This window comes from Lissotriton helveticus, chromosome 4_1, assembly GCF_964261635.1.
Source record: "Lissotriton helveticus chromosome 4_1, aLisHel1.1, whole genome shotgun sequence".
Taxonomy (NCBI): domain Eukaryota; kingdom Metazoa; phylum Chordata; class Amphibia; order Caudata; family Salamandridae; genus Lissotriton; species Lissotriton helveticus.
Genome location: NC_136063.1, coordinates 8,363,922 through 8,508,100, shown reverse-complemented (window position 1 = coordinate 8,508,100; position 144,179 = coordinate 8,363,922). Strand labels below are relative to the sequence as shown.

The 144,179-nt window shown below is 44.5% G+C and overlaps 1 protein-coding gene across 1 annotated transcript; it reads right to left on the bottom strand.

The window, feature by feature from the left end:
* Positions 1 to 24,868: 24,868 nt before the first annotated feature.
* LOC144826892 (nicotinamide N-methyltransferase-like) lies at positions 24,869 to 139,508 on the bottom strand (the record flags this gene model as incomplete). The annotated part of the gene is made up of 5 exons (XM_078685351.1): positions 24,869 to 25,591; positions 91,664 to 91,713; positions 93,256 to 93,304; positions 109,541 to 109,748; positions 139,370 to 139,508. Coding segments are annotated over 5 exons (882 nt in total), but the record flags the coding sequence as incomplete, so codon positions are not given.
* Positions 139,509 to 144,179: the final 4,671 nt, after the last annotated feature.

The window sequence follows — 144,179 nt, the reverse complement described above, 5'->3', positions numbered from 1 at the left end:
TGTAGAACACAACAAGCTTCTAAAAAAAATCCCATACACTCATGGGAGTTCCCTTTGCTTCTTTCATTTGAAATGATTCAATACTGTTTCCTGTGATTTCTTTTGAATACAGAGGAGGTGTAATATAATGTATAATAAATCAATTTACTCATTGATTTGTCCTCTTTTTCAAAATGGCTACTTGGGTTTAGTGTTTCATAGTGTAAGCTTATTACTTGTTCATCAACATTTACATTCTTATAATAAATATTGTACTGAACCAGGTATAATGTTGCCTTTCGAAGTTTTTTAACATCCATAAACTTTTGCCAAATGTTCTACTCTTTTTTGGGGCCGATTACAATGCCATGTAAAACAGCACTGACCCTCGGTCAGAGCCGTTCAAACGGCATAGTAATCTCCTGTTCAGATTAATTTGCGACTAACCAATTTGTATGGAGTAGGTCGTAAAGGAATCCAAACTGGATTTCTGAATGACTTCCGACTCGCTCTGTCTGCACATTCGGAAAACCTCCATTAGGGTGGCTAGTTCCACTTGAGAGATTACAATCTCGGATACCAACAGTCTTTCTGTGCAGGCCTTTCTGACACAGAAAGGATGTCAAAAGTCCACATTGTGGGCCCCCAGCAGGTTCCCATGGGTGCAGGGCCTCTGGATGGTGGCTGAGAGGGCACCTATGGAGCCCCGTGTTGATCCCTGCACCATGTGACAGGCACCTTGAGGTTCCAGTCACTGAGTGCATCGTTGTACAGCACCTCTTCTCTTTACACTGAGAGCATGCATTCCAGCAGAATGCATGCTCCCATTGCAAAGAATGGGAGTGCAACCGAACAGTGTTCGGTCGCATTTTAAATGCTGGGTTGGGATCGCCAACAGGCGGTTGGTCGATCTGTTAGCATAAAACGACAAACATGAACATTGCCTGCTCCATCTTGCTTAGCGAGAGCCACTGCGTGCACGTAAGCGGCAACCATTTTAGACATCGCGGTCACTTCATACTCTGATGGTTACCTATGTTTCACCCTGACCTCGCTATCAACCCCCAGCGCTCTGACTAAGCCTGAACAAATGTACTGGGGCTGTAAAACCTTGTCATCATGACAAAGACCCGGAGTCACTTCCCGCCCCAAACCCGTTTGTCCTTTCATCCTCCATACACGGGCAAGCCCTTTTGATAACCTCCCTCACCGCACCTGGCTACTCAATCCGGTCCCAGGCACTAACCAACCCTTGCGGACATGGTTTATTACCCACACACGGCAGGACATGTATCGCTGACAAAGGGACCTGAGTTAATCAATGGCACGAACCCTTAGATCTGACTGATTCCACGTGTTTTTACATCCTGTCAGAATGTCCAGCTACGAGATAGCGATCATCTGTTAGATCTGGGTGGGGGACGATTGCTGCTGGGTTTGTGTGGGAACCTGCCTGGGGCCGGGATTCCAAGGATGTTTAACCATGCTAATAAGCTAATGCAATGTGTATAAAAGACCGAGCCACAGAGATGCAGTTAGAGCACCTCCCGAAGACATCCCGGTGTCTGAGTCGATGTGTTCTCCTCTCTAGTAATAAATCTGTTTCTTGCCTTCCAGTTTACCAGCGCCTGCCTCATTATTTTGATAGATAATCGTAAGGTGAATTAAAAGGTGTTTTGCGCCGAGCTGCATTGGTGCTCTTAGGAGAGTTGCTGCTTTTCACAGATCCCAGTACTCAATCGATGTCGGACGGACTCCGGTCCATCCAACATCGTAATCGGGCCATTTGTTGGTACACCATTTACTACAATAACTTTTGGCTCATTTTCCTCTCTTTCTACACCAAAAGTTTCAATGTTTTTCTTAAAATCTAAAGGTAAGTACACAACTCTTCCTTTGAGACCTTTTTTGTAAATCTGTTCGTATCAGCTTATCTGTTTTAGGCTCCATACAAATTATGGCCAGAAATTGGTGTACAGATTGAATAAGAATAGACTCATATGCATTTAAATCTGCCAGTTCCTGAGAAATAGGTACCAACTCTAAGTTGTTATGTACTGCGCTAGCTGGCATTTTATACTCTTCTAATTTGTTATAACAGTATTTACAAATAACTTGATCACTGGTCAACTGAAACTTCTAAAAACCAAAAAGACTAAATTGCTGCCACTCATCATTCTTTTCTTTTTCACTTTCCAAAAATAAATCAACATTTATACGTTTACTTCTATAGTGAGTACGTTGACAACCAGTGCAAATATAGTTTGTTTTTTTAGAGGAAACTGTATTAACTTATCAATACTAATCTCCTTCTCCTCTTTTCCAACACCTACACTTATTAAACTCTCAGTTTCTCGACTCTCCTCTTCAGAACCAAAAAATCAAAACTGTATATCATCACTTATGTTCTGGAGAACAGTGGAAAAGAGCTGTATTCATTTCACTTAAACATAGGTTGGCCTGACGGCCGGGTGCTCGACCTCCGACCTGAGGATCTGGGTTCGAGTCTCGGTAACGACGTCAAACATCCTGTGATTCTTGGCAAATCACTTAATCTCCCCGTGCCCAACAAAAATGAATGTGTGTCCTCATGTAACGTAAATGGTGCTATGTAAAGCGCTCTGATACCTGATTCGGTTCAGGTCAAGTTCGCGCTATATAAAACTATGCAAAAAAAATTAAAAAATAAATAATGCAGAAGCATAGTAAAGTCTCCTTACTAACGTCTGCATTTCAGAGTGGTGTACTGCTAGCATTTTTAAATGATGAAAAGTACTTTGACACACTTTTCTTGAAAGACAAGCCAGAGAATGACCCTGCAACTTAGTATATTTTCATATTTTACATGGATCTAGTCTTTGTAACATCTTAATCTTCCTTTTAACACATTTTGGGATTATTCCAGTAAAGAAATTCATAATATGTCAATCGATTCCTGTCAAATTCTGCAAATACTGCTCAATCCCACTTATATACAGGAGCTTCTGTACTCCCCTTTGAACTTCTTTACCTATTACTTCTTCCACATTCCTAGTAACCATGTTATGGCCGAGCCCTGAGCCAGCGCGCACGTGTTGCTCTGAGGTTGATCTGTGGTAGTTGACTATATGAAGGAAGACCCGCCCATCTTTTTCATTGGCTTTTGTCTTTGTCCTTTCTAAATACTGTCTTGTGAGTGGTTTATAGGCTTATTAGTCCCTCCTTACGGCGGCCATGTCGTAATTTGTATCCTTCCATGGTTACTGGCCCCTTCACTTAGAGTATTGCACGGTATGTGTTATTTGGATTGTGAGCACTATTTTCTTCCCGTGCCTCCTCTTTCCTCCCGCAGACCGTGCCTTCTCGCCCCCTCCTCTGTCCGCACTCCCGTTGTTCATACCTTCTTTCCCCCCGCCTGCCGCACTCATGTTTGCAATGCAATAAGTCTGGCGTAAATGCGAGTCCTATTTATTGCAAATGGATGTATGACATTACAACGCATGCCTTTACATCGCAGTTTTTACAACGCATGCTGTTACAACGCATAGCGCTTAGGGGTGCTGGATAGTGAATAGTTTAATTTACTATTCCAACTCCAGTCCCCGTGGATAGTAGGGAAGGTGTTGGGTAGTAAATTAAAACTATTCCCTATCCTAGAGCGCCCCCTAGTGCAATGCTTTGTAATGGTTTTCGTTGTAAAACCTGCGTTGTAAAAGCATTGCGTTGTAAAAGCACTGCGTGGTAAAAGTTGCGTGGTAAAGGATGTTTCCCATTGCAAATGCTTGTTCATATAATCAAGAACATGTTTGCTCGGTGCAAAGAAGACGTGCTGTGCGCTTAATCACTATCCATTTCCAGCAGCTGGTCTCCTCCTCAATTCAAATGAATAGCTTTATCAGTCCTTTTCCAAAAAATGGTTGTTGTGTTTTACAATTTGTCGCTCTTTACCATGGCACCGGATGCCGCACTTCACCTCATCTTTCCGTGCCATCCCCCAGCACCTCCCGCGTCTCCAGCTATCAGCTTATAACCGCCTGGGGGTCTTTCCGACCATCATCAGTTCCCTGGCCTGCCTGTTCCCAGGACAGCTTCCTAGCTCGGCCTCAGCCATAAAGATCAAGGAAGCAAAGAGCGCTGTACCAGGCTCATCGACAGAGACAGTTCAAGAGATGGGGAGAGGTGTGCACGAGCAGCACGGTCTACGGAAGGCATTTTTCAATGTTGCTTACCCTCCACATTGCAGTATGCCCCAATGATTGCGTCTCTCCTGTTCCGAGGAACGAGCCATGTAGCGCAGGACCTTACATTAACCCCTTCCATGCTGCCGCGATTCTGCTCCTGTGCTGAAGCCGTCATCAGCACACGACCACTGTAGTGCATGACGGCTGGGGGCCGTCATCAGCATGCAAGGGGTTAATGAGGGGAGAGAGTTGCATAAACGGGGGAGTAGCACTAACAGAGGGTTGTAATTAATCTATGCATATGAACATACACGAGACTATGTGTGCATGTATTTCTGTACACATAACTCGGTGTAATAGGCATTTCCGGTACCGAGTTTACTGCCTACAGTGACTTTCAACATTCGCAAACAAAGTGGCTCAGCAGTATTTTGATGAACTGGGGCCCTTTCAACAACAAAGAAGAAACTCCAATTACTCTGTGTTTTTGTAAATTGCTTATATGCAATAGGTGCAATTGTGCCTGGCTGTTTTGTCCCCTGGACATTTCTATTTATTTATTTATTTTATTTATTTAATGCATTTTTATATAGCGTGGACTTTACTTAAAAGTGTCAGAGCACTTCACAATAGAACCAAGTATGTTACATGAGGAGAATATTACATATTTACATGTTACAGAAACAAAGGAGAAGCAAGAACAGGTAAAATAAAATAATAGATGGCAGTTGCACAAAAAACACAAAAAAAACATAATTGGACGAAGATTGTACAGACATAGATTACAAATTTACAATAATGAAAGAACTTCCCTGCCGGACATGAAAAGGGGTGTATTAGTTTTGGAAGTGTCTTTCGAAGAGAAGAGATTTGAGGTCAGTTTTGATGGTCTGGGCAGAGGTGGTGGTACGGAGTACTGGAGGAAGTGAGTTCCATATTCTGACCGCATCGCCTGAGAAGGATTGAGCCATCGATCTTTCCCATTTGAAGGTAGGGGGCTCAAGCAATAACGTTTCCGCATTACAAGACGGTCTAGAGCCTTTAGAAATTATCAGTTTATTCGCCAGATATCAAGGGGAGGTGGTGAGCAAGGCATTGTGGGTGATACAGGCAGTCTTGTAGATTGATCTTGCCACGATTGGGAGCCATCAAAGAAAAGAGACAAAATGGGTGTGATGTGGTCACTTCTTTTGGCCCCAAATATAAAATGAGCCGCTAAATGGAGAAGGAATTTAAGAAGGGAAAGGTGGTATTTAGGGAGGCCAGCAAGAGAGAATTGCAATAGTCCAATCAGGAGAGAACCAGAGATTAGACCAAGGTTTGTAGTAGGCCTGGGTGGGGATCTTTGCTCCGTTTGCAGAGTTTGCTGAGCTTTCTGCACTCCGCAATTCGCAAAGATTGCGGAGTGCAGAAAACTCTGCTTCATGATGTGCAGCAGATTTTTTTCCCTGATCGCAAACAGTAAGTTTGTGATCACCAAAGGTAAGTTCGCAAGCGCGAGCTGACGCTCGGGAAGAATTTCTACCAGCACAAATTGCAGTTCACACTGCACTCCGTCACCCTCAGAACTTCGCAGAGTTTATCTGTAACTTTGCGGAGTTCCGCAGAGCAAACTCTGCGAACAATGCCCAGGCAAAGTTTTTAGCTCTTGCTCTGGATGGAAACGTTGAACCCCCAGAAAAGGCGCAGTTGCTATTGCGCATTCTTTATCTATAGACATATTTGCTTTTGATGTTCGTCTGCAATTCCTTGAACTAAAATATATTTTTGGAATTTGTGTGTGTTATACCTGGGGTGACTCGAACCTTCCAGTCATTTTGTCTCTTTACTTAAATTTGTATTGGGGAGACGAAGGGCACGCCTTGGAGAGCCAAGGCTGGGATTGGAATATGGGGTGGAGACTACCTTCAGAGATCATCATCCCCTTGGCCGGTCATCTGCTCATCACCATATTACATGTCTAACCAACACACAGCGGCCCAGATCACGGCAGTCGCTTCTGAGCCAAGCCTACGCTGCACACTGCAAATAATAGGTTAACATTCCATATTGTGTCCCCCACCAGAACTACTCCTCACCCTCTTCTGTTATTTAATCTTCAAACAGGGGCACACAGCTAAAATGCAGCCGGACGCTTCCTATTTTGGCACAGTTTAATGGAAGCCAATATGCCGATAACAGGTGTTCCCCTAGCTTACATTAGGTAAAAGGTAGTGTTTTTTCACTTGAAGTGCACATACATGCATAATTGCGGTTATATTGGCCTCTCCACATACATGCAGCGTGTTCATATACTCGACTCTGGATCATGCACCGTACAAGTCTCCTAATGACTTTACAATATTCCACTTGGTCACAGTGGGGTTAATGCATACAAAAGTGCAGTTAAATTAAACAGGGCGCTAGAGTTGATCATACCTTCTGCAACTAAGGGCCATATGTATCAACATTCATTTGCGATTCTCAAATAGCGATTTTTTGGAAATCGCTATTTGAGAATTGCAAATAGGGATGTATGCAAAGAATCGCAATTTTTTAGCAATTTCTTAATATTCCTTAATTACGATTAGCAAATTGCGATTCGCAATTAAGGAATACTTTCCCATTCATTTCCATGGGCCAGGAGGCCCATAGGAATGAATGGGAAGTTATTATCAATTTGCGATTCTCAATTTGAGAATCGCAAATTGAGAATGATTTCAAGGGTGCAAGGGTGTCATAAGGACACCCTGTGCAACCCTGAAATTTACATGTGTGCGCATATGGCGCACATACATGCCCTAAGGGCATGTATGTGCCCCACATGGCTCCTTCACAAATGGCAAAAAGTGTATTTGTGAAAGAAATCGCAAATTACCACCAACTTCAAGTTGGTGGTAATTTGCGATTTATTAATGAGAAATCTCACAACTTGGGTGCTTCATACATAGCATTTAAGGAATCGCAATTTGCGATTCCTTAAATGCTGACGCAAAATTAAGGAATCGCAAATTTTGCGATTCCTCAATTTTGCGATGCGATTTCAATCATACATCGCATTTTCCACATTTTTATTCGCAAACGCTGCTTTTTTGCAAATCGCAGCGTTTGTGACTAAAAACGGATAGTACATATGGCCCTAAATATCCATTTTCAGTTTGTGGTGAAAATTTACATATATGTTTGTATTTATTTGTGCTCCTTTAACCCCTTCACTGCTGGCCCGTTTCCGCCGCTGTGCGGTAAACAAACGAACAGGGCGGGGCCGTGACAAACCCCAGCCGTCATCAGCACACGAGCACCGCGGAGCGTGACGGCTGGGGTTCGTCACCAGCATGCAAGGAGTTAATACTCACCATGCAAATTATGGACAATATTCTCTGCATACTAAATGAGTATGTGCAGTTTGCTGCTGGACTTCTGTTGTTCTGATGCTGGATAATTTGTGTGGCTCATATGTTGCTTTGTTTTCCCACTTATTCTCTTTCTTGTTTCTTTAAATAGTTCTGGGTTGGTTTGTGTTTGCAGGTCTTGCAGCTCAACAGCGTTAGATGTGTTCATCCACCTCATCACGTTCCTACTTCTTGATTTTGAGGTGTCCTTGCAGGTGGATAGAAATACTTTGGTGGCACGTCTACACTACTATATGTTGGATGTGACATATCACCTTAAGCTCCATCCACCCCAGAAAAGACAAAACATATTCTGCTAGTTTGCAGTTTTGTGTAGGTCCTGTGCAGCTCTAACTGTGTTTGGAATCACCCCACAGGTGTCCCCCTAAGCGTAGTACAATTTCAGCCCTCTCTCCTAAAGAATGGGAAGAGAGTTGCATAGAAGGCAATTTTTGATGTCTATCTCACATTTCACATTTCAGATCTGAAATTGAAAGTCCAGCATTCCATTTACAAAAAGCTCTGGTATCCTGCGTTTCTGACACAGCAACTTCACTACAGGAATTTTTGGGGCATATTATTAAGCTCGGAGTTAACATTATCGCCGCTTTAGCGGTAGAAAACTGCCGCTAAAGCGGCGATAATGGGCTTGATAATACGCCGAAGAGAAATCCCATAGAAGCCCATGTTCACACCAGAACATGGGCTTCTATGGGAATTCACAAGGGCGTATTATCAAGCCCATTATCGCCGCTTTAGGGGCAGTTTTCTACCGCTAAAGCGGCGATGATGTTAACGCTGTTACTTGATAATATGCCCCTTTGTGACTATCTGCCAACTATTCACCAGTATTGACACTTTACGATGAAACTGAAGGCCCAAGTCTTTCCTTACTGTACATATAAAATATTATCTGTTTTGTTTTTTCAGATTCATAGTAGAATTTATATGGTTGGTGTCAAACTTCTATTTTTGCATTAAATAATTGTACGTCATTTCCTTAGAGTCTTTCCATGTCACGAGCAATCACCATCTCATCACATTTTTCACCAAAGCATTAATTACACACTCAGGCCCCGTGGAGGCCTTATGTGCTAATTAGGAAGCAAACTTCTACAAAGAGCTCTTCTATCCTAAATATGATTGCACACTCACTGGTCAATTTACGGTGACCAGGATCGCTCGGCTAAATGTTATAGAATTGGATGTACTGCGTGGGGGCTGACCTGACCCCCTAGTAATTACACTCAGTACACACCATCCCAACCCACACAATCCACTGCACTCAATAACACATAATTACTCTGCACATATTTCCAGAGCACACCATGCCAAATAATTGCACTATAAAATCCACTCCACACAATTCCACACCAAACAATTCCAATAAAAGCCACATAGTTTTACTACCCTTCACGTACATACACTTCATAACACATGGGTAAACAACATTGTCATTTACAATGCCAATAGGTCTAACTCAAGCAAATGCGAGACCTACTGCATTTCTAATGCTTGTTTCCTTTGGAATGGGAGGACCATCGTTCACCTCACAGCATCCACCACTAGTATCAACTGCATGTACTAATACGTTCTCTTGAATATCGCTTCCTTCATTAAAGAAAGGCTCAGTACTGGAAGTGTGCTTCCATTCACCAGTAGAGGTTTTACAAAAGTTACTTCTATTAAGAAGTGCTTCTCTCCTTCATAAACATCATTGTGTTACCAAATATTCTCATTCTCTTTAATATTAATATAAATAAAGTTTCAATTCAAAAGCTCAATCTGATACAGAGTTAAGTACCTAAATAAATAAAACAAATTATACTAGGCGTGTTGCATCGCCATTTGCGGTGCAGCGTGCGCAATGTGATTCTGAAACCAGACTGACTAATGTGGAGAAGGATGTTGGTTTTCGCATAGTTAGTAACCACTGAGTTAACATATTTCTCCAACACCTTGGAGAAGGCAGGAAGCAGGGAGATGGGCTTATAATTTGCTAGTATTTTCCGGTCAGCAGAAGGTTTTCTAAGCAGCTACAGAATTGTTTCCACCTAGATGGCATGTATCCAGTATCTAATGAAGTATTACAAATGTTATTTACCACTGAATGAATTGCCTGTGCTATAGAAATTAGCAGTTTTGTTGGACATGGGTCGGTGGGGAAACCCGACTTCAGGTTTTTGATGATAGCTAGCCAGACTTCCAATAACAGGAGGGGAAATTGCCCACAGCGAGGAGGCGGCACTATGGAAGGAGCTGATAATGCTTCACCATCAGAGGGCGAGTTCTCCCTCAAAGTCTCTTGGATCAACATAACTTTTTCATGGAAAAAAGTTGCTAATACTAGAGGCCAATTGGCCAATTGGCAGAAGCCGGAAGGGCCTTCGTCTCCGAGGACAGGTTTGTAAAGGCTTTTACAATCTTAAAAAGCTCTTTACTTTTATAATTGGACAATTCTATTTTGTTGGAGAAGTAGTTCTTTTTTGCCTCATACACTTTATTATAATGACTTTTAAGAGCTTGTTTATATTCACTTTTAGCACCCAAATCATAGTTTGTCCACCATTTCCTTTCCAGCCATTTACAGATGATTTTACTATCTTTCAGCAGCTGATTAAACCGAGGAGCTGAAAGTTTGTTTGTCTTAGGTGAATGCGACTGTAAGTGAGCTAGGTGATGGACATTCTGGAGAAACCAAGAGTCAAGCAACAAAGCGTCACTTTCAGAGTTTCGGAGAAGAAGGGGAGTCGAGGATTTGAGCATTTCACCTGGGGTCACCGGATTGATCCGGTGGTAGGCTCTGAATTTAGTTCCCTTCTACAAAGCTGTCACCAGATGACCCTTTCCCCTCTGGGGTATCCTGAACTTAAAAAGATAATGGTCAGACCATATCAAGGGAAGGGGCGTCTCTTCCTCCAGAGTTTTATTGGTGCAGCTCTGATCGAGGATATGGCCTCTATTATGTGTGGGGTGCAGGACTGCTGGCGCCAAATCAAGGACAGATAATGAATCAATCAGTGTAGTGCCTTCCAAGTCAATAGGAATATCCACATGAAGGTTATAATCCCCCAAAATCATGTAATGGTTAAAACGGAGGGCACGAGGTGCCATCATCTTCCTAATCGAATTCAGGAATTATTTAACCGGGCTGATCACTGTTGTAAGTCTCACCATGTTTCTCACGGCGTCAATGTGTGTGTTTCTGCTTTTATGTAGTGACATGATACATTAAAAATAGCCTACAAATACTAGAACACCTCTGTTTCATACCACATGCCTTCACAATTTCTGTAGGAGAAGGTTCATGTCTCACTTTCTCCTCATCACACAGGGCAGGTAGGTTATTTATTGGAGGGCTTCTGTGACACCCACATAGGTAGCATATGCCTGCTTCTGCAACATGATGCTCGAGTAGGACTCACAAGATTTGTGCACCTGTATGATAAGCTGCATAGTATTTAAGTTAGGGTCATAAGATGCACAACATCTGTAAGAATACATGTAGAAGTACAACCTACCTCAGTCGTGATGGCATGCAGATTTTCAAACTTGACAGAGTGCACTTTCCATTCAAGGCAGATACCTACATTTATATGGCACACTTCAAGTGTACCTTTCCTGAGACTCATATGAAATAGCATAAACATTAATCCGTCTGCCAACATGTTTTATACTTTTTTCTTGCAGCTTCATTATTCACTTACTGCTCACAATAGAAGCCTATAGATACTAAAATCCCTTTGCTGCACACCACATGCTCTTGAAATTTGTATAAAAGGAAATGTATGGTTTACTTTTGGCTAATTGTACAGTGCAGGCAAGTATTGAACTCTGTACTAAAGTGCTACTGTGATGTCTAGCGAGGTATGACATCCAGGCTTCTGCAAATAAATGCTGTACTAGCTCGAACAAAATTTGTGTTGAGGTATAATGAACTGCATACTTTTAAACGTATTTCATTTATATATGGTGTTACAATGTACACTATTACAATGCACACTTTTACAACGTGATGTTTACAACGCAACTTGTGTTACAATGCATGCTATTACTAGGGCTGGGCGGAATCTGTAAAAAATCTCCACGAGCACACAGAAATTCCGCGAACACTTGGAATTGCGTGTTCGCCATGCTTTTTTACTGTTCGCAATCTATGTTTGCGTACTCGGGAGGAAATATCTCGCGAACACGCATTTTGAGAATGCGCACATGCAAAGAATTTCACAAAGTCGCGGAACGCAGAGTTTTGGGCAATTTCGTATTCTCCACGGAACGCGAAATTACCCAAATTCCGCAAATTTTGCGAGCAGAACGGAATTTACCGCCCAGGCCTAGCGATTAGAATACAAGCCATTACAACGCATGCACCATTGTAAAGAATGCGGTGTAATGAAAGTTAAGCACAAAGAGATTTATGTGGGTTTATACATCTGCCAACATGTTTCACACCTCATTTTCTGTACTACTTTCATCACAGACTCAGGAAGCACACATATCAGTATGCCCAACCTATTTCCAATCTTCTTTTCACTACATTTATACAGACAACAATACAGGTTCCCACATTCGGTAAAAAAAAGAAAAATCTGTAACATATTTTAATCCTCATATTTCTCTAATGCTTCTTAAGCTTTATAATGCTTTTCACAGTAAAACATGCAATTACAAACAGTCCTACGCAATACATAACACACCTTATACATTTCTAACTCACCTCTGAAATACTATTGTAGAATATGAAAATATCAGAAACTCCTAAACAATTTTCTTTCCCACACAATAAATGTGGCGCACCCCTCTCAACAATGTCTATCCATTAATGGCAGCTTTTCCCTCTCATTTTGAACAGAAATGAATGTAAATAACAACTCAAAATGCTCCCTTTATTTTCTCAAATTCTAAAACACTTTTCTATTGGATACACATATTACCCCTTATATTACTCTTGTCTAAAAGTGCACAATCTGATCGTGCAACTTACTGGAGTTGCGACTCCAGCGCGGTGCCGCAGTATACTGTCATGATGGAGTTGCGAACCCTTAGGGGGGTTCAAAAACCTATTTCCAGCAATATTAATATTATTTTTCAAGAACATACCTTTTGTAAACATAGTAGTGATTTGGGGAAACTTTCTTTAGAAGCAAATCACATATATACCTTACCAATTCATGTTTTAAAACCACAGTTAACTTTCAACCCTTCCCCCATTCTGCTTAATCCTAGTTTCCATAGTAACAGTTTCTGCAACATTCAACTGTACCAGCAGGTCACAAGTTCACCATATTTTCAAATACAGCACACTAGCTTACAAATGCAAATAGCAGGTGTGGTTGACTTTTGCAAAATATTAGCTTATCCTGCCTACTGTACCTTTACAAAAAATTTCTATAACCAATCAGATGCATACTTGTTCTTCAGGAGTAACATGCATCCTATTTTTTGAGTACACAATGCTCAACTGCCGATCGGCAGCGAAACATGCTTCTGACATAGCCGATATCATTATCAATCAGGAAATAGATGTAACAATCCTTACTGAAACATGGCTATCTGAATCCTCGTCCCCAGTCTTAGACTTGTTGGTGCTCCCGCACTATAACATAATGAGACTTGACAGACAAAAAATACAGGAGGTGGTATTGCCTGTATCCACAGATCAAACTTAGAAATTGGCCAATTTCAATCAGACCCTCTCGAATCATGCGAATACCTAGGGCTCCATATAAGGTCAGCTAACAAACAGATCTGCAACCTACATGCCTTATATCACCCATCGGCAAATAACATTAACTTCATTGACCAACTAATGGAGATCATCACTGCCAACTCTAGCAAAGACATTAATAATATATTTCTAGGTGATTTTAATCTACACTGGAACGACAACACTGACAAGCAGGTCAACGCCTTTAAAGAGTTTCTAACTGAGCTAAAATTATCACAAGCTTGTCTACAACCTACACACAAGAAAGGAGCAACATTAGACTGGATTATTTCAAAGATTAATGACATCTCAATCCTCTCAATAGAACCATGCGACTGGTCAGATCACCACGCCATAACCTTCCTAATACCGTCACGGGAGAAGATAAAAACCACTCAATCTAGCAAAATGAAAAGATGGATACGAGAAACTAGAGACTCGAATATGGATCTTCTAAGGGAAAGCTGCAAAAGAGACCTAATCCTACCTGACAACACGCAGAATGTGACGGATCTAACGAACCATTAAACAGCCACAATATCGCAAATAGTCAACTCCACCTTACTACTCAAATTAAAAAGAGTCACGGAAAAGATTAAAAACCCATGGTTTAATGGAATATTGAATGAAGATAGGCGAAAATTGAGACGTGCAGAAAGAAAATGGAGACAACACCCGTCATCCCCTGAGCTGAAATTCCTCAGAAAGATCAGAAAGGAATATAATAAAAATATCATCAATTCGAAAAAGGAATTTATCAGATCTGAACTGGATAACGCCAAAAAGAGACCACGGAAACTGTTTGAGATTATAAAACTACAATCTAATAAACTGGCAAAATCTGCCCAAGAAGTCACTAAAACACAAACAAGTTGCGAAGAATTCTCAACTTTTTTCAATAACAAAGCCAACAAACTGGAAAAAGAACTTAGGATCGCTGCAGATAACCCTATTTACAATACACCATCATCACAATCTGCACCGAACTATTCGAACAATGCGACTAAAAACAAGGCACACTGGCACACTTTCAAATTATTACACCAGAATGAGATTACCAAAACGCTCGCTGCCACTAAACCAAACAATCACTTTAACGAACCGCTACCATCAAAATGCCTGAAAGAAATCAGCCATATTATGATTCCAATATAGACTGAAATTATAAACGCCTCACTTTCCCAGGGGGTCCTCCCAGAATGCCTCAAGACAGGACAAGTAGTCCCGATCATCAAAAAACCCACAGCACACCCTGCAGATCCAAATAACTATCGCCCAGTGACCAACATCCATCTTCTTGCCAAATTAATAGAGAGATGTGTACAAAATCAGTTAAGCCGACACATCGACAACTTCTCTCCATTGGATGACTGCCAATTGGGATTCAGAACTGGCCACAGTACAGAAACAGAAATCCTTCACATAGTCGATGATGCACTTTAAGCAATAGATCACAACCAATCCTGTCTACTCATCCTCCTCAACTTGTCATCAGCGTTGGATACAGTTAACCACGAAAAACGTCTAAACAGACTTCATGACAGGATGGGAATTTCCGACACTGTATTGCACTGGTTCGAATCATTCTTACAGAATAGAACTCAGAGATTCCTAGTAAACCAAGCACTTTCTCCTTCTTGCCCAAACACAATTGGAGTACCCCAAGGATCGACTCTATCTCCTTCACTGTTTAACTTATACATCGAACCACTTACAGAAATCCTGCGAAATTCTAAAATATCTTACCATATGTACGCAGACGACACGCAACTTTACATCAAGATTGCATCACTGGAAGACACAACCATTATGAATGAGGCCCTCAAAATGACACTAAAATGGCTAACTAGCAATCATCTCAAGCTAAACGCAAATAAAACTGAATTTTTACTTATCGTACCACAAAAGAATCAAGCAGAAGTGAAGGAATTGTCGAAAATGATCACAGCATTAAAATGCACCCCGACTCTAGTTGAGTCAGCGAAGTCTCTCGGAATCACACAGGATGAACACCTTGATATGAAAACCCACATTAAAGTAATGGCAAAAAACGCACGCTTTCATCTGAACTACTTAAGAAAAATGAAGTCATTTTTATCGGAGAATGACCTAAAACTAGCTGTGCAATCACTGGGTATCTCAAGAATTGAATATGGGTGCCCAACACTAGCAGGTCTTCCAAAAATTTCCATAGCTCCCCTGAAAGCATGCCTCAATGCAGCGGCAAGACTTATCACAATCGAGGAAATTTGACCACATCTCCCCTCACCTGAAAGCTCTAAACTAGCTACCCTACGAAGCTAGAATACAGCTAAAAATGACATGTATCGCCCATAAAGCGATTCATCACAACACACCCAGATATCTTGCCCAGAAAATAGAAATTTTAGGAGGAAACAGACCTGCCCGGAGTGCCAATTTGCTGCTGCTGAGACCACCTAACTTCAGGAAGAAAAAAAAACTATGAGAGAGCGTTCTCTGGTGCAGCCCCTAGATTCTGGAACTCTCTTCCTGCGAACATCAGAAAAATTTCGAACACTGCATCATTTAAGAAGGAAACTAAGATATTTCTCATGAGCTAAATCCTCCCATAGGTAGGCAATTCGCCATCTGTGGCTTAACTGTGAGGGTCTATTAGATAACAAAATGGGAAATACATAGAAAATGACCCATGGTAAGAGGACACTGGCGGAAGGCAAGAGACAATCCAGGAGAGGAGAGAAAACAATCAGCTACTACCTCAGAACAGTATTATTCGTGTCTTGTAATTTTGTAGCGGTCTTTTATCGTTTGTTGATATTATCTACCTACAGACTAGGTTGGAAGTATTACCAACTATTGTTCTCAATCTCATTGCTTGTTATATACATTGCTGTTTTTATCCTATGCCATGTGATATTAAGCGCTCTGATACCCTTTATAAATAAATAAATAAATAAATCATTTATCTGCTTTTTCTAAGGAAGCATCATCTCCGCCATTTTAGACACCTCTCATTGTACTAACTGACTTACACACCTACAGACGTCTTTTGATTCCTTCCACACATCTCTTCAAAATGCTTATAGTATGGATTGTAGGACACAGCTATGTTTCTTGGGCAAAGTTATACTGAACACAAAGCTTTTGACAAAGACGTAGGTTTGCAAAATGAAGACATTAAATGGTTTGCGAAGAGAGGATTAAAGTGGCACCAAATGATGCCTTTGGTTAAAACCTTTTTGCATCCCCAATCCCCTATCCTCACTATTGTGCACTGTGGGGGCAATGACCTAGGCACATTGACTGGGGCAGGAATGGAAGTCCTGATGAAGGAAACTTTTGCAAGAGTGATGATGCTTTTCCCTCACACTGTCTTTGTATACTCTAACATATGCCAATGACAGAAATGGAAGTGGTCACATCAATTCTGTCCACAGATTGACAAAGCTGAATGCCATGAGTGATGTAATATGTGACGTCATCAGCAGTGCATTACACGCGCAAGTTATAGTGAGTCCAACTAACTATAACGTGGGAATTTCAATGGTTTTATGCGAGTAAAATTTCCAGCTAACTATAACAGGTGTGAAACCTATGTTTTTTTCAGTGAATATAATCGGTTTTTTAAATGCTAATTCCTAACTATAACTGGTGTGAAACCTATGGTGTTTTAAGTGAATTTCAATGGTTTTTTAATAGCAAATTTCTATATGTATAAAAAGTAAAAAATATTTATAACGAATTTTATATTGTATAATTATGTAATATATATATATATATATTATTTTTTACCCTGGAGCGCTCCAAGGGCGCGTACCGGTGAACGCACGGGTAAGCGCAGTGCTTTGGCTACCGGTGAGCGTCCCGTTAGCGCTATTCTCGCGAACGAAAACAACACCGTGACATGTCGCGTAACCGCGTGATGCGTCATATGACGCACTGCGTAAGCGCACCCGGAAGCACGCGAGCGCATACGATCACGTAAAGTCCTGATGCGCTTACGCTACGCGCCCCGGGCGCGCCCCGGGGCGTGTCTACGGGCGCGCCCCGGGCGCTTAGCGTAAGCGCGTCGGGTCATGTGACCTGAAAATAAAACTTTTTCTTGGTTCATTTCACTTTTGGTTTCCTGATGATGTAAGGCCAGGTCATGTGACCTAAAAATAACACTTTTCATTGGTTCAGAACAGTTTTCTTTTCCAAATGATGAAAGACCCCACCTTTTTTCCTCATTCTACCTTTGTGCTTTGAGAGAGGTAGACCTGCAGTTATTTCAGTAGAAAATGGCTACATTAGCTGCAGCTGCTGGAGCTTCTGCACCACCACCACCACCACAAGGACCACCAGAACTTCACAGTGGTGGAGATCAAGAAGAGGAGGAGGAGGAGGAGGAGGAGGAGGAGGAGAGGAGATTCCTCAGAGAGAACAATATTACCTACAAACCTAAAGAGCACATCATCTGGCAGTTTTTTTCAATCCCCAAGGACAAGAAAAAAGTAAATGCGCCTAAGGCAACCTGCTTAATATGTCATCAGGAGCTGTCAAGGGGGAATCCCACCAAAAAAATACTCCTTTGGCAACCACACCATGATCAGACATATGCAACGGAAGCATCCAAATAACTATGCTAGGGCAGAGGTCAGGGAACTGGCCCGAAACCTTGTCCAATCTTCTGCCAGCACCTCCCAAACTAATGTTCCCACCCCATCGGGACCGGAAGTTAGGGAGATGTGCTCCACCATACAAACAAAGTTTTCCAATTTTAAAATGGTTTGTATTTTTTGTGGACAAACAATATGCTATGGAGAGAAAAGCATCACACTTATAAACCATGCTTGGGATAATCACAAGTGCCCAAGGAAACAATCATTTTTTCCGCTTTTTTTTTGCTCCTGTTGAGCCCTTTAGAATTCCCTGTTTTTTGTTTCTCCCCTTAAAAAATAAAAAAAATATAAAACTGTTAAAAAAAGTCAAAAAAAGTCGAAAATCGATTTTTTTTTTTTCGTTTTCAGCGCCAGGGACCTTTTATGTCCCCCTCATCAAACCTAGAGGGTCAGGGGGGGTCTACCCTGCCCCCTTTTGGTTATTTCCCCCTTTGTTTTTGGCCCCTCTTGTGTCTCTATCCTACCGAGACACAAGATGGCGGCCTCTCCAGTCTGTTTGGAATGTTTACAAACACCCGAGAGCCAATCAGCTTTCCGCTCGCGTATTCGCGGTACGCGCTATTTCGGGCCCCGGTGCGCGTACCGGGGCGCGCTTATAGATATATATATTTTTTGGAACCTAAATTACTCAAAATCCTCTGGAGCACATATCTTGAGACATAGCAAAGGCACATCGGGCTACCAGTCCCTACAATTTTGCCAAGTTTAGTGAAAATCCATTCAGCTGTTCGGGCTAAAAGTGAGTCCGACCGCCCTATGGAAATTAACATGGGGAAAACACGTTTTGGGACCCCCCTTTTATCTCAGCCCCCGATTGACAAATCCCCCCCAAACTTTCAGGGAAGGAGCGGAGAGCCGCGAGGCAAATTCGAGGAAATTTTCAGGCAGAATCATCAACCGGCGCCAAAGTTATTCCCAATAGAATGTTGCGATTTCCCTATGGAAAACAATCCTAACTATAACTACCTACAGGCGACCGCCAGTAGGTAATATATATACATATATATACATATATATAGCACAGTGCCATCCAGTATACTCAAAATATTTTACCTGCTTCGCCAGACCTTCAAGGGAGTTTACATGCAATGAAGGATGTCATCTACAATGTATTGTGTAAATACTATAATTGCAATTTACGAGTTTCTCAATGCCTTTATCTTGAATGTAAGACAAAAAAAGACCAGGCACAGAAAAATGGAGTGAACAGGTTTTATTAGGTCACATTTATGTTGTAATATAAATCACACATTACTTCCCAATCATGTTTCAGATTTAAAATTAATGATATAAGGAGTGAGCAATAAAGAGTGAACTATAATGCTGCCTCACACCTAACCAGATAAAAGGTTCCCATTGCTTCAGAGCAAACAATAATATCTTGTCTTAGGGTGCTGACGTTTGAGAAATCATGGAACAAAGCAGGCACCGACCCAGCATGTGTTTGCTTAAATTTGATGAAAGATGGTTTGAAGCCCCTCCTAATGTTCTCGTCATTATGAAAAGTTGAGCATCAGTGGAAAGCTGTTCGCGGATTTGACGGAAAAGGAACAATGGCCACACATACCATAGCCTAGGTGGTGAGAAACCAATAGGAAGAAAAGAGAGGAGGAAGTATGCTAGCAGAGTCCCTGAGTGAAGCATGGTCCACAAGAACCAAGAAGAAGAAGGGAGAGGAGAAGGAAGCTGGCAGGCTCCCGGAGGGAAGCATGGTCCACGAGAACCAAGAAGAAGAAGGGAGAGGAGAAGGAAGATGTCAGACTCCCTGAGGGAAGCATGGACCACAGGAACCAACAAGAAGAAGGGAGAGGAGAAGGAAACTGGAAGACTCCCTGAGGGAAGCATGGACCACAAGAACCAAGAAGAAGAAGGGAGAGGAGAAGGAAGGTGGCAGACTCCCTGAGGGATGCATGGTCCGTGAGAACCAAGAAGAAGAAGGGAGAGGAGAAGGAAGCCGAAGACTCCCCGAGGGAAGCAGGCTCCACAGGAACCAACATGTAGAAGGGGGAGGAGAAGAAAGCTGGCAGACTCCCTGAGGGAAGCAGGGTCCACAAGAACCAAGAAAAAGAAGATAGAGGAGAAGGAAGCTGGCAGACTCCCTGAGGGAAGCAGGGTCCACAAGAACCAAGAAGAAGAAGGGAGAGGAGAAGGAAGGTGGCAGACTCCCTGAGGGAAGTAGGGTCTACAGGAACCAGGAAGAAGAAGGGAGAGGGGTAGAAGCTGGCAGACTCCCTGAGGGAAGCAGGGTCCACAAGAACCAAGAAGAAGAAGGGAGAGGAGAAGGAAGCTGGCAGACTCGCTAAGGGAAGCAGGGTCCACAAGAACCAAGAAGAAGAAGGGAGAGGAGAAGGAAGCTGGCAGACTCCCTGAGGGAAGCAGGGTACACAAGAACCAAGAAGAAAGGGGGAGAGGAGAAGGAAGCTGGAGACTCCCTGAGGGAAGCAGGGTCCACAGGAACAAAGAAGAAGAAGGGTGAGGAGAAGAAAGCTGGAGACTCCCTGAGGGAAGCAGGGTCCACAGGAACAAAGAAGAAGAAGGGTGAGGAGAAGAAAGCTTGGAGACTCCCTGAGGGAAGCAGGGTCCACATGAAACGAAAAAGAAGAAGAGAGAGGGGAAGAAGCTGTCAGATTCCCTGAGGGAAGCATGATCCACAGGAACCAAGAAGAAGAAGGGAGAGGAGAGGGAAGCTGGATACTCCCTAAGGGAAGCAGGGTCCACAGGAACCAAGAAGAAGAAGGGAGAGGAGAAGGAAGGTGGCAGACTCCCCGAGGAAAGCATGGTTTGCAAGAACCAAGAAGAAGAAGGGAGAGGAGAAGGAAGCTGGCAGACTCCCCGAGGAAAGCATGGTTTGCAAGAACCAAGAAGAAGAAGGGAGAGGGGAAGAAGCTGTCAGACTCCCTGAGGGAATCAGGGTCCACAGGAACCAAGAAGAAGAAGAGAGAGGAGAAGGAAGCTGGAGACTCCCTGAGGGAAGCAGGGACCACGGGAACCAGGAAGAAGAAGGTAGAGGAGAATGAAGCTGGCAGACTCCCTGAGGGAATCAGGGTCCACAGGAACCAAGAAGAAGAAGGGAGAGGAGAAGGAAGGTGGCAGACTCCCAGAGGAAAGCATGGTTTGCAAGAACCAAGAAGAAGAAGGGAGAGGAGAAGGAAGCTGGCAGACTCCCAGAGGGAAGCATGGTTTGCAAGAACCAAGAAGAAGAAGGGAGAGGAGAAGGAAGCTGGCAGACTCACTGAGGGAAGCATGGTTTGCAAGAACCAAGAAGAAGAAGGGAGAGGGGAAGAAGCTGTCAGACTCCCTGAGGGAATCAGGGTCCACAGGAACCAAGAAGAAGAAGAGAGAGGAGAAGGGAGCTGGAGACTCCCTGAGGGAAGCAGGGACCACGGGAACCAGGAAGAAGAAGGTAGAGGAGAAGGAAGCTGGCAGACTCCCTGAGGGAAGCAGGGTCCACAGGAACAAAGAAGAAGAAGGGTGAGGAGAAGGAAGCTTGGAGACTCCCTGAGGGAAGCAGGGTCCACATGAAACGAAAGAAGAAGAAGAGAGAGGGGAAGAAGCTGTCAGACTCCCTGAGGGAAGCAGGGTCCACAGGAACCAAGAAGAAGAAGGGAGAGGAGAAGGAAGGTGGCAGACTCCCCGAGGAAAGCATGGTTTGCAAGAACCAAGAAGAAGAAGGGAGATGAGAAGGAAGCTGGCAGACTCCCCGAGGGAAGCATGGTTTGCAAGAACCAAGAAGAAGAAGGGAGAGGAGAAGGAAGCTGGCAGACTCACCGAGGGAAGCATGGTTTGCAAGAACCAAGAAGAAGAAGGGAGAGGGGAAGAAGCTGTCAGACTCCCTGAGGGAATCAGGGTCCACAGGAACCAAGAAGAAGAAGAGAGAGGAGAAGGAAGCTGGAGACTCCCTGAGGGAAGCAGGGACCACGGGAACCAGGAAGAAGAAGGTAGAGGAGAATGAAGCTGGCAGACTCCCTGAGGGAATCAGGGTCCACAGGAACCAAGAAGAAGAAGGGAGAGGAGAAGGAAGGTGGCAGACTCCCCGAGGAAAGCATGGTTTGCAAGAACCAAGAAGAAGAAGGGAGAGGAGAAGGAAGCTGGCAGACTCCCAGAGGGAAGCATGGTTCGCAAGAACCAAGAAGAAGAAGGGAGAGGAGAAGGAAGCTGGCAGACTCACTGAGGGAAGCATGGTTTGCAAGAACCAAGAAGAAGAAGGGAGAGGGGAAGAAGCTGTCAGACTCCCTGAGGGAATCAGGGTCCACAGGAACCAAGAAGAAGAAGAGAGAGGAGAAGGGAGCTGGAGACTCCCTGAGGGAAGCAGGGACCACGGGAACCAGGAAGAAGAAGGTAGAGGAGAAGGAAGCTGGCAGACTCTCTGAGGGAAGCAGGGACCACAGGAACCAAGAAGAAGAAGGGAGAGGAGAAGGAAGCTGGAGACTTCCTAAGTGAAGCCTGGTACACAAGAAACAAGAAGAAGAATGGAGAGGAGAAATAAGCTGGAGACTTACTAAGGGAAGCAGGGACCACAGGAACGGAAGAAGAAGGGAGAGGAGAAGGACGCTGGGAGACTCCCTGAGGGAAGCAGGGTCCACAAGAACCAAGAAGAAGAAGGGAGAGGAGAAGGAAGCTGGCAGACTCCCTGAGGGAAGCAGGGTCCACAGGAACCAGGAAGAAGAAAGGAGAGGAGAAGGAAGCTGGATACTCCCTAAGGGAAGCAGGGACCACAAGAACCAAGAAGAAGAAGGGAGAGGAGAAGGAAGCTGGCAGACTCTCTGAGGGAAGCAGGGTCCACAGGAACCAAGAAGAAGAAGGTAGAGGAGAAGGAAGCTGGCAGACTCTCTGAGGGAAGCAGGGTCCACAGGAACCAAGAAGAAGAAGGGAGAGGAGAAGGAAGGTGGCAGACTCCCTGAGGGAAGCAGGGACCACAGGAACCAAGAAGAAGAAGGGAGAGGAGAAGGAAGCTGGCAGACTCCCTGAGGGAAGCATGGTCCACAGGAACCAGGAAGAAGAAGGGAGAGGAGAAGAAGATGTCAGACTCCTTGAGGGAAGCAGGGTCCACAGGAACCAAGAAGAAGAAGGGAGAGGAGAAGGAAGCTGGAGACTCCCTAAGGGAAGCAGGGTCTACAAGAACCAAGAAGAAGAAGGGAGAGGAGAAGGAAGCTGGCAGACTCCCTGAGGGAAGCAGGGTCCACAAGAACCAAGAAGAAGAAGTTAGAGGAGAAGGAAGCTGGAAGACTCTCTGAGTGAAGCAGGGTCCACAAGAACCAAGAAGAAAGGGGGAGAGTAGAAGGAAGCTGGAAGACTCCCTGAGGGAAGCAGGGTCCACAGGAACCAAGAAGAAGAAGGGAGAGGAGAAGGAAGCTGGAGACTTCCTAAGGGAAGCAGGGTCTACAAGAACCAAGAAGAAGAAGGGAGAGGAGAAGGAAGCTGGCAGACTCCCTGAGGGAAGCAGGGTCCACAAGAACCAAGAAGAAGAAGTTAGAGGAGAAGGAAGCTGGAAGACTCTCTGAGTGAAGCAGGGTCCACAAGAACCAAGAAGAAAGGGGGAGAGTAGAAGGAAGCTGGAAGACTCCCTGAGGGAAGCAGGGTGCACAGGAACCAAGAAGAAGAAGGAAGCTGGCAGACTCCCTGAGTGAAGCATGGTCCATGAGAACCAAGAAGAAGAAGAGAGAGGAGAGGTAAGCTGGAGACTCCCCGAGGGAAGCAGGGTCCACAAGAACCAAGAAGAAGAAGGGAGAGGAGAAGGAAGCTGGAGACTCCCCAAAGGAAGCAGGGCCCACAAGAACCAAGAAGAAGAAGGGAGAGGAGAAGGAAGCTGGAGACTCCCCGAGGGAAGCAGGGCCCACAAGAACCAAGAAGAAGAAGGGAGAGGAGAAGGAAGCTGGAGACTCCCCGAGGGAAGCAGGGCCCACAAGAACCAAGAAGAAGAAGGGAGAGGAGAAGGAAGCTGGAGACTCCCCGAGGGAAGCAGGGCCCACAAGAACCAAGAAGAAGAAGGGAGAGGAGAAGGAAGCTGGAGACTCCCGAGGGAAGCAGGGTCCACAAGAACCAAGAAGAAGAAGGGAGAGGAGAAGGAAGCTGGAGACTCCCCGAGGGAAGCATGGTGCATAAGAACCAAGAAGAAGAAGGGAGAGGAGAAGGAAGCTGGAGACTCCCCGAGGGAAGCAGGGTCCAAAAGAACCAAGAAGAAGAAAGGAGAGGAGAAGGAAGCTGGAGACTCCCCGAGGGAAGCATGGTGCATAAGAACCAAGAAGAAGAAGGGAGAGGAGAAGGAAGCTGGAGACTCCCCGAGGGAAGCAGGGCCCACAAGAACCAAGAAGAAGAAGGGAGAGGAGAAGGAAGCTGGAGACTCCCCGAGGGAAGCAGGGTCCACAAGAACCAAGAAGAAGAAGGGAGAGGAGAAGGAAGCTGGAGACTCCCCGAGGGAAGCAGGGTCCACAAGAACCAAGAAGAAGAAGGGAGAGGAGAAGGAAGCTGGCAGACTCCCTGAGGGAAGCAGGGACCACAAGAACCAAGAATAATAAGGGAGAGGAGAAGGAAGCTGGCAGACTCCCCGAGGGAAGCAGGGTCCACAAGAACCAAGAAGAAGAAGTTAGAGGAGAAGGAAGCTGGAAGACTCCCTGAGTGAAGCAGGGTCCACAAGAACCAAGAAGAAAGGGGGAGAGTAGAAGGAAGCTGGAAGACTCCCTGAGTGAAGCATGGTCCATGAGAACCAAGAAGAAGAAGAGAGAGGAGAAGGAGCTGGCAGACTCCCTGAGGGAAGCAGGGTCCACAAGAACCAAGAAGAAGAAGGGAGAGGAGAAGGAAGCTGGGGACTCCCCGAGGGAAGCAGGGCCCACAAGAACCAAGAAGAAGAAGGGAGAGGAGAAGGAAGCTGGGGACTCCCCGAGGGAAGCAGGGCCCACAAGAACCAAGAAGAAGAAGGGAGAGGAGAAGGAAGCTGGAGACTCCCCGAGGGAAGCAGGGCTCACAAGAACCAAGAAGAAGAAGGGAGAGGAGAAGGAAGCTGGAGACTCCCCGAGGGAAGCATGGTCCACAAGAACCAAGAAGGTTCAAGAGGGCATGAACAAGGCGGTGAAGTAAAGTGAGCTTACTGCTCGCTGGATTGTTAATCCACACCCATTGATTACCAAGCTTTAGAGCTGAATGCTTTTCAATTGTTTTAATTTATATCATTAAACTGAGTTATTATAGTTGCCTATGTTGCATATTATTTTCAAGATTACAATTCAAAATCATCATGATAAGTGTGTAATATGAAGGAATGTGATGCTGATCTCTCTGTCACTGCCCCCACAGTGATCCTACATGTCTCTTTCTTTTTTTGCCTTTAAAATGATAAAACTTTGAACATCACATACATTGTATAAACCTTGTGTTTTCCGTTTCAAAATATGAGATTCTAGAATGTTATAACCCTTTTCGATGAGAGTCTTTCTAAGAAAATCCTCTTTGAGGCAGAACAGAGGAAACGTGACATCCCCAACCTTGTAAAATGTTGCTCCAAGGAATGCATACATCATTAGATACCCTCCCTTTTTTAACAGAGGGGAGACATTCCCCAAAGCATCGCTGTAGGACGTCTCATCTGTAGCAAAGTACTCCAGTGAGTAGGACAAGGCCAGACAGTCCACGGGGGGCAGCACGTTGGGCGCCACTGGGTTGCTGCTCATGAAATTACATCGGAGAACACGTTTGACTTGTCTTCGGAACGCAATTTGTATCTCATTCAAAACACCACTGAAAATAAAAATATGTGTCATTACCATCATGATTAGATAAGACAAAACAAGGTATAACGTTTAAGATGGGCTCTGCTGCACACTTTGTATCACACACTTCACTGTTTGATTTTATGTTTTTATTATTTTTGAAAGTATGAGATTCATCTGGAATATAAGAGTAATGTTCCACTAGCATTTCTGCAGTTCACTTTGTATCACAGACGTCTCTGGAACAATTCACCTGTTTGATTTTATAACGGAGTTGACACCCAACTGCCAATGCACAAGATATTAAACACTTGCCACATACACTACCTTGCATCATCACACTGAGGCCACTGCCGGTGTCACAAAAATAGTGGGTCATACTTACAAGCCCCTATCGCCACAGGAACGTCACTTTTAAAAATGTTCCTGTGGCGATGGGGGCTTACCTTTTTACAAGGTGGCATTAGGCCACCTGACGTGGCTTAACACAGCCCTCTTTCAAGCTAGACTTAGCGTGAAAGGGGTTGGCAATTGGTGTTGTAGCGGGCATTCCCCGTAACACCCATTGATTTTGCCGCTCCGCTCTATTTACAAGGGTGGCGTAAATAGAAGGCAGCACCAAAATTAAGACCGGGAAAAAACTGGTCTTAACATGGCAAAACGAGAAGAACTGCCATATTTCGCCTTGTTTTTGCGGTTTCTATGTGTGTTACATTGTGCAGCACACATAGTAACCTCAAAACACTATGAATGATTGTTTATATGCAGGAAGGTTTCCCGTACGGCACATAAACAATCATTAAAATAATAATGAGTTGCAACTTCTATGTGTGCCGCACAATGCAGCACAAATAGAAGTGAAAAATAGCCATTCTGGATCGTTCATGTGCAGGAAGAGACACCTTCCTGTGCATCGCCAATCATTCAGTGAATGCAGGCACCCTTGCACTTTGGTACAAGGGTGCCGGCGTTGGCACTATGCAGCTTAATTTAGCACCAGCACTTGGGGAAGCACAGTGAAGTGCCGTATCTTTGTAAATATGATTCAGCCCAGAGTTTTCATTCTGCAGCGCGTGGCGTTAGCATTTTGTACTTAACGCCACACTCATTATTTAGTGGTTTCTTCCTCCTTGCCCCCACACCTACAAATTAGCTTCAGAAGGTGCCTTTTTTATTCTAATCTTAACACCACGCGCCACCATTCCCTTGTGCATTTGCCCCAGTGTGGCCTAAATATGAAATATAAATACGCCGTCCCATTCGAAAATCTATACCCAATTGAGCCGAACGTTTGTAAACAATATTTGTGCCTCCATCTTTAGATGGAAGAGTATTTCTGTTATTGATCATCTGACTCATATTCCACTTACCATCTGCACTTCATTCCATCTACCAAGAACATGCAATTGAAATGCCTTGTGTTTTATGTACCTTACCAATCATCTCACCAGTTGCAGGCTTTGGGACAGTGGCAGCAGGTTCTAGGAGGTAGATTTGCCTGCTCCCTGACTCGGGGCATTTTTTGGATGAAGTCTATCTTATTGCCCCTCGCCTCTTTTTGAGTTTTTTTTTCTGTTGCTAATGTAATCACTTCTGAATTCTCTCAGATTGCCTAGAGATGGTTAGAGCGGCAGACCCTGATGCAGAGGTCTAGCCTGGGACCAGGGTTCAATTCCTGCCTCGGCGGGTCTTGAGTTCAAAATTCCACTGACCTGATAATTCTCGCCTCGGTGCCTATTCCAATCATGGAGTCCCACTCTGCAACTCTGGGCAATAGCTTGCTTAATCTCCACAACGGCCCCCACAACGCTAAGGATGCCTGGCCTCCACCTTGGGGGTGCCCAGGAGTGGACACCTCACAGGGAAAGCCAGGAGGGGTTCCACAGCGGTATTCGTACAAGCGGCTTGAGACCCTTGCGGGTGAGTAGTGCGCTATACAAGTATCAATTTACATTTACATTTTTACCTTATGAAGTAGCAGTATATATGAAAGGTAAATCACAGCTGAACCACAGTTGAAGTTAACACAGATCACCTCTGATGTCGCTGCTGAGACAGCTGAGGTGACACGCCTCATGCACAGCACTGTCCTTTCTCATTTTCAGCTCACATGGGACCTCAGAAAGCTCCTGCCTCCCCCCTCTGCACAGATGCAACACCACTGGGAGGGCACATCTTCTGCGGTTTGCCTTTTTCTGCTTCTGTGCGTGTCTTGTTGGCCCACATGTTTTTAGGTTTTTCCCGCAAAAAATCTGTGCTTGAAAAATCTATTGTTTTTAATATAAACTTAAAAGGGAATTCTATCCTGCCTCCTTTCTATCCTGGCTTCTCATTGGTTCATGTGAGGGAGACTTACCTTTCCTCCATTTCTATTGGTTGTACGGGTTGTGCAGGGATAAACAAGGGGCACCATAGGTGCCTCCTCTGCCCCCAACCAGAGGGTGCGCACAAAAGGATTCCCTGCTGTCAGCCCCCAAACATGCTTTCCGACATGGTTTCCACGTTGGACAGACAGGCATGAAAACCTTGCCTGAAGCCATGCATCATAATTTCAAGGAGGGAAAGGCCCACCCGTTGGGATGACGAGCCGGTTCTGAGGGGCCGATGGGCTGCTTGAGCCCATCAGAAGCCAGCTGGGATGCCAAGCACTTTTAGTTTAAAACCGCCAACACTGTAATGCTGCGGGCAGAAATTAAACTGAGGTGATTACGATGCCGCCCAGAAGATGGTAGGAGCCTTTCATGGCTGCATCGTAATCGGCCCCTAAGGGTTTTGCATCGAACCACAGGATGGTGCGTGGCACTACCAAGACTCCAACCAGCATCCCCACGTGTTGAGTCAGCAGCTCTGGCCACTGTGCCACATGTTCTCCACTCCCATGTTATTTATCAGGAAGCTCTTTCATTCTCCCGGACAATGATTAATGAAAACAGCTCTTTATTCATGACACAGACGAAACAGATGCATTACCAATGCTTGTTTGTCTCTGCCTTAGCACATGCTGCCCCTTTGTGTGAACGTGGCCTAAATGCTTGTTCTTGGTTGCAGCAAGTTCACCTAAGAAGTGGGCCAAGGTGACAGCCATAGAAAAAGGGATTCCTTAGTGTTGGATTGCTTTGTGATTTTGATTGATTTTCAGACTCAATCTTGCAAAAATAGTTGGTTACTGAAATTAAAAAGCAATACCACTTGACGCATGCAGTGGTAGTACCAATACTTTATTCAGTTTTAAGAAACCATCAAAGTGTATACATCCAAAAGTACAAGAACATTAAAACATATACCATAAAAATACACATATTTCATTTTAAGTTGAAAGAGAGTATAAAAATAACAGGAATCATCTCATATTCTAGACTGAAAAACAGGTAGAAATACATCATCAATCTCCTAAAGTGAGAACATCCAGACAAAGTCATCATATCTCGTAAAACAGCGTTCTCGCAGGAGCAGATTAAAAGACAGTGAAATAAGTCGAAAAAGTGGCTGTGCACAGTGCAACCAAAAGTAGTGTGCAAAAAGCAATATAGTTAAAAAGTTAAGGGGCATATTAACAAGGGCTGGCGATAACAATATCGCTGCTTTAGCGTCAGTTCTTAAGCAAAAAGCGGCAATAATCTTATCACAATATCATCAAGGACCCGCTAGAGCGTGTTTCCTTGATTTAGAGCCCGTTTCCAGCACGTCTAACTTCGCATCTCTAATGGGATGCAAAGTGGGCATCACTGGGTGTATGCCTGATGGGCTACCTTGTAAAATATTGTGAAATGGACACTGCGATATTTCAAGCACCTCACTATCTTATAAAATCTCTGGATGCCGTTCCTTTTGTGGGCATCTTGGTGTACAGACCCCCCGGGCCCAGGACAGATATCAGTCAGTCTCTCTTTAACATCTTAGAGCCCAACTTCGGATCTGCCAATCTGACTGTCCTGGGTGATTTAAACTTCCATCTAGACAATCATGACTCTAAAGACTCCTTGGCCCTTCTGGACTCACTATCAGCATGTGATCTTGTGCAATTGGTCAAACATCCTACTCATCAGGCGGGTCATATACTGGATGCGGTATTTTCTAATGATGACAGGCTTACAATAGATGTTCCCATCCCATTGGCGTGGTCCGACCACTTTGCCGTCCCTCTGGAGCTTCAGATTCCCCCGCTGCCTGCTAAGACTGGTGCCCCTAGTCATATTAAATCTAGGAGGAACTTTAGAAAAATTTTGAGTGCCTCGCTGGCTCCGCTGATGCAAAATTATAAAGCGGACCTCTCTGAGGATGTTAATGTTGCCGCTTTGGAACTGTCCAAAGCCATTAGGGCAGCAGTAGACGTGCTGGCTCCCCTGTCCTCTTGCTACTCTGCGAGAAAAAAAACCTCGGCACCCTGGTTCTCGGAGCCTCTTAGACTCATGAGACAGGGGTGCAGGAAGCAGGAAAGGGTTTGGTGGAAGAGCTGGATTATGAAGGAAAGGGCAAAACACAAGAATCTCCTCAAGGAGTATAAGCGGGAGATCATCAGAGTGAAGCAAGAGTACTTTGCTAACCTGACTATGGCTCTTTCCTCCCCTAGGGACTTTTCAAAATAGTTGACACGCTCTGTACGTTACAGATGCCGGACCCTGTAGTAAGTTCCCAGGAATTCTGCGATAAAATCGCAGGATTCTTTCATTCGAAGATCACGGACATCTACTCGGATCTTGAATCACAAAGATCCGTTACTTCTCGCCCGCCCCCTCCGTGCTGCTCCCGAAGGAGGTCTTATCCACCAGCTCATTGACTTTGTCTGAGTTTCCGCCTCTATTGTATCAGGAGCTTGATCTGCTCTTACATAAGATAAAGTCGGGGTCTCCCCTTGACCCATGCCCCCTTAAAGTCCTGAAGGAGTGCAGATATTCTTTATTGCCCTTATTGTTGGATATCATGAATAGGGCTATGAGAGAGGGCTTTTTTCCATCTAAATGGAAGAGTGCGGTGGTCAAGCCCCTCCTAAAGAAGCCTACACTTGATCCAGAGGTGCTTAAGAATTATCGCCCCATCTCTTTGCTTCCAGCTCCGGCAAAGATGATGGAGACCTATCTCAATCAACATCTGGCGGTTTTTCTGGACTCCTCGGGTACCTTGGATCAATCCCAACATGGTTTCAGTAGGCACCATAGTACAGAGTCAGCTCTCACGGTCGTTGTGAATAACATCCGTATGGAGGTAGACCAAGGACATACCATAGTCCTGGTCCTTTTGGACCTGACAGCCGCCTTCGATACCCTGTCCCCTTCGGTTTTAACATCTCGCCTGAGGGAGATAGGGGTGGAAGGGACGGCTCTGAGTCTGCTGGCCTCCTTTCTGGACCATAGGGAGCAGAGGGTCAAGTTGGGAGAGTTCCTATCTCCATCCCTTCCGGTGCAATGCGGGGTCCCACAGGGGTCGGCATTAAGTCCGACCCTGTTTAACATCTACGTGACCCCGCTTGCCAGGCTTGTTAGATCTTTTGGGATGGAGGTAGTCTCGTATGCTGATGACACACAGATCTTGGTGTCCCTTTCCCATCTGGGTAACTTGTCGCCGTTCAGCTTTAGGAACTGCATGGAAGCAGTTTCCTTGTGGATGATTCACAATTCATTAAAGATGAACGGTGAGAAGACTGAGATCTTGGTGTTTGGCCCTAACAAGAACATCTGGTCGCCTGATTGGTGGCCGCCCTCTCAAGGAGCATGTCCTATGCCTACGGAGTCGGCACGGAACTTGGGAGTGCTGATTGACCCCGCTCTTTCCATGACTTTGCAGGTTAACAGAACGGTTGCTACCTGCTGGGGTATTGTTAAAATACTCCGAAAAATTAAATATTATCTGTCTCTTCAGGCGCGGAAGCAAGTGGTGGCAGCACTTGTCGCTTCGCGACTAGATTACTGTAACACCTTATACACCGGCATGAATAAGAGTCTGTTACAGCGTCTTCAGACTGCCCAAAATGCAGCTGCCAAATTTGTTTTGGACGCTCCCAGATTATCGTCAGCAACAGCAGCCAGGAAGGCCTTACACTGGCTTCCTATTGAATCGAGGATTACCTTCAAAACTCTCTGCCTAACTTATAGTGCACTTTCTGGTAAGGGTGCTGAGGGTGTCAAGAAGCTGTTGCTACCCTACGTATAGGGTAGAGACTTACGCTCTTCTTCAAAGAACCTGCTGGTGGTACCTCGCTTCCGCAGGAATAAGTTGGGTGGCAGGGCTTTTTCTTCAATCGCCCCTAAGCTATGGAATACTCTTCCTTGCGAAATTAAATCTCAGCCCTCCGGTCTGCTTTTTCGAAAAGCCTTAAAAACTTGGCTGTTTGCTAGGGCATACCCGTAGTTACTGTTTATTTGCTCTTATGGTTTTGTTGTTAGGCGCCTTGATGCCTTCGGGCTTAGTCGCGCATTACAAGATTCCTTTCATTTCATTTCATTTCACTATGTGGCCCACGCATTTTAGCAGACGTTAGTTTTTGGCGAAAACCATGGTATTCGCCAAAAACCAACGTCTGCTAAAATGCAGACTTACCTATATCTAACATTGGAAGTGGATTATGCTGATACGACCACAGGGTCGTATCAGCAAGGTTATCACCTTTTTCCATGAAACATCGCTTGAAAACCAGCGATGTCCCATGGAAAATACCTCTTTCGCTGGAAAATTGATGAATCGCGCTATGCGTTGTTAATACAGCGATAGCAGGGAGATAATTGCCAGCGATAGCGGGCAAATTAAAAAATTCAGGCCAAAAAAACATAAAGTGTATCTCGTTTTTGTCATCCAGCCCACATGCTGGATAAATAATAGACCCTTGCTTCATATATACTATTTACATATAAAAGATGGCGAAGGACGAGATCCATGGTGAAAACTTATGTACAAACTTCTAGCTAGAGGCGGGATATTACATCAAAATACTTCTCAAATACAGGAAAAGACTTAAAATCTACAAACAAGGTCGTCAAGGATCCATTTGAGCTGTTTGTTATATATGGGTCATTTATATACCGAGCTTTCACCATCTTGAGAACGTCTTTACACATCATAGATGGTCATCCCAGTAGCTCTGCAAACCCAATCTCCCAGCCAAACAGAGACAAGTTTAACCCATGGGAGATCCCTAGTTCTTGGAAATTTTAATAAGTCAGTAAGTGAATCTTTGTCGACCCCATGTTTGGGTGTGATCCAAAGGACCCAAAGGAGTAAACATTTTGGGCGATGCGTCACTTTTCATTGCGCCCTCCTTGCGACACCAATGATGCGTCATATTTACAGTATGACGCATCATGTCGCAAGGAGTTACAGATACATCAGTATTTCTAACGTATCTGTATTGCGCAAAAGTGACGCATTGCTGGAGTGTGTCACAAAAGTGCTGTGAGGCAGGCGTAAGAAATTGACTCATTTGCATCTTAGAAGGGGCGCAGTGAAATCTTATAGATTTCACTGCGTTACTTCTATGACCCTTTCTTGCATCAGAACGCCCCACTGCATACATTAAACCTGGTGCAGGTATAATGTAGCACAGGGGTTTACAAAGTGACGCATCTACCTAGATGTGTCACTTTGTAAATATGGTGCAACAAGGCACATTTTTTAAGCTGCTGGTGCGTCACAAAAAGTGACGCACCGGCGGCGTAAAAGTGACACACGGCCTCATAAATGAGGCCCATTGAATATAGGAAGTTGAGTGGTGAGCTGTTGGAAGACAAAGCAATTTCCTAATGAAATTGTTTTCTACTCTTGTCAGTAAGTGAGGGTGAGCATGGCCTCAGATCTCAGCATGATGGACTTCTAGCACAGGTGAAATTAACTGCGATGATGTTGTACTATACAATCTTATAACGCCGTTAGATCTGTGCTCCATTGTTAAGGTGCTCTTGCTCATTTGGCTTGCCCACCCATAGTTGTCCATAAGTTTAATGCCCAGGTTATCGAATATAGGTATGAATGAATACTTTATTGTTTGGTTACTCAAAACCATTACATTAAAACAGAATACAAAATTACAAAATTAGAAAAATTAAAACCAGGGGAGTTTCAAGAGGTCAGTCTAGATGGTGCCGCCCTGAGCGCTGGGGATACAGTGAATGGGGTTTGTGTTGAGACGTGGGACTACAAGGGCTCTATAAGGACGGACCCTCGGGGGCCATCACAAGGATCGTGTCTGGTGGATAAACTTTCCGAAGGAGGCCATGTGCTTTACCGTGGTCAGGGTGTAAAGATGGATGGTTGCCTCCTTTGCGGTGCAGGATCCTGATTGTCTTAAGATTGGCCTGAGGTAAAGACTGCGGGCCGTACGCAGGGCCGGGCAGCAGAATAGAAGATGGGCCAATGACTCACGTTTGTACCTACAAAGCCTACATTCCCGGACCCCTGAGCCAACCATGCCAAAGGCGTATAGTTCTTTGAGGGGCAACGGATGTAGTCTGTAGGCTAGGATCTTATGAAGGGCTATGCGGCCCACGGCCTGCTTGAGGTGGTGTTTAGGATTGTGCATGGTGTGCGGTAAGCACAAGGACTCATGCAAATCGTTTCTTGCCATCGACTTCAGGTCCAGTTCCCGTGACCATGCGCGTACTTGTTTTTTGATTGAGTGTTTGATTGTGGTGTAGCTGACATGTTCGGGATTCCAAGACTCGATCGCAAGATTGAGATGGTCCTTAGCCGCGTTGAGAGTAGCCGACCAGGGGTTCCCTGGTTCTCTGAAGATGCAATTCAGGGCTGCCTTGAGTGTGTTCTCCTGAGCCGCTGTTGTTAGAAAGTAGTATTTACTTAGGGCGGCCATCTCTTCCAAATATTGCTGATTGAGTGAGAACTCCAGGCGGACAAGGGTGTTTCTAGTGCACCTCGGTAGATGGAATAATCTCTTGTAGGCTCTACAATGGATTTTTTCTAGTTCATTGTTCAGTTTGCCCGGAAATGCCTGTAAAGCATAGTTGAGGGACGGCATTAGCTTGGCTTTGAGTACTCCTTGGATGGCCGTTGTGGACGGGCTGTATAAGGAAGCTTGCAGCTTGCAAATGGCGTAGGTTATGGTTTTGCCTTTGCCTTGGATGGTCTTTAAGTGCGCACTTGAGAGCCCCGACTCCTGGAAGAAAAATACCCAAGTAGGTGTACCGCTGAGTACTTTCCAGCAAAAGATGGCCGAGCCTCCATTTTAATGATTTTTCCTTTGAATACTGTCCAAAGATGATAACTTTGGACTTGGAAGGGTTTGCTACGAGCTTGTTTTTGTTGTTATATACGGCAAGTGCCGTCAGCGCCTTTTGTAGCCCAATTCTCATATGGTCCAAGAGTACCAGGTCGTCGGCGTATTGCATGAAATGAATTTTTGTCCCGCCGATCTTTGGGGTGGCCAAGGCTGCCCCAGTCAAGGCCCTCTCCATGTCCGCTGTATATAGGTTAAACAAAAATGGGGCTAGCATGCACCCTTGTTTTAGACCTCGGTCTGTATTGATCTTTGCGGATGCATGGTCCCTAGAGAGTTTGATTCTCACCCACGTTTTGTGGTACAGGGATTGGATCGGCCTTAACAGGGATGGGTTAATGTTCCAATGGGCCAGCTTTCTCCACAGGATTGCACGATCTACCCCGTCGAACGTCGCCGAGTAGTCAATGAAGCAGGCGAATAAGGGAGGGCTTTTGCGTGTCCGCGCGCGGTGGAACAAATAAGAAAGTGCAGTGATGTTATCGACTGTGGGGGACCCAGGGCTAAATCCGGTTTGACAGAGTGGAAGGAGGCCTTCTGTACTCGTCCAGTCTGTGAGGTCCCTCAAGATGGCACTAGCGTAAGCTTTACTCTCGATGTCCAAAAGAGCAATCAAGCGATAAATTGATGGTTTAGATTTGGGGCCCTTTTTGTGGATTGGCTGTAGGAGCGAGCCTCTCCATGAATCTGGAACATCCCCCAGGACCCAGCATTCAGTGTACAGGTGGGTCAGGTTTTTGGACCAGAAGTCGATGTTTGTCTTGAATAAGTGTCCAGGGAGGCCGTTGGGACCAGGGGCACCATTTTGTCTGATGTTTTTTTAGAATTTTGGACACTAACAATTTTCCCAGCGGGGCTTTCGTCTCGGTGGTTGGGTCTAGGTCAGCTCCAGCGATGGATGTTCCGTTTTGCTGGATGATGGGGCAGTTTTCGGTGTAAAGTGCTTTTACGTGGGCGACCCAGATGGAAGCCTCGAGGGAGTTTTCTCTGTGGTTTGGGCCTCGTCCCAGGTTGCTTAAGTAGTGCCAAAACTCTTGCAATTTTCCTGGGCTCAGCAAATCAAAGATTTTCAGCCATTGTGCTTCGCAGTAGTCTCTTTTTGCTTCCCAAACCTTCTTGGAGTGACTTTTTTTGGCCTCTTGTAATTGCTTCTTGATTGGGCTTGTGCCATTTTTGCGGAAAAGTTTGCATTTCTTGTTCAGTTGTTTGGCGCTGATTTTAATTTCCGCCTTGTGTCCATATGTGGGTAGGGTGTCCTTATGAGATGTGCTGTTTGAGTTCCCGCGAAGAATCGCAGCCAGAGTCCCTGTGGTGGCATTCCAAGTAGCTATTGCACCCTATTTCTGTTCACTCGGGGCCAGCCTGGCCACTGGTTTGCCCAGTTATTAAAAGTAGTGATTGAGGTCTGTTCCCATTTGATTCTTCTGGGCAACTTTATCAGTTCTTCGCCGTTGGATGCTCCGATGTATTCGAGCCTGTGGTGAGTGTCCGCTGTGAGGTTCAGTGTGATGGTTAAGGCAGCGTGATCGCTGTCGCTACGCGGGTGAACTGTAAAATTTAACATTAGGGGTTGCAGTTTATCGCTTAGGATGATGTAGTCGATCGTTGTTTGGTTGTTGTATGTGGGACCGACGAAGGACCCTGGACTGTTCTTTAGGAGGACCGAATGCGCTGTCGCCAGCTTATACGTTTTTAATAGGTCATTCAGAGCATTGGTGGCCCCGGGCAGGTGACTTCATCAGGTTGGTATCCCTATGTTATGGGTGTTGAAATCGCCAAGAATTATACATTCTAAAGACGGAAATTGGAGCAGTAAAGACTCTAGGTGGGTTGTCAGCATGATCAAGTTGGATGTGGACCCATGTGGATTATGATAGAGGTTGATTAAAAAAACGAAAAATTTCCGTGTATCGGGCAATGGCCTTTCAGGATGCCTGCCTGGAGGGTGTCCGGAAGATTAGGAATTACCGCGAATTCCAGATTGAGTGAATGTTTTATGTAGACACATATCCCCCCTGATGGTCTTCCGAATATGTTAGGCTTTTTTGCTGATTTTCCATATTCTGCATATCCTCTTAATGAAAACGGGTGGAGCTGCCAGGATTCTTGTATGCAGATAATGTCTGCCTCCTCCATGAATGTCACAGCGTTTTTATTGAGAAGCAACCTCCTGAGCCCAGCGACATTCCAAGTCATGATTTTCAAGCGGTCCGGATGCAGGTCCCTGTCTGGGGGCTTTTGTTGTGCATTAGTCGTGTTGCAGTGGGGTTGGCCCGAGACATTATGGATATGTCAGTTAGGATCTCGAATTTAGTACTAGCGGCAGCCAGGACCAGTCTTTGCTCGCGCATCCCAGTGTTGCGCATGTGCGTGTGTCCTGGATCGAATTGGTTGTTATTTTGATTGGGGTGCTGATGATTAGACCTGTGTTTGTAGCACCTTTGGACCCCTGAAGGATGGGCGCCGCGTTTGGCACGTGGATGGGGTGGGCATGCGGGCGTCGGTTCCCTCCAGCTAGCTGAACCGCGTTTCCCATCTGGGAATGCGCGGAGTGTGTTTTTAAGATTAGGGGGTATTTTTGTGCGCGCTTAGATTTTATTTTTTTGCCCCAGCTTTCCAATAACTTGTGCTGGCTTTTCAGAGCCTCGGCCATGTCCGGGCTCATGAAGGTTAGCTCCGTGGATTCGTTATTCTCCTCCGCATCTGGCAGGAGGAAGGAGATGGTTTCAATGTCTGTAGTTTTTATTCCCACCAGCCCTGGGATGTTTGCACAAAGTGTTAGAAGATTACTGCGGTTGAGAATGTCCCACCTCCCCTGGGAGACATAATCGGGGTACAGCGTTATTTTCCGATCCTGGGATTGGGAGTGGTTTATTCGGCGGACGGAGTCCGCTACCTGGCCGCCTGTTTGTAGTGACTGTACTGTGCCAGGTGGAGGGACATTTGCCTTCCTGTTTAACCCCAATGACCGCTGGAAGTCCTCCGTGTGTGGTGAGCTGGGTGGGCCATTATTGCGTGGCATGTATTCAATTTCCCTGGGGTCTGTGGCAATCAAAGGCGCTTTGGACGCACGGCACGTTGTCAGCGTTGATGAAGCGACAACCTGAGGGTCATGTTTGTTTAGATTTGCTTGAGTTGCTACCGCGGAACTTTGTCCGTGTAGGTCCATTACTTGATTCATGGTTGGTGCTGTTGTGGCTGGCTGGGGGGTTGCGAGAGAGGTTGTTGCTGCGTTGGTAAAGTGGGTAACTTCATGCTTTGGCTTGGTTGTTTCTGGTATTTTAGTGGTTGCTCCCAGTTCGATCATTTCCTGGTTCTCGGTGTGGCCGGGCGTCTCATTCTCAGGCCGTAGCCATTCCCGGATGGATCTGGGAGCGAGAGATTTGTTTTTATTCGCCTTGTTGAATTTTTTCAGTTTTTTCTTGTTTTTCCTGGATAGATTATGGAGGTCTAGGCTGGTCGGTGTGGTAGTATGCTGGGACTCATAGTTTTTTGATTTGATCGGGATGGCTTCTATCCTACTCAGCGCTTAGAGACCCCGGTGGTTATAACGCGCTATATAAATTAAATAAATAAATAAAATAAATAAATACTCATGCTGAGCGTGAGTGGTGGCACCTCCCAAGCGGTTTTGTCTTCTTTGTGCGTTTCTGTGCAGTGATTTGGCAGATTTCTTGATCCTTCTGTTTTTGGAGGGTATGGGGCTGGGGCTGGGGCCTGTGAGATCGAATCCTTGGTCTTGCCAGCTTCTTTCTTGAGGTCCTCAATTAGTGTGGTCATGATGTGTGGGAGTTTTCCTAGGTTGTTCAAGATTGGACTGCAACTGCATGACTCAGGCTTGAAGTGTGTGCTATCCTGTGCTCTGCAGATCAGGGAGTTCAGATGATCCAGTTTGGAGTCGATCCCAGAAATTAGGTTTGCGACTGTTTGTAATATATTTATCTGGGCATCGAGCTTGTCGGTGTGCATTATTGCCGCGCCTGTCATAGAGATGAGTGTCTCGTTGATCAGTGTTAGATGATCTACAATTACTGGGGGGCTCTCCCCCCTGTCCGAGCTCATGGACGTTGATAGCAGGACCGTTTTGTCTTGTTCCCGGGGGCTCTGGCAAGACAAATTCGAAGGCAGGGTGTGCCGGGCCAGTAATTCTGTGGTTCCTCCTCCTTCATTGGTTTCGTATGTGCTGCTAGGTGCGTCAAGCATGTGCTCTCCGTTTGCCGAGGCTTCACTGCGTATGCTGATCGGTGGGTCAGCCGTGAGCGCCCCGTTTAGGATCGTGTTCGATTGAGGGTCTTCCGATGATTGGTGAGTCGGAGTTGTTGGTCTAGTGGGATCGGACCTGAGTGCGACCCTGTCTGGTGCCTCTGACTTGAGGGGTATTCCGCCCTGTTGCATAGTTATTGTTGGTGATAGGGGTAGTCCTGGAGCCCGGGTGGCGGTGAGGCTGGGAGATAGGCCGTCCTCTGGTACTTTATTGGGCGGGGTGCGGCTTGGAGGTCTGAATGGTTCCGCTGAGCTTGTTACCAGGAGGCATAAGAAGCTTCTTATGTCTCTGTTTCCTAGTGAGACGTTTGCCCCGGGACGGGGAGTTAAGTTAACTGGGTTGTAGCACCTCCCATCTTGCCCTGCTTGCGACAATGTCAGTGCTGGGAATGCAGTTGGTAAACCTGGGGACGTTGGCGTTGCTCCGGTGGCACCAGGTGAACCCAAGAGCCCCCCCTCCGAAAGCCCAGGCCCGGGGTAGAAGCCCCCCACTCCCGGGGGGTAGAAAAGTGTTGCCTTCCGTCTCCTGGATGTTCTGTGGGGGCGAGGTTTTTCACTATCCCTGACCCGTTAGGGCTGGCCAGGTGTTGGTAATCTGGCTTTACGTGCACAGCATGTGCTCCCCCCGCCCCGGTCTGCGGCTGAGGCTTGTTGCTTGTTGCCCTGCTGACTTGCTGCCTTGCGGCCTTGGTGTAGGCCCAATGGTGCCCAAGTCCAGTTGTCTCTTGCCCTCCGGCTCCTGCACTAACACCTGTTCCTCGCTCCCCCGGAGGTGGGCCGGCACTCAGTACTTCAATTCGCTGGCCTTGTTGCCTTGGCTTCTGGTCACCAAGGTACTCGGGGACCAGCAAGGGTGGCTGAGGCAGTGTTGTGGCGGTGTTGTTATCGCAGCGCTCGGGGCTCGGGATGCAGCGCTCACGCCTGCCAACAACGCATCAGCGGGGGTGGGGGGCCGTGAGGGGCCAAAGTGACCAAGATGGCGGGTGACGGGCTTGTTATCACAGCGCTTGTGGGGACTTGTGGTAGCGCTCACACCGCCTGCAGCACCTAGCTCCTTGCTTTTGCTCCTTCTGCTCCTGTCTCGAGGCATGCAGGGACGTGGGCGGGGGGTGGTAGCAGTGGCAATAGCGATGCTGCTGACTTGGCGCACACACCTGCTCTCATTCCCACCCGCCCACCCGCTTGCCCGCCGGACCCTGCTCCTACACTGCTCGCAGGTTACCGTGTCTGAGAGCCAGCCCGTTGGTCCGTTGGTGCGGTCGAGCTGACAGCCGCGGGCTGGCCAGCAAGCAGGTTGAGGCAGACTCAGAGCGGCAGCCCCTCGCAGCCCCTCGCGCTCCGGCAAATCCGCGGGTCCGTGGTATCGTGGGTCCGCGGTTCCGTGTTTCCGTGGCTCCCGGCTCCTTGACGAGCGTAGCGGGTAGGGCGCGGCGGGTAGGAGCGGCAGCCTCAGCATCCATCTCGCTTCGGTGAGGATGGCGTTCTGGCGTTTCTGTCACGGCTCGTGTGCTCCCTCCAGTGGCAAAACTCGGCAAAACAATGTACGCCGGGAAACATATTTGTCCATAAGTTTAACGCCCAGGTTATCGAATATAGGTACTCTTTCAAGAACATCACTACCTACACGGACAATAGGACACTTCCCTTTAGTCTTCTCAAACACCAGGGGCCTCATTTATGAGAAATGACGCATTGCTGCATGAAAGCAGCGATGCGTCACTTCTCAGTGCACACTCCTTGCGTCATGATTGATGCGTCATATTTATAATATGACGCATCATGTCGCAAGGAGTTACAGATACGTCAGTATTTCTGACGTACCTGTAGGCGCAAAAGTGACGCATTGCTGGAGTGTGTCACAAAAGTGACGCAACTCCAGCAATGTGTAGTTTCACATGGGCAAGTCCCATGTTGTTAGGGCCTGTGTCAGTCTTAAGCCTGCCATGAAGTAGGCATAAGATTTTGACGCATTAGCGGCCACAAAATGGCGCAGTGAAATCTTATAGGTTTTACTGCGTCACTTCCATGACCCTTTCAACAAGGCGCAATTTTTACGCCACAGGTGCGTTACAAAATGTGACGCACCGGCGGCGTAAAAGTGATGCACAGCCTCATAAATGAGGCCCCAGGAACTTTGTTTTACTCATGTTTAGCTCTAAACCCCTGGCGTTACAGAAATTAAAAAACATATCAATTATAATCTGGAGGCCGATGGGTGTCTTAGAAATAAGAAGGGAGTCATCGGCAAAAAGAAGAATTGGTATCTGCCTAATATTCCAGACTGGGGAATCATTTCAGCATCATTATTGTATAAGGAGAGCAAGGTGGGTGCAAGGAAGCAACCGCGGCGTACTCCTCCCTCAATGGGAATGCAGTCCACTAGCTCTACATTTGGGCCCCAGTGTACATGGGCATAATTATTCTCATGTAATTTCTTAATTATATGTACAAGTTTGCCTGGGACCCCCGTTTTCAACAGAAATCGCCATAGAGTGTCTGCAGTATTTAGGGCCATATTTACGCGAAGTGGTTCTTGCAGTATGCAGGGCTCTGAGTCATATTTATAAAGCCACGCAAAGGCTACCGGTTAGTAAACCTGGAGTAAGGCAACGCAGCATAAACCGCTGCGTTGCCTCACTCTATGAAGGGACTCCCATGGTTTTGATGCAATCCCTGATTCAGAAGGACTTGTAAACCTGGCAATGCTCCAAAATCACACACCTCCTCAGTTAAGGCGTAACAAGGAGAAAAACATGTATTTCTCCATTTTTTTCCTCTTTCTACACGCGCTGCGTTCAGTAGCACACATAGAAAGAGGACAACGCCTCTCGAATTGTTTTCTGCAGAAAAGTTCCTCTTCGTGCAAAAAACAACCCTGCATGTAACTGAGATACCTTGCGTGATGTAAGGGTGCCCACGCTGGCACTAGGCTTCTGACATGGCCCCAGCACAAGGGGAAAGGACAGGAATGTGCCATATTGGATAAATACTTTGCATTTCTGCACTTTCTATGTGAGGCAGAGGTGCACAGAAAGAAAACTTGCTGCCCTGCACTGTGCCTCTGTTTCATAAATATGTTCTTTATTTTCATGTGTGGGACAACAATTATTTCCATATGGAGCTGCCTTGGATGACGCATCGCTGGGAAGGCGTTATATGGGTGGAGCATGTGCATTCTCATGCATCCACCCGTGGATGTTGACATTAATCCAGATTTACAAAGAATAGTATACCTGTATTTATGCCAAAATGGTGTGCTACCAGATAGGAGTAACGAGGAGAAAATCTCCTATTACTACCTCTTTCCATGTGGTTTTCATTCTGCAGCACAGACAGAAGGACGCAAATGTCTCTAAGGATTTTATTTGTGCAGGAAGATATCACTTCTTGCTCAAAACAAAATCAGCATATAATTTTGCTAGACCTTTTTGTGTTTGTTGCTATCCCACATTTTTGTTTTAATTTGTTTCTGAATAGATTTCTGTTTGCATGTGTAGGATAGATAGCAGCAGCAAGCCAAACAGAGCTAAATCAGAAGGAGAGGAGCACCATTTTAATAGTCTGAAATGTTCTCTATAGTGAGAGACGATAAATTATTTTTTTCCAATCAGCAATGTCTCACTTTATTTGTTCCACCAATATTGATAGTTTGTTTTGGAACACACAGCAAACAACACTGCTATCAAGAGGCTGTATGGAAAATAGTTTGAACATAAATACTGACAGACATGAATATCGAGTTAAAAGTATTGTTTAACAAAATATTGTGTTCCTATGTTTCTTAATGAAATGCAAACTATTCTCTTGCACAATATTTCTTGCACAATATATCTCCCAAGAAGGTAAAAATAGAATTACTTTGAATAAATAGAGACTTTAAAGTGATTTATTTAAAATAGTAAATTGGTTGAAAAATATAATGCTAAATTCATAATTTTAATCAATGTGTGTGTGTGTGTGTGTGTGTGTGTGTGTGTGTGTATGCGTGCGTGTGAACCACTTTGAATCTGAAACAGGACACTCTGGCAGGATCAGCACTACACACTATCCTTAAATAAAACGCAGCTTTAGGTAATAAGGGGGCAGGCTTCGATGGCCCCACTCTGAAGCTTATTGACAGAAATTAAATCCATGAGTTCTCACTTTACTACAGTGCATAAACAACTGAGGACAGGAAGATTGGGAACCTGGAAAGATAAATGCACCAGTAGCCGGACTGGTTGCCAGAATTTTGGCACCTTAGCCAGAAGGTCAAAGACCTGGAAGACTACCTCTGGTTGAACAAAATCTGCATCCATGGGATACGAGAAAATGCTGAGAAAGAAATATATAACCACCTTCCTACAAGCCATTCTTCCAAAGATACTGGGAATCCAGGTTGTTGACACTTTAAAGAATCAAGTGGCACCCATAATTTGCCCTCTACGTCCTCAGGACTCCTCTTACTCAAAGCAAATATATCCTGGTTGCTTTGACATAGACAGGTGCAAATGATTCTACAAGCAGCAAGAAAGTAGTTTGAAGGTTAACAGATCCACATTGTGGCAGACTTTCCCTACAATACAGCAATGAAGTATCAAACTTCTACGGTCTGAGGCCAACTCACAACTGTGATCATCACCTTCAATAGTTGGGCAGTGGAATTTCATGATCCAGAAGAACTTTCAGATGACTTGCACTCAGAGGGTATGACATCCATGGAGACAGAATCTCAGAATGCATAGTCCATCTCCATCCAATTAATGGAGGCATACACTGAGCCTCATCCTGGGAATGCCAAAGCCTGCAAAAGATCTCCTCTGTCTCACTACAAGTGGTTGGCAAGAGAAGGTCCCAAAAAAGTGGTAGAGACATTGGCACAGAACAGACACAAATCATGAGCACCATCAAAAGAGTAGCCGAAAGAGGGCAATGAAATCCTGTCAGAAAGCTCTGTGAATCAATTGACCTACATCCCCTATAGCCATAGTCTTATCAGCATACCATATGAAACACTGCTTTTCTGGCTCAATCCCTTCTGAGGGACTCCCGGCTTGCACAAAGTCATAAACAGCAGTGCAAGTACCATGTGCAGTGAATAGTTTTGTAAATGTACCACAGTTGGATGATGGTGGTGGGAGGACCTGCATAATATTTGTGATTGGAATGGACAATCAACTACAGCACAGCCCTAACACCAGGTGTATGTACTGGCATCTCCATAATTTAATCCCCATCACAAAATCAAGGCCATCTATGACAATGTAGTACCTACAGGCGGTGACAGGGTATATCTTGCTGTACCAACTACCAGAGTTTGTTCAAAGTAAATCATAATGAATTCAATAATGCTTCGATGCTAACAAACAATGCCCACCTCTCAAAACCAGCCACCGATTATGGTTTCAAATACAACAAGAGAATACAATAGATGAGAGAGGCAAACATTCATAGGGTTTTAATCACACAGATGATAAAGGAATGCACTGACAGAAAAAATCATTATTTCACTATGTGGTGTTGTAGATCCTTTTATTCATTATTTCATACACAACAGCCAACGCGTTTCACCCTTGCATGCTTCTTCAGGGCAAGTAAGTCGTCCACAGCCTGCAACACTTCATACACTCTGGTTCTTGACTGGGACAGTGACTACGGATCTTTACATAAAAAATACATCAGATCCCATGATCGGAATTGTTATTTAAGAAAGTGTTGTCCGATTTGGGCTAATACCCTGTGGAATCCCCTTTCTTGACTTTGTGGACCACTTACTTGCCCTGAAGAACTATGAGAAAAGGGCTGGGGCTTCTTGAAAAACAGGGCACCATATCAGAAGAAAAATATCTGCTTTATCCATTGAATTGTAAATGATCTGTTCATATGATGCGGACTTCTAAATTCTGCAAGCCATTCCTCATGTGATGAAATGGAAATAAGTAGGCTACTTTCGCCCTCCTGACAAGCAAGTCTCTCGGAAAAGATGGTTTCCCTGGCAAGTTCCTAAAAACCTGTAAGTCTCAGATAATTCCAGTGTTCTAGGAATCCTTCATGGCAAGTGAGAGATAGCACTCTCTCAGGGTGCAATTATCACGTTACAGCCAAAATAAGGCAATGGTCTTTTTTGGAATTTAGTAGCTACAGTCCTATATCCTTCATAAAGACTGACATCAAAAGCTTAGCCAAAATATTGGTGACTATAGGGGGCCCGATACACAGAACAAAATCCTAAACTTACTTCCATTTTGGTATTCACAGAAGACACTTACTCATTTTGGTATTCACAGAAGGCACTTACTCATTTCGGTATTCACAGAAGGCACTTACTCATTTCAGTATTCACAGAAGGCACTTGCTCATTTCGGTATTCACAGAAGTAAGGAGTCCTAACCTTAGGACTCCTACATGCCTTCTGTGAATAACGAAAGTCTTAAAATTAGGATTTTTCTCGGTTTAGTAGTAGTAAAGTTAGGACTCCTAACTTTAGGACTCCTAAACTGAGAAAAATCCTATCTTTACGACTGTTGGCATTCACAAAAAGGCATTTAGGAGTAGTAAAGTTAGGATTCCTAATTTTACAAAGTTAGGATTTTGTCTCAGATTACTTTTTGTAAATCGGGTCCTATATCGCTCACAGTATCCCATTCGATGCGTAACTAAGCATTGTTATCCCCACTCCGCATTATTGATACTATTAGCCCTGGAGTCTTTAGACATGGCACATGGACTCTCCCCACATATTCATTGCGTATCCCTCCAAATGACCAGAAGGCACGACATTCTCATGATCATAACTATGCTGGAGGACTCACTTTTAGCTCCCAGGGATCTCCTGAGCATGTTTTCCTAGTTCTATAGAGCAAATGTGAGGTGATGTTCAGGTGATGTTCATGTCTGCTTTCAATCAATCAATCAAAAAAAAGAGAGCACAGCAAATCACCCATGAGGGTCTCAATGGACTGGAGATGTTGGCTGCTGAGTGGGGGGTTGTTCATTTGAACATCCAGGTCTTAAGTTCTTTCCTGATCTGCTGGAGTGATGGTGCCATCCTGAGGTGCAGTGGAAAGTTGTTCAGTGACTTGGCCGCCAGATGCTATAAGGAGCATAAACTGAGTTACCATAGAAAGAGCTCTGTAAAGATTCCACCTACTCCCAACATGTACAACCTGGTCCTTGAAGCCATGTAAAGGAAATGGGAACACACTCACAGACCTCTAGTATCTGAACCATGGTTCAATGCCTCTGCTCCCATCTTACATAACTGTGGAATACAGCAGGGGGGGTTACAAGTGTCCTGGCTGGCCTGGAGGTCATTTGGGTGGCAGAGCTGTTATAGGGGATACTCCTACACCTTATCGCTGCCTCCATTATGAATATAACGTATATTAGTCCCACCAATGGCTAATCATCAAACTGAGAGTATGTAGTGTGGTACATGAACCTCCAGCCCCCCTCAGTACATCGCAACTCAGAGACTTGGGGCAGGTGTAAGTGTCTTAGTGGTGAACTCTTTCCAGCTCTCTGAGGGAGAAGGCTTAAGATAAAGGCATCCTGAGCAACAACAAGAGTTTGCTTCTGATGTCTGGGCAGATGAGCGTATTATACCAGCCTCTGCAAGACCAAAGTGAAATTCAGACATTTTCAAATCACACACAACCGGCAATGGACACCCAAGAGATTACATAGAACCAGTTTATTTCTGCTTGGAAATATGGACTGTAAATGTAAATGTAAATGTACAGGAATTTATATAGCGCAAATCACCAAGCGGTTTCTAAGCGCTTGCTTAGGGAACCCGTCCTGGTATTCCCCTGTGAGATAACCCCGGCAGGGTATCCGCAAGGTGAAAGCCAGGCATCCCGCCGCGAGGGGCCGTTGTGGAGATTAAGCAAGCTATTGCCCAGAGTCGCAGAGTGTGAACCCGTGAATCGAGTAGGCACCGGAGCGAGAATTGTCGAGTCCATGGACATTTTAGGACTCATGACCCTGCCGAGCCGGGAATTGAACCCTGGTCCCGGGCTGATCTCTGCTTCCAGGTCTGCCTCCTCTAACCAGTGAGCCACACTTCTCCACATCCACATATCCTCTGGCACTACACAGCACATGGGGGTATATTTATGATCCCCCCTTTTGCCACCATAGCATCACTTTTTATGAATCTCCTGCAGCAAAACCATATCTGTAAGCTCACGCAAAACCACCAAGCATGGTTTTGATGGCCTCATAGACATGGAGTAAGGCGACACTGCCCAAATCACTGCATCACCTTACTCTGCCCTCGGGAGGCGTTCCATGGGAATTGTGGTGGGTGCTCCGATACAACACTCATGGATTTTGAGACGTCCCCAGATTTACAAAACCTGTAAACCGGGGGATGCCCCATAACCTTATGCATCCCCAGGGCAGGTGCAACAAGGAGAAATAACTTTATTTCTCCTTTTTTTCATCTGTTCCCTCCACAGAACCCCCCAGATCCCGTTATATAACTTGACTCTCTGCACTGGAACTGTTCTTTCTGCTTCTCTTGTTGAGTCCGACCTGCAGACCCAACTTCGGAGAAACCCTAAATGTACCCAAAAAGAGAGATTAACACCACACATGACTACTCTATATTCTATCTCTGCTTTTGCTCATGGTCTTTTACCTAAGATTCCAGTAATCTTGCTCCTCTTCTTTTATATAGTTTATAATAGTCTTTAGACCTCTTCTGTTGAGATTATACCTATTGAACAAGACAAGGGTTACTATATTAGCAGTCTCTTTTGTAATCTATCTATTTCTCTGATGTATTAACTTTTTACCATCTCAACTCTTGATGTTGCTTTTAACTTTCTCCAGAAATAACTCTTCTTGATAATTCACTAAACCTTTACTCGGTTTATTGAGTCTACCCTACTCTATTTAGGCCAAACCTAAAGCATTCTAACCCTATTCTATTTAGACAACTTAGATGTACCTACCTACTTGTGCTAAACTAAATGTGTCTAACTGTGTATTGCTACTCTAAGTGTTTTTATTCTATTAACAAAATTCTCTTTCTTTTTCAGGTTCTTTTGACATCGGTATGTCTGGTAAGTTTTTATTTATTTCGCTGTGCTCATAACCATTCTCTTTGTAAGTCAATATTCAAGAAATATTACTCCGACAAGATTATTTTATGCTATTTCACTTATCTCTTCTTTCTGTTCATCCTTGCAGGTTCGCTGGCGTCGGTGAATGCATCCGTGGAACTAAGGAGACGAAGGTGAGCGAAGAAATGCTGAAGCAGCAACGGCTTCGGTTCTCGGTTCTCTTATGAGTGCTTCTTTAACCAGTGTATTTATTTAAACACAGTAAAGAATTTCACCCGACTTGCCTCAGAAAGCTGCCGTAGCTGGAGTGCTGTGGAACTCGACTGACTCTGACGATTCTTTTAGTGAAGTGCGCAGTTTCTCTTTATCGCTCGCTTCACCTGGATTACTGCAACTGCAACCAGTCCAGAAACTAGACCGCATTATTACTGTTGACTTTAGCGGCCATCTTGGAGTTCCAATTATGGTTCTGATACCGCCAATCATTGTTTTGGGGGAATTTTCCTTGGTTCAACCAGTTTGATTTGCTCAATATAGTGAAGATCACATGCCTAGCTTGCCTAAGAGTTCTGACAGTACCCCCCAAAAAAGAAGGTCCTTCCATTCTTGGTTTGGTCGGAAACTATTGGTGGAAGGATTTCACTAGCCTGGGAGCATGAACATCCAAACAGTTTTCCCAAGACCTCTCCTCTGGTCCATAGCCTTTCCAATCCACCAAGTAGTACAATTGTCCTCTGATTCTTTTGGAGTCCAACATTTCTTTAACTTCATATTGAACTCCAGACTCAAATTGAATTGGTTTTGGGGGGGAATTCTTCCGTAAATCAGATGCAGCCTTTTTCAACAATGAAATATGGAAGACAGGATGAATTTTCCATGTTTTAGGTAGTTTCAAACAATAAGTTACTGGGTTAATCTGTTTCCCAATCGGATAGGGACCTATGAACCTGGGTAAGAACATTCTGTTACCTTTTAACCTTAAATTCTTTGTATTTAGCCAAACATTATCTCTAGTTTGTAAACTAGGACCATCTCTTCTCTTTTTATCTGCATAACTCTTGTACTTTTGTTTAGCCTGTTCTAAATTTTGTGTTGCAGACTGATGAACCTCTTTCAAATGTGTTACAAGATCTTTTGCTGCGGGGACAGAGATTTCTGCAGTAATTATTGTGGAATTAGGATGTCTGCCATAGTTCAAGTAGAATGGTGAATACCCTGTCGAAACATTTGTAGCATTATTGTGACTAAATTCAGCTGCCCACAGATAGTTCTACCATTCCCCATCCTGTTTCAAAAGGAACAACCTCAAATACTGCTCTAATTCTTGGTTCACTCTTTCGGTCTGTCCGTCCATCTCAGAATAGTAACTGGTGGAGTATCGGGCCTCAATTCCCAAACCCACGAGGAAGGCCTTCCAGAAATGGGATAAGAACCGTGAACGTCTATCCGAAATGATCACTTTGGGAATTCCATGTATTCTGGCTATGTGTGTACCGAAATGACTAGCAAGCTGTTTAGCAGTTGGAACCCCTTTTAAAGCCAAAAAATGGGCCATTTTGGAAAATGCATCCACCACCACTAAGATTGTTTTATACCCATTACTAGTAGGCAAGTCCACTATTAAATCTAGTATGATTGTGTGCCAAGGACCAGGAGGGGTAGGCAGAGGTAGCAACAACCCTTTCGGAGCCAAACGTTCCGATTTTCCCTGAGCGCAGATTTCACATGTTTCAACATAATTTTCAATGTCTGTAGTCCTTCAAGGCCACCAATAATGTCTCTTGACTAACTCCTTAGTTTTCGCTTCTCCTTTGTGACCTGCTAGTAGGTTGTCATGTCATTCGTACATCACTTGACGCTGTATTTCTTGTGTTGGCAAGTATAGAGCTCCCTTGTAATAAGGTAATTAGCATCGAAGTTCTCTGTCAGGTTCTTCTTCTACCCAATTGTGCATTTCCTTAGGACTCATGGCTTGGATGATTTGTTCATTCAGAGCAATGGGTATAGTGGAACACATTATCTTTAAAACTGGTATTATTGCTTTATCTTTCTCTAAGGATTTATGACTCTCTGTTCCTAACCGTGACAGTGCATCTGTTTTCCCATTCTGAGTTCCCAGTCTGTAGGTGATGACAAAATCATATTCGGCAAAATATAATGACCACCTAAGTTGTCTGGGTGTCAAGGTTTTAGCAGACTTCAAGAACTTTAAATTCTGATCGTCAGTAAAAACCGTCACTTGATGTTTAGCTCCCATGAGATAATGACGCCATTCTGTGAACGCATCTTTTATCGCCAGTAATTCCTTTTCTGTTATTGTGTAATTCACTTCTGCTGGGGTTAGTTTTCTAGATCTATAGGCCACTGGATGCAGCTGTCCTGTTTCCTTATATCGATGGGATAGCACCCCTCCAATAGCTTGATCTGAGGAATCCGTTTCTATATAAAATGGCTCTGATGTATCTGCCTGCAACAATACAGGAGCTGAAGTAAAACTTTTCTTCAATAACTTAAAGGCCTCTTCTGTCTCCTCCGTCCATTCAAAGCAAACTCCTTTCCTTAGCAATTTGGTAAGAGGTTGAATCTTTTGTGAAAATTCGCTGATAAACCTCCTATAAAAGTTTGCGAATCCAATAAAACTCTACACCTCTTTTACACTGGTGGGAGATTTCCAATTCACTACTGCTTGAATCTTACGCTCAACCATATTCACTCCAGCAGGCGATAAGATGAATCCCAAGGATTTCACTTCGGATACATTGAAGGCACATTTCTCTAATTTCACAAAAATTCGGTTCTCTCTGAGCTTTTGTAAAATTCCTCTAACCTGTTCTGGGTGCTTACTCAAGTCATCAGAATAGATGAGAATATCATCAATGTAAACTATTGCACAGATGCCAATGTAGTCTTGGAGGATGTCCTTTAGAAAATGCTGAAAAGCTGCTGGAGCATTGCACAGACCGTATGGCATGACTTGGTACTTGAACAATCCAAATTTTGTTCTAAAAGCCGTCTTCCACTCATCGCCCTCTCTCATACTAACCAAAAGATAAGCACCCCTTAGATCCAATTTGGTGTATATTTGCACTCCTTTGACTTGATCCAAGAGGACCGAAATGAGAGGGAGTGGGTAAAGATTTTTTTGGGTGAACTTATTCATAGCACGATAATCTATACAGTTTCTCAAATCTCCCTCCTTCTTCAGAATGAAAAACAATGGCGAAGATACAGGTTATTGTGACGGGCGTATAAATCCATTCGCCAAATACTTGTCCAAGTATTCTCTCAAATGTTGGTGTTCCTTCTCTGTTAATGCGTAAACTCTACTACATGGTAGATTAGCACCAGCTTCAAAATCAATTTTACAATCATATACACGATGGGGGGACAATTGTTCAGCTTCTTTCTCATTAAAAACATCAGCAAAATCTTGATATTCCTGAGGGATTTCCTGTGAATTAATAACACATACTGATGCATCCACCATGCATAAAGAATGAGCGGGGTTATTCATGCAATTCTGGTCAGCTTCTTCAAAACAATTCTCTTTACAATACGTAGAATTCATGGTTATAGTACGTGTACTCCAATCGATAGTAGGATTATGCGCTGTTAACCACGGTAATCCCAATATTCGTTGAAACTGTGGTGCATCAATCAGATTAAACTGAATTACCCCCTGATGTCCATCATGGAACATCATTTGCAATGGCTCTGTGTGACTCACAATTGGCCCAGATGAAAGGTAAGTACCATCCACAGCTCGCACCGGTTCACTCTTACTTTTCGGTATTGCTTTCAAGCCTATTCTTGCTGCAAATTTCAAATCACAGAAGTTTCCAGTTGCGCCAGAGTCTACCATCACAGAAACTTCAGTCAGAGTTGTTTGTCGAAACTTAATTTTCATAGACAAAATTAAATGAGGAGATGAGGATTGCAAAGGATTTGCCAGCTGGTGTTCTTTCGGAGTTGATTCTTGGTTAGCATCCACTTGTCCAACTCCTCCTACAAGTGGTGCTGCAAGTTTTCCTTCGGTTTATAAGTTGACTTTGGTTTCTTGGTAAAAAATGTCACAAAGTGACCATTGGAGCCGCAGTACATACATAAGTTTCCTGCTCTCCTTTTCTCTTTTTCTTATTTTGTTAATGGACCCCTGATGGTTCCTATCTTCATTGGTTCTGGGTTAGATGATCCATCCGTAGTTCGGTTGTTTTCTGATCTTGCTCTATCAAATCTTGGAATAACAGATTTAAAGTCTCTCCTCTTTTCGCCTTTTCTTTCTCCTTGGCAAAAGTTGATTTCTAACACTAAATCTCCCAATTCCGAAATTTCTGTAGGTCTATTAGGTATTTAGGAAAGTACATCTTTTAGTTTGTCACGTAGTTCACGATAGAAAACTGCAGCTCTTTTACTCTCTGGCAAATTCGTTTCAACCACCAGCTTATTGAACTGGGCGAAATATGCTACTAGGTCTCGATTGCCCTGTCAAAATTCTAACAGCTCATTGTCAACTGCTTGCAAAATTCTTCTTTGGTCAATGATTCGAAGGAACTCTTTTTTGAACTCATCATAATTCTGCAATATGGGATCATCTCTTGGAACCAATGGCATTGACCATGCTGCGGCATCTCCACTCAAGCAGGATAAGGCGAACGCCACTCTAGACTGCGCATCTGGGAAAATTGAAGGGCGGCACATGAAATGAAGGGAACATTGCGTGTGGAAAATGTGTGGATCCCCACTAAACGTCTCTGGGGCGGGGCTAACGGAATGACTGAGGATAAAGAGTGAATTACTTGAGTGGTTAATCTATTAGAACCCTCAGTGAGCGTATTTACACCTTCTCTTCCTGAGCCCATCGTAGATCCCATTTTCTGGATTAACTCTGCAGTTTCTTTTTTAGAATTGGCAATTTCCTGTCTAAGACTTCTATTATCCTCTCTGACCACCACCAATTCCTTTTGTATTGCCTCTAAAACTAAGGAGACGAAGGTGAGCGAAGAAATGCTGAAGCGGCAACAGCTTCGGTTCTCGATTCTCTTACGAGTGCTTCGTTAACCAGTGTATTTATTTAAACGCAGTAAAGAATTTTACCCGTCTTGCCTAAGAAAGCTGCCGCAGCTGGAGCGCTGTGGAACTCGACTGACTCCGACGATTCTTTTAGTGAAGTGTGCAGTTTCTCCTTATCGCGCGCTTCACCTGGATTACTGCACCTGCAACCAGCCCAGAAACTGGACCGCACATTTATTGTTGACTTTAGCGGCCATCTTGGAGTTCCAATTATGGTTCTGATACCGCCAATCATTGTTTTTGGGGCATTTTCCTTGGTTAAACCAGTTGATTTACTCGATATAGTAAAGATCACACGTCTAGCTTGCCTAAGAGTTCTGACAGATAGCGTGCTATCAGTAACGCTTATTTCCACAGCGATAAAATTCCATGCGCAAGCTGCCAAATGTGCGATTATCGCTGGAAATCCAGCAATAATCGCACAACGTTTGGCGATAGCTTGATGATAGGACAGGGCAGATTTAGGGGCCGATTATGTTGGCGGACGGAAAGCGTCCGGACCGCCAGTCTCGTGGGAAATGACCATCCGACCGCACCGTGGGGAAACTGGTGGTGCTATTACGATTCCCCTCCAGCAAAACCAGACCGCCGACCGCGGACGGAACCATAGTAAAACCGACCACCGCGGACAAAGTGGCCGCGGTAACAGGCCTAACCGCCGACAGTGCTGCGGATTGACCGGCCGCACGATTTGGATGACACCGCCAGGGCAACGTAAAGAATCACCCTCCATGACCGTAGCGGAAAGTAACATCGACAAATGTAAGTATCAGCGGAAGGGCCAAAGCTAATCCACCGCGGCGGTTAGACCGCAAAATAAATGGTGGCAGCAAGGTACCATGCAATCCAGCAAATCAGGATCCAAACCTACCATGAACACACCCCTCCCCCAATAACCCACATCAAAAACACACCCCATGGTGGAAAACCTGACAGGCAAGGGTCCACACCCACAACATACCTGACTGCAAGATACGATTGGGACACAGCCACAAAGAAGAAAATAAAAGGAGCCCCTCCCAACCCCACAATCCTTTGCATCACAGCAGAACTGAGAGGAAGAGGCACACAGCAGAGCACAGCACCACACACCAATAGCCACACAACAACCTGCACATCAACACACGCACCTCACCATCCACCACAACACCATCCCAACAAACCACACACCTGTACCCCCAACACCCTGCACAGCACACAACATGGCCCACAAGAAACAGCCTAAATTCACAGAGAGTGAGCTGAAAAAAAGTGGTGGCAATGCTTTCCCTTTCCCTTGTGGTGCTTCCGCCGTCTATGAGATGGAGATGTTTCTGCTGCTGTGTTCTGGTTTGTTTGCGACATCGTAATATTGCGGACGGTCAGGACGTCATTCCGCACGGCGGTGAGCCTGGATTGGCTCCGTCCGCCGTGGTGTCTGGTGTGTTCCTGCGGCGGTTCTCATTTTTACGCGGCGGACGGTAAATGTGCCCAGTTTCCCTTCCTAATATGGCGGATGGAAGGCCCGCTGCTGGCGGACGATGAGGTGCATTTTCCGCCGCCTCCAGCCCAGCGGTCAAGCATCCGTCCACCATCCTAATGGGCCCCTAAGCCATTATATCCACCTTTCATTGGATATAATGGCTAAGTCAGACTGAAAGTAGGTGTAAGGAAAGTAGCGATACCCGCGGTTAGCGCTACTTTTCTTAACATTACGCAGGTTAGCGAGAAGCTTGCTGATAGGAGAAATGTCTGTTAGCAACATTTCTCACGATATTTTGGGGAGGAATGCCCACTTTGCATCTCATTAGAGATGCAAAGCTGAGCGTTAAGGGAAAGGGAGCTGAGGCATAGTGCAATAAAATTATCGCCGCTTTACGCCCAAAAAAGGATGCCAAAGCGGCGATAATTTTATTGCGGCGCCTTGCCGGTATGCCCCAAAATTTGGTTGTGAGTGCCTCTTTCATGGTGGATCTAAGGCCAGTAGTGTATGCCTCCCAGCTCTGGGTATGTGCTAAAACAGGCTAGCCCCTCAGGCATCCTCTGAGACTCTAGCATTTGTAAGGCCGCCTCATAAGCTACAAACCATTAGTCAGTCACATCCCCCACCACATAGCCAGCTGGCAGGTATTTGGGGACGTGCATTGTGTGTTTACTTCTCCTAGGTTCTTCAGGATCACTGCCTCCATCATCACTGAACTCAGAGTCCCTCCGGGACCGCAAGATCATCTTGCTCTAATTTCTCTCATGGGCCTGCAGGGCTTTCTTTTCTTCCAAGGCCAAGGTCATCATTTTCTCTTCGGTACAAAAGGGGGTGGTGATGGACGGAGCATCTTAACCAATCAAACACTCACACCCAGTCAACAGATCTTGGTTTAATCCATCACTGTTCTTTAGCCCACTCTGCCACCCCAGTTCAGACATGGACATATGCAAATCAGTCTGACCCTGTGCCTCATGGGAACAGTCCAGCCCGAACTGCCAAGCCATGCCTTCCCTGGATCGGAAACATGCTTCCTAGGACCGGTTTCTGGCATTACAGCCGTCTTCAGCCAGGCTTGTTGAATCCAGTGGCAAAGTGAGCAAGGGACTCACGTCTGAGCATACACTGCCAACTTATGGCGAACAAAGCGGTATAAAAGGGGGTGGTGATGGACGGAGCATCCGAACCAATCAAACACTCACACCCAGTCAATGGATCTGGGTTTAATCCATCACCGTTCTTTAGCCCACTCTGCCACCCCAGTTCAGACATGGCCATATGCAAATCAGTTTGACCCTGTGCCTCATAGGAACAGTCCAGACCGAACTGCCAAGCCATGCCTTCCCGGGACAGGAAACAAGCTTCCTAGGACCGGTTCCCTTTTGTACCGCTTTGTTCGCCATAATTTGGCAGGGTATGCTCAGACGTTGAGTCCCTTGCTCACTTTGCCACTGGATTCAAGCAAGCCTGGCTAAAGACAGCTGTAATGCCAGAAACCAGTCCTAGGAAGCTTGTTTCCGGTCCAGGGAAGGCATGGCTTGGCTAATCGCATGTTGGTTTGTGCCCACTCGAGCTGTTAATGCTCGAGTAGGCACAAACCAACATGCGATTAGCATGACCTTTAAGGGAAAGAACATTTGAAACAATACTTCTTTTGTATTTTAGTATGTAACAAAAAAGTCTGCGTGCATATCCCACTTCCCATACCTAATTCATTTGAAATTTCCCTTAAGCTATCCATAAAAAAAACTGCTAATCACACTACATTTTCAAGTCAAGCATGAGTGAGAGACTCACCGGGCTCGAATAACTGCAAATTCTATGGAAACTGGCTGCGTATCCCATCTTATGATGAGTGCAAATGATTAACAGGGCGTAATTATTTTAGCATCCGTTCAATACTTTCCAAGGGCCTGGTGAACAAGAATATGCACAAGTCAGCACAAAAGGGTTTCAATTCATGGAAAAACACCACAGACAGTGATATACAAAAATGTCGGGTAGAAATAAAAATGGATGAACTTGTGTTTACATCATACCACCTTTTCCTCAGTTGAAGGATTGATCTGGGTGAGTGTCTCCTATGGTCTTTAATAGGGAAGTGAATGCTCACCATCTCTATGGTTGGTGAGTGAGGCAATGTAAGGCTGCTTTGAGCTCTAGCAGGTTTTCATAATCTCATCGAGTCTGGAATATAGTAAGATATGGGGCAGGTTGTCAGGTCTTGAAGCAGTAGACAGGGGAAGCAAGGGGGTTATGAGTTCATTGAGGTTCTGATGTATTGAGGAGAGAACATAAGGGAGAGTGGACTGGGAAAAAAGTTAAGCATGACTTGGCTGAGCCCAGTAGATGGGTTGTGGAAAAGTAAATTTTGCCATGTTATATGTGCCTACGTGTTCCCCATCTTATGCTATATGTGCATGATCGATATGCATGTATCCCCTATGGTCGATTAAAGACGCAATCATAGTTGTGTCCAACGTTAGTATGTCAGTATCCAGTTCTCGTGAAAGCAACGAGTATTAGGCCTATGTTGCCACGTTTTACAGTGTGCACGTTAATTCATTGAATTGTCCCCGTTTCTAGGCCTCAAAAGGGCCCGGACATCAGATCCAGCTCCAGTCTCCTGCACCCTCTCCGAGGAGCGATACAGCCCCCACCTGCATCCCTGACCCTTCACTTACTTCCTGCCTCACAGTGCCCGGCCCGGCCTGGCTCTGCCTGCCAGTCTGCCAAGAGTATGTTATGCTTCTAGTTATCAGTCCAGCCCTCCTTCTCTGCATTCCTAAGCTACTGAATCGCATCAATAGTTTAAGCCATGGTCTAGCCTTTCTGTCTCCATATAAGAGAAATACTGTATTTATATCCATAGAATATTCCTGTAATGTAATGAAATGTATTATACTATAAATATGCTGCAATGTCGATGAAGCATTGCAGCTGCCATCAGTCTATTCCCATGCAGGCTATCCCGTTCCTGTCCCTTCCCTTATGCCTGATTAAAGCCTGTCAGACTCCGATACCTCGAATCCTGTCTCTTATTTATTGAGCTATCTGTTTTATTCACTGTATTCAAAAATAGTACCGGTAATTAATTATTTATTTACCACATAATGGCGCCCGAATAGGGACTTGCCCTTTCCCCACGCGCCGGCGAAGCCACGCAGGCCCCCTGACCCTCTGCAGCCGTGACGGAACTCTACTGCGCACCGGCAGATATTTCTGCTTCAAGTATCCCTCAGGCCCACGGAGGAGACGGAGGTTGCGGTCCAGCATCCAGACGAGGCGGTGAGGAACGCGGCGAGTCCCGACCAGAGCCCAAGCCGAGAGTACAAGGTCCGAGGTATCCGGAGGCCCACCTGTAACTGAAGTCCGAAGTTCGTACTCCGACGTCGTAGCAGTCCAGTCCAGTCCGAGGCCTTCCGTTCTTGCTGCCCGGTGAGTACCGTTGCTGGGGTAGTATCTAGATAGGGTCAATTAATTTGTCTCTGGTCCAGTGGGTTTGGGTACACAGATCCAGCACGAAGTATCCACCTAGGTGGGTACGGGTCCTGACGTGTCTCTTTATGGGACCGGTATGTTTCGTACTGTGTTAAGCAGTGCATCTAGTAATTCTAGTAAGTTCCTTTCTCGAGAAATTCATGTCTCTGTTTTCAGTGTACCAGGTAATATTTCTGTCCGAACTGTTATTCTAAATGTTATTTAATGTGTTTTCAATGTCGTGGTATGAGTGATTTGTTTTTCTAGTCATTACTGTGTTTATCGTGTATTGTATTGTGTTCGGATTCAAGTCTAAGCATGCCTCTGTTCTCTAAGTTACGTCAGTTAAAAACCCGAAAAGGGTTACTCGAGGAAGCAGTTCCTGTCCCGCCAAGGGACAGTCCAGGACATTTTATGTATCACAAACATGATGCCATAATATATCTAGACTTATGGGCGGACTATACCAAGGAATAAGAACAGCAATATAGATGGCCCGTATCAGGTACATGGGATGCCGAGTGCATCATGCGAGTAGAAGAAGCATTATGGAAAAAGAAAGCCAGACAGTCCCAGAAAGATGCCATCGAGTTATGGCGCAAAGAATCTCATAAAAGAACCGAAAAAGAAAACAGAAAAACAGAATTAAGTAGGGAATCCTCAGAAAGAGCCCAAGAAAGGGAATTAATCGAAGTAGGTGAACGAGTTAAAGCAGAACAGTTAGACAGACAGAGAAATGCCCTTATTAAGGGTATGTATCCTCTTCTTGCCGAGGGCTTGCCAAAAGCAAACCCGGAAGCACCATGTAATTTTCCGCCACCATTAGTCCCGATTAAGCTACGTCACAAACCGACCGCAGCTGATATTTTTCTCTCGTCCTATTTGGACGATACAGTCCCAGAATATGTAAATCCTATTCCGCTTGCTCCCGTAAATAATGTAATTCCTGTTCCTCCAGTCGCTGGGGCCGTGGGTACAGTCCACGTTACCGCACCCGTTACAGCATCTGTTACAGCACCCCCGGCCCAGCCCACAGTACATGTGCCCGCTACATCAGTCACTCTGCCAGCACGTACAGTACCCACCGACGATTCCAGTTTAGGAGCCGCGGGGGGAAGTCCTCCTGGTACCCCGCCTCAACACAGACGTATGACGCTACATGAACTAGCGTTACAGCGTACGCCAAAAGTTCATACCTTCACAGATATCAAGCGAGCACTTACCGAGTGTCGTTATGATCCAGTTCCAGGCGATGGTACCATGGTCATATATTCATTACGTTTAAGACGGGTGACCGACTATTTGGACACCATGCCCGATATGAAGGAACATCTAGACAGAATATATCGTTTTATCCGTACAGGAGTGTATCCAGAAAGTATTCGCGAAGCCATGGTTCAGAGAAAAGTCGAGACTCAGCTCATGCTTTTAAAGTTTTTAATTAACTGTTTAATAAGAGAACAAGATTATCCGGACAAAGATCAAGAAGAAATGAAAGTCTTGACCAGGTGGAGTGACCATATAGCCGAGGGAAGACACAAGACACAAAACTGTATAGAGAGTATGTACAAGAAAATTCGTAGGGAAATAATAAAGTTACACGAGAAACGAAAAGCAGCACAAGTAACCGAGAATGAAGACGACTCTCCTACTGAAGAGGTAGACGACGAGAATCCCTCCAGAATAGCGTATGTAGGTAGAACTAGACTTCCCGACCGACATTCACGCCTAGATCACAAGAAAGTTTTCCCTCCTCCCGTACCAGAACAGGGTTCTCTTGAACAAGTATTCCAAGCTACCGATCACATTCTGAAATCACGGATAGGTTATAGTGAGCTTAGTACAATGCATGAACAAGAACTAGCCCGATCAGCAGTCCGATGGACTACTGATTCTACCACTTTTCCAGATGAAATAGTGGCACAAATGTTTCTGAAACTGCCCCCAGCCGAGCAGCGACTGGTGGGTATGTATATGATCCAGCACCTCATTACACTGTATGAGGGACAGCATTCTGATCCAGGTCCGCTACATGATGTCTTGAACGAGTTACTCCAGTACAGATGGAGAGGTCTAGGTACCGATTTAATTAGTGTCATTCTAGAACAGCGCCACAAATACCGAACGTTTCTGAATCCACATTTTGTTCAGGTCTCACCCCCAGAAAGTAAATCATTTTACATAGATAGACAGAATCCGTTACGAGAAGTACACCCAGTTAGAGGAACGGGTGGTGATCTAGAACGAGTATTCGTTTACACCCCCATCACGAAAATGGAACTCTTAGAGATGAAAAAGCTAATTCCCTGTCACGATAAAGATCCAGCAGGGTTCCACCGTGAATTAAAAGACATGCTCCGTATGGGAGAATACACGTATCCTGATATCATTAAAATGTTAAAGGTCCTGTTGCCTGCGGGCATATATGAAAAACTCAAGGAAAAAGAATGGGAGGTGGGAGAGAAAAAGATAGATTGGACAGCTCTAGAAGCTGAGGATAATTTACGAGTACCAGGTACCGGTCTTGGGGAGAAAGCTAAAGATTTGCCCGAGTTATTGATACAAGTTTTGCCAAGATTATTAGCTACGAAAAAGGAAGATTGGGATGCCATCTCAGCTTGTAAACAGAAACAAGATGAAGACACTAGTGATTTTTATTCTAGATTTGAAAAATGTTTTATTATTAACAGTGGTCTGAAAACAAGTAGTGAATCATACCCTCATCTCTTTGTTACCAAACTAGTCGAGAATTCAAGTCCACAAGTTAAAAATCGAGTATTGAAAGTCGAAAGTACCTGGCAAGCTAATACTCCGTCACAGATGCTTCAAATGCTCCAGTATCACCAGAACAGAATCAGGGAAGAGCAAGAACACGAAAGGAGACGTATGAAAGACACGAAAATGAAAGTATTAGTTGCACAATCTGTTCCACAAGACAGTCAGAAGAGGGGTCCGAATCAAGCCAGTCATCCTGCAGCTCCCGTTAAAGGGACCTGCAATTACTGTAAACAGCCAGGTCATTTTATAAACGAGTGTGCAGTTCTGAAACACAATATAGCTACTGGTAAAACTAAAGAAAGACCACGTCCGCCTAGACAAGAACAAGTCTCACAGACTTCTCAGCCACCACAGAATGCACAACAGACAGTTACAGTACCGCAGCCTATTGCTGCGACACAGCATGTTACACAACAGATGTACCAGTATGCACAGACAGAGTATCCAGATTATCAGCCGTATTCATGAAACAGCCTAGAGAGGGAGGTAGGCTTGCCTCTCATCGAGATACCTGTAGATCAAGAGGGTCCCTATGTACACAGTCAAGTATTAGGGAAAGACAGAAAGTTTCTGATTGATACAGGGGCAAGTAGGACTACCATCAGTCATGACGAGGTTCCAGGGGCTCCGCTCTCAGGCTCTAGAAATGTTTCCCTTGGATTTTCAGGAAAGCCGATTGTTAATGAAATATCGAAACCAGTTACCCTAGAGGTTGGTCCATTGTCCCGAACTACTGATTTGTTACTCACGAAATCTTGTCCAGAAAATTTGTTAGGCATTAAGACATTAAAAGAATTAGGAGCAGTAATTTGTTGTTCCCCAGAGGGGGTTCGCCTGTTTTTGAGAGACTTCAAAGGTCATTATGTACTACGTGATTTTGATCCAAGATTATTGAATGTACCACAGCATTTATGGGCGCAAGGTACAACTGATGTAGGATGTATGCATATCACACCCCATCGTGTGACTCTGAAGCCAGGTGTAGTTTTACCACGAATCCGACAGTACAAATTGCCACCTGAGGCTGTAGCAGCCTTATCCAAAATTATTGACGAGCTTATTGCTCAAGGAGTGGTTGTAGAAACTGACTCCAATGTATGTAATTCTCCTATCATTCCAGTCCTGAAACGTACTGATCCAAATGCACCTCCAGTATATCGATTAGTGATTGATCTTCGAGAACTCAACAAATGTATCATACCCCAGTACCCAGTAGTCCCAGATATTTCATCCCTATTGACAGCCATTGATTCTGAAGCTACGTTCTTCACAGTTATCGATCTCAAGAACGCATTCTTCAGTGTCCCCATTCATCCAGACAGCCAGTTCCTTTTCGGTTTCTGTTTAAATGGAAGAAGCTATAAATTCACACGAGCTCCTCAAGGTTTTACAGAAAGCCCTAGCATTTATAGTCAAGCACTTAAGAGACAACTAGACAATATTCACATGCCAACTGACACTGCCCTGATCCAGTATGTCGATGATCTACTGATCACAGCCCGTTCTGAACGTGACTGCGAGCGAGCGTCACTTACAGTTCTGTATTTTCTGGCCGAGATGGGGCACAAGGTGTCCCCTTCCAAATTACAATTCTGTGTCCAGCAAGTGGTATACTTGGGACACTTACTGTCCAAGTGGGGTAGGCAGTTGACACCTGACCGTATCCAGTTAATAGCACGTCTTCCACAGCCCAAGACACAGAAGGAGGTACGAGCTTTTATCGGCCTTACTTCTTATTGCAGACAATGGATTCCTCAGTATGCATTTCTAGCCAAGCCACTGATACAGTTAACGACACAGGAGGCAGCCGTATCGACTGTCCTCCCTTGGACCCAGGAACATACACTTGTTTTTAATGAGTTAAAGAAAGCCTTATGCCAAGCACCAGTTCTAGCAATACCAAACTACAGTAAGCATTTTACAATTTTTGTTACAGAACGTGATGGTACTGCATTATCTGTTCTCACACAAGATCAAGCAGGACAATACAAGCCCTGTGCTTATTTTTCGAGCACATTAGATCCGGTGGCCCGGGCTCTGCCTGCGTGCCTCAAGTCAGTTGCAGCCACAGCTCTAGCTATCAGACAAAGTGATTCCATAGTGTTAGGATACTCCCTGACAGTACAAGTTCCACACTCCGTGGAAGTTCTCTTAAACCGAACACAGACTCAACACTTGACAATTGCACGTTTAACAGGTTATGAACTGACACTGTTTCAGCCACACATAGAAATCAGACGCTGCAACATTCTAAATCCTGCTACACTGTTACCGTCAGTTACCTCAAATTCTGCCACACATGACTGTGTGGAAGTTGTTAACACTATGACAAAGCCAAGACAAGATTTGACAGATATTGCATTACCTGATCCCGACCTGACACTTTATGTGGATGGTTCATGTATGAGAACAAGTACAGGAGAACTAGTAGCCGCGTATGCAGTGACTACTGAAACCGAAGTTATAGAAACACATCGTATTGACACCCTGTCTGCTCAAGCAGCAGAGCTTGTCGCTCTGACCCAAGCCTGCATACGTGCCAAGAACCTGAAAGTAAACATATACACAGATTCACGTTACGCATTCGGAGTCGTACACGACTTTGGAGTGCTCTGGCAAGAAAGAGGTTTTATGACTTCTCATGGAACCAAGATCCAGCATGGTCTCCTCATTCAAGCTCTGTTAGATGCAATACATTTACCGACAGCTATCGCTATCATGAAGTGCAAGGCACATACAAAAGTCACTGACATCATTTCCCAAGGTAACGATCTAGCAGATCGAACAGCCAAGCTTACAGCTCAGACTCCAGACATTCCAGTTAACACGACACAGACACTCACTCCAGATCAGACTACTTGTATGACAGTCAAGGACCCTACACAAGATGTAATAGACATACAGTTACATGCTACTCCCGAAGAAATCAAGAAATGGTCCGAACAAGGAGGGGTCCAGACAGATCAAGGATGGTTGACGAAGGGAAAAACCACATGGTTTCTCCCCGACTCTATGGTTCAAGTCATTATTAATACCGCACATAGTCCAGCACATCTAGGAGAAAAAGCTATGTTAGACAGTATTCAGAACCTTTGGTTCAACAAGCATTTACGAGCTGCAGCCAAGCAGAAAGTCCGTACCTGTATGATATGTTGTCAGTTCAATCCAGGTAAAAGCGTCCCGGCGGAACAAGGGGGATTCCAACCCCCTGACCACCCTTTTGAAGTCCTCCAGATGGATTATATTCAGATGGAGCGATGTCGATGTTTCAAGTATGTCCTCGTAGTTGTATGCGCTTTGTCCAGGTGGACAGAAGCATATCCAGTTCCAGATTACACAGCTGTGACCACTGCCAGGCAGTTGGTTCGTGAGTACTTTCCCCGCTATGGATTGCCTAGGGTCGTGTATTCAGATAACGGCCAGCCATTCTCATCCGAGCTCATGAAACATGTTTCCCTTCTGTTAGGGTACCAGTGGAAGTTCCATTGTGTGCGCCATCCTGAAGCAGCCGGTCTCGTAGAGAGACATAACCAGACTTTGAAAATCCGAATTGCTAAAGTGTGTACAGAGAAAGGTGTAGATTGGTTAGTAGATCTGCCAGTCGCTCTTTTCTACATGAGAATGGTTGCACATTCTAGATCAGGTCTGTCCCCATATGAGGTCGTATTCGGCCGCCCTCCAAACATGTGGGGTACACCTAGACCCCGTAGCATTACAGACGTTTCCAGTAATATGCTGACAGATTACCTAGCTTCCTTGATGTCTGCCCTACACTCTTGTCGTTCACAGGTTGCCGCTGCATTTCCAGACAACACTGAGGTGAAACCGCATGAAGTCGTTCCGGGAGAATATGTCCTGGTGCGAAATTTTGATCGTTCAAGTCCGTTGGAGCCCCGGTGGAAGGAGCCCCAGCTGGTTTTATTGACAACAAGGACTGCAGTCAAGCTTGAAGGCCGCAAGGGCTGGGTCCATACCAGTCATATCAAAAAGTTCCATGGATTACGACAAAAGACATTTATTAAGGACTGCCCTATTCCTAAAGACTGCCTAAAAACAGACTCTGAGTTCAAACTTCCACTATTAGAGAAAACTCCGCAGCAGGAGTATAAAGCCAAGTTGAGGTCTAGTAAGATAAGTCAGCCAGTTTAATTGTCTAAGTCCCTCTCGGGTGAAACGGTTAGACAGGTTCCTGACATGTATGAGACAGACCCACACAGTGAGAGAGTTAGTCAAAACTCTAAAAGATGCATTATCGTTCTATTCTTTTTGTTATTTTTGAGTCTTATGGTTACATGCATAAGTTATGCTTTACATTTATGTTTTCCGATTTCACATGTACATATGTTTTCTAATACTACAGTAGAGCACACATTTAGTGATCTGCCTCCTCACGAGCTATCCTATCGTCTTGCTATGCGTAACAACACATTCATCCGAATGTTGCACTATTCACACCAGACCAGCAATGCCACTAATTGTTGGGTGTGTGGTCGACTCCCCCCTTTCCAGACACCGAAGGGAGTTCTGCCACTCATTCCCTATCCGTTTTCACATAATGGTTCATGTGGAGCATGGTCCACGTTAACGTCATCCTCCACAGATATGTCCCTTCTGAATAGAACATGTTTCCCAGACAAGCAAGGTCTTTCCCATAGAACAGGGTTAGATCTAGAAAATGAAGTATATGATTTAGGTAATTATTCTTCGAATTTCATGGTCCTGAATGTTCAGTCCGATACTACTCCAGATTTGCCTGCCATTTCAGTACTATCAGTCAAAGGCGAATTATTTGTCAGAAAGAATGGTTCCGCACATGTAGGACATAGTGATTGTACTACTACTGTCGAGTATAGTGACAGTGGGAAATCTATTTTCAAAGCCTCACGTCATTCTTATTTTGTTTGTGGTCAGACCGCATATGTTCGTCTGCCCCTCGATTGGGATGGAACATGTTACATTGCCTTCCTACTGCCACCAGTTTTTCTAGCCCCATCTGATTATCACAGAAACACACATCTAGTACACGTCAGACATAGAAGGGAGTCCCCAATTGTCGATCAAACTGAAACTGCTCTAGAACAATATCAAGACTTCAATAAAGGTTTCTTCTTCTTTATAGGACCTGTCCAGAATAGTAAGTTAATCCGTAGGTTAACCAGAACTCTTGAAGCAGTAGTGAATGAGACTACTTCCGCTCTAGGTAACTTAACCGAAGAGCAATCTGCTATGCGTTTTGTCGTGCTCCAAAATCGTCTCGTTCTTGACGTCATACTGGCCGATAGAGGAGGAGCTTGTAGAGTCATCGGATCTAGTTGCTGCATTTTCATTCCTAATACCGCGCCGTCTGTTTATTCAGCTATAACCAGACTTCATAAAATTGCCCATCAGTTACACCAGAATCCAGGCACCTGGACATGGTCCGGTTGGCTCTGGAGTATCATATCTGCCTGGGGATGGAAAGTATTGTCATTCCTAGGTATAGCAGTAATGATCATATTCAGTTGCTGCCTCTGTTTACAATGTGGCCCTGCGATTTGCGGCATGTGTGCTACCTCTTGTATTCCTAGTCCTAAAACCCGTTCCAAGACAATTCGAGACGAGCAAATGATGCTATATGAACAGATAGATGGTATCATGAATATTGATGTTTCCTGATGGAAACGTAGGGCACAAGGAGGGAATGTGGAAAAGTAAATTTTGCCATGTTATATGTGCCTACGTGTTCCCCATCTTATGCTATATGTGCATGATCGATATGCATGTATCCCCTATGGTTGATTAAAGACGCAATCATAGTTGTGTCCAACGTTAGTATGTCAGTATCCAGTTCTCGTGAAAGCAACGAGTATTAGGCCTATGTTGCCACGTTTTACAGTGTGCACGTTAATTCATTGAATTGTCCCCGTTTCTAGGCCTCAAAAGGGCCCGGACATCAGATCCAGCTCCAGTCTCCTGCACCCTCTCCGAGGAGCGATACAGCCCCCACCTGCATCCCTGACCCTTCACTAACTTCCTGCCTCACAGTGCCTGGCCCGGCCTGGCTCTGCCTGCCAGTCTGCCAAGAGTATGTTATGCTTCTAGTTATCAGTCCAGCCCTCCTTCTCTGCATTCCTAAGCTACTGAATCGCATCAATAGTTTCAGCCATGGTCTAGCCTTTCTGTCTCCATGTAAGAGAAATACTGTATTTATATCCATAGAATATTCCTCGCACACGCAATGCATGTAGAATTATGCACGCACCAGTCTTAGTGTCAAGTAGCCTTTGCCCTGAATAACTTTTGGATTCTATCAACATGTACTCCAAACACCAGATACTAGATATGTCATCGGTACAAGTCGTTCTGACACTGCAGACTTTAGTCTCCTCTTCTAGCGCAGAAGTCATAGCCCCCAGTTCCTCCTGGTAACACGTCATTGCCCGTTTGCGCGCACCACTAGGTTAAAGGTCCCAGCTACTCAGGTAGCCCCCTCCATGTTTCCGCCCCATTTATGACACTTCTGTTACGTTTACATCACATGTCTATGTATACGCCCTGTACACGCCTTCTTGTTACCTCATTTTGCCCTTATCTTTCGCGACTGCTACGAGTTACGCCTACTGCTACGCCTATTGTATGTAATGTAATGAAATGTATTATACTATAAATATGCTGCAATGTCGATGAAGCATTGCAGCTGCCATCAGTCTATTCCCATGCAGGCTATCCCGTTCCTGTCCCTTCCCTTATGCCTGATTAAAGCCTGTCAGACTCCGATACCTCGAATCCTGTCTCTTATTTATTGAGCTATCTGTTTTATTCACTGTATTCAAAAATAGTACCGGTAATTAATTATTTATTTACCACATAATGGCGCCCGAATAGGGACTTGCCCTTTCCCCACGCGCCGGCGAAGCCACGCAGGCCCCCTGACCCTCTGCAGCCGTGACGGAACTCTACTGCGCACCGGCAGATATTTCTGCTTCAAGTATCCCTCAGGCCCACGGAGGAGACGGAGGTTGCGGTCCAGCATCCAGACGAGGCGGTGAGGAACGCGGCGAGTCCCGACCAGAGCCCAAGCCGAGAGTACAAGGTCCGAGGTATCCGGAGGCCCACCTGTAACTGAAGTCCGAAGTTCGTAGTCCGACGTCGTAGCAATCCAGTCCAGTCCGAGGCCTTCCGTTCTTGCTGCCCGGTGAGTACCGTTGCTGGGGTAGTATCTAGACAGGGTCAATTAATTTGTCTCTGGTCCAGTGGGTTTGGGTACACAGATCCAGCACGAAGTATCCACCTAGGTGGGTACGGGTCCTGACGTGTCTCTTTATGGGACCGGTATGTTTCGTACTGTTTTAAGCAGTGCATCTAGTAATTCTAGTAAGTTCCGTTCTCGAGAAATTCATGTCTCTGTTTTCAGTGTACCAGGTAATATTTCTGTCCGAACTGTTATTCTAAATGTTATTTAATGTGTTTTCAATGTCGTGGTATGAGTGATTTGTTTTTCTAGTCATTACTGTGTTTATCGTGTATTGTATTGTGTTCGGATTCAAGTCTAAGCATGCCTCTGTTCTCTAAGTTACGTCAGTTAAAAACCCGAAAATGGTTACTCGAGGAAGCAGTTCCTGTCCCGCCAAGGGACAGTCCAGGACATTTTATGTATCACAAACATGGCTTAGATGCCATAATATATCTAGACTTATGGGCGGACTATACCAAGGAATTAGAACAGCAATATAGATGGCCCGTATCAGGTACATGGGATGCCGAGTGCATCATGCGAGTAGAAGAAGCATTATGGAAAAAGAAAGCCAGACAGTCCCAGAAAGATGCCATCGAGTTATGGCGCAAAGAATCTCATAAAAGAACCGAAAAAGAAATCAGAAAAACAGAATTAAGTAGGGAATCCTCAGAAAGAGCCCAAGAAAGGGAATTAATCGAAGTAGGTGAACGAGTTAAAGCAGAACAGTCAGACAGACAGAGAAATGCCCTTATTAAGGGTATGTATCCTCTTCTTGCCGAGGGCTTGCCAAAAGCAACCCCGGAAGCACCATGTAATTTTCCGCCACCATTAGTCCCGATTAAGCTACGTCACAAACCGACCGCAGCTGATATTTTTCTCTCGTCCTATTTGGACGATACAGTCCCAGAATATGTAAATCCTATTCCGCCTGCTCCCGTAAATAATGTAATTCCTGTTCCTCCAGTCACTGGGGCCGTGGGTACAGTCCACGTTACCGCACCCGTTACAGCATCTGTTACAGCACCCCCGGCCCAGCCCACAGTACATGTGCCCGCTACATCAGTCACTCTGCCAGCACGTACAGTACCGACCGACGATTCCAGTTTAGGAGCCGCGGGGGGAAGTCCTCCTGGTACCCCGCCTCAACACAGACGTATGACGCTACATGAACTAGCGTTACAGCGTACGCCAAAAGTTCATACCTTCACAGATATCAAGCGAGCACTTACCGAGTGTCGTTATGATCCAGTTCCAGGCGATGGTACCATGGTCATATATTCATTACGTTTAAGACGGGTGACCGACTATTTGGACACCCTGCCCGATATGAAGGAACATCTAGACAGAATATATCGTTTTATCCGTACAGGAGTGTATCCAGAAAGTATTCGCGAAGCCATGGTTCAGAGAAAAGTCGAGACTCAGCTCATGCTTTTAAAGTTTTTAATTAACTGTTTAATAAGAGAACAAGATTATCCGGACAAAGATCAAGAAGAAATGAAAGTCTTGACCAGGTGGAGTGACCATGTAGCCGAGGGAAGACACAAGACACAAAACTGTATAGAGAGTATGTACAAGAAAATTCGTAGGGAAATAATAAAGTTACACGAGAAACGAGAAGCAGCACAAGTAACCGAGAAAGAAGACGACTCTCCTACTGAAGAGGTAGACGACGAGAATCCCTCCAGAATAGCGTATGTAGGTAGAACTAGACTTCCCGACCGACATTCACGCCTAGATCACAAGAAAGTTTTCCCTCCTCCCGTACCAGAACAGGGTTCTCTTGAACAAGTATTCCAAGCTACCGATCACATTCTGAAATCACGGATAGGTTATAGTGAGCTTAGTACAATGCATGAAAAAGAACTAGCCCGATCAGCAGTCCGATGGACTACTGATTCTACCACTTTTCCAGATGAAATAGTGGCACAAATGTTTCTGAAACTGCCCCCAGCCGAGCAGCGACTGGTGGGTATGTATATGATCCAGCACCTCATTACACTGTATGAGGGACAGCATTCTGATCCAGGTCCGCTACATGATGTCTTGAACGAGTTACTCCAGTACAGATGGAGAGGTCTAAGTACCGATTTAATTAGTGTCATTCTAGAACAGCGCCACAAATACCGAACGTTTCTGAATCCACATTTTGTTCACGTCTCACCCCCAGAAAGTAAATCATTTTACATAGATAGACAGAATCCGTTACGAGAAGTACACCCAGTTAGAGGAACGGGTGGTGATCTAGAACGAGTATTCGTTTACACCCCCATCACGAAAATGGAACTCTTAGAGATGAAAAAGCTAATTCCCTGTCACGATAAAGATCCAGCAGGGTTCCACCGTGAATTAAAAGACATGCTCCGTATGGGAGAATACACGTATCCTGATATCATTAAAATGTTAAAGGTCCTGTTGCCTGCGGGCATATATGAAAAACTCAAGGAAAAAGAATGGGAGGTGGGAGAGAAAAAGATAGATTGGACAGCTCTAGAAGCTGAGGATAATTTACGAGTACCAGGTACCGGTCTTGGGGAGAAAGCTAAAGATTTGCCCGAGTTATTGATACAAGTTTTGCCAAGATTATTAGCTACGAAAAAGGAAGATTGGGATGCCATCTCAGCTTGTAAACAGAAACAAGATGAAGACACTAGTGATTTTTATTCTAGATTTTAAAAATGTTTTATTATTAACAGTGGTCTGAAAACAAGTAGTGAATCATACCCTCATCTCTTTGTTACCAAACTAGTCGAGAATTCAAGTCCACAAGTTAAAAATCGAGTATTGAAAGTCGAAAGTACCTGGCAAGCTAATACTCCGTCACAGATGCTTCAAATGCTCCAGTATCACCAGAACAGAATCAGGGAAGAGCAAGAACACGAAAGGAGACGTATGAAAGACATGAAAATGAAAGTATTAGTTGCACAATCTGTTCCACAAGACAGTCAGAAGAGGGGTCCGAATCAAGCCAGTCATCCTGCAGCTCCCGTTAAAGGGACCTGCAATTACTGTAAACAGCCAGGTCATTTTATAAACGAGTGTGCAGTTCTGAAACACAATATAGCTACTGGTAAAACTAAAGAAAGACCACGTCCGCCTAGACAAGAACAAGTCTCACAGACTTCTCAGCCACCACAGAATGCACAACAGACCGTTACAGTACCGCAGCCTATCGCTGGGACACAGCATGTTACACAACAGATGTACCAGTATGCACAGACAGAGTATCCAGATTATCAGCCGTATTCATGAAACAGCCTAGAGAGGGAGGTAGGCTTGCCTCTCATCGAGATACCTGTAGATTGAGAGGGTCCCTATGTACACAGTCAAGTATTAGGGAAAGACAGAAAGTTTCTGATTGATACAGGGGCAAGTAGGACTACCATCAGTCATGACGAGGTTCCAGGGGCTCCGCTCTCAGGCTCTAGACATGTTTCCCTTGGATTTTCAGGAAAGCCGATTGTTAATGAAATATCGAAACCAGTTACTCTAGAGGTTGGTCCATTGTCCCGAACTACTGATTTGTTACTCACGAAATCTTGTCCAGAAAATTTGTTAGGCATTAAGACATTAAAAGAATTAGGAGCAGTAATTTGTTGTTCCCCAGAGGGGGTTCGCCTGTTTTGAGAGACTTCAAAGGTCATTATGTACTACGTGATTTTGATCCAAGATTATTGAATGTACCGCACAGCATTTATGGGCGCAAGGTCCAACTGATGTAGGATGTATGCATATCACACCCCATCGTGTGACTCTGAAGCCAGGTGTAGTTTTACCACGAATCCGACAGTACAAATTGCCACCTGAGGCTGTAGCAGCCTTATCCAAAATTATTGACGAGCTTATTGCTCAAGGAGTGGTTGTAGAAACTGACTCCAATGTATGTAATTCTCCTATCATTCCAGTCCTGAAACGTACTGATCCAAATGCACCTCCAGTATATCGATTAGTGATTGATCTTCGAGAACTCAACAAATGTATCATACCCCAGTACCCAGTAGTCCCAGATATTTCATCCCTATTGACAGCCATTGATTCTGAAGCTACGTTCTTCACAGTTATCGATCTCAAGAACGCATTCTTCAGTGTCCCCATTCATCCAGACAGCCAGTTCCTTTTCGGTTTCTGTTTAAATGGAAGAAGCTATAAATTCACACGAGCTCCTCAAGGTTTTACAGAAAGCCCTAGCATTTATAGTCAAGCACTTAAGAGACAACTAGACAATATTCACATGCCAACTGACACTGCCCTGATCCAGTATGTCGATGATCTACTGATCACAGCCCGTTCTGAACGTGACTGCGAGCGAGCGTCACTTACAGTTCTGTATTTTCTGGCCGAGATGGGGCACAAGGTGTCCCCTTCCAAATTACAATTCTGTGTCCAGCAAGTGGTATACTTGGGACACTTACTGTCCAAGTGGGGTAGGCAGTTGACACCTGACCGTATCCAGTTAATAGCACGTCTTCCACAGCCCAAGACACAGAAGGAGGTACGAGCTTTTATCGGCCTTACTTCTTATTGCAGACAATGGATTCCTCAGTATGCATTTCTAGCCAAGCCACTGATACAGTTAACGACACAGGAGGCAGCCGTATCGACTGTCCTCCCTTGGACCCAGGAACATACACTTGTTTTTAATGAGTTAAAGAAAGCCTTATGCCAAGCACCAGTTCTAGCAATACCAAACTACAGTAAGCATTTTACACTTTTTGTTACAGAACGTGATGGTACTGCATTATCTGTTCTCACACAAGATCAAGCAGGACAATACAAGCCCTGTGCTTATTTTTCGAGCACATTAGATCCGGTGGCCCGGGCTCTGCCTGCGTGCCTCAAGTCAGTTGCAGCCACAGCTCTAGCTATCAGACAAAGTGATTCCATAGTGTTAGGACACTCCCTGACAGTACAAGTTCCACACTCCGTGGAAGTTCTCTTAAACCGAACACAGACTCAACACTTGACAATTGCACGTTTAACAGGTTATGAACTGACACTGTTTCAGCCACACATAGAAATCAGACGCTGCAACATTCTAAATCCTGCTACACTGTTACCGTCAGTTACCTCAAATTCTGCCACACATGACTGTGTGGAAGTTGTTAACACTATGACAAAGCCAAGACAAGATTTGACAGATATTGCATTACCTGATCCCGACCTGACACTTTATGTGGATGGTTCATGTATGAGAACAAGTACAGGAGAACTAGTAGCCGCGTATGCAGTGACTACTGAAACCGAAGTTATAGAAACACATCGTATTGACACCCTGTCTGCTCAAGCAGCAGAGCTTGTCGCTCTGACCCAAGCCTGCATACGTGCCAAGAACCTGAAAGTAAACATATACACAGATTCACGTTACGCATTCGGAGTCGTACACGACTTCGGAGTGCTCTGGCAAGAAAGAGGTTTTATGACTTCTCATGGAACCAAGATCCAGCATGGTCTCCTCATTCAAGCTCTGTTAGATGCAATACATTTACCGACAGCTATCGCTATCATGAAGTGCAAGGCACATACAAAAGTCACTGACATCATTTCCCAAGGTAACGATCTAGCAGATCGAACAGCCAAGCTTACAGCTCAGACTCCAGACATTCCAGTTAACACGACACAGACACTCACTCCAGATCAGACTACTTGTATGACAGTCAAGGACCCTACACAAGATGTAATAGACATACAGTTACATGCTACTCCCGAAGAAATCAAGAAATGGTCCGAACAAGGAGGGGTCCAGACAGATCAAGGATGGTTGACGAAGGGAAAAACCACATGGTTTCTCCCCGACTCTATGGTTCAAGTCATTATTAATACCGCACATAGTCCAGCACATCTAGGAGAAAAAGCTATGTTAGACAGTATTCAGAACCTTTGGTTCAACAAGCATTTACGAGCTGCAGCCAAGCAGAAAGTCCGTACCTGTATGATATGTTGTCAGTTCAATCCAGGTAAAAGCGTCCCGGCGGAACAAGGGGGATTCCAACCCCCTGACCACCCTTTTGAAGTCCTCCAGATGGATTATATTCAGATGGAGCGATGTCGAGGTTTCAAGTATGTCCTCGTAGTTGTATGCGCTTTGTCCAGGTGGACAGAAGCATATCCAGTTCCAGATTACACAGCTGCGACCACTGCCAGGCAGTTGGTTCGTGAGTACTTTCCCCGCTATGGATTGCCTAGGGTCGTGTATTCAGATAACGGCCAGCCATTCTCATCCGAGCTCATGAAACATGTTTCCCTTCTGTTAGGGTACCAGTGGAAGTTCCATTGTGTGCGCCATCCTGAAGCAGCCGGTCTCGTAGAGAGACATAACCAGACTTTGAAAATCCGAATTGCTAAAGTGTGTACAGAGAAAGGTGTAGATTGGTTAGTAGCTCTGCCAGTCGCTCTTTTCTACATGAGAATGGTTGCACATTCTAGATCAGGTCTGTCCCCGTATGAGGTCGTATTCGGCCGCCCTCCAAACATGTGGGGTACACCTAGACCCCGTAGCATTACAGACGTTTCCAGTAATATGCTGACAGATTACCTAGCTTCCTTGATGTCTGCCCTACACTCTTGTCGTTCACAGGTTGCCGCTGCATTTCCAGACAACACTGAGGTGAAACCGCATGAAGTCGTTCCGGGAGAATATGTCCTGGTGCGAAATTTTGATCGTTCAAGTCCGTTGGAGCCCCGGTGGAAGGAGCCCCAGCTGGTTTTATTGACAACAAGGACTGCAGTCAAGCTTGAAGGCCGCAAGGGCTGGGTCCATACCAGTCATATCAAAAAGTTCCATGGATTACGACAAAAGACATTTATTAAGGACTGCCCTATTCCTAAAGACTGCCTAAAAACAGACTCTGAGTTCAAACTTCCACTATTAGAGAAAACTCCGCAGCAGGAGTATAAAGCCAAGTTGAGGTCTAGTAAGATAAGTCAGCCAGTTTAATTGTCTAAGTCCCTCTCGGGTGAAACGGTTAGACAGGTTCCTGACATGTATGAGACAGACCCACACAGTGAGAGAGTTAGTCAAAACTCTAAAAGATGCATTATCGTTCTATTCTTTTTGTTATTTTTGAGTCTTATGGTTACATGCATAAGTTATGCTTTACATTTATGTTTTCCGATTTCACATGTACATATGTTTTCTAATACTACAGTAGAGCACACATTTAGTGATCTGCCTCCTCACGAGCTATCCTATCGTCTTGCTATGCGTAACAACACATTCATCCGAATGTTGCACTGTTCACACCAGACCAGCAATGCCACTAATTGTTGGGTGTGTGGTCGACTCCCCCCTTTCCAGACACCGAAGGGAGTTCTGCCACTCTTTCCCTATCCGTTTTCGCATAATGGTTCATGTGGAGCATGGTCCACGTTAACGTCATCCTCCACAGATATGTCCCTTCTGAATAGAACATGTTTCCCAGACAAGCAAGGTCTTTCCCATAGAACAGGGTTAGATCTAGAAAATGAAGTATATGATTTAGGTAATTATTCTTCGAATTTCATGGTCCTGAATGTTCAGTCCGATACTACTCCAGATTTGCCTGCCATTTCAGTACTACCAGTCAAAGGCGAATTATGTGTCAGAAAGAATGGTTCCGCACATGTAGGACATAGTGATTGTACTACTACTGTCGAGTATAGTGACAGTGGGAAATCTATTTTCAAAGCCTCACGTCATTCTTATTTTGTTTGTGGTCAGACCGCATATGTTCGTCTGCCCCTCGATTGGGATGGAACATGTTACATTGCCTTCCTACTGCCACCAGTTTTTCTAGCCCCATCTGATTATCACAGAAACACACATCTAGTACACGTCAGACATAGAAGGGTGTCCCCAATTGTTGATCAAACTGAAACTGCTCTAGAACAATATCAAGACTTCAATAAAGGTTTCTTCTTCTTTATAGGACCTGTCCAGAATAGTAAGTTAATCCGTAGGTTAACCAGAACTCTTGAAGCAGTAGTGAATGAGACTACTTCCGCTCTAGGTAACTTAACCGAAGAGCAATCTGCTATGCGTTTTGTCGTGCTCCAAAATCGTCTCGTTCTTGACGTCATACTGGCCGATAGAGGAGGAGCTTGTAGAGTCATCGGATCTAGTTGCTGCATTTTCATTCCTAATAACGCGCCGTCTGTTTATTCAGCTATAACCAGACTTCATAAAATTGCCCATCAGTTACACCAGAATCCAGGCACCTGGACATGGTCCGGTTGGCTCTGGAGTATCATATCTGCCTGGGGATGGAAAGTATTGTCATTCCTAGGTATAGCAGTAATGATCATATTCAGTTGCTGCCTCTGTTTACAATGTGGCCCTGCGATTTGCGGCATGTGTGCTACCTCTTGTATTCCTAGTCCTAAAACCCGATCCAAGACAATTCGAGACGAGCAAATGATGCTATATGAACAGATAGATGGTATCATGAATATTGATGTTTCCTGATGGAAACGTAGGGCACAAGGAGGGAATGTGGAAAAGTAAATTTTGCCATGTTATATGTGCCTACGTGTTCCCCATCTTATGCTATATGTGCATGATCGATATGCATGTATCCCCTATGGTCGATTAAAGACGCAATCATAGTTGTGTCCAACGTTAGTATGTCAGTATCCAGTTCTCGTGAAAGCAACGAGTATTAGGCCTATGTTGCCACGTTTTACAGTGTGCACGTTAATTCATTGAATTGTCCCCGTTTCTAGGCCTCAAAAGGGCCCGGACATCAGATCCAGCTCCAGTCTCCTGCACCCTCTCCGAGGAGCGATACAGCCCCCACCTGCATCCCTGACCCTTCACTTACTTTCTGCCTGCCAGTCTGCCAAGAGTATGTTATGCTTCTAGTTATCAGTCCAGCCCTCCTTCTCTGCATTCCTAAGCTACTGAATCGCATCAATAGTTTCAGCCATGGTCTAGCCTTTCTGTCTCCATGTAAGAGAAATACTGTATTTATATCCACAGAATATTCCTCGCACACGCAATACATGTAGAATTATGCACGCACCAGTCTTAGTGTCAAGTAGCCTTTGCCCTGAATAACTTTTGGATTCTATCAACATGTACTCCAAACACCAGATACTAGATATGTCATAGGTACAAGTCGTTCTGACACTGCAGACTTTAGTCTCCTCTTCTAGCGCAGAAGTCATAGCCCCCAGTTCCTCCTGGTAACACGTCATTGCCCGTTTGCGCGCACCACTAGGTTAAAGGTCCCAGCTACTCAGGTAGCCCCCTCCATGTTTCCGCCCCATTTATGACACTTCTGTTACGTTTACATCACATGTCTATGTATACGCCCTGTACACGCCTTCTTGTTACCTCATTTTGCCCTTATCTTTCGCGACTGCTACGAGTTACGCCTACTGCTACGCCTATTGTATGTAATGTAATGAAATGTATTATACTATAAATATGCTGCAATGTCGATGAAGCATTGCAGCTGCCATCAGTCTATTCCCATGCAGGCTATCCCGTTCCTGTCCCTTCCCTTATGCCTGATTAAAGCCTGTCAGACTCCGATACCTCGAATCCTGTCTCTTATTTATTGAGCTATCTGTTTTATTCACTGTATTCAAAAATAGTACCGGCAATTAATTATTTATTTACCACAGGGTGAGAGGGAGTGCTAACAGTCATAATAGATGTAATTGGTAGATCAGCATTCTGGGAGCCAGTGCTTGAGGCAGGTGGGAGTTAAGCTGCGTAGTCAGGCCGAGGGTGTTGGTAACTTGGCTATGTAAATCTGAGGTCTGTAGGGGGAGGCTGCAATCTAGTGTGGTGGGGAGTAGTTTCTATCCCCTAGGTGAAGTAGGTGAGTTACTGAGTCCCACAGCGTTAGGTGGAACGGAGGAAGAATCAGACCTCAGTACTCACTACTCTTGATGAGAGAGAAAAATTCCTCAAATAATTCAAGGTAGTGATCTGATGACTGGATGAGGATAAAACCAGTGCTGTAGATGGTGATGGTGATGCTGCTCTGCATGATGAAGAAAAGGATTGCAACAGTTTGAGACCATGGGGCATTTTTCCTTTTTGTGGAGATTACTAGTAGAGAGAGAAGGGATTTCCTTCATTGTGACCCTATTTTTGTATAAAAAATGAGGTCGCCAGTTATAGCTCTTTTATTTGTAGAAAAATTGGGGTCAGAATCCAAAGTTTCTGGACAAGATTTGAGGAGCCTGTGTTTTAAGGACTTGACTGCTACTTTGATAAATTAAGTTTAACCAACAGACACCAGGGTGCCAGGGTGGTGTTGGCTGTTCTATGTGGACCCATTACAAAGACTAGATGAGCACAGGGTGGCAGAGGAGTGTGGTTGTGGAGAAAGTGTGCAGCAGGCTCAGGAGTGAAGGAATAAGGGTTAGAAAGTGTAACAGCTGAGGAGCGTAAGACACAGTTAAAGGTAGGACATACTGATGGCAATCACCAACTCTAGGGGGCATATTATCAACAAAGTGGCAAAGAGAGGCGTTAGCCATCTTGGCTTAACGCCTCTCTTCGCCACTTCGGAAACGCTAGGCTGCACCATATTACCAAGGATATGGTGCAGCCTGCCGTATCTCCCTGCGATAGCGGTAGGTTTTACAACTTATCGCCAGCACAGGCACCCTTGCACTCTGGTACAAGGGTGTCTGCGAGCAGGGAGGTTTGTTTATGTTCAGGAAGGAGTTCCTTCCGGCACATAAACAAACCTTAAATGCCAATTTGTAACTTACATGTGTGCTGCCTTATGCATTTTTAAAAAGAGGTTTGTTTATGTACAGGAAGGGACACCTTCCTGTACATAAAGAAACCTTGGCTTTTTGCTTTTTCCATGTGTGATGCACAAGACAGCACACATGAAAAAAGCAGAAACAAGGCAAAATTAAGCATTTCTCCTTGTTTCGCCACCTTAACACCAGGATTTTTCAGGTTTTAAATTTGGTGCTGCCACCTATTATCGCCAAGCTTGATAATAGGTGCAGCGTCAAAGTGAATGGGTGTAGCGGTGGAACGCCCACCGCAACACCCACTGCATGCCCTCTTTCAGGATGAGTTTATCGTGAATGGGGCTCTATTACCAAGGCAGTGTTAAGTCAATTAACGTGGCTGTAAGCTACGTTAATTGACTTAAGGCTGCCTTTATAATAGGGCGATGCAAATATCGCCGCAGTATCGGCAGAAAAGTGCCGATAACGCGGCGATAGGGGGCTTGATAATATGCCCCTAGGTCCGTCGCAGGAATAATGGAGTTAGGTCAGGGGCAGATGTATCCAGCAGAGAGGAAAGCAGCCAGGGGTTGTGGACAAGGATACGTGTGCTATGCCTTACATTGAGGATGGGCGAGTAGCTTGATTGATTCTTCCTTAAAGCACACACATCTGGAAGGGAAAGTTAAGTGATGGTTTTGATGCAGGATAGAAAGCTAAAATAATTGTGACATACAATCCTCATGGCGCAGTGGGGGACAGTTTATTGAAGAATTGAGGACGATCATCCCTGACTGGGCTTGGTTTTATATTATGTGTGTCTACATAGAATCTTTCAGATCTTAGTGGTGGCTGCAGGATTTTTCCAAATGTCTATTAGCACAGGAGTTTTCCAAAGTTTATAGAAGGTAGATTTCATCAACAATTTAGCCACCAGATGGAGTTCCAAGGCTACAAATAGGTCAAAGTCTGCTTTTTAGTTTACGCCTACACCGCGCTTGCGGCTGTGCTTGTGAAATCGCTTGTATTTAGTATATCTTAAAAGGGGGCTCCTATCAGTTCCCAAACCAAATTACTGTATTCATTTATTTTGTGTGGATACTTTTTTTTGTTGTTAACTGCCCATGGCTGCACACATTTATGACACTTCTTCTAAAGCGGTTCATACTATTTAAGCCCCATTGACTTTCTCAGAAAAGGCGGACACCTTCTAACAGTATGCAGGAATGTTTGCTTTTTATTACTTAGTTGTGTAATACAGATACTTTAACCCATTTGTGGCATTTTGTAATCTATTTGGTCATTATGATCAGATTGTAAATGTTGTAATAAGCATTGCGTGTTAAAAAGAAAGTTCATATACAAGAGCTATGCTACGTTTTACTTCTAAACAGGAAACCACAAGTGCAGTTGCGTTGCAGAAAACAGGGACATGTTTTGAATGGTACAGTAGGTGCAGTAGCAAAAGGCTCAAAAGTTATCAGAACTTATCAGGTACTGACTACCCACCTGATGCATTTTCAGCCAAGACTAGTGACTGGAGAAACCCCTCTGCAGCCCAATCAGCTGGAAACATACCTGCAAGTACCCCAACATTGACTCACAAACATAGTGGTAATTGGAGATAAAGGACTGGGAGTTGGAGGGAAAGACCTAATACCAGATACGGATCAGAGAGAGCTGACCCAGAATAACTAAAATGGATAGCTCATAGATGGATATATGACATAAATAATGTCAACATGAAATACTGTCATGCCAAAGGTGAATACGTTTGATATTTTTTAGCAAAACATACTCATTCAATAAATGACTCATAGGGTAGAGGACTTGTGGACATGCTGTAATTAAAATATACCACAAGAGGTGTTACGATTGTGGCTTGATGAAAAGGGCCTCATGATTCCTTCCCCAGATGTTTCAGAGCTATAGAAAATTGTTTGCATTGGCGTTGTTAAATTTAGAAGAAAATATCAAGAAGTAGAAGTGGAATATCCCATGAGGGATTTATGCAGTCACGGCCGGCATGGCTCACGGGTGGAGGAGTAGATGAGAGGGGGGGGACGAGCGAGTGGTCGCGAGGGAAGGGGGGGCCGCGTGGGTTCGGGATGTTTAAATATTAAATAAAAATAAAACGTATGTTTACCGGGTCCCATGTCTTTAGAGCTCGATCTGTTCCTTCTTTCCTGCCTCCTTCCACTGACTTAAGCCAATCACAACACTGCAATGGTAGCATTGTGATTGGTTTGTACGCCGACTACTCAGGCGTCTGTGGGGAGGCTTTTTTATCCATGTAGGCTGCACGGAGAAAAGGGAGAGTGCACATGACTGCTTTGGTCGGGTCCAGAGGGCTGGCCAAACAGTCAGGGCCTGTAGCATTGGTCAAGCCACTCCTCCCCTGCCCTTGTGCAGACCCGCCCACCCCTAACGAAACCCTTCTGCTTTCTTGCAGTGTAAGAAGCAGAAACATAAAATGGTATTTATAATACCATTTAATGATTCTGCTTCTCGGGGGTAATGCTCCTCCGCCCACATGGAGGAGACGCCCTTGGTTATACAAGCCCCTTCCTGTACCCCCTGCAGCTGCTGGCGTTCCTGCTCAGAACCCCATTCCCCTATCTTCCTACACAAGTGTAGCAATGCACGGAAAGGATTCTATTATCTTAAACAACTTAATTACAAAAATTTACAAAAAGGTCTTTCAACTTCCAAGTTCCGCTTCTCCGGCGCAGCTGCGCCTAGAATTCGGTCTAATGAATGAATCATTGGGAAGACTCTACACATGTATTAAGGTGTGGTACGGAATTAAGAAGACCGCCATCGATAATAATCTCAACGAATTCCTATGGCAGGAGTTGGAAATGCAAAAAAAGTCAGAGGCAAACAAATTCTTCTCTTGCGCACTGGAGCTAACATGCTCTGCAAATCTTTGGGATAATAACTTGCCATATACCTCGTTTAAACAGGTATTAAATAAAGCGGCCAAATTTCATTCGTTGATCACTGATAAAGAAATCTTTTCACATCAATCGCATTCATGGACTGTGATCAACAGCTACAAAACACTTACCCTGGCGGCCTATTAAGATACAACCTACTCTGTTTTCATCAAAAAAAGGTTGATGGCTTTGAGATTCGGCAAATATCCAACCTTGGCCGACGAGCCTGCCTGGAAACACACCGAATCTGTTGCTTGTCGCCTCTGCGGCAATATAAAGGAAGATTTAATTCACATTATATGCCACTGCAAGAAGCTGAACCAGGAGCGAATTCTCTTTTTAAAGAACACCTTTCTGGTCAAGAGACTTCGCACCTGCAGGTCTGCAGTTATTGGTGGCTTGGACTCAACATCTCCCCAATTCAACTGCAAGATGATAAAGTTCTTGCTGGCCTTTGATAAACGCTTGAAAGCAATTTAGCATTTTTAGACCTATTAAGACTCTTTCACCCCTTTTATTCATTCTTTTTATTTTAGTTTTAGTTTTCAGGAGAATTATTATCAGGACCTTGCTAAGACGAAATGTATTTCTTTTTTATGTGACCTTACTTTTTAATACTGGTTGTGTATTGTAAAGGAAATTTGTTATGGTTTTAATTAACTAAACAATAAAGACTAAATTCAAATCCATTCCCCTATTCATGCATGAATGAATTAATGGCAATAAGTACATGTTTGATTTTTAAGAAACCTTGTATCACTTCCCACCTCCACCCCTCTGAAGCCCTTGTTTTATGATACTGGTAGGAGACACATTCAGGACATCGACAGGCTTCGTCCCTTGCTCTTTTGGGCTCGGCTCAAGAGAACGGCGGAGCTTTCTAAGTACGCCACGGGGTTTGATGAACTACTAGCGGCAGATAAGGGATGCAGGATAAAATGGCTGGCAGATTTGAAGCATCTTATGGGCCTCATCGGCCGAAGTGAGGCATGGGTGACCCAGACTCCCCCTTCCAAGCCCGACTTAAAGCGGGCATATTGGGACTGGGTGTCAAAACGTGAGTTATCGTGCCAGCAGGCAAGGAAACTCACAGTTGGGATTCTTTGAATTTAAAAGCATTTGTAGTTTAGACCCCCTTTTCGACTTTATCAAGGTCCCTAGGGATAGGACCTTGTACATGAAGCTGAGATTTGGCACCCTGCAGGTTAATTCAGTGATATCATCATGGAAGGGGTTGAATCCGGTCGCTGCATCTTGTCCTAGATGTGGCCATCCTGACGAGTCCATCGCCCATTTTTTCCTGGCATGCCCTGCTTACACAAAGGCCAGAGAAAAGTGGCTTAAGCCAGTCTGCAAAGTGCTAGGCTTCATGAGCCATGCGGCTGCCCTACGCATTATGAAAACAGATACCTCCTCCCCGACACTGATTTGCGGAGTCGCCAAATGCCTGGGGTCTGCCTGGCTACTAAGACTAAAGGTGGCAGGCAAGAACTTGGCAGGTTCCCAATTGGAGGATTTGGGATGAATGACTGACCGTATCAAACAGCGAATCCAGTGGGCAATAAGTGGTTGCTGTCCCCTGTATATATGAAATGGTGACTAAGTCTCATGAATGTAATCATTTTAAACTGTATATTTTATACTGATTTTATTGGAGCTAATGAATTATTTTTTTAATATGTATATTGTGCTCCTTTTTTATCTCTGGTTACATATTTGTATTTATGCAATGCTTATATGATACATTTTTTATCGAATAAAGCTTATCAATCAATATTTGCCAGACTTTAGGAACGTGTAAAGACATTCAAGGACTTGGATATTTTTTTTAATGCCCTACTCCCCAGAGAAATATGGCATGGAATGAGCAGACGTGATGATGCAGTACACTTTGGGCATGCCTAGGGACATTTGAAAATCTAATCAGACAGAAAAGGCCAGGAGACAGACTAGATCAATTTATACTTGATTATCCTGATCATATTATTGTAAATTGTTCCTAATATGGAAGACTTAAATTAGGATAAAATAACAGTTTGTTAAGAAAAACCTACAGAAGAAGTCTCTGACTATTTCACTAGGATGGAGGAAATATGTGGGGCTCACAGAGGTAAGGATAGGGAAACTGTCACAGGGAAAATGCTGTTTGCTGACAAATATGTGAATAATTTGATGAAAGAATTAGGAAACTTGATTAAAGTGTCCGGGAGCACCTGGCCAACTAAAGAACCAGCAGACCTTTTGGTAATGGGTACATATTATAAGAATGACCAGAAAATGAATATAGAAAAGAAATAAGAAAGTTAGGCATTCAAATTAAGGTTTCCCACATAGGAGAAGACGAAGAGGTATGGGAAATGTGAGCGGTGGAGGATGTGGAAAAAGGGTCTGGCAGTGCCTCACTGGCTTCCGTGCAGACATATAGAGCAGGATTAGACCAAAATCGGTATGCCTATTGCTTACAGGAAGGTCATTGGAACAGTGAATGCCCTAGTCTACAGGGCAAAGCAACTGTGGCGAGAGGAAGAGGTAGTTTGGTACCAAGGGGAACAGGAAGAGATGGCACAAATAGGCAAGATTTTACCCAACATCAGAATGACAATAGACGTTATAATTATTTTGATGGCCAACAAGTTGACAGGTGTTACTATTAATGACAAATATATTGAAATTGATTACAGTACCTTTGACTATTTCCAACAGGACAGTGATGGAAAGGGTAGAAAAAAGATCATGATTCCAGTTATACAAGCAGGTCTATATGTCACCATGGGTACAGAAGGGAAAAACGTGGTTTTCTTATTGATACAGTTGCTACTCGCACATATGTGGTTCATGACCAAATTCCAGGAGTTCCACTCTCCGGCAGAATGAATACATCAGTTTGACTCTCGGGTATCCCCACCCAGAGCCCCATCTCCAAAGCAACAGATGTCACTGTACATCCCTACACCACCTCCCCCCTATTTGTGCTCACTAAAAATTATGTGGAGAATTTATTAGGCTTGGACATATTGAAAAGATTGAATGCTAACATTAATCGTGCTCCTGTTGGTGTTTATATTACAATTGCTTCTGTTAATTTTAGCAAATGTTTTACAATGATGGATGTTACTCACCTACCATGTGATTTACAGGCAATTGATAAAAAGGTCCGGTCATCAGAAGATAATAAGGATGATAGAATAGACATAGATCTCATAGTAATAACTTTTAAACAAGGTGGTCCCCTACAGTGTATTCTTCAATATAAAATATCCTGGGACAGAGAGGAAGGTCTCAAAAATGTTATCTCCAATTTAAGATATAAGGGTATAGTAAAAGGGATAGAAGGCAGGCCTGGGCATAGTTTGCGGATTTGAGGTACGCGGAACTCTGCGAAGCGACAAAAAAACTCAACAGATTTTCGCAAGTGGTGGAGTGCAGTGCGAACTTCCGTTCGCACTGATATTGCCGCCGCTAGGGTAGAAACTCTACCCGAGCGGCAGCTCGCGCTCTCCAACATACCATTCACAAGTGGGGAAAAATCTCTGCTGCACGAAGAGGAGTTTACTGCACTCCGTGAGCTCTGCAGGGTGCAGAGTTCAGAAAACTCTGCAAACTCAACGAACGGAGCGGAGTTCACCGCTGAGGCCTAATAGAAGGTAACCCATGTAACATTCCTACACTTCATGTTCCTAAAAAAGACACACAGGGAATACCTGATAAATATAGACTATTGATTGATCTTCAATCCATCAACAAAGCTGTAGTACCCCAATATCCCTTTGTTCCTGGCATGAATCCTATTTTTACCATGATCCCGTCTTTAAATAAATATTTACTGAGCTTTTTGGGAACATTTATTTTTTTGTGTGCCTATTGCTAAAGAAAGTCAATGCCTTTTCTCGTTTTCATTCAGAGAGGGCTCCCTTATATTCACTAGATAACCCCAGGGGTGTGCAGAAAACCCTAGTATGTACAGTCAAGCTTAGAAGAAACAATTAGACCTTTTTACCCCTTCTAAGGGCTCTGTATTACTGCAATACATTGAGGATCTGTTAATTGCCTCAGATACAGAGGGAAGTTGTAAGGAGACAACAGTCTATTTGTTATATCATTTAGCACTCTTACGACAAAACATCCCCTTATCAAAATGCGATATTGTCAACAGGAGGTTGCCTATTTAGGTCACCTCCTTTGGACGGGGGGTAGGATATTGTACCCACAAAGAAAATGAAATGTCCCCAGACTCAATCTGATAATAGTGCCTTTATAGGTATGACTTCTTTTTGCAGACAATGGATAACTAGCTTTTCTTTAATTGTAAAACCTTTGCTTGCTCTAACACCTAAGGATATTGGAACAGATGAGTGTGAGCATGCAATCACGTCAAGAGAACTCCATTGGCTTTGCCTAGTGATCAATGAGTGAAGAAAGGATTCCTCATGTCGAAAGTGAACAAATTCCACAGCAAGTATTTTTTAGTGATGTGATTGAACTGGTTAAAGTAGGAGAAATAGCGCATCGATTGATTACCCTCACTTCTGTTGAGCCCGAATTGATACCAATACCTCTGTTTGATCATCCAGGTTGTGATTCGCCTAGGTATAATTTGAGACCTAGGGCTGTCAAGAACTATGGACTTTAATTGAAAAAACTATTTCAGGAGAGATAGCAACCCATGCCGGTGGTCGCAACTGCCAACATCTGGACCTGTAGATACGCCGACCAGTGAGGCTTGGAAGTAAAGGACACTGGGAACTCTTGATGTTCTTTGCTAGACTAGATAGAGATTTTTAGGAGGTCTAAGTCATGTTACTTTGCCTTTGGCTTTTAGGAGCTTTTGATTTGTTTTGATTTTTGTAAAAGAAGAGGACTGCTGAAACAAGATTATCTGTCCAAGGAAAGGAAGGGTAGGAAAATAATGGTCTGCGTATAAAGACAACTGCTAAAAGAAGCATCAAATGCTCATCAAAACAGGTTTTTATATATAATACATGATAAATGCATTACGGGTAACACTGGGAGTATTGAACTGAGATGGTTTGGGAGGTCACCCTCTGAACTGTGGCAGGAGGGGTGTTAAAGATTGAAGGGATCTGTTAGCATGAGCTGAAAGCCATTTTGTACTTGGCAGCCATTTTAGTTAGCCATGTGCTCGCCATGTGCTTATTTCCCTCTTCCAGAGCCTTGTACCTGCTCAGAGGGGCCTAGCTAGTAGAATTCACCTGCTCCTAGTACAGAACTGTCAGGCTACTCTTACCAAATGTGCTCAGTTTGGACTCTCCTCCCACTTTGTTGAGCAAGCAAATCTTCTATGCCCATATTAGTAATTTTGCATGCTGGTACACGCGAGGACCTTCCCTTGGTTTTATGCTGACTATGAAAACCTAACCTTATATAAGGTACCTGTTTTCTGTACTCCTTAGAATGTCCTCCTACAGTTTCTGAGGGTACTGTGTGACGTAGTCTCCCTCATCTGAGGTGAATAAAAGATGTCTTTTATATTACAGCTTCTGGGCCAATCTCTTCTCTGTTGGTTTAAAGGAACAGGTGTATTAGTGAGACCCCTGAGAAGGTTTCTATTTTCTACAGGGGAATATGCCAGTATCTGATACCCCCATTAAGTTACAACAATTCCAATTTAAGAAAGTAAAAATTGGGGTGTTTCTATGCCATCTAATAATAATATTAGGAATGTCAGTATTGTTCTGGTGGTAAGAGGTAAACCACTTGGTTGCCAAGCCATTACCACCAGTCACCACCTCAATACCAGCAGAGCATCATTACATAACCCTCGCCCCTCGTAAGCAAGCACGCCGCTTTCATTATGTGAATAATACATTTATTCAGGTTTTACATAATGCCGATCTTGGCTATAATGCTACAGGTAATGGATAAGTGGCATTCTGCCGTCTTCAGTCAAAAGGAATGTGCTCCTATTCCCCTACCTTTATCCTACAATGAGCCTGGCAGTGCCTTGTGGGAATTGAATCACGTGTCCTATATCAGGGTCACTAATAAACCTGTACAGAGCCAGTTTAGGGATCACCTCTATTATCTGTGCTGCCCAAGTGCTGTTAGGATCTTTGGCGCCATGGAGCAGAGGGAGCAATTCACCTTCAATAACAACTCCTCTATGCTACGATCCTTTACTGAGAGGAAGATGTCCAAAGTGGCTATGCTCCCCATACATGGGCACGCCAATAGAGTCCACTTTTGTGTTCAAGGTGAAGGGCCCCTCGCTGTCAGGAATTTTAGTTTTTTCCCGTACAGTGAAATTAAATTGAACTACTTCCCCATCATTTGTGGCCTTGCAAAATACACATTTTATTTACATCTGACTCTCTAGAGGAGGGTCAGGCAGATGCTATATCGCATTTCTTCTCCCTCCCACTTACCTTGTACCCTCCAATTATCACAAGAAATATAGACTTAATAAAGAGAAAATACAGTTGACCAGACAGATACCAACCTGCAGCAATTCACCAATGCAATAAAGGACCTGATGCCTTTCTGGGGCCCATGGCCAATAGTGTTCAGGTGTGTCGATTGACCAGGGTAGTGGAAGCTGTTATCAATGAGACTGCTGGTGCTCTAAGTAACAATAGTGTAGAAATGCAAGCTACCTATCTTGTTCCCCTTCAAAATCACGTGGTTTTAGACATCCTTTTGGTAGAAAAAGTAGAGGAATGCAGCATTATTGGCAACTCATGCTGTGTGTAATGTAAATCTGGCCATTCAGAAACTTCACAAAATTGCAGCGGAGACACATCAGGATACTGGAGATTGGTCTTGGTCAGGCTGGTTTAGAGAAGTACTGCTCACATGGAGTTGGAAGCTATTAGTAATAGCTTTGATTATAGGTGAGATTATTTTAGGATGCTGTCTATGTGTGCATTGTCTTCACATGCGTTGCACCATGTGCCTGTCAGTCTGCTCCAGTTTCTGTTTCACAACAATATATGCTGATGGTGCAAGATGAATACATACAGGATTTAATGAACAATACTGTCACTGCCCTCACAGATTACAAGGCTTTATTTGTTTCTTATTTTCCCCTGCTACATCCTATAACGGAGTATATTTGGGAATGGAGTACTATCGTGGGGGACCGATCTGAACTATCTACTACTGATACTATAGGTTACGGATAACAGGCAATGACAAAATGTTGAACTTCTGTTCCAGGCCCGGTTGAGGAAAAGGTTGCATGATGTGAACACAAGTTCAGCCATTTTTGTATCTACTCGACATCATGTCTGTGGAGTTTTTCCATGCTATTGCAGCCCTGTTGTGTCTGTGCTGATTTGTGCATATGCTTGTTCACCATGCCCTCGGAAACACAGATGTTCTGAAGGAAGCTTGTAGAATGGAGAGACTAAGTATCTGGTCACAATCCTTAATTTTACCCATCTATAAGAAAGACAATTGCAGTGACATGAGTTGTTACAGCAGGGTTTCCTTTTTCAAAGAGTGGGTGGAACAATGTCATATTTTGGCAGCCCCCTGTAAGGATTTGGAGAGGTATAGGCACTGTGAACACTGTCCTAACTTGGGACAATTGACCTTGAAATACACAAAAAAGGCCAGCATTTAGTTGGGCTTCATGACTAATAATGCATCCTTTATTGGAGATTAAAGTCCATTTTGCAAAGTAATTTTTAATGATCCATGGGTCAACCGATCCCAGAAGTTGATGTTCCAGTATTCAATGTGTCAATTTGAAACATCTGCATGCATTCTCATACCTGGGGGTCATTTTTAATTGCACTGCCACTTGGAAACAGCATTTTAGTATGAGAAATGTGTCAAAGCTCGTACTGCTCTTTTCTGATTTTCAGGTAAGTTGGGGATGAAGCCCTTGATGGAACGTTGAACAATTTATTTTGACAAGTTTTTGTAACAGGATCATTATGGGGCCAGGTTAAGGGGATATGCTAATGTGGCAAAACCTACTCTATCTGACAATGCCTGTCTGAAAAGCCTTCTTTTTGTCCCCTCAAGTTGTATGACTGCCATATGTCATGGAGAATCAGGGCTGCTTAGAGTTCAGCCCCTTCTCATTGGGCAGCCCAAGACATAGCTGAATAAATCAGTAATGGAGGCCTGCATCTCTCTTAACCAGGGAAGAGATAGCCTTTGGATTGGATTGAAAATTGTTGATATAAAATTGAAAGGCCATATAATTTTGATGACCCAGAGTCCCTGACACAGGTGAGAAGAACAGAACTTAACTATCCATGTCTTCAATGTCTTGAAGAGCAGAGGTTTAACCATTAGTAATGAAGAATCCTAATGCACATGTCCAGAATTATCACCTTGGAACTATTACAATCATTCGTACTTCGTTCCTGTGTTGCAGCACACCGCTCTAGGCGCTACGAGTATGAATATTTATGGGGGACTCATGGCTCTGCTGGTGTTGATAAAATGTGAGATTACAAAGGGCCTGTTTCACACAGTTAATCTTACACTTTTTTCGCCCAATCTAGGCTGTTCAAATCTCTTTTTGCAATTCCGAGACATATCTCGCAAGCCCAAATTTGTTTGGAGTTCGGTCTCACTAACCAGCTCCCAGCAAGACAAGGAGCATTCGCCAAATATTATTGGCGTATGAGGGACGCAGAAGACGAATCCCTGGCCCATCTATGCTGGTTAGAAGTCGAAAAATAGGCCGGGCTACCAGACTCAACATACAAGATCTTGAGGCAAGCTTTGGAGGCACTAAAACTAGAAGAATCTTGGCGTTTGCCCATGACATATTCCGCCTTCAAACTGATAATCAAGAAAGCAGTCAAACAATCATCACTATTCATGGACAAAGCAGCAGTGGCTGGTAAAAACCATGCCTGGATCGTTTTGCCGTCATATACCTACCTAAAACCACAGGATTATTTGAAAGAACGTTTCAGGGACCATTATAAAAGGAAATTAAGCCTTTTAAGGCTGGGTTACTTCTCGTCCAAAGACCTCACTCCCAAATGGCTACGGCTGTGGGCAACTCCCGATTGCCGCCTCTGTGGCAATGGCGCAGAGTCTCTACTGCATCTTATATGCATATGCCCGGCTCTTCAAAATCTAAGAAAATTGCTTCTTCGATCTCTCTTAAGAGAAGCCCAGGTGAGAACTTGCAGGGCAGCGGTGATAAGATGCCTAAGCGGTTCTTGGATAGAACTCTCATGTAAAACCATAACATTTTTGAACCTCGTCGCCATAGAGCTGGAAAAAAGGGCTTTTAACTTGATTTAAAGTTTATCTTGTGTTGTTTCATGATGTAAATACCGCTTGCATGGTGGTTAGTCCACCCTTTTATGATTTTTAAAAAAATCAAATAAAGTATTATTCTACCTTACACTTTTGTGTAAGTTTGCGATTGTTTGCTATTCACAGGGGGATTTTATGAGTAGAGTCTTTTCGACTGCGGAGACTCCGCTCATAAAAAGATGGGACTGTCCTACCCTATCCAACAACTTCATTAAACACTTTATTTCCTCTTTGTGACCTGCATTGTTCAGCACACATAGAAAGAGGAAAATGCCTCAAATCAAACCTCCAATGCCGAGACCTTTGGAACACGACGCAAGGGTGCCTGGAGTGGCGCTAGGCAGCCTCAGTGAGCACCACACAGAGTAGCAAAGTGCCGAATATTTGTAAATATGCTGCATTCCTGCCCTCTCTCTTTCACGCGGCACATCACCTTGTCTTGTTGCAGTGTGTTGCATGAAATAGTGATAAACCAGGCCCTGAGCATATAAAGTGAATTAAAGTAATGTGTGATTTCTGAATTTTTTGGGTTCTGCAGGTAAACTAGGACACCAAAACAGGGCTGTGAAGATCCCTGATATGAGGGAGCTTTTGGTATATTAAGTCACTTCCAAACAGATACATGTACCTAGAGCACTAAACAATGAGTCACAAGAATCATATGTGCAATTGTGTTATTCTCATGGGAATACTTACGAAGCTAAAGATGTGACGGTGTCAGTAACAGTTCCCAGAAGAGAGCCAACCTACACAGGAAAGAAAACAGGGAAAGTACATGAGCGAGAGAGAGAAGAGGAAACACAGGGATGGAAGGACAAGACAAGAGGAGGTGAGGAAATGAGGAAACATGGGAAATACAGAGCAGGAGACGAGGAGGTGTGGAGAAGAGAAAACACAGGCAAGGAAGGAGAGGACAAGAGGCGTGGAGAAGAGGAATAGAAAAAAACAAAAGGAAGGTAGGAAAGTACAAGAGGAAGTATGGAGAAGAGGAATAGAAAAACAAAGGCAAGGTAGGAAAGTACAAGAGGAGGTATGGAGAAGAGGAAGAGGAAAACAAAGCAAGGTAGGAAAGTACAAGAGGAGGTATGGAGAAGGGGAAAAGAAAAACAAAGCAAGGTAGGAAAGTACAAGAGGAGGTATGGAGAAGAGGAAGAGAAAAACAAAGGCAAGGAAGAAGAAGACAAGAGAGGTGTGGAGAAGTGGAAAAGAAAACACAGGCAAGGAAGTAGAGGACACGAGGCATGGAGAAGAGGAAGAGAAAACATAGAGAAGGTAGGAGAGGAGAAGAGGAAACCGAGACAAGGAAGGAGGGACAAGAGGAGGTGTGGCGAAGAGGAAGAGGAAACAGACACAAGGAAGGAGGGACAAGAGGAGGTGTGGCGAAGAGGAAGAGTAAACACAGGCAAAGAAGGAGAGGTCAAGAGGACACATGCACAAGGAAGAAGAGACAAGAGGAGGCATATAGAATAGGAAGGGGAAACACAGGCAAGGCCTGAGAGGACAAGAGGGTCACGGAGATCTAGATGAGTGAGAGGAGCCTCTGACAGAAGAACCCAAAGGGTGAAGGGGAAACCTTGAGAAAAGAGGTTGACTTGCTCGAGGAAGAAAGAATCCAGTGCAGACCATGCAATAATGTCCTTTAGACATCTGCAGCCCTTGTGGTGCTGGGGACCCTGTATACCCTGCAGGGGTCCCTATTCGTACAGATGAGGGAGTTCCTATTCACATTCTCCAGGGTGGCCTCATAGTTTTCCGTTAAGCCACAGTGACATTGGGCGAATCTTGGCAGCAGTGGAGGGGACACTGTTCAAGGCGGGGCGGGGGTTGGACAGGACAATGGAGCCAGGAAAGGGACAATCCTGCGGCCGCAGAAGGGCTGGACAATCGAGGCTGGAAATAGGGAGGGGCGTGAGTGGACAAGTGCGGAGAGAAAGAATTTGCATCAGTTTATGACTGAGAGAGGAAGGAAGAAAAGAAAAAATAACCAGGAAGGATATAGTTAGAGGAATTCAAAAGCAATTGACTGGAAAACCTCAGAAAAAGGAAAGTAAAGAAGAGAGAAATGCTAAAATTGAGTAAAACAAAACCCTTGAGCAGGGAAATGTTGTCACTTTTTTTTTTACAACATTTTACTTTTTCTCTTCTTTCCTTAGATGAATAGAAAGAGTCAAGGAAGTGAAGGAGAACAGTCTACACAAGAAAAAGGCAGTGTAAGCAAGAGAAGCATAAGGAAAAGAGACGTAATATAGAAACAGAGAGAGAGAGTGAGCCAGATGTGCCAAACTCACCAGAGGTACTTTTTTCAGTCCAAGGTTGACACCACCGAGGGACTCCAGTCTACGAAGACAATAAAGAGCATATGGATCAGTAATTGGGAGTGTAATACAGATAAAACGGTTAATGCAAAGTGTCTAAAGGTTGGACTACATATGCCAATTATCATAACTTGAAGGCGTGGAGACAGGGCACAGCAAGAGCAGACTACATTCCAGGAAATGGCCTTGGAAATCTATATCTATAAAAACGAATGTATGTCTGTCTTTCTGTCAGTCTGTTTGTCCTTTATGCATTACTACACCATTCATCCGATCGCCATGAAAATTTGGGAAGGTGTAGAGTACACTCCTGCAAAGGTTTCTGGCATAAATGTGTTTTAAATATCGGCCCCCCAGGGCCCTCATAATCTTTTGAATACTGATGTACGCACAAGACGGAAAAACAAAAAATTGTGTATCCACAAGCACTCGAATAAATAAATAGAATTAAAACACCATTCATCCGATTGCCAGGAATGTTTGGGAAGTTGTTGAGTGCACTCCCGCAAAGTTTTCTGGCATAAATTTTTTTTAAATATCAGCCCCCCAGGGCCCTCATAATCTTTCAAATACTGATGTACGCACAAGACGGAAAAACTAAAAATCTTGTATCCACAAGCACTCTAATAAATACATAGAATTAAAACGACACTTTGAAATGTTTTCCATATTAAAATGAATAAGTTTCAATAAAAATGACACAATGTAAATTAAATGTTATCATAACGAGTTTCCTCGAATTTCCTTTCTTCGGAGATCGCAGCAACGCGCAACGGGTAAGCTAGTGTCTTATAAAATCCTGACTGTGTATTCAATCCTTTAACAGCTGCAACCTCTAAACAGGATATCAATTACGGGATGTACTCCCTGAGAGCAATATAAGCCTAGCTGTAATGCTGCTTCCATGGAAACAGAAAAGATACTTTGACTAGTCCAATGAAACACAGGCATCTCACCTAGGGCTGATAATTCATGGTTAGATTAAATATTGGAATTTGCTGTAAGGATAACATTTATAAGGTGTTGGGACTCAGACGATTTTTTTGCAGTTATTACAAACATAAGAATATAAAATTCTTCTCGAAGGAAGAAATAAAATCAGAGTGCACAAACCAATCAGAGTAGTGAGATATGAATTCAGAGCCATGGCAGCAGCAGAAAAGGAAGGACGCTTTCTTAGCGCATTACTGAGTAAAGTCTCTTATTACTCTTGAGTGAATACCTCTGCATCAATATTACATTTACTTTAAGATATGGCTGCCACCCCACTGCATCCCCAAGCTGTAACTCTTCTGTTTGACAAATCCCTAAATGTCAAGACCTGAAGAAGAGGTACTGGGCAATTCAGCGAGCTTGTAGTATCACCCGGTTCCTGTGTGTCCAAGAACAGAGTTCAAGTACCCTTGAGTTCCTTGACCTCTGAAAACTTGCTAGTCACTGGTGGCAGGGAGGGTCACACCAAAACCCTAGATCTCAGCATCTCTGACAGCACTCTATGCAAAGCATTAAGGGCTAGTCCATAAAATGCAGTGCTTTGAGAAGCTAGCTGAGAGCCAGTGATTTAGTGAAGTCAAGTTGGTGTTTATGTCCAGCTGTGATTCAAGAGCAGAAAGATGAGTCAAGCTGGTCATGTGTGCCGGCTCACATGTGGCATATAGTTAGTGATTTCTCTCATGAGATAACAAATACTCACCATAAGAGTGTTGCTGATGCCGCTGTTAGACTAAACACATCAGTAAATGAATTTTTTTAATGACATTCCTTGCTGTAATGTTTTCTGCCTCCCTTGGTTATCTACTCACCACATTAACTAGCAATTGAGCTTCACAGACCTAGAGAAGTCACAATGGGACATATTCTCAAGGACTTATCGCCGAGTTAGCGGCACTTTAGCACTGCAAAACCGGCAATAGATTTATCGCCCTATTCTCAAGCTGGAGCAAACTGCCGATATCGCCAGTTTTCCAGCGATAGCTGCTGCAAAAAAACATTGCCATGGATGAGAGCGACAGCTAACACTAATGATATGCAGAGTAGGCGTTTCTGTACAAAAACACATGAAAACACCACTTCGCGATATTCTCAATGATCAGCCAGATCCGTGATGCGATCCAAAAACAGACGATAAGGCGCGTTAGCAGCAGGGATTTAACACCTGCCTTTTACTGGTTTTAAGCAGGATGACAAACTGAAGTATGAAAGGGAGCCCAGCCCAGAGCCACATCCGAAGACCTACACATGTAATGGAGACACTGATCATGCAGCTCAGATACCCAAGAGGGTCACAACACAACACCCACCGCCACCACCCCAATGCCGCCCGGACCACACCCACCCCGGACTACCACCGAGGCAGCGCAGAACAAGACAGCTGACCTTCCGAAAACGGCATGACTCCTCAGCCACACAATTGCAGAATGTGCGGACTGAACCGCGTCTTCCTCTTCTTCTCCTTGCCCTTCCAAGACCCCCAGGTCCCAGGCTGGTCCTCCGTGGGGCTTGTTGGTTTCTGGTTGTCCTCTGAACTTGCTCCGGCTATCTCCATGGTGCTTCGCAGTTGTTTTTGTTTTGTTTGTGTTTTTTGCTGCTGCTTTTATAGTGATTTTTCATGCCCGACTTGTAGGACTTGCAGGCCTGGCGCTGCTTATCGCAGATTTTTTTTATCGCGGTTGGGCACATCGCCACCTTTTCACGTTCAGGTTTAGATTTTGATCGCCGTCCCTGTAATTTTATCGCAGACATTTGATGCATTGTCGGGAAACTATTGCATGTTACCACCGTGTTGTAAATAGGACGTTAACACAGTTATTTTCCAGCGATAGACGGCAATATGAAAAATTGTGTTAACTTTTTTTGGCGATGATTATCGTACGTTCTTGAGAATATCCCCCAATGTTTTATAGAGACAAACTATGGAGCAACAAAAGTTACCTAAAGGGCAAAACAGGAGGACTCATTAGTTCTGCCAGGCTTGAATTAATAACTCCATCTGGTATCCCCTCATGAGTTTCATGAGTCATCGGTTGAGGTACAATGGTCCGGTGTTGTGTAGTGCCTTTGTGTGGGTGGGTGAGGAGCTTGAAGGTTATCCTCTTGTTGACCGGGAGCCAGTGCAGGTCTCTGAGGTGGGGTGTGAAGTTGCTGCGGTGAGGGAAGTCGAGGATCAGGCATGCAGAGGCGTCCTGGATGAGTAGGAGTCATCTCAGGAGTTTGGCCGAGGCTCCTGCATAGAGGGTGTTTCCCTAGTCCAACCTGCTGCTGACGAGGTCCTGCGTGACCATTCTTCTCGTTTCAGTGGGGATCCACTTATAGATCCTGTGGAGCATGCAGAGGGTGTTGAAGCAGGAGGAGGAGACGGCGTGGACCTGTTTAGTCATGGAGAGTGTAGAGTCGAGGAAGACCCCTAAGTCTAGGTCGGTGGGTGTTGGGGCGGTTCCCTGTTCGGTCGGCCACCAGGAGTTGTCCCAGGCCGAAGGGGTGGATCTGAGGATGAGGACCTCCATCTTGTCCGAGTTCAGCTTCAGCCGGTGTGGGCGTTCTTGGTGAGGGAGAGGATCAGCTGGGTGTCATTGGCATAGGAGATGATGTTGAGGTCATGCCGACGGTCGACGGGCGACGTGGGCGAGCGGTGCCATGTAGATGTTGGGCTGAGAGATGAGCCCTGGGGTACGCCGCAGATGATCTCGGTGGCTTTGGAGTGGAAGGGGGTGAGGCAGACACTCAGTGTTCTGCAGGAGAGGAAGGAGGTGGTCCAGTCCAGGGCCTTCTTTTGGATCGATCCTGGCTTTGTGGAGGCGTGTTCATAGAGTGTGATGGCAGACCATGTCGAAGGTGGCTGACAGGTCCAGGAGGATGAGGCCGCTGTTTCTCCGTTATCCAGCAGGGTCCTAATATCAGCGGTGGCGGCGATGAGGGCAGTTTCGGTGCTGTGGTTGCTTCGGAACCCGGACTGGGACAGGTCCAGGAGGCTGTTCTCCTCGAGGTTGCGGGTCAGTTACTTGTTGACGGTCTTCTTGATGACCTTTGCCAGGAACAGGAGGAGGGAGATGGGCCAGAAGTTCTTGAGGTCCTTGGGGACCGCCTTGGTTTTCTTGAGTAAGGTGTTGATCTTGGCGTGCTTCCAGCTCTCCGACAAGGTTGCTGTCTCAAAGGAGGTGTTGATGACTTTCCGGAGATGGGATGCGCTGGCTTTGTTGGGGATATGGTATGGGCATGGGTCTGATGGAGATCCGGAGTGGATGGGGTTCATGATCTTGATGGTGTCGTCGTTGTTGTTGTTGGTCCAGGAGAGCAGACGGTTGGTGCGGATGGGTGTTGTGGGGGCAGAGGTCTCGGTGGTTGTCGGGGCGGTCGTGGCATTGAAGCTGTCGTGGATGTCTGCGATCTTGCGGTGCAATAAGGTGGCCAGCGAGTTGCACAGGTCTTGCGAGGATGGGACGTCGTTTGTGTTGGAGCTGGGGTTGAAGAGGTCTTTGCTTTTGTGCGCGTTGTTGTCTAGGCGGTCTTTGAAGGAGGCCCTTTTGGCGGATGTGATGAGGTGATGGTGTCTGTGGGTGGCGTTCTTGTGGGCGGCGTGGCTGTCTAGTATTCGTTCACGGAGCCAGATCTTCTCCAGCTTTCGGCAGGTTTGCTTGGAGGCCCAAGGTCTTCAGTGAACCAGCTGGCTTTCTTGTTGGTGTGACTGTTGGAGGGTTTCCTGATCGGGGCGAGAGTGTTGGCACAGTCATTGATCCACTGTCTGAGGTTGCTGCCAGCGGTGTCGGGGTCGGTGGGGTCGGTGGGTGGGCTCTGGGCAAGGGTGGTGGTTATCTTGTCTTCGGTGACTTTGCTCCAGCAGCGGTGAGGCATCTGTTGGGTGCGGTGGTGCACGGTGGGTTTCTTGAAGGTGAAGTGGATGCAGTGATGGTTGGTCCAGTGGAGTTCGGTGGTGTGGTTGAAGAAGACATGGGGGCTTGCGGAGAAGATGGGGTTAGGCTTGTGACCGGCGGATTGGGTGGGTGTTGTGACGAGTTGTCTGAGTCCAAGGTTGGCTAGGTTGTCGATCAGGGTGGTGGAGTTGGTGTCGTTGTTCTCGAGGTGGAAGTTCAGGTCCCTGAGGAGGATGTAGTGCATGGAGGCGAGGGCTTGTGTGCTGACTGTGGTCATGGTCTGGTGGGTCTGTAGATGAGGGTTCCTCTGAGGGTGTTTTTGGGGTCGGTGTGGATCTGGAAGTGCAGCTGTTCGGCGGTGCTGAGGGTGTCGTCGGTGTTGGTCGAAACTCTGAGAGTGTTCCTGTGGACGATGGTGATTCCTCCTGCTCAATTGGTGCGGTCCCTGCGAGTGATCTTGTAGCGTTCCGGGATGGCTATGGCTATGTCGGGTGCCGAGGCGGGGTTCAGCCAGGTCTCCGTCATGAAGGCGACATCTGGGGAGGTTGAGTCGAGGAGGTCCCAGAGTTCAACGGCGTGTTTGGAGGCATACTGGGGGTTGAGAAGGATGCCTCTGAGGTGGTTGGGTTCTTTCCTGGTCAGCAGCATGGTGGGGCGCATGCTTGTGAAGCTGCAGTTCTGGCAGGTGAAAGCTCCGTGGGTGCGCTTTGGGCTGCCAAGAAGCAGGTGTGTGATCATCCGGTGTTGAGTGCGTGGATGGTTTTGGTATTGTAGCGGTGTCGGGCATCGTGGCATTTGCTGGGACAAGGGTTCCTGGTGCTGGGCATGGTCCAGGCGCAGACGGGCGCAGACATGCTTGCCTTAGGCACGCCTTTGGCGCACCAGCGGCGTGGTCTCCATATGAGGGAATGTGGGAGGGAGGAGCAGCTGTGAGGCGGGAGCGGGCGGCAAATGGGATTGCAGGGGGGCAGGGACACAGGGACGCAGCTGCGGGAAAAATGGGCGGGGGCCGCGGGAGAACTGGGCACAGGCAGGAAAAACGAATTTAGGCTAAAAAACAAGTACAGGCACAGAGGAATAAAAACAAGTCTGTGCAAGACAGCAAGACAGGCACAGAGGAATAAAAAATAGTCTGGGCAAGAAAGCAAGTACAGGCACAGAGGAATAAAAACAAGTCTGGGCAAGAAAGCAAGTACAGGCACAGAGGAATAAAAACAAGGCTGGGCAAGAAAGCAAGACAGGCACAGAGGAATAAAAACAAGTCTGGGCAAGAAAGCATGTACAGGCACAGAGCAATAAAAACAAGTCTGGGCAAGAAAGCAAGTTAGGCACAGGGGTAAAATACAAGATTTAGAAAAAAACAATGCAGGCAGAGCCGTGCAGCAGCGTTGGGAGTGATCTGCCTGCGTGCAGGGCCAGAGGTCACAGTGCTGATGGTATGGCAAAGAGCAGTCAGGAATTATTGAAGGAGTATGTGTAAAGCATTTTACAGTACAAATATGGTGCACAAGTAATTGTAATGACTCAAACAACGACTATACCCCTAAAGAACCCTTAACAGGACAGGGGTCCGCTTTTTTACTAATAGTCTTTGTCTACGTTTGGTATAACCTTTTTGCAGCCTCACTTTATGCCCGTACACGCGCTAATACCAAGGCTTGACCCAGTGGTGTACCATATGATAGCGAGTGTGCCCTGCTACGTTTACATGGCACTTGTTATTCTGGTATGTCTAATGACATATGTGTCAATGGTTGAGAGCAATTGCGTCCTAGCAATTGAGCGGAGGCCGGTTCCACCTTATAACACTTATAACCCAAAAAACTACATTTACCAATGTCATGACGTCATTTTGTAGTTCTTTACCGCCTATCCGAAGGCACGGGCTGTGCAGGCGGCCCAGGCTGAGGGTGCCGGTTGCTACTCGTGTAAATGGCCGAGTTTACAAGTCCCTACTTCCTGAGTGAGCGGTATTATAATTAGGCATACCTGTTGTGTGTGCGAGTTGTGGCATGAGACCGCGCTCTGCCTCGCTCCACCAGCAATGCGGAAGGACGTCCCGTAGATAGAACTACATTTTTGAATGACGTGACGTCATTCGGTAGTTCGAGACTGGCAATACACGCGAGAACACGCGCGCGTGTTTGGGAGACAGGGCATTGCCAAGAGTGGGGCATTACTGGTTCCCGAGACCTCCAGCAAGTATTACTAAGTAGGTAAGCGGCAGGTGTATATAATTGTACAGTTAAGGGTGTGATCGTGAGGGGGATGGCGATCGGGCAAGCCACGCCCCCGTAGGTAGCGGTTGGCTGTGTGATGCCAAGCTTAACAGTCAAGTAGCCACAACTCATAGGTGACTGGGCCTCCCCCTGACTCAGTTACAGTCGGAGATACCGACGGACAGGTATGATTACCTGCGTTGCTAGCCTAATACTGGAGGTGTGCATTGTGCCAGACATATGTGGTAATTAAGAAGCTGTGCATATAGCAGGTTTCGTTTAGCCGATAGTTGACAGGGAGTTGGATGGAGGTGGTGTGTGAACCTTTTGATGGGTGTTAATTAGCTCCATGTACAGAACACCGTGGACTACGTAGATTTATACATCGCCAGAGCAGTATCTTGTCTGGGCTTCTGGGCTTTGTATTTTACGCAGTTGGTTTTGTTATTGTAGAGCGGGGTCTCATATATCCTGAGCCAGGTCCAGGAAGAGGTGAGGTCCACTCCCCGGACACTCTGGGTGAGTAAGCAAGCATTTACATTTTTTATGGAACAATTTAATATGTTTTCTTCAGACCAGTGTAGCGGATTGTGATTTTCCTGTATGTTTGTCCTCCCTAAACAGTAAATATACAACCAGGTTCCGAAGAGAGGAGTTGACACAGTCGAAGGAACATTATATCCTTTACTGGTTTTCACTTGTGTGTTTTTTTCTTATTTTTCACACTTTATTCACAGCCGATGCAGTAGTATTATTTTAGAACAGAGACCCTGACGAAAGCCGAAGGAGTTATCCCTTAGTGGCTGAAACATGTTGGTCTCCTCGCAGCTATTTGTTTGGACTGCGATGACGATATTATACTGTTCTTGTTTTTATTAAGGAAGGGGCCAACAATTATTAAAGTTTTCAGGGTTGAGTTCCCTATCCTTTTTTAAGCTCACCTCTTACCTTTTTTTGCTTACACTGCACTTCCCATCATATCAACACTATGTGGTAGTACCTAAGTGATTGTGGGTCGCTACCCCGCATCTGGTTATCGGGGTATGCCGGTCTCAATGATCTAGAGACACAATACCCGATAAGGACTTCCAAATGATAATATTGATCATTACAAGACTATTGATGGGAATCCTACACCAGGGGTGACTCACGTTACTGGTTCTTCACATTTTGTGATCTGGTTTGTTAGTATTATGGTTGTGTTCGTACCCCTGTACTATTGATAGGGCTTTGACGAACAGAGGATTACGATTGAATCCTTATCTAGACCCCTAAGTTTGTAGTTTTCTGTTGTTTCCTATGGGGGATAATACTTAGGCTCGGTCGGTAAACATCCCTCTAGCCCTGCAATAGATTGTGTTTTTCAATGTTCAGAGCAGCGTGCAGCTGCGGGCTTCTATAGATTGATCCAGAATTATAGCGATCATTTCATTTCTATGAATTAGAAGTGAGTAAGATATTAACTTTTGTCTATAGGTTTCTCACACCTTTTTTGTCCTCTCTATTGTGTAGCTATAATGGCTGAACGCCATGGTTTGGCTTATGATGACGCAATGTATCATTCTATTTTAGACAACATGCCGAGTATTTTAGAAACGCTGCCCACACCTACAGTGAATGCAACAGACGACTGGACTAAAGTGTTAGCTTTAAAAAAATCAAACTCTCGGACTCAGACACATGGGATCATCATGGCAGAGTACATGAGAGCCAGTTGCGCACCTCCCGGGCTTATAGTCACTAATGCTCCACGCTTATTTTTAAGTGACAAATCATTCCTGAAGGACTGGTCAATGATCGCTTGGCGCTGTACCCGAGACTGGCTAATTCTTATCATCAGCACAGCCAAACGGGTATCAGACGCCATTTTAGTAGGGATACAGGTGTTGGAAGGTAAAATCAAGGCCACCATCAGTGCCACATTTAAAAAGAACAAAGACGAATCAGATAAAGCCAACAAAGAATTTGCTGATTCGATACTTCAGACTAAACTTGAGAAGTTTAAGAAAGACCTGGCCAAGTTTAATTTGGAAACTGTGTATCCCTACACTAGCGACAACTATAAAGCTCCTGATTTCAATAAGAAAGGGAGAGCGTATGGATCCAACTACTCAGGATCAAGCTCAGAGACAGGAAGTGATTCAGATGGCAGCAATCAACCTGCCTATGCCGGTAACAACCGTGGCAGAGGAGGGAGATCACAGAGTTTCAGGGGCCAATACAACATGCCCGGCCAATCGTGGTGGTCTCCAGGTCCCTGGGGCTATCCAGGCAATTTTGCGCCACCGATGGGCCCTTTTCCAGGTTTCCAAAACTTTAATAGCCAGCCTTTTTTAGCGCGTGGCCCCAGACGGTCACGGGGCAAAAGAAGACCGGCACAGGGACAACCTCAGGTCCAATGGGAGGATACAACAGGCCCCCATGCAGGAACTCGGAGCCATACGAGAAGGACAGCTCAAGAATAACAATTGAACCCAAACAGAGCTTGGTTGTCAATCTCAGTTCGAAATCTTTAACAGACACAGAGGAAGCCGTGCTGAACAAGGGCCTGGGCTTTGCGACTACTGATGAGGGCGATCCATTTGTTCTACAAATGGAATTAGCACAGTTTTTTCGCAAACTGCGGCTTCACTATTTCTTCAAGAACAGAAACTCTGAGGAATCAGAGGAAGAGAAAGATACGAACACAGGCTTGAGGAACAAATCGACTTTTTCACCTCCCTCTCATGCCATACCATCTCAAGTCCTCACTTTTGAACTAGCCGTGAAGAATGATTTAGATCTCATACAGTACAGTTCGAGATCACGGTATAATAATCTCACCACTGGCGAGAGACAGGGTCTGAAAACATTGACTCAAGATGGTACCATAATTGTGAAGCCCGCCGATAAAGGGGGCTCCATTGTGGTCCAAGATGTAGACACCTATAGAGCAGAGTGTCTCCGACAGTTGAGCAACACTGATGCCTATCGTCCATTGACTACTGACCCTACTCCTAGACTGATAAGTGAGATTAAAATCCTGGTTGAAGAAGCCTCAGCAGAAGGCTGGATCACCCCCGCGGAGGCATCATTCCTGCAGGCTAAGCATCCCATCATGCCTTATTTTTACACCTTACCGAAGGTGCATAAGCCACAGAGACCGCCTCCAGGGAGGCCCATAATCTCAGGCCAGGGCTCGCTATTGGAACCGCTCTCCGCGTTTGCTGATTACTTTCTTAAACCCTTGGTCAGCAAGATGCCTACTTTTCTCAAGGACACTGCAGATGTCCTACGAGTGATCCCTGAGATTGAATTTGACCGAGAGACAGACTATCTTGTCTTTCTGGACGTTGAGTCCCTGTATACCTCCATTCCCCAGGATGCGACCCTGGATACTATCAGGTCCATCCTGGGTGAATCGGAATTGGACTCAATCACTCCAGTACCGTTTATTATGGCTTTGGCTACCATAGCCATGAAAGAAAACTTCTTTATGTTTGAGGACCAGATTTACCACCAAGTCTCTGGGACCAGCATGGGCAGTATTTTTGCCCCTTCGCTGGCGAATCTATATGTCCATCAATTTGAGCAGTCCACTGTACTGCATCCCACTAACCCGTTTTTTCCATCCATTATTTGGTGGAAAAGATATATTGATGACATTCTGATGGTGTGGAGAGGGACGAGTGAATCAGTCATGCAGTTCCATCAATGGCTTAACAGCAAGAACAACTACCTCCGGTTCACGATAGAAATGAGCAAAGACAGACTCCCCTTCTTGGATCTCTCGATCTACAGCACCTCGAGGGGGTTGGAGAGTGAATTATATAAAAAGCCGATGGCAAGGAATTCATTGCTCCTATATGAAAGCCAACATCCTAAGTCCCTGAGGGATAATCTGCCCTTTGGACAGTTTCTTCGAGTCCATCGGAACTGTTCTACCCCAGAAACTTTTAAACGCCATGCAGAGGAGCTTTCTAAACAGTTGCGAGAGAGACACTACCCCAAGAAATTGGTCCAACGTTCATTTAAACGAGCAGCCAACAATCATCGTGAGGCTCTGTTGGAACCACGTACAGACAAACCACCACTGGATCGTCTGACTTTAGTGAGTACGTTCAACACTAAATCGAACTATGTTCAAAAAGTGATTAGAAAGCACTGGAGAATTTTGAACAGTGGCAAAGAAAAGATCCCCTTTCCGCTTTTTGCTTTTAAACGCTCAACTAACCTGAGGGATCGTTTGGTACACACACGACCTAAAGCCACACCCAGGAAAGAGCTAGGCACACTATGGGACCTCCCGCCGGTGGTAGGGCACCACCCCTGCGGGGGCTGTTCCATTTGCCCTCTAACAACTAAAATCATGAGCGTGGACATTGGGACAGATAAGCCTTGGGAGTTGCGGCAGTTTACAAACTGCAACAGCGCTAACTTGATCTACCTGATTACTTGCACGTGCAATGAAAGATACGTGGGCATGACCACGAGAAAGGTGCGTGTGAGGATGCAGGAACACAAAAGTACTTTTCGCTGTAAGAAAGACATTTCTAAACTTACCAAGCACTTTATCACATGTAATCATGCTGAGACAGACTTTAAATGGCACGTTCTTGAGAAACCACACATTCCACCACATGTGAGCGATGTGTCCAGATATCTTTTCATTCGGGAACAAAAGTGGGTGTTCAAATTGGGGACAGACAAACAAGGGCTGAACGATGACATTCCGTGGTTCGCCCTGTCCTGAGAACTTTTTTATTCCACCCATGTATTTATTCAGGGTTATGCGTTGGACAGACCGATGAACAGATTCTTTAGGATTTGTGTTTGTACATAACATGATTCTTCTTTTGAGTGTCATCCACTACATATGATTCCTTCATACATATTTGGTTTGGGTTCTGAGGCTTTGAACCGGTGATATCCTTTTCCAGCGTCTCGCGCATGGTAGGGTAGTCTGATGACTTATTCAGGATGACTTATTCAGTATTTCTTTTGGGCATATGTGATGGCGATCATTGTTCTCAGGGTAACTGTTTATAGCGACTATACCCCTAAAGAACCCTTAACAGGACAGGGGTCCGCTTTTTTACTAATAGTCTTTGTCTACGTTTGGTATAACCTTTTTGCAGCCTCACTTTATGCCCGTACACGCGCTAATACCAAGGCTTTACCCAGTGGTGTACCATATGATAGCGAGTGCGCCCTGCTACGTTTACATGGCACTTGTTATTCTGGTATGTCTAATGACATATGTGTCAATGGTTGAGAGCAATTGCGTCCTAGCAATTGAGCGGAGGCCGGTTCCACCTTATAACACTTATAACCCAAAAAACTACATTTACCAATGTCATGACGTCATTTTGTAGTTCTTTACCGCCTATCCGAAGGCACGGGCTGTGCAGGCGGCCCGGGCTGAGGGTGCCGGTTGCTACTCGTGTAAATGGCCGAGTTTACAAGTCCCTACTTCCTGAGTGAGCGGTATTATAATCAGGCATACCTGTTGTGTGTGCGAGTTGTGGCATGAGACCGCGCTCTGCCTCGCTCCACCAGCAATGCGGAAGGACGTCCCGTAGATAGAACTACATTTTTGAATGACGTGACGTCATTCGGTAGTTCGAGACTGGCAATACACGCGAGAACACGCGCGCGTGTTTGGGAGACAGGGCATTGCCAAGAGTGGGGCATTACTGGTTCCCGAGACCTCCAGCAAGTATTACTAAGTAGGTAAGCGGCAGGTGTATATAATTGTACAGTTAAGGGTGTGATCGTGAGGGGGATGGCGATCGGGCAAGCCACGCCCCCGTAGGTAGCGGTTGGCTGTGTGATGCCAAGCTTAACAGTCAAGTAGCCACAACTCATAGGTGACTGGGTCTCCCCCTGACTCAGTTACAGTCGGAGATACCGACGGACAGGTATGATTACCTGCGTTGCTAGCCTAATACTGGAGGTGTGCATTGTGCCAGACATATGTGGTAATTAAGAAGCTGTGCATATAGCAGGTTTCGTTTAGCCGATAGTTGACAGGGAGTTGGATGGAGGTGGTGTGTGAACCTTTTGATGGGTGTTAATTAGCTCCATGTACAGAACACCGTGGACTACGTAGATTTATACATCGCCAGAGCAGTATCTTGTCTGGGCTTCTGGGCTTTGTATTTTACGCAGTTGGTTTTGTTATTGTAGAGCGGGGTCTCATATATCCTGAGCCAGGTCCAGGAAGAGGTGAGGTCCACTCCCCGGACACTCTGGGTGAGTAAGCAAGCATTTACATTTTTTATGGAACAATTTAATATGTTTTCTTCAGACCAGTGTAGCGGATTGTGATTTTCCTGTATGTTTGTCCTCCCTAAACAGTAAATATACAACCAGGTTCCGAAGAGAGGAGTTGACACAGTCGAAGGAACAATATATCCTTTACTGGTTTTCACTTGTGTGTTTTTTTCTTATTTTTCACACTTTATTCACAACCGATGCAGTAGTATTATTTTAGAACAGAGACCCTGACGAAAGCCGAAGGAGTTATCCCTTAGTGGCTGAAACATGTTGGTCTCCTCGCAGCTATTTGTTTGGACTGCGATGACGATATTATACTGTTCTTGTTTTTATTAAGGAAGGGGCCAACAATTATTAAAGTTTTCAGGGTTGAGTTCCCTATCCTTTTTTAAGCTCACCACTTACCTTTTTTTGCTTACACTGCACTTCCCATCATATCAACACTATGTGGTAGTACCTAAGTGATTGTGGGTCGCTACCCCGCATCTGGTTATCGGGGTATGCCGGTCTCAATGATCTAGAGACACAATACCCGATAAGGACTTCCAAATGATAATATTGATCATTACAAGACTATTCATGGGAATCCTACACCAGGGGTGACTCACGTTACTGGTTCTTCACATTTTGTGATCTGGTTTGTTAGTATTATGGTTGTGTTCGTACCCCTGTACTATTGATAGGGCTTTGACGAACAGAGGATTACGATTGAATCCTTATCTAGACCCCTAAGTTTGTAGTTTTCTGATGACTCAAACAAAACCTTGACACCAATTTAGAAAAACAGATTGCATTTTCATATAAATAAAGTCACCAAAACAAACTCGATGTATTTCATCTAACCAGAGTTATACATTTTCAAAGTGTTCACAAATAAATGCAATAATCACTTTTCATACATTTACCATAGCGGTGAATAGAGCTAAAACCTTAATCACGTTATGACCGTTGAGCATTCAACATTAAGGAATGGAGAAATGCTGGTAGGTGGACAATACTGTCAAAAGCATTTACCACAGCGGTCAAAGAAGGAAAGACAATTGTTAGTGGATCAAACACGTACCAGTAATCTCAATGGATAAAGGCTCACATGTGACACTTCGATGCTTGCACCGCAATTTCAACTGAGCCTTCTTGTGGATAAGGTTCTGTGGGGTTCACTGACAAAATTATCACCTCCTAAAAGTCGATGCCATGCAGGAACATTTGTGCGTGCACACGGGGGGGCACATGTTATGGACTCCTGTCTGCATGCACAAGCGAAGGAGGCACAGAGGGTCCTGTAAGGTTCCCTTTGTTTCTTCTCTGCAAGGGTTGACATGGAAGAGCAACCTCCAAGTCACCCTGGTGGAGAGGAAATTGTACTATGTTTGATGAGACCGCTACAATCTGCTCAAGCCCCACCCCCTCCCTGTACCACTCTGCAAACGCTCCTCCTGGCACGTTCTAAGTTGGGGGATTAAGTCACCTTGAAACCTGAGGGTCCCTGGGGCCCAACTAGCGCACCAGGTACCTCCAGTAAGCCCCACACAGTGGGATTGCTGAGAGGTGGTCCAAGGCCATGCCCCTGTTTACACTACTCTGCAAACTCGCCTCTTGGTGCAATTCTGTTGGGGCAATGAGGTCCTCTTGTGTCCTGAGGACCTCAAGACTAGAGTGGACTTCATCCCCCGAGCAGCAGTGCACCAAGACCCGCATTTGCAGAGTGGCGTAAAAAGGGGGCATGACCATTGAGCACTCTCAGCAAACCAGCTATAAGGGGAGTATTGGAGGTAACAGGAGGGCTAGTTGTCCCCCAGGGACCCCCAGAACACAAGGGGACTTCATCCCCCAACCAAGAGCGCGCCAGGAGGCGTGTTTGTAGAGTGGTGGAGAAAGGGGGCATGACCTGTGTCCACTTTTCAGAAGTCCCACTGTGTGAGACTTACTGGAGGTAAGAGGTAGGTTAGTTGGCTCCTAACCACCCTCAGCAGCAAAGGGGACTTCAAAGCCCATCCAAGAACGTGCCAGGGAGTGCGTTTGCAGAGTGGTGGGCAAAGGGGGCGTGTCCTGCTATAAGAACTTAGCAAACCTGCTTTGTGGGACTTACTGGAGATAATGGGAGGGATAGTTGGCCCCCAAGGAAGTCCTTTGGGGCCAATTACCGCTCTTGTTACCTTCTGTAAGTCCCACACAGTGGGATTGCTAAGTCATTAGAGGAGGCAACGCCCCCTTTCTCCACCACTCTGCAAATGAGCCTCCTGGCAGACTACGGGATGGGGGATGAAGTCCACTTTACTCCTGAGGAACGTTGGGGGACAAGAAGCCCTCCTGTTATGTCCAGTAAGTCCTACGCAGTGGAATTCCTGAGCACTGGTCAGAGGCCCAGCACCCTTTCTCCACCACTCTGCAAACGCGACTACCGGTTAAAGAATATAGTTCATTGGACATTTCAGTCGTACAAAACCAGAGAAATCTGCTGTTATACTTAGTTGAGGTAACTATAACTCACACCCCCGCAATGCACTGCTGATGACGTCGCATATTACATTCCTCATGACATGGTCGGTGACATCACTGATGACATCTCAAATGATAACACTGATGACATCATCCAAGCACACACACCTGCTCAGAGCCATGATACTCTTGCAGGTGATTGTTTGCATTACAAATACACACCACATAACATAATCCATCACATCGTCCAGGTGAGGTCTCTGGCTCAGTAAAAATATCTAAAAAAGAGTCAAGCAAAGTGTAAGAAGAGATTTAGTCAACATTTGATCTTTTAAAGCTTATTTCAGCTATTGTGAAGGTTCGGATTTCAGACAATTTTGCAGTCTAACAACGCTAAGGTTCTATATGAAACTTTTATTAAGACTTTATGTGAAAGCAAAGTTGGATTAATGGAATATGCAGTTGAAAACTTACCCACTGCCTATGAGGGCAATAAAGTTCTTTAAAATATCAGTGATATCAAAGCAACCAGGTTCGTTCTTCATCCACATCTGAACCTCCTCAATGGCTTTATCACTGGGACAGGCAAAGTAGGCCTCTGTGAAATGGTCGCTGGCAGTGACAGCCCAATGCAAAAAAGGGGCCAAGGACATTTCAAGTAGAGTGCCTCCCCGTACATCACCTGTTCATAGAAAAAGTCACACATGAGTAAATTTGCACACTATAAGATGAGCCAAATGTCTTCAATATTATCAAATGAGTGTTCATGCATATGCAGCGCCCTCATCATTAGGAGCTCCGCGTCATATGTAGCAGTTGATGGAGCAGATTTCATCAGGAGTCAGGCATTGTTTATTTTTGTGCTCCAGACAGACTGCATTTAAATTGCCACACACATTTTGGTGCAAGTGAAAACACATGGCACATGAAAATATGAAAATGAGGACTAGTCAGTCTGAAATGCTTGTGCTGAATTAACATGTGTTTTTGCAGTGTAGAGAAAAACTAGTGATTTAAGTGGCCTTTTTAGCTTTGAAGATTCATAGAATGGGTTCTCTCTTCCCAGCTCATCCCTTGCAATCTAAATTCACTATTCCTGTCTTAGGAGACTTTGGCTTGGTGCATATTTTGATGAACATATTCAGTTTATAACACCTCTTTTTATAATGTGTGTGAATTAATAATGCACCAAACACTACACATGGGGCTAAACACTTTTTTGCATGAAAAGCTATCTAAAACATTAAAGCATGAGTATGTATTAACTGTGTGCTTTTTTTAAATTTACACTAATAATAATAATATTGCTCTGTTGTACATTGCGCATTTTGCATGTTATACATAAATAATAGAAAAGCTGCTTGAAGGGAAAAATAATACAAGGGTATTAGTATGGAGTTGGGACACATAATGGGGATATTTACCTGAAATTAATACTCTTTTGTGTTTGTTTTGTTTTTTGGGCCTAAGATTAAATGGCTGCCTGTGAATCTAGCAAGGCATTGACTTGCATTAAAGAGAAGAGAGCATGCGCAGATTGTGCCAGCTTGCCTCAAGACACGAAGGAGTCAAGGCCACTGTGAACTGTACATTTTTGTGATTGTGCCAATGTACCAGTATTAGTTAAAGTATCCTTCCTGCTGCGATGTGACAGGAAGGAGGAAATTAGAATGAAGCATTTTTCCTAGTAAATGTTGCTGAACATATAAATGTATTAATCATTTGATGCTTCTTTTGTTAAAACTGGTATTCTCTAGAATTTTCAATGAGTCAGGATGGTGAGACCTCATGCCATCGTGTTTGACCAATCAGGTACACGCTTTTCTGAATATGAAACATTTTTGTGTAGTCTGCCAAGAATTAGAGTATAAATAATGACCTCTTTGGAGGCGTGGGAGGCTTCTAGGCTCATTTGTCTTTTTAGGCTCATTAGCCTTTAGGCTCCTAAGCTTTAGGGGGCGTGTGAGCTCTCGAGAGAAGGAACAGATTAGAACAGACTTCATATGGGTTAGGTACAAGAAACTTCACGGAGGAGATTCCTGAGGGTGGACATTTGCATCCGAGGAGGGGGGAGGTTTCTTTCTCATATTTTTTTTAGAGAGGTCCTTGTCCTTGTACGTCATATTTTTAGCACGGCAGGCCACATTCCTTTAAGGTTTTGTGAAGGCGGGGGTACTTTCCAGGAGCAGCTTCTGTCAGATTGGAGAGGGAGAGAGACAGATTGAACATCACCAGAGCAGAGAGTGCAGCTGATTAGGATAGAATTAGATGCTAAACTTTAAGTTTATGCTTTGACTAATTAATTAGGTCTGAAAGATGTATTTGTCTTATGCATTTATTTCTCTTTATGCGAGATTTTTGCAAACTATTTAATTATTGATTAACCTTGCAAGACTCCTTTTCTTAGAAACTCTTTAAGAGTTTTGACTGACATTTTGCACCACATTTTCTTTTCTACATGTGATGCTTATCTGCAGCTGTAATATGTTCTGTATTTATGCTATTTTTCTTGTTTTCCAAATTCTGTAACCTGATTGATATTTTACTAATGAATAACGGGTTAGTGAAAACCTTAACGTTTGACTAGAAAATGAAACCCTTAAAAATTCTCAACAACTCTCTTCATTGGCTTAAATAATAATTGCATTTTTGACTGTTCATGTTTAGGCATAGTCTCCTGAAGTTAATACATGGTGTCAAAGGCCCAACACCTTTTCAGCGGTATACATAGGTAGCTTGAGGTTTTGCATTGAGAAATTACCGCTGCAACACAGTCGCCTAGACTCCCTCTGAATAGAACCTTTACAGGAGAGCTGTTGAATAGGTTACCTTCAAAGGGATTGGAAACCTATACGTATGGAATACTAAGATAAACACAACAGAAGATGACTCTAAGGTAATTGAGAGGATGCTATGGAGGTTCAGATGTGGGACAGCCACTTGTGGGAGTTAATAGGGAATATGATAAACCTGAAAGACTTAGGGACAAATTATGAGTTTGGCGGTCTAATAGACTGCCAAACCCAAGGTGGCGGTGTGGCAACCACTGCATTGGTGGTCTGATTGCCCTATTAGATGTTTGGTGGTCAGAACGCCATGGGACTATGACAAAAGCTGGGGAACTGTGATCCCTGCATCACCGCCAAACATATTACGAGTTTCATCACTACCACAGTTTTCATGGCAGTGAGCCCACCACGAAAAGTGTGACATTGAGGAAACAAAGGGACCCCACAGGTCCCCCTATTTCCTTAATTCCAGGGAATCCACACAGGGAGGCACATGTGTGCTTCCCTGTGTGCACACACCCCCTGTTCTTGTTCGACATGGATTTCACAGTCTATGCCGTGCAGAATATGGGCTTTGGCACTCCCACAGTGCTCACATATGAGCCTTTGCACAGAACTGCCGTGGGACCGCTGAAGAGAAAACTCCTAATACTGCAGGTGGTCAAGTTTGGCGGTGTGGCAGCGGGGCAGTGATGTGGAGGCCCGCTCCCACACTGCCAAACCTGCAATCAGGCCCTTACTCAATATCGTTGACAGTCTGCAATTTATTATCCCCGAAATCTCTTCTTCTCAGGAATCTTTGGATCATAATAAAAGAAAATAAGATGCTAATAAACTATTTGCAAGAGGTAGTTTGTTAGGGAAACAGAGGTGAGGGATAAAAAGATACACAAATCCAAGCAAGCCCCCTGTGATGAACCTAGAAGGTGAGGATTTGTTTCATACTGACACAAACTTTCCACCATGGAGAAAACGTTTATGCCCCTCTCCCCCAAAATAAATCATTGAGTTTTCATTTTCCACCCTTCCCCATCCATTTGTCAGTGCCAACACATATCTAGCCCTTGTTTGAGACCACAACCTGAAGGGTAAATGCTGAAAGTGGTCTCACGTGGTGAGGGGATCCACAAAACCATTTATCCAGAAGGAAGGAGTCTGATCTTGTGGCATCCAGGTGGGAGTTACGGCATATGTTGGGAGCCTCTTCTGTGCTGTTTGGGTGTAGCCCTTCCTGCACAAAAACAATCAGGCCTCTAATGTAGGCACTCATGGGCCATGGTGCAAAGATGCCTGCTTGGGTGCTGGACAGCAAACTGTGAACCAGCACTACGAGGTAAAGGATACCCACCATTTCTTAGTCAATAGTTGATATGAATCATTTTTGTGGTCTCCCTTTCATTCAACGCAACACAATACAGCACACACACTATATTTGCTGCCCTGCCCCCAAATGTAAAGTTTTGCCAAAGTTTGACAATTAACCTAAGAAGGGCAGGCACATCTCGGTAGTGATTTCACCCTCTTCATTTTGTTTATTCAAACTATAGTCTACTGTCCCACTGCTGTCTAAGGGCCGCAGAAACATTGTAATCACTGCTTGTATTGGCTCTTTGATCAATTATTAGAACTCCTCAAAGCTCGGAATCACCATAAACATGCTCTATAGAATTTAGGTCACTGAAAACCAGGCCCCATGCTTAGTCCCACATTTTAGCTCTGTAAATCATAAAGGACATGCATTTTACTGTATTTATTTGTCTAGGAGGACCTACTTTAAGCTGATATGCCTAGACATAAATGCTTCTTTGGCGCCGCTCCTGCATTTTGTAGAACAAACCGTTCGATGATTCGCAGGTTTTGTAAAACCTCTGAGGAAAATTGAATTTTGCCTTGTCATATGTGCCTACGTGTTCCCCACCCTATGTTATATGTGCATGATCGATATGCATATATCCCCCTATGATCGATTAAAGACGCAATTACAGTTGTGTCCAACTCTAGTATGCCAGTTTCCAGTTCTCGTGAAAGCAACGAGTATTAGGCCTATGTTGCCACGTTTTACAGTGTGCACGTTAATTCATTGAATTGTCCCCGTTTCTAGGCCTCAAAGGGCCCGGACACCAGATTCAAGCTCCAGTCTCCTGAACCCACTCCGAGGAGCGGAGCAGCCCCCACCTGCATCCCTGACCCTTCACTTACTTCCTGCCGCGCAGTGCGGTGCCCGGCCTGGCTCTGCCTGCCTGTCTGCCAAGAATATGTTATGCTTCTAGTTATCAGTTCAGCTCTCCGTCTTCACATTCCTAAGCTACTGAACCGCATAAACATCTCCAGCTATAGTCTAGTCTTTCTGTCTCCATGCAAGAGAGTTACTGTATTAATATTCATGGAAGATTCATAGCACACGCAATACATGTAGAATATATGCATGCACCAGCCTTAGTGTCAAGTAGCCTTTGCCCTGATAACTTTTAGATTCTATCAACATGTACTCCAAACACCAGATACCAGATATGCTATAGGTACATGTCGTCCTGACACCGCAGACTTTAGTCTCCTCTTCTAGTGCAGAAGTCATAGCCCCCGGTTCTCCCCGGTAACACGTGATTGCCCGTTTGCGCGCACCACTAGGTTAAAGGTCCCAGCTGCTCAGGTAGCCCCCTCCATGTTTCCGCCCATTCATGACACTTCTGTGACGTTCTCATCACATGTCTACGTGTACGCCCTGTGCACGCCTTCTTTTCACGCCCATGTGTTCTTATCTTACGCTTGTCATTAGTTACGCCTACTGTATGTAATGTAATTGTGATATTTTACTATATATACCGTGTACTGTTGATGAAACGTTGCAGCTGCCTCTCTATTTTATTTCAGGCTGTCCCGATCCTGTCCCTTCCCTTTTGCCTGAATAAAGCCAGTTCGACTCAGATTCCTCGGATCCTGCCTCTTATTTATTGAGCTATCTGTTATTGTTAATGTATTCAAAACTAGTACCGGTATTTAATTATTTATTTACCACACCTCACTGAGCAGGAGATTCTTCTCAGTGACAGCATCTATCCTCCCCATTGACTTGAAATGTATCTCCTCCCATTACCCCCTTAGAAACAAATCACTAAATCTCAGTTGTTCTGCTGAACCTGCTTCCCTGGCTTTGCTCCTTCTCACTGTGAGAAATGAATCTGCTTTATGAAACCACAATAACAGAACATAACAAGGAGCTGAGAAATGTATTGGAGGAACCTTGCAGCTCACATTTCTGTCTAACAGGACCTCCCACTCTTGCCCAGAAATGATTTCCAGATTGTGGCAGTTAGAAAAAGGGTACTGTGCAATTGAGTGCTCCAAACATTTATGCACCAAACGTATTAACTGAGTGGTAATAATATTATCCTGCATTTACTGAATTAATCAAAATGTTAGTAGGTGGTTTTGTTTACCTGAAGTTAGATATTCGAACTATAACCAATGTATTAGCTCATGCTAAATGTGCTCACTCAGTTGCCTTTTTTCTTTGAACTTTGGCCTGACCGTGACCAGGGACATGCTCTTCTCCAACTCCTAGACGCTGTATTCACTGACTCTGAAATTCCTTATCGATATACCTTTGAAGTCACCACACCATGACGTTTTGCATTAGCTCTGGATCTTTCCTATCAATACAATAGAATCTGAGTGCGGATGACCATCAGAGAACGTATTCCTACTGACTCACGAACAGAGGATTCTGCCCTTAGAATTTGGGTACAACAATCTCATTGGACCATTGGCAACCGCTTTGGTAGCAAATTGTCAGTATATATCTATTATATTTGGTGGTAAAATACGTTTGTTCTGTTTTCTTTTTCCCCCTGTATTCCGCTCCACTTTGAATTTTGTAACATCAATTATGAGCGCCCTGATGAAGGTGCAACCCGGTGGTCACCGAAACATGAGTCGTGCAGGTTACAACAGGAGTATCATGATTTCAATTTCTGATCAAGAAACCTACGTTAATATATAAAACCATGGACAAAATATTCATTGCTTAAGACACCTGAATTAAACTGACTAGTTCAATATTAATATATTTAAAAATAACATACCCATTAAAACTGAGAAACATATGAATCGTTAGACTGTTCCTTTCGAATCTGATTTATTATCTCCTGTTTCTGTAATTATTTACCATTATATGTGTATAGTTGATGCCAAAGAAGATATATTGCGTATCTGTTGTGTGTTCAGCAGATCCTGTCCTGATTTTGCTGGGAGAACGCCTTTCTCAAACTCTGCTGATTTTCCCTGCCCAGCGTGTTGATCTTCCTGCCTAGGTACCTGTGTCTTTCCCCTGCACCTTCATTGGGCTCTTCAAATGTTGACAACTTCCTCTTAGACTTTCCCGTTTCCACTTTTGATGTCCTATATGGAATCAATTATTTCTTGTTCTGTTCCCTCTTGGCATCATAGTTTGCATCTTTCTGTTTATAACATATAACATCATGCTTGGGCCACATAGGAGACTTCAAAGAGGTCACATGCCCATTCACAATCAGACAGTGTGTACTCCTTGCTTGTGTGGTCAGAAATACCCCTTGTCACCACTGCACTCAGTTTTCCAAAATCAAGACTGACCGTACCTAGGAAAGTAGGATCTGCTTTCATGGTCACCCCTACTTTTTGCTGGTGTCATGTTTTTTAGATTAGTCTGACTGGGATCCTGCTAATCTGTATTTCTTTCATAAATTGGACATGGTGAGAACTTAGGCACACTTCAGAATGACTACTGGTGTATCCTGATAAGTCCCTAGCACATGCACTAAAGTACCCAGGGTATAGGTATACCAGGGGTCTCCCATGGGCTGAAGCACGTATTATGCCACCCATGAGAGCCCACTCAAATTGTGGCTACAGGCCTGAAATTGTAGCCTCTGTAAGCCGGTGCTAGCACCACTTACAACCTTATATCTCAGGTCACTGCAGTTAAAGTCACCCCAAGGCAGACCTTTCAATCCTGAAGGCAGTGTGCTTGGTTCTATGTGTGAGGGTACCTCTGCATGAGCAGGACGCGCCTACAAACTTTGGAGTCCATTCTCCCGGTTTGTAAGTGCATCAGCCATTAAGATACATAGAGTGGCCATGCGTCATCACGCGATGACCATCTCTAAACTTTCAGTAACTAACCCTGTTATGTCTTTTATGAAACATGTTGGAAGCATACCCCCACACCGTGAAAGGTGTGGAGGGTATGATCATACCACCACACCGTAAATGGTATGATACCATGCACAGTAAAGCTCTTCCTGGATACCCTCAGTGCTCGCGGGACCAGTCTTCTAGACCCGGACTGCAAACTATGGCTGCTGCTGATGAGAGACACAATTCTGCCCTCCTGCTGCGGAGCCAAGCTTGAGCAGAGGAAGGCAGGACGATAGTTATCCTCTTACAGGGCGGTGTGACCACCTCCTAGACAGGACTTTGTGTATTTAGACAGGGTGGGGACACTCGCCAGCACCACTCAGACTGCTTGAAGGGCACATTTGGTGCCCTCCTCGCATACTGCAGTCCAAACCAGTTCAAGGATCCATTGGCTCCCGCTCTGGCGTGATACAGGATAAAGGTGTATCCTCCCCACTATCCAGCCACTCCTCTGGGAGGGACCACTGGAGCCTTCCAACCCTTTCCTGAGGGTACTTAGGGGCTTACCTGTGGGTGGGTCTCTAGATCCATCATAGGACAAGATTCAGATCACATTCCACTTCAACTTCGACCATGCAGACACTCTGGACCTCACTGGACTTTGCATTGGCAACTGAGACTGCAACTGGAAAGTCTCCGGCTGCTCCTGTTCTCGTTGTCTTGCAACGTCTGTGCCCATTTGCCATACAGGTTCCTCACAGGGCCAGTGGTCATCCGAACCACCCAAAGGAATCTCCCTTTGAGTGCAGGAGTCACTACCCTTCATCTTCAGGTACCGCAACGCAGCTAACTGGTCTGCTGACCCTGGGGTCCCACGGACTCCGATAGGCTCAGCAACACAAGTGGTGGTTCAGCAACTCCTGAGAAGGCCTGCACTGCCTTCTCACTGTGTTTGAGGCCAGTGTCCCTCATCAGAACTGCTGGAACAGAACCCATGTGCACCGCATCAACTTTCCATTAAAGCCAAGATTTTCACTTGCACCACATTCTATGCACCTATGCCTTTATATTTTGGTGAGTTGCTTGTGGCCCTCTTGCGACTCCTGTGCCTTCAGCCCTTGGACCTCTTGAGGGTCTTATTTGGCTGCAGTGGGCTCCCTTGCTTGCTCGATGCCTGCTCGTTGTGAGTCACTTGGACTTTGCTGCTTCTGACATCACCTTTTTCTGAAACTACATTGGTTGCCGGTGCCAATGCTTGTTGGTGCCTATGCTGGACACTGACACCTTGGCTCGTGACATATGACATGGGACAGCTTGTGCATGGCTCCTTGCCCCCCTCTGCATTGCCTGGTTGGTACAGCTGCAACGTCAAGGATACTGTCAATTCTCCTTCTTCTCCAACGTTGGTGGGCATTAGTCTTCCATGCCTCCTGGTCACTCCTGCGTGGCATAGCCTCTGTCCCCTCTGCTTGCAGGCACCTCTCATGTTGAATCCACCTTTGGGTTCCACCGAACACTTTCATGTTCTTCGCCAGCGGCATCTTTTCTAAAGTCCTCCCTTGTGGTCTACAACGGTTTCCAATGTCACTTCACACCTATGCACCCAGCTTCCCTGGTGTAGGTATCCTAGTGGGGTAACTCTTACACCTTCCATCTTTTATGGGGTTTCTTCGGGGTCCGCTGGGACGGGCCCTTCTTAAGACTCCAACTGCAACTTAGGGGAGAGGATGTAGCCTTACGGCTATAGCAGTTGACCTCGAAGCTGAGGAACCGGGTTCGAGTCTCGGCAACAATGCTCAAAATCCTTTGATTCTGGGCAAATCGCGTAATCTCCCCGTGCCTAACAAAAATGAATATGTCCTTCTGTAATGAAACTGGTGCTATGTAAAGCGCTCTGATACCCGATGTCTCGGGTCTAGTTCACGCTGTATAAAACTCTAAAAAAACAACAACAAAAAACGTACTAACGTTGACTAACATTGACCACGTTGTAGTGTTCCCACACTGCACAAGACCTCGGTGGGGTTCCTAGATGCTCACCTTGGGTGGTTCCTTCGGTCCCCGCCTATTCTACTTCTTCTGGCTCCATTCTCGACTTAGGTTGTAGTTCACATTCCACTATCTTAGTGTATGGTTTGGTCGCCCCCTGGGGGCCATTGTATATTCTGTGCTAATTACGAATTCTAGTGACACAGTATTGTGTGTATTGTGTTGTATCTCCGGGTAGGAGGTAATACATTGTGTTAGTGAGTGTTAATAATAAATACCCATTTTTAAACTACACTGTGTGTTTCTTTTTCACTTAACCTATACCATAAGATTAAGTACTGATAAAACAAGCTGCTTTACACTCCTTCTGGACTGAGCCTGAAGGCTGCTTTCCACAGCTACCACTTAGAGAGCTTTCTAAGGTTGTCTAAGGCCACTAAAAACACTATGAAGTTTGTTTGAATTAGTGCAGGGTGCTACACTCACTTAAGATAGCACCATATACTAAGTCAGCCTTTCACACAGTATACTGCAAGGTACCAGGGGTGTATCTTACTCGGGGGTCGTATCTTCCAGGGGATTGTATGTATGCCCCCTAATGTTTTCTCAGAGTCCGTTACTAGTGCCCACAGGCGACCTTGTAATAATCGGGTTGGGTTTTTATTGTTGGTGCAAGGTTGCTGTTTGTCTGATGTAAAATGGCACTGTCACTTACATGTAGGCCTGGGCATAAAAATCAGCTCTGCTCGTAGAGTTTGCGGAATGGAGTCCGTATTGTTGGAGTGCTTGAAATGTTTCCTGCATGCAGGAGTCACTTGCCCACTAGATTTCCTAGCCATTCGGGAGCATCACAAGATCTGCTAGCGGCCCACAAGCTCCCGTGAGATTTTGCTGCTGCCAACACAGCTTTTGGCTGCACCAGAAACTTTCAGCAGTTTTTTTGTGAAGTACACAAATGCGCAAGATCCACTGCGATGGCAAACCGAGGAAGATTCTCTCCTCCAGAAGCATCTAAATCTTACATAAATGACAATTTGGAGTAAAACACCTCCTCAAATGGACTGTTCGCGTTCTTTTGTTTTTAACTTTTTTTCCAACAGGATGGAAGTGTCCCAGAGTCTGAAACTTCCTGTTCCTGTCCAGTAGCCTCCTTCCAGTGCTTTTTCCATCCCCTGATCACTTTTCATTTAGATTTGGAGCTGCTGCATATACCATTGGGTTTAAGGACTTTATATTTGAGATTTCACAAGAAAGTAAAAAACTGTTGTAAAAGGGTTTTGTTTGCATTTTAGAGGGCATGATTTATTTATATTTGTATTCAATTTTTTACATTTATTGTGGTGGCCTGCTTTTCTCTTTGTTTTCGAGGCCTGCTGGTTGTTGTTGTTGTGACCATGTGGCTGGTGGCCATTTTGTGTAGGTAGCTAGTATGCTTATTCCATAGGCCTGCAATTGTTCTTTGTTGTGGCCATGCCTCTTTGCTTGCTGTTGAATATGTAGTCAGTGGCCATTTTGTGTAGGCAGTCAGTGTGTTTTTCCATAGACCTGCATGTCTTCCCTTTATTACCAATGCCTTCTTGCTCAGTGTTGTTGTTTATGATGTAAAAAGAACAATTGCAAAAAGAACAATTGATGGACAGAATGCAGAACAAAGTCATACATTCACCCCAGTACAGAGATCTGGGCCTAAATCCATCGTTTTTTTTTGATCACCATGCCATTCCAGTTTCGACCCAGCCATTTGCATATCAGTCTTGACCCTGCGCCCAAAAGGAACAGTCCAGCCCGAACTGCCAGGCCAGACCCTCCGTGGACTAGAAACAAGCATCCTTGGACCAGTTTTGGGCTTTCAGTCCTCATCAGCCAGGATAGCTTGACTCCAGTGGCATGGAGAGCACGGGACTCACCTCTGAGCATACCCATCCCACTCGGGTAACAAATGCAAAAAGGACAATTGATTGATAGAATGCAGAACAATGTCATACATTCACCCAAGTACAAAGTACAGAGATCTGGGCCTAAATCCATTGTTTTTTTGCTCACCATGCTATTCCAGTTTGGACCCAACCATATGTAAATTAGTCTTGACTCTGTGCCCCATGGGAACAGTTCTGCCCGTGCTGCCAGGCCAGATCCTCCCTGGACTGGAAACAAGTATCCTAGGACCGGCTTCGGGCTTTCAGCCCTCATCAACCAGGATAGCTTGACTCCAGTGGCATGGAAAGCACGGGACTCCCATCTAAGCATACCCGATCCACTCAGGGTGACAAATACAAAAAGAACAATTGATGGACAGAATGCAGAACAATGTCATACATTCAAACCAGTACAGAGATCTGGGCCTAAATCCATTGTTTTTTTACTCACCAGGCCATTCCAGTTTGGGTCCAACCATATGCAAATCAGTCTTGACCCTGCGCCCAATCGGAACAGTACATCCCAAACTGTCGGGCAAGGTTTATGATGTGGCACTGGCTGGCAGCCATTTTGTGCATCCAGCCAGTGTGCCTCTTTGCCACAGGCTTGCATGGAAGGTTGCAAAAGATAGCAGTTTAATTAATTATATGCTTGAGGATAATTTCACTTATTTATAAAGAAAATGTATTTTTAAATTGTAGGTTTTTTTATTGTATTTATTTATTTCAATTTTTTTAAATTTTGTTTATTTTTTCTTTTTTAAACGTTTTTTTTACTTTTTTTAATAGTTTTCAGTTCAGTTCAGTAATAACTTTATTTCGGTCAGTTTGACCTAAAAAGTACAACTAGAATTGCATATAATTCATTTACTTTAAAAAGATATATTAAAACTATTAGCAAGATTGCCTCACGATAAAAACAATTAGATAAAACATACATAAGTATGGCCTGACACAAGTTTAAACATAACTATGGCCTGGCACAAGTTTATGGTGCGATCTATTCAGGATGCTTCACCAATAAGGCAGTCGGGTCAGATGTACCATAAATGAATCGAAGATGGAGACAGTACTGGCATTTGAAAGTGCATTAGGCAAAGTACACCTGTTTCCAACGTCACTTCACACCTATGCACCCAGCTTCCCTGGTGTAGGTATCCTAGTGGGGCAACTCTTACACCATCCATCTTTTATGGGGTTTCTTTGGGGTCCGCTGGAATTGGCCCTTCTTAATTAGGACTCCAACCGCAACTTATGGGAGAGGATGTAGCCTTACGGCTAGAGCAGTTGACCTTGAAGCTCAGGAACCGGGTTTGAGTCTCGGCAACAATGCTCAACATCCTGTGATTCTGGGCAAATCACGTAATCTCCCCATGCCTAACAAAAATGAATGTGTCCTTCTGTAACGAAACTGGTGCTATGTAAAGCGCTCTGATACTCGATGTCTCGGGTCTAGTTCACGCTATATAAAACTCTAAAAAAATAACAACAAAAAACGTACCTATTGACTAACATTGACCACGTTGTAGTGTTCCCACACTGCACAAGACCTCGGTAGTGTTCCTAGATGCTCACCTTGGGTGGTTCCTTCGGTCCACGCCTATTCTACTTCTTCTGGCTCCATTCTCGACTTAGGTTGTAGTTCACATTCTAATATCTTAGTGTAAGTTTTGGTCGCTCCCTGGGGCCCATTGTATATTCTGTGCTAATTACGAATTCTAGTGACACAGTATTGTGTGTATTGTGTTGTATCTCCGGTTAGGAGATAATACATTGTGTTAGTGAGTGTTAATAATAAATACCTATTTTTAAACTACACTGTGTGGTTCTTTTTCACTTAACCTATACCTTAAGATTAAGTACTGATAAAACAAGCTGCTTTACACTCCTTCTGGACTAAGCCTGAAGGCTGATTTCCACAGTTACCACTTAGAGAGCTTTTAAGGTTGTCAAGGCCACTAAAAACACTATAAAGGTTGTTTGAATTAGTGCAGGGTGCTACACTTACTTCAGATAGCACCATATACTAAGTCAGCCTCTCACACAGTACACTGCAAGGTACCAGGGGCGTATCTTACTCAGGGGTCGTATCTTCCTGGGGATTGTATGTATGCCCACCTAATATTTTCTCAGAGTCAGTTACTAGTGCCCACAGGCGACCTTGTAATAATCGGGTTGGGTTTTTATTGTTGGTGCAAGGTTGCTGTTTGTCTGATGTAAAATGGCACTGTCACTTACATGTAGGCCTGGGCATAAAAATCAGCTCTGCTCGTAGAGTTTGCGGAATGGAGTCCGTATTGTCGGAATGCTTGAAATGTTTCCTGCATGCAGGAGTCACTTGCCCACGAGATTTCCTAGCCATTTGGGAGCGTCACAAGATCTGCTAGCGGCCCGCGTGCTGCCGTGAGATTTTGCTGCTGCCAACGCAAATTTTGGCTGCACCAGAAACTTTCAGCAGGTTTTTGTGAAGTACATAAATGCGCAAGATCCACTGCGGTGGCAAACCGAGGAAGATTCTCTCCTCGAGAAGCATCTAAATCTTCCAGAAAGGACAATTTGGAGTAAATCAACTCCTCAAATGGACTGTTCGCGTTCTTTTGTTTTGTGAGGAGTCCTTTTAGTATTTTTTTACTTTTTTCCCAACAGGATGGAAGTGCCCCAGAGTCTCCAAACTTCCTGTTCCTGTCCAGTAGCCTCCTTCCAGTGCTTTTTCCGTCCCCTGATCACTTTTCATTTGGATTTGAAGCTGCTGCATATACCATTGGGTTTAAGGATTTTATAGTTGAGATTTCACAAGAAAGTAAAAAACTGTTGTAAAAGGGTTTTGTTAGCATGTTAGAGGGCATGCACCATGATTTATTTATATTTGTATTCAGTTTTTTACATTTATTGTGGTGGCCTGCTTTTCTCTTTGTTTTTGAGGCCTGCTGCTTGTTGTTGTGGTGACCATGTGGCTGGTGGCCATTTTGTGTAGGTAGCTAGTATGCTTGTTCCATAGGCCTGCAATTGTTCTTTGTTGGGGCCATGCCTCTTTGCTTGCTGTTAAACATGTAGTCAGTGGCCATTTTGTGTAGGCAGTCAGTAAACAACTGTGTGGTTTACTGAGCGCCGGGACACCTCCTTGTGAGGTAGCTGTTCGCGCTATGTAAACTTCTGTATTATTATTATTATTATTATTATTATTATTATTATTATTATTATTATTATTATTATTATTATTTGTTTTTTCCATAGACCTGCATGTCTTCCCTTTATTACCAATGCCTTCTTGCTCTGTGTTGTTGTTGTTTATGATGTAAAAAGAACAATTGCATAAAGAACAATTGATGGACAGAATGCAGAACAATGTCATACATTCCCCCCAGTACAGAGATCTGGGCCTAAATCCATCGTGTTTTTTGCTCATCATGCCATTCCAGTTTGGACCCAGCCATTTGCATATCAGTCTTGACCCTGCGCCCAATGGGAACAGTCCAGCCCGAACTGCCAAGCGAGGTGCTCCCTGGACCGGAAACAAGCATCCTAGGACCGGTTTCGGGCTTTCAGCCCTCATCAGCCTGGCTAGCTTGACTCCAGTGGCATGGAGAGCACGGGACTCGCCTCTGAGCATACCCGTCCCTTTTGGGGTGACAAATGCAAAAAGAGCAATTGATTGATAGAGTGCAGAACAATGTCATACATTCATCCAAGTACAGAGATCTGGGCCTAAATCCATTGTTTTTTGCTCGCCATTCCAGTTTGGACCCAACCATATGCAAATTAGTCTTGACTCTGTGCCCCAGCCCGTCCTGCCAGGCCAGATCCTCCCTGGACTGGAAACAAGCATCCTAGGACTGGTTTCTGGCTTTCAGCCCTCATCAGCCAGGATAGCTTGACTCCAGTGGCATGGAGAGCACGGGACTCACATCTGAGCATACACGACCCACTCGGGGTGACAAATTCAAAAAGAACAATTGATGGACAGAATGCAGAACAATGTCATACATTCAAACCAGTACAGAGATCTGGGCCTAAATCCATTGTTTTTTTACTCACCTGGCCATTCCAGTTTGGGTCCAACCATATGCAAATCAGTCTTGACCCTGCGCCCAATGAGAACAGTCCAGCCCAAACTGCCGGGCAAGGTTTATGATGTGGCACTGGCTGGCAGCCATTTTGTGCATCCAGCGAGTGTTCCCCTTTGCCACAGGCTTGCATGGAAGGTTGCGAAAGATAGCACTTTAATGAATTATATACTTAAGGATAATTTGACTTATTTATATAGAAAATGTATTTACATTTTTAAATATTTTTTTATTTTTTTTATTTTACTTTTTTTATTTTATTTTGTTATTTTTTTTCTTTTTTAAATGTTTTTTTGTTTAATTTTACTTTTTTTTAATAGTTTTTAGTTCAGTTCAGTAATAACTTTATTTCGGTCAGTTTGACCCTAAAAGTACAACTAGAATTTCATATAATTCAGTTACTTTCAAAAGATATATTAAAACTATTAGCAAGATTGGGTACATACGATAAAAACAATTAGATAAAACATACATAAGCATGGCCTGACACAAGTTTAAACATAAGTATGGCCTGGCACAAGTTTATGGTGCGATCTATTCAGGATGCTTCACCAATAAGGCAGCGGGTCAGATGTAACATAAATTAATCGAAGATGGAGACAGTACTGGCATTTGAAAGTGCATTAGGCAAATTAAATAGATAAGTAGCAGGTCCATTTTTTAGAACATGCACTTAGTTACTCCGTGTCTAAATTGCAAATAAAGCTTTCTTGCAGTTGTCGGCTTGATGTTGTTCATTGCCGGCTCGAGGCTGTACATATCCTTAGTTTCTAAAAAGGCTGCAGTCAGCTTGCCTGCTAAAGGGTTGCTTTGGAATTGGGCTAATTTAAACTCCCCGTAGCAATCCCTTAGTGATTGAGGCACAAGCAACCTTCAGGTCACCCCAGAGTTCGACCCGTCCCAGACTAGCTGACATGTGTCGAATGTACGAAATCCCTTTTGCTTTGCCCGCCCCCGGTAGACTCATCACCTCTCTTAGGGGCATATTATCAAGGGGGTTTATCTCCGCTTTTTTGGCTTTAAAAGCCAAGAAAGCGGAGATAAAATGATCTCCCTATTACCTAGCTGTCGCTAACACCAGTTAGCGACAGCTAGTAGGAGATAGCGACCATCTTGGGCCCCACTTTGCATGTCAGTGATATTTATCACTAATGACATGCAAAGTGGGCGTGTCAAGATGTTAGTGACTGGAAACAGTCGCTAACATCGCTATCTTCTATTACCAACTTTTGGAGATATTCGCACTAAGTGCGAATATCTCCAAAAGCGAACACCTGCCCTGAGCAGTTCTTAGCCATGTTATCCAATGGGAGGTGGATAACATGGCTAGGAGCATTAGCTCGGTAATGCATGAATATCGCTGACTTTTCAGCGATATTCATGCATTGCGGCCGTTTTTTATCGCATTTGCGATAAACCTTGGTAATACCAAGGTTTATCTGCGGTAAAAATCGCCGCAGCTCTGCGGTAAAATTTTCTCTCTAACCAAGCAATAGCGATATTTATCACTATTGCTTGGTAATATGCCCCTTAGTTCCTTCCTGTATTCTGCAAGTTCTGGAGTAACCCTCCAGCGCCGATAGTATAGAAGAGGTCTGAGGTTGGATTCATCGGCAATAGCCCTTACGCCCAGGTCCAGTCGGAGCGGCGTTAGAGGGCTACTCCGTGGAAGGTTGAACAGTTGCCTGAGAAAGGTGTTTTCTGTCTGTGTGAGGCTCTCAGAGTTACGATGTCCCCATATTTCTCCCCTGGCTTGGACCTTGAATATTTCAATGGCAGGACTCACAGGTTTATGGCTAGATTCGAAAAAACTTCATGAGGCCCCCTGAAGATTGCACCAGTTTCAGGATTGATTTTTTGATTTGGGTCCCCCACTCCATGGACTCTGTGATGGTGATGCCAAGATAGTCGAAATAGAATGCTCTCTCTAGGGGTTTGCCATTTAGAGATGGATTTCGTCTGGCACTTTGGTGGTGTTAAACGCCATGAATTTGGTTTTTTGAAGGTTGATTTTGAGTAAGTATGGGTGAAATTTGTGAATTTGTGCGAAAGCGAATTTGCGGTCCGCAAAATCTGAAATTTGTGCGAACTTGCGAAAATTTTTATTTTGGCGTGTTCGCGCATTTTTTTTTCAAGGCGGCTACCGTGAACTAACCCATGCAGTCGTTTTTGGGCGCGACCATCTTGTTCGCGGGAGGAAAACAACTCGGCAAACTCAGAATCAAGGTAAGTCAACACAGCGCGCACAAGATTGTATTTTTGATGCCAAAAAAAATTCACGAACTTGCGCATTGCGTATTTTTGGGCAATTTCGCGCGATTCACGGAACGCGAAATTGCCAAAAATCCGCAAATTTCACGAGTGGAACGAATTTTCAGCCCATGCCTAATTTTGAGCCCTCTTTTGATACAGAACGTGTTAAATTTATTTAGTACCCTCTGTATCCACATGGGTGATTTAGATACTAGTAGGGTATCATCAGCAAACATCATTGCTGGGATTTTGCGTGATGCCAACTTGGGAACGTCCAAGTCTTTCTCTGTAAGCAGAAAGTCAACTAAGCCATTTATATAAAGGCTAAAAAGGGTTGGGGCAAGCACTTATCCCTGTCGGACGCTTCTGTTTGCGGGAATGGGGGCCGTGAGATTTCGTTCCTTGCCAAATCTAATTTGGGCATATTTCCATCATGCAATCGCTTTATGACTTGGCATAGGTACGGTGGAACCCCCATCTCATGAAGGACTGCCCACAGCTGTTCCCTTGGGATCAGGTCCAATGCTGACCTCAGGTCTACAAATATTAGGTAGAGGCTGCCACCCTCCAAACACACGATTTTCCAATGTAATATTTGTAGCCTGAGGATTTGATCCAATATGGAAATTATTTCTCTGAACCCTGCCTGTAGGGGGGAGAGTATATTGTGTTCCTCCGTCCAGCTCTGCAGCTGGAGCAGCAGCACACGAGCAAAGATGTTTTGTGTAATATCTATGAGGCTAATCGGCCTGTAGTCTGTGGGCAATAACGGTGAGCCCTTTTTATAAATGATGATTATTTCAGCTCCAGCCCAGCTAGGAGGTATTTTCATACCTTGGAGTATGGCATTAAATAACGCCCAAAGATATGGTGTCCATACAGTCGGTTCACTGCAGATTAGATCTCGAGGGATCTTATCTAATCCGGGGGCTTAACTTTTTTCTGTTATTTGTTTAATTTTTCTTCCCCTATTTTCCTAACATCCAGCATCAGCCCCATTTCTACTATCGGCACACAACAGCCTTCCTTGTCCACTGATTATTCCATTGTTGGCTGAACCTCTCTGAGTGCTACATCCCAACATGATGCACATAAAGCAAACAGTTACATCTGTGTATTGTTGTTGTTGCTCTTTCTTATTCTTCCTGTGTGTACTGTACACCATGAAAGTTTATGTTGGTGTGGTTTTATGAATGGATACACTGTATTATTAAACATTTATAGTAACTTAAGTAACCAGTGACCACACTAAATGATATTGTTTTGTTGTGCTAGTATTCAACTGCAACAATGCTACATTTCACTGAAGTTCTTCTTTCTTGTTTGCTTTTAGGTGCACCAGAGACAACATCACCCACGGTACTGCCAGACAGACGGCCTGCACAAGTCGAGAGGTGTTCAAAGGTAGGGATACATATGGTAAAGTATACATTAAAGAGTCGAGGACCAACCTCCTGGGATGGCAGCACCAAAAGGAACTAGGAATCATTTTAGATCCCAGCAAGAAAGAACAGGTCCTTCTAACTCCTGAGAATCCAGATAGGGCAACATTTGTGATGAATTTCCCAGATTGTTTAGAGAACAGCTAGGCCTTTTGTAAAATTTCCTACACAAAACTAAAAAACTAAGACAATGCCAAACCCGTGGTTCACAAATTGCACACAGTTCCAAATCTAATGAGAGAGCCTCTAGAAAAATAACTTTATGTGCGAGAATGGAATTATTCAACCCATGGACTGTTCTTGAAGTACGTTGACCGCTCCTCGTGCTTCCAGGATGACATTTTGGTGTATGGACGTACAGTGGAGGACCATGACTGCACTCTTAGGACTGTCTTCAAGAAACACATGGATGCAGGTTTCACGGTACAGAAGTCTAAGTGCAGGTTAAGGGTTACATCAGTCGAATACCTTCCCCATTCAATTTCTGAAGAAGGGTTTAAACCTAATGGAAACTTGCTAGGTGCTTTGAGGAATGCTCCATATCCAAAAAACAAAGTCAAACTCAAGTCCTTCCGAGGGCTGATGGAATACATGGCCAAGTTCATAAAGAACTTCGCATCCAAATGTGAACCAGTACGAGAATAAAAAAAAAAAAAGACTTTGAATGGTGTGAGCAGCATAAATTGGTGGTGGATACGCTCAAAGAAGAAATCCTAAGTTTCCCCGCTTTGAGGGTTTTTGATCCTAGGAGGAAAACTATTCTTAGCACGGATGCATCCAAAAAATGATTGGGAGCCACACTATCGCAAAGACATGGAAAGGAAGAAAGGATCATCGCCTTTGCTTCACGGTGCCTTACGAAGGCAGAGAAGAATTACTTTGTAATTGCAAAGGAGGCCCTTGTGTGCTTCTGGGCTGTGAAGCATTTTACATTCTTTCTGTGGGGACTAAACTTCACCATCCGCATGGATCACAAGCCCCTCACCTTCATCATCACTGTGAAAGGTATGGAAAACTGCACTCCATGCATTGGGAAATAGATTCTGGCCCAGGAGAACTTTGGGCTGATTCACAAAACTAACGTGAGACAAAATCCTAAACGTACTACTTTTGGTATTCACAGAAGGTATTTAGTAGTGCTAAGGTTAGGATGTTGTTTTAAGTCTGTCTAAAGTCTGTCTTAAGTCTGTCCTAAGTTTGTCTTAAGTCTGTCTTAAGTCTGTCCTAAGTTTGTATTAAGTTTGTCTTAAGACTGTCTTAAGTCTGTCTTAAGTCTGTCTTGTCTGTCTTAAGTCAAACTTAAGACAAAATCCTAACTTTACTACTACTAAATGCCTTCTGTGAATACCAAAAGTAGTAGGACAGACTTAAGAAAGACTTAAAACAGACTTAAGACAGACTTAAGACAAATGTAGGACAGACTTAAGGCAGACTTAAGACAAACGTAGGACAGACTTAAGGCAGACTTAAGACAAACTTAAGACAAACTTAGGACAGACTTAAGATAGACTTAAGACAGACTTAAGACAAAATCCAACTGTACTACTACTAAATGACTTCTGTTTCTGTGAATACCAAAATTAGTAAGTTTAGGATTTTGTCTTAAATTAGTTCTGTGAATCGGGCCCACAAATTTCAGATTGAAATATGTCTCTGGTGAAGACAACACAATTGCCACCTTCTTGTCAAGAACACCCTTGGAAGTGGAACAACCCTTGGGGTGCAAGACTGTCCCATCATGATGATGGATGATCCAGCAATTACAAAGGAAGAATGGAAGAAAGGGCAGGATTAAGATTAAATTGAGAGATGGGTGGCCCATCAAGTGCAGTGATCTGGAAGATGAACTCAATGACTTCTGGGAAGTCAGGATTGAATTAAGTATCATCGATGACAAACTCTACAGACAAAATAGATTTGTACTGCCTGCAGGTCTCAGAAGGAGGATCATCGAACTTGCGCACAAAGGACATTTGGGATGCAGCATTACCAAAAGTAGAGTACGTGCTAGCTTCTGGTTCCCCAGGATGGACATCATGGCAGAGCAGATTATGAAGGACTGCGTCAGTTGTGCCAGAAGTGATAAGTCTAAATCCCTAAACAAGGTACCTTTTTCTCTGTTATCGTATTCCTGAAGCTGTGGAGTAAACTAGCCATGGACATTATTGGACCCATGGACTCCCTGAGTATCCAGAAGAGGTTCATGTTGGTTTTGGTTGACTGTACTTCCCATTGGGTCACGCAGAATTTGTAAGTTGCATAAACACTAATGCTGTCCTGGACTTCCTCAAGGACGTTTTCTCCAAGGAGGGCATACCTTCCACCAAAGTCACCGACAATCGTATACAATTTACATCTCAACCCATGAAGGAATTCTTAAATAAAATGAACATCAAACACAAATTGACTGCTCTGTATTACCCTAAAACTAATGGCCTGGTTGAGAGGACAAATATAATGATCAAGGAACACATCCAACAGGCCATAACCAACTCAAACAACCTAGAGTCATCCCTACGTGACTGTTTATGGGCATACCACACTACGCCTAACCTGATAACAGGAGTTTTCCCTTTTGTTTCCCTCAGAAGGAGAGAGCCCTGCATGAAACTTTACCATAGTTGGTTGGGAGGTGGTGGAGCAGTAGATCCTAGCCCTGAGGAGGTTAGTAGGAAGATCGATCTGCACCAATCTACTATAAAGAATGGTATGACAAAAAGAATGGGGTCTAGGCATCCAGTTGGAGAGTAGGTGAAGCGTGAAAGACCCACACAGTCAAAGCAAATTCTACCCTCCTTGTCACATTGTAAAATCATTCAACAATGTAGTTCTCCTTGATAATGGACAATGGTGGAGGTGTGAAAAAGTTGTAATGTCTAAAATGTTTACATGATATGTAAAGAAACTTTACTTGCTGTTATTGTTTTCCTTCTAAGGAGGGAGGTGTGTTATATATTTTCTTCCCATACCTCTTTGAATGATCTTTTCCCCCTCCCTTTACCCTCTCCTTGGATTCCCCCACCTGGACTTCACCTTAGAATGTGGGCACTCTTGTGAGTTGTGCAGAGCGGATGGCCAATAAAGCAATACTGAGAACTACTCCTGTTCCTGTCATTCCTTACTTTCAACACATGGTTGGAAAGTTTAATGGAAGACAGTAGTTTTGAACTGCCAGAGTCCTCGAATGTCTAAAAGATGGACCACAAGATATTGTTTTTAGGTTTAAAGAGATAGTTGCCAGGACACACTTCCTGCGAGGTGGAGGTGCAGGCGGTGAGAAATTCAGAGCAATGCGGAGCTCATTGTCAATTGACTTGGTTTTCTAAAAAAAGAAGGAGGAATATGTTTGGCAATTAGGTAGGGTTGCAGTGTCAGGTGTGGAGGATTTACATTTCCCGTTAGTTTGTTGTTTCACCAGTTCAAAGACGTTTTTGAGATGGTTGAATGCCGTGTCCAGTTGCTGATGGAAATATGATGATTGGGCACTTTTGATGTACCTATTGTGGTTCCTTCTTTTTTTATTCAACCGTTTAAGGTTTGAAAGAGATGGGGTCTGTCTCCATACTCTTTCTACAAGTGTCAGTGTGCAGTGTTCCTCATTCAGGCTACAATTGAACCAGGTATTGGATCTTCCTACTGGGACTGTCTTCAATCATTTGGGGAATGGAGTCCATGATGTTAGACATAGAGCTACTGTAGCGCTTAGTGAGGTCTTGAGCATCAACCTCATCAGTGGGAGGAGACAAGAGGTGAAGGCTGGTGGTGGAAATAATGTCTGGAATGAGATTGAGGGAGTTTCTGATCCAATGTTTTGTTTTCACCGGCTGGTCTTTGCGGAGGGTTGCCTTTTCAAGAATGGAAAAGGTGATGCAGTGAGGATCGGTCCAATTGTAAATGTAAATTGATACTTGTATACCGCACTACTCACCCGCAAGGGTCTCAAAGCGCTTGCACGAATATCGCTGTGGAACCCATCCTGGTTTTCCCTGTGAGGTGTCCACTCCTGGGCACCCCCAAGGTGGAGGCCAGGCATCCTTAGCGTTGTGTACAATATAGGACAGGGTATTTAACAGATGAGGGAAATACTGGGCGCACAGCTCATTGGTAAAACGCAGTAGCTATGTTGAAGCAAAGGTGCGAATGGGTTAGAGGTAAGACCCTAGACCTCTCAAAGTTGTGTCAGAAACACAACGTGAACAATCAAAACAGGACCCACTGCACACTTATAATAAGGATTTGAGCAAATCGGATGTCACAATGGACATTAAAGTTCGGTTTTGTCAGAGGAAGTAAAAGTGCAAATTCAGCATATAAAAATGGGGACACCAATGTTCCGGCTCCTCTTTTATTCTTCAAACAATGCCAGCCGACACGTGTTTCGTCGCCGGGAAACACCTTTTCCCGCGACTCATCAGGGCTGGGGAGGATACAAAATTACAGGATGGAGTACATGATGTTCAAAAGACAGCAGTGATGCGTACTCAGTTGTGATAGTTATCCATGCGGTCGTGCAGTGTGGGTGAGAGATTATGATCATGCAAATGACAAGAGTGGTGGTTGCATGTTACACCAAACTACAAGTCACTGTGAACGGATCCGATTCTTCGTGTATATGGAAGGCAAATGTACTGTTAATTTATAAGTATTGAGTGAAAAACCAAACGAAGGTGGCTAAAAGTGTATTCGCCGATGGACATGTGAAGACGGTAAGTGCAAGGTGCAGTGCACAAACAAGCTATCTTAGGAACAGTGCAATCTGTGTAGGACAAACCGACCGGCGGTCTAGGACCCGTCAATAAATTCCAAAGGTTGATGGTACGCATCCTACCTGTAGATGGTCTGTGTAGGACCAAAGGTCTGTAATGTCACAAAACGAAAAGAGACAGAGAACCATAAGGTTGTGTACGTGTGAACTGTGAACTGTTAAATAATAGATGCACAGTCAGTGGTAATTCAGATTATGTACAAAAACTCACCGCAGTGCCGGTGATAATTCCGTCCCGGCCCCGCTCGAGACCGGGTTCCTTTCAGTAAAAAATGAGTTCTTGGTATAAGAAGTAAAATATCCCCACGAGTAACCAAAGTAGCTAGAATAAAGGTAAATGTAACCGATTAGGGTTAGCAGAAAGTGGGTCATGGGTAAGAAAACCACCTCAGCGAAAGGACTTCACCAAATATAAATCATTTGTAGTTCATTAAAGCTCACCTTTGTTTCGTGGTGACACTTGTTAAAGTGGGGATCCAATCGCTAATTCCGTTTAGACTGCTAGTCGACATGTGTTGGATGCACACACTTGTAGTATCCTTATGCGTGACACCCTTAGGGATGAAGAAAAAGTCCACGTGGCAAAGCGGGAGATGAGAGATGAAAATGGGGGGGGGAGGGGAAAGGAAAAATAATAATTAAACCTTTGCCCGGTGTCAAAAACAAAATTAAAGATCTAAATATCAATTCAAGCGCATGGGCTAAAAGTTAGATCAGTGTTTAGAAAGTTGGTTGAGGGGGACTATCTTATAACAGAAAGGCAAAATAAGATCCCTAAATATAATCCGTCCTATGACGGCCAATGGATCTTGGACGTGTCTAACAATATCGCTGGGGGATCTCGAGTAAATGGTGGCAGGGGAGTTACCTGTTGTATATAACTTCCCCTCAATCCCACCTTTGTAGAAAAACGGTATCTATTGAACTCTTACCCGAAGTGCGGGATGCGGCGCCGGCAGAGTTAGTATGCTCAGTGGCAGTTCCGGGTGCAGTCACGTGATCTGATGACCCGGAAGCATATTAAGTGCTTTAGAGTAGAAACACCCGGATACGGGTGACTAGTGCGTCAACTTCTCATCGGTAAATGGAGGTTTAATGCAAAATAGCGAAACAGGTTTCAAGAAACTAGTATGTCCACTCGTAATGTGGATTATGCTTATAAGCGGTTGTGACACCCTGCGCTAAGTAGCCACAGGCAGGAAAAAATCGCATGCAAAGAAATTTTTTTTTGAAAGTTGAGTAAATAGCGTTGTGGGGGCCGTTGTGGAGATTAAGCAAGCTATTGCCCAGAGTTGCAGAGTGGGACTCCATGATTGGAATAGGCACCGAGGCGAGAATGATCAGGTCCGTGGAATTTTGAGCCCAAGACCCGCCGAGGTTGGGAATTGAACCCTGGTCCAGGGCCAGACCTCTGCATCAGGGCCTTGCGCTCTAACCATTGAGCCACACTTCTCCACAATTGCAGTATGTCTGATGTCATGGGGGAAGGCTTTGAAGCAATTCACTAGTGGATCATTCTTGTCATTCCAATGTTTGTTGAACTCGCCTAGGAACATCTGGTTGCTACAGGTGGCAAGGTTGGTGGAGATGATCTCCATGATTTGTTCATTGAAGGTAAGATTATCCCCAGGTAGATGGTAGAAAGTGTGCAGAGTGCAGGTGATGTTGTCTTTGGTAAGGATGTTGATCATTATATATTCACAGCTAGATGCTGGAGAGGAATGGGATTGTTTAACATAGAGCTTAGAATGATAAATACAAGCAATACCCACCCCAAGACATCTTGACGAATAATAGAGTTGCTGCGAGGAACAAGGTTGTCGAGTATAGTAGAAGAGACATCATTTAGCCAGGTGTCAGTGAGAAATAGGAGATCCAGGTCTAAGTTGACTATTATGTCCTGTATGTTGGCAACGAGATTCACTGCTGATATGTAGTTGAATAGTGAGCATTTTAGGTTGGTTTTGGTAACAATAGTTGAAAAGATGGAAGATGGAGACAAGTTTGAGGTTACAATTATCAATGAGGCAGGGTTTAGTATGTGATTTCCTTGGCGTTTGGATGATAATCGTTTGAATACTAACTGGAGGTAGGACGTGGTGAATGCACCCATAAAGAGAGAGAAGGGAGAGGATGTCTGTGGTCGAAAGGTAGTTGCCAAGCCTGTTGGTCGGGTGGAATGGTCTAGATTAGGTTTGCATCTCCATCTAGGTTGAGGTCCAGAGTATGAGGGAGGGCGAGTGGGAGAGGGAAGATTACGATGCTAGTGGTAGATCGAAACGTTTGACATATCGAGTTCCAGGTTAGAGTGATGCATAGAAGAGTAAGGATATCAGCCCACAACAACTGTATATCAGATTGTATAGTATCCAGCGTATGGGGGTATTAGTGTGAGTGGTGTTACAGCAGAGAAGTGACGGGGAGGGGAGATATCCAAAATATTGAGGTGAAAGGATTATGGTCTGGCACTGTAATGTGATGAGGAGTGAGGGGAAGCGAAGAGAGGTCATAGAGACAAGGGGTGGGTAGAATGTTGAGAGGCTGCCGTCCAGAGATATTGATGTCAGAGGAGGAGCATGTTAAGGTTGAGGAACGGAGAGACATGGGTTTGTGGGAGCCCCTGCACATGCAGTTGGGGGAGATGTGGATCCCAAGCTGAGAGGGATCAGTGCTGTGAATTATACCGTTATTAGGTTGGATATGAGGATTAAGTAAGTGAGGGCTGGAAGAATGGTTGGTGCTGATCCAAGTGGGGGTACTGTTCTGAGATGATAAGACAGGAGATGTGGTCATGTGGGCATCAGTGCAGGGGGAGTAGTGGGAGGTGGGGTGGATAGGAATGGATGGGCAGTGTTTTTATTGGGAGGGAGATCCCTAGGTGCTTGATATAGGAGGAGATAGGTGAAGTCAGTGTTGAGTTTGTCCTTGAAGAAATCGAAGAGATTGGCAAAGAGTTCCATGTTAGGGTTAGAGGACTGAATGAGCACTATGCCAGTATTACAGATGGGGATATTCTCTTCTGCCTTGTAAAAAGGGGAGGGCAAAATGGTTAGTTTGTGGCTATGAGGTATTTTCTTAGCTGTGGTGTGTTTGAGAACTGAGGATAGGGTATTTCTCCAGGACGAAAAATGAAGACAAGGTAAAAAATTAATGTACCCATGTTAATGTAAAAATGGTAATTGAGAAAGAGTGTTTCAGGAAGAGATTTGAGAGCTTTGTGCTTAAAAGTTTTTGTTGTGTATTTGGAAAATTAGGGGGAAAGTCAAAATTAAAGAAAGTGAGACCAGCTATGAATAATGATGGGTTCTGTCCAGCCCGCTGTGGAGGTTCCATGATGCCAGGCAAAAAGAGGAGGAGCAAGGGAGGCAATGGTGGATATGGGAATAACAGTCAGGAACAACACATGGGGAGAAGGGCGAATATGGGAGCATCAGGATGGAACTACACAGCTGAATGCCGAGAAGCAAGTGGCAGTGTGAGAACAATCTAAAAGGGGTCCAAATGAAAGGCTGTTGAGGTGGAGGAAGGCCTTATGTCATTAAAATAAAAATTAGACAGTGAGGGAAAATGAAGAGAGAGAGAAGGGACATTAATCTATCTTGTGAGGGATTGGTAGGGGAGTGAAAGAGAGGCCTAAGTATGACATGTCGAGCACCAGAGAATACAAAAATATATGTGGAAATTTCCCTATAGAATGATGTGACCTGAATGAGAATTGTTGTTATCTGGAAGATGTATTAGAAGAGGCTAATAGGTGGTGATGGAATCTCAAAAATCAAACTTTCCATTGAAAAAGTGTAGCACCTTTATGAGTCGCTGGGAGAAATGTTTGAATGAAGCCAGGGTGCACTCGAGAGGCTTGGCTGCAAAAAATCCAAAGAATTCCAGAACAAATTGAATGCTAAAATCTATGAAAGCCGGCACAAGCCACAAGTCTAAGATGAAGAAAGCATAAGAATCCTTAGAGGTTGTAAATACTGCAGTCACTCTACACATAGCGCCCAGGGCAGTGAAAGTGATGGTTATGGTGTTGCAGACGTGCACAAGAACAACTTGGAAGTGGACCTGGAGCGGGAGGTGGCGCGGCGAGAGCAACATCAAGGAAGTTGAAATATGTGAGCCAGAATTTTTGTTTTGGGCGTTCTCAGTAGGGGTGGGCAGGATTTGCGTAATCGCACTATGCAAAGCTCAGCGAAACGGTAAGAAATCTCCGCAAGCACGCAAAAGTTCAGCGAACACGGGGATTGCTTGATCTGCCCGTTTGCAATGCTATTTTCCTGTTTGTGAATGGTGTTTGCGTGCTTGGGGATAAATATCTTGCGAACACGCATTATGAAAGTAAAAAATATATTCCGCGTTCTCCGCGGAACGCAAAATTACCCATATTCTGCAAATTCCGTGAGCGGAACAGAATTTACCACCCAGGCCTAGTTCTCAGAGCACTTAGCAAGATTGGATGTTCTGCCAAGTCGGACTGTTTATCCTCCTTGCTATAACAGAGAAGAGATAACAAGGAGGTCTCCTCGCCGGAAACTGTTCTGGGCAGCACTCGTCAAGCCAGGGACCGGAGCGTCAGGAAGTGCCAGCGGCAGACGTGAGGAGATGGGGCAGGGGAAGCTCATCATTAGTGTCTGGATGGTTCACCACCACTCTCGGGTCCCGAACGGTAGGTGGCAGAAGAGCACATCGCACCAGAGAGCCCTCGGGTAGAGCAGGATCCTCTTTCGTGGGGCTGGTGAGAAGGCCAGATGATCAGACCTTTTAGCTTTTACTTCAATTTTCTTTGTTACAATTTTTGTTGTTTGGTGCAGTACATTTATACGCACTGGGAGAGGAATCGATCCTCTGGGCTAACTAATATTAATTAACAACTAATTAGTAATGAATTACAAATAAATTACTTCCCATCCTGCACCCCTATAAACCCCACAACCGACACATAAAATGTGCGTTAAAAAAATGAATAGCACAAATAACATAATTAATTATCAATTAAATATATATTATGAATTTAAAAATAATCATCAATGTATTATAGTTAAATTACTTCCAACCTTTTCCCCTTAACCTGCTACAGCACTACAATTCACAGAAATGAATTACATTACATTAATTAACTGCTAAAAAAGTACCAAATATCTTAAAAAACATAAAGAATAATTGTACAAAAATTTACTATATGGATCATATGGCATATGGCATTTAGTAGTAGTAAAGTTAGGATTTTCTCTTAAGTTTGACTTAAGACAAACTTAAGACAAACTTAAGAGAGACTTAAGACAGACTTAAGACAAACTTAAGACAGACTTAAGACAAACTTAAGACAAAATTCTAACTTAAGTCTGTCTTAAGTCTCTCTTAAGTTTGTCTTAAGTATGTCTTAAGTGTGTCTTAAGTCTGTCCTAAGTCTGTCTTAAGTTTGTCTTAAGTCTGTCTTAAGTGTGTCTTAAGTCTGTCTAAAGTCTGTCTTAAGTTTGTCTTAAGTGTGTCTTAAGTCTGTCTTAAGTCTGTCTTAAGTCTGTCTTAAGTTTGTCTTAAGTCAAACTTAAGACAAAATCCTAACTTTACTACTACTAAATGCCTTCAGTGAATATCAAAAGTAGTACGTTTAGGATTTTGTCTTAAGTTTGTTCTGTGAATCGGGCCCCGAGTAGCGCAAGGCAGGACTTGCTCTTCCTTACTTTACCCCAGATGTACCAAACTGCCCTGGCCACTCCAGGTGGCATTGCGTGCCTTGGAAACTCTCATTCTAGGTTTGGTGTTACCCTGCATCCCTTTGCCTGGCGTAAGGGGGATGAAAAATGTTTTTTAAATATGTCCCAAAATTTGCTTACCACTGTTATTGCAAAGATCAGTTACAAAGTCATTAAAAAGGCTGCAGGTGCATGTAGGCTGAGCTTACACATGTAAACAGGTTTGTAATTTAGACACCGGGTTCCCATGAAGTGGTGAAAAATGAACAGGACATACCTGAGAATATCTTCTGCACGTAAGGATACGCAAAAATAAAGGAATCTGCTCTGAAGGCCGACAGTGGGGAATAATACGTCTCTAACACTTTCCTGGTGTCGAAACTCTCGTCATAGAGCGCCTTGATGTCAGCGGGAGACGCCAATGATTATGAGACCTTTAGGGCACAGGTAGGGAACACATTGCAGGAGGTTAATATATCCCCCACATGGTAGAACAAGGAGCCGATACCCCTTCTAGGAATGAAAGAGATGACCATTCAATTCAAAGGTCGGGATACATATGGTAAAGTATACATTGAAGAGTCGAGGTCCATCCTGCTGGGATGGCAGAACCAAAAGGAATCTAGATCCCAGCAAGAAAGAGAAGGTCCTTCTTACTCCTGAGAACCTAGATAGGGCAACATTTGTGATGAATTTCCCAGGTTGTTGAAAGAAGAGCTGGGCCTTTTACAAAATGTCCTACACAAAACTAAAAAGCAAAGACAATGCCAAACCCGCGGTTCACAAATTGCGCACAGTTCCACAACTAATGAGAGAGCCTCTAGAAAAAGAACTTTATGTGCGAGATGGGAATTATTCAACCCATGGACTGTTCATAATGGTTGGCACCCTTTGTGATCGCAGCCAAGGCCAATGTGCTGTGAGGGATGCTCCATATCCAAAAAACAAAGACAAACTCAAGTCCTTCCTAGGGCTGATATAATACATGGTCAAGTACATAAAGAACTTTGCATCCAAATGTGAACCAGTACGAGAATTTTAAAAAATATAAGGACTTTGAATGGTGTGAGCAGCATAAATTGGTGGTGGACACGCTCAAAGAAGAGATCCTTAGTTTGCCTGCTTTGGGGGTTTCTGATCCTAGGAGGTAAACCATTCTTACCACAGATGCATCCAAAGAATAATTGGGAGCCACACTATCGCAAAGAGATGGAAAGGAAGAAAGTATCATTGCCTTTGCTTCATGGTGCCTTACGAAGGCAGAGAAGAATTGCTCGGTAATTGAAAAGGAGGCCCGTGTGTGCTTCTTGCTGTGAAGCATTTTACATTATTTCTGTGGGGACTAAACTGCACCATCCGCCTGGAACACAAGCCCCTCACCTTCATCATCACCGAGAAAGGTATGAAAAACAGCACTCCATGCATTGGGAAATAGATTCTGGGCCCGATTCACACAACTAACTTGAGACAAAATCCTAAACTTACTACTTTTGGTATTCACAGAAGGCATTTAGTAGTGCTAAGGTTAGGATTTTGTATTAAGTCTGTCCAAAGTCTGTCTTAAGTCTGTCCTAAGTTTGTCTTAAGTCCGTCTTAAGTCTGTCTTAAGTCTGTCCTAAGTTTGTATTATGTTTGTCTTAAGACTGTCTTAAGTCTGTCTTAAGTCTGTCTTAAGTCAAACTTAAGACAACATCCTTACTTTACTACTACTAAATGCCTCCTGTGAATACCAAAATTAGTAGGACAGACTTAAGAAAGACTTAAAACAGTATTAAGACAGACTTAAGACAAATGTAGGACAGACTTAAGACAGACTTAAGGCAGACTTGAGACACACTTAAGATAAACTTAGGACAGACTCTAGACAGACTTAAGACAGACTTTAGTTTCTGTGAATACCAAAATTAGTAAGTTTAGGATTTTGTCTTAAGTTAGTTCTATGAATTGGGCCCACAAAATTTAGATTGGAATATGTCTCTGGTGAAGACAACACAATTGCCACCTTCTTGTCTAGAACACCCTTGGAAGTGGAACAACCCTTGGAGATGCAAGACTGTCCCATTATAATGATGGACGATCCAGCAATAACAAAGGAAGAATGGAAGAAAGGACAGGATTAAGATTAAATTGAGAGATGGGTGGCCCATCAAGTGCAGTGATCTGTAAGATGAACCCAAGGACTTCTGGGAAGTCAGGATTGAATTAAGTATCATCGATGACAAACTCTACAGACAAAATAGATTTGTACCGCCTGCAGGTACCAGAAGGAGGATAATCGAACTTGCGCACAAAGGACATTTGGGATGCAGCATTACCAAAAGTAGAGTACGTGCTAACTTCTGGTGCCCCAGGATGGACACAATGGCAGAGCAGATTGTGAAGGACTGCGTCAGTTGTGCCAGAAGTGATAAGTTTAAATCCCTACACAAGGCACCTTTTTCTCTGTTATCGTACCCCTGAAGCCGTGGAGTAAACTAGCCATGGACATTATTGGACCCATGCACTCCCGGAGTACCCAGAAGAGGTTCATGTTGGTTTTGGTTGACTCTATTTCCCATTGGGTCACGCAGAATTTGTAAGTTGCATAAACACGAATGCTGTCCTGGACTTCCTCAAGGACGTTTTCTCCAAGGAGGGCATACCTTCCACCATTGTCACCGACAATGTTGTACAATTTACATCTCAACCCATGAAGGAATCCTTAAATAAAACGAACATCAAACACAAATTGCCTGCTCTGTATTGCCCTAAAGCTAATGGCCTCGTTGAGAGGACAAATATAATGATCAAGGAACACATCCAACAGGCCATAATCAACTCAAATAACCTAGAATCATCCCTATGTGACTGTTTATGGGCATACCACACTACACCTAACCTGATAACAGGGGTTTCCCCTTTTGTTTCCCTGAGAAGGAGAGAGCCCTGCATGAAACTTAACCCCAGTTGGTTGGGAGGAGGTGGAGCAGTAGCCCCTAACCCTGAGGAGGTTAGTAGGAAGATCGATCTGCACCAATCTACTATAAAGAATGGTTGGAGTTCTGGACTTTTTAATTCCGTCCAGAGGTGTCAGGGACAACACCCGAAGACCCCGGAGTTCAACCTGTCTTGGTACACAAACAAACAGAAACACGGGCTTCTCGATGGTGGCGTCAAAGACCAAAGGTTTATTACTGCAGGGACACAGAAGTCACAGAAACTACACATGGGCAGTATCTAGGAGCCTGTTCAATTTGTACAAAGAGGATTGCTCCTTATATACTAAATATTGGGCTTCAGGCAAATTCTTTACATGTTACCACAGTTCTAAACATTCGTGTCTTGAACAATAAATATTTGGCGTTGCACAGGAATCGTCAACAGTATCTGATGTCAAAACATTACGAATGAGGGGTTCCCACTAGTCCATCATAATCCCATGTCAATTCTTCATTCAAGACCCGGACCGCCTCATCGTAAATTTCGTTACCTCCCCCTAATAAAGGCCCAGAAGGAAAGGAGCAGAGCCAGGTGTAGAAGATAGAAAGACAGGATAAGAAATGTTTGTGGGTCGTAAATGGGCACGGTTACCAGTTTCGGCCGCCTAATCATGATCAGGCCAACGAACACAAGAACCAGTATAGCAGGACTGGCCTCAGGCTGGGGAGGCAGTTCTTGCCGAGTCATGCTGCTACAGCGTTGCTGGCCTAAGGTGCACGTGTCACTAGCAAGGTGAATTGCCGGTTAAAGCCTACGTGTCCTTTAATGGAAAGAGATCATTGCGTGTCCATTGACTATGTGAGGGCAAGGAATACAAAATGGCTTCCGTGTTCTAAGATGGATGCCACGGGTAAAACAGAAATGTGTTTGTAACTTGAGTGCTCTTGCTCGTAGCATAGCGAAAACACCAGGATATACTAAATGGATCATTTGCGGTTCACTGATACCAAAATTATGTATTTACGACAATGTTATAAACACGAGTAAAATCGTCACGGAACCTCAGACCCTCCTTTTGCCCTTACATAGGCAATTACTCAGTCTATATCAGAGTCAGAGTCTAATTCTATGCTCATTAGGTCAGTGACATGTTGTTGTATCATCATCCTGTCTCGTGTCTTTTCTCCTAATGTAGGTGGTTTTCTGAAACAGGTTGCAGCACAGAGGCTACACAGAGCGGGACCACATTGGATAATAAGACAGCACGAAAACAGACATACTAGGATGACACCAATGACCATCAGAACCTTCCATCCCCACTCTGATACCAGAGTCCAAAACCACTCCATGAAGGACCAGTTTCCCTTATCTACGTGTATAGAGTCGGAAATCTTATGTAACTTAGAGATCGCTTCATAGACTGTTGGAGCATTATTTGGAATAAAGACACAGCAGCTCGATTGGATCATTCTGCATACCCCACCTCGATCTGCAAGTATTACGTCTAGAACCATACGGTTCTGCAACGTCATGAGACGATCCGCCTGAAGCTCAGCTGTTAAGTTACTAAGGGCACCAGCAGTTTCTGTAATAGTAGATTCAACTACTCGTGTTAGTTGACGTATACTTCTACTATTAGCCATAGGCCCCCAAAACGGAAGGAAACCTTTGAAAAAGTCTCCAGCTTCTTGACCAGCGGTATCTTCCTTGCTGAAGACACCTCTTGCTACTCTGGTTTTGTGATAATCTGAAGAAGCAGTGTATGTCGGAGGTAACAATCGAGCAATATAACATGAACCTGAAAAGTCAGCAGGCAGCCATGTATATGCTCTGTCCTGACAAATGAAGTAGGTACCCCTAGCAGTCAGAAAGGCAGGGGAGGAGTCAGACGGAAATACGTAAGTCTCAACGCACTCACTGCTCCCTAGCTGAGCTCTCGGATTTCTCCCATTTCCTTGCAAACAGACCTGACCTCGGTGAGGCACGACCCAAACTGAAGTGGAGCTTTTACGCTTGCTTTCTCCCAAACCAAGGCGATACTCTGTAGAGTTCCAACTCAAATACACCAGTAATTCATCTCTAGGATAAGATGGAGTATTATTGACGTCTTTAATCATATCAATAATTCCCTGGACTAAAGCTTTGTTGGCTGAGTTGTATTTAGTGGA